This window comes from Ictidomys tridecemlineatus, chromosome 9 (assembly GCF_052094955.1).
Source record: "Ictidomys tridecemlineatus isolate mIctTri1 chromosome 9, mIctTri1.hap1, whole genome shotgun sequence".
In the NCBI taxonomy this organism is placed as follows: Eukaryota; Metazoa; Chordata; class Mammalia; order Rodentia; family Sciuridae; genus Ictidomys; species Ictidomys tridecemlineatus.
In genome coordinates this window covers 2,956,532-3,096,305 of record NC_135485.1, presented here as the reverse complement: position 1 = coordinate 3,096,305, position 139,774 = coordinate 2,956,532, and the positions used below count along the sequence as shown (strand labels likewise).

At 56.4% G+C, this 139,774-nt stretch overlaps 2 protein-coding genes across 7 annotated transcripts; one reads left to right on the top strand and one right to left on the bottom strand.

Moving 5' to 3' along the window:
• Positions 1–29,150: 29,150 nt before the first annotated feature.
• Acox3 (acyl-CoA oxidase 3, pristanoyl) lies at positions 29,151–66,950 on the bottom strand. Of its 3 annotated transcripts, none has more exons than XM_013355890.4 (18): positions 66,282–66,950; positions 59,859–60,016; positions 59,257–59,490; positions 58,581–58,655; positions 58,084–58,173; positions 56,528–56,671; positions 52,156–52,244; positions 49,000–49,096; positions 47,288–47,470; positions 45,998–46,120; positions 44,309–44,429; positions 41,973–42,095; positions 41,739–41,852; positions 40,140–40,255; positions 35,270–35,444; positions 33,681–33,748; positions 32,963–33,049; positions 29,151–30,379 (listed from the first exon to the last, which is right to left on the bottom strand). In XM_013355890.4, the coding sequence occupies exons 2-18, from the start codon at positions 60,000–60,002 to the stop codon at positions 30,260–30,262; spliced, it is 2,103 nt and encodes a 700-aa protein (XP_013211344.2). In that variant the 5' UTR covers positions 60,003–60,016; positions 66,282–66,950; the 3' UTR covers positions 29,151–30,259. The 3 variants fall into 3 exon arrangements, 2 of the variants coding, with proteins under 2 accessions (XP_013211344.2, XP_077877064.1); XM_078020938.1 differs by having other exon boundaries at positions 59,257–59,487; XR_005737133.2 differs by lacking the exon at positions 35,270–35,444 and having other exon boundaries at positions 30,329–30,379.
• A 13,106-nt stretch (positions 66,951–80,056) lies between these two features.
• On the top strand, positions 80,057–123,436 carry Trmt44 (tRNA methyltransferase 44 homolog). 4 transcript variants are annotated; one of them, XM_078020936.1, is made up of 11 exons: positions 80,057–80,661; positions 82,955–83,069; positions 85,181–85,400; positions 86,779–86,847; positions 88,067–88,174; positions 88,637–88,708; positions 92,102–92,208; positions 94,013–94,196; positions 95,188–95,608; positions 97,496–97,612; positions 122,830–123,436. In XM_078020936.1, the coding sequence occupies exons 1-11, from the start codon at positions 80,109–80,111 to the stop codon at positions 122,832–122,834; spliced, it is 1,971 nt and encodes a 656-aa protein (XP_077877062.1). In that variant the 5' UTR covers positions 80,057–80,108; the 3' UTR covers positions 122,835–123,436. The 4 variants fall into 4 exon arrangements, with proteins under 4 accessions (XP_077877062.1, XP_077877061.1, XP_021577814.2 ...); XM_078020935.1 differs by lacking the exon at positions 122,830–123,436 and adding an exon at positions 101,572–103,012 and having other exon boundaries at positions 80,058–80,661; XM_021722139.3 differs by lacking the exon at positions 122,830–123,436 and adding an exon at positions 101,572–103,012 and having other exon boundaries at positions 80,522–80,661; positions 85,210–85,400.
• The last annotated feature ends 16,338 nt before the right edge of the window (positions 123,437–139,774 follow it).

Here is a 139,774-nt window from a genome sequence, read left to right as displayed (position 1 = left end):
GGCTTAATTTGCCTCTTTAAAAAATTGTGCTTAAAGGAATAAATCTGCCTCTGGCACAGCTTTGGCTGCATCACCCAAGTTCTGTTCTACTTTTTGTTTTAACCTGGAAACCCTCTAGGCAGATGCTGCCCTCCTGGTCATTCCAGAAGTACTGGAGTCTGTAGGAGAACACAGAATCTGGAACCAGGCAACCTGCGTTTGAATTTCAGCTCTGCGACTTTCTAGCCATGACCGGGGGACTTAACTTCTCTTTCTTCAGTTTTCTCATCTGTCAGATGGAGTTAATCTTAATTCCCTCCCAGTGACAAAGTCACTAAAACACTTAAAGTAGTTCTTGTCACAAAGAAAATATGTGTCACTGTGCCTGGCAATTTTTTGGGGGGTAGTGGGAATTTAACTCAGGGGAATTGAACTCAGGGGCACTTGACCACTGAGCCACATCCTCAGCCCTATTTTGTATTTTATTTAGAGACACAATCTCACTGAGTTACTTAGTGCCTCACTTTTACTGAGGCTGGCTTTGAACTCACAATCCTCCTGCCTCGGCCTCCTGAGCCGCTGGGATTATAGGCATGCACCCCTGTACCTGGCAATTTTTATATAAAACAACTTTATATAGGATGCCAAATCTCAACTCCTCCGGCCAGCAGCCAGAGTGAGCCTCTTCTCTCTGGAGTCCACTCTGCCATCCCCGGGGACCTGCCCCCACCTCATGTGCCTGTCCTGGCTTCTGCTCCAACACAGCACTGAGGGACTTTGCTGAGGAACACGGGATCCACGTGGTGTCCCCTGACAGCTTCAGCCTGCCCTGGAAGAAGCTGGCCTTGCCCTGTGGTGCCCGCAGAGGGTCTCCTGCAGGCTCCACTGAGGGTGTGCAAGAGGGGGGCTTCCTCCCCCTCAGTGACGACACGAGGGGCCTTCTTTTGCGGAGCTGAGTTCCCCTTGGAAACTGGCATCTCCAGGTCCAGGAGCTGGGGCTTATCTCTGCCCACCAGCTCAGCTCATCTGCAAACCACTGCCAAATCCACTCCCTCTCCTCCTCCATGCTCCATGCCACACCCCAGGTGGCCCAGCCTGGAGCTGGCTGTCCAGATAGCCCCCAGCCCCCAAGCCCCCAATCCGGCTCCCTCAGCATCCCCCCCACTGCCAGCTGAGATTTGTCTCCCAGAAACCCTGAGCCTTGCCTGGTGAAGCCTCCCGTTCGAGCCTGGACATCTGTCCACATCCTTTCCTTTGTTCCTCTTACTGCCCTGTTAATGGGAGAGGAGAGAGGGAGGGAAATACACGGTCCTGGACTGGCCACTGAAATCAGGTGCCTTTATATTTATTTCTAGATTTTTCTCTGTGGCCCATCTCCACAGGACCTGACTTGAGACTGCAGGGAGAGGCACTTTCAGGAGGGACCACAGGCTTAGAAGCAGTCTTAGGGCTGCTCTGCCATGCTGATTCATCTCTCTGAGCCTCAGTTTCCCCTTCTGTAAAGTGGTACATTCAAAATGCGTGGTAGTCTCTTTTCCTGTGCCATGACAAAATACCTGAATCTGAGAATATGTCAAGACAAGAGGTTTATTTAGCTCATACTTTTGGAGTCTGGAAGTCCAAGATCAGATGGCCCCCTGACTTGGGCTCTGGTGAAGTCCTCGTGGTGGATGACATCATGGTGGCAGCATGCCAGAGGGGAGCGCATGGTGAGGCAGGAAGCCAGAGAGCAGGGAGGGCCAGCCTTGCTCTTCCATAACAACCCCCCCATGAGAACGTACCAGGGTCCCCCAGAAGTACGTGAAGCCTTCCAAGGGCAGCCCCCCGCAACCTGACAACCTCCCACGAGGCCCTGCCTCCCCACTGCCACATTGGGGACCAAGCCTCCAGCACAGGAACTCTAAGGGGACTCAACTCTGGGGGGACAGCTACCTGCACCTCACAGAGCTGTGGCTGGGGGGACCTTCTGCCTGCAGTGTCCTGGGACAGTGGACAAGCTCCCGCCTCCCACTCCCAGGGTGGCTCCTGCCACTGCCCAGATGTCCAGGCCCACTCCAGCCTTGGGTCTGGGTGGCACTTTCCCGCAGGGGTCGATTCCACTCACCTGTTCCCGTGGAATCCCACCCTGCCTCATTTGAACGCCTTCTTCCCAGTAAAAGGTCCAGCACCTGCTCCTCTCTCCTTCCAGGACCCCTCGGGTCAGAGGAGCCGCCACAGGACCCAGGAGAAAGGTATTTCTCTCTGTGTGGTTAAATGGTGCAGCCCAGTTCACCTGGAGTGACCTGAGGGTTCAAGTCGTGGGACGGCAGCCTCCGCAGCGCAGTGAGAGGGGCGCCTCCCCCCGTGAGCCCAGACCAGCTCCCCAGGGCTCCTGGCCCTCGAGCAAGGCCACAGGACTCTGTCCTTTGGGTTGGTTGCACGCACCTGGGACTCTGGGGGCCAGCGCTTGGGCAGGGCAGACTCCTGCCGCTCACAATGAGAATGTGCTGCTGAGGGCTGCGTCCCCGCGTGGGGATGGCTCTGAGCGAACCCTGACCGGCCAGCATTGAGGGCCTCGACCCCGACCAGGGTGGGACAGGGCCCTCGGTGAGCTTCACAGACACTGAAGCTGGGGCCACCTTCAGACTGCAGGATGTCCTGACCCAAATCGTCCCCTCGGGCCACTGAGGGAGAAGAAGTCACCAGCCCTGTCCCCGTGTGTCTGCTGACGCTGGGGCGGCCTTCCTCCAGGTTGGACCTGCCCTGCTGCCGGCAGTGGAGACCAGGGGACACTCCGTTCTGGGCTCACTGCTCCCTGACCCTCGGACACAGCCTCCTCCCCCTCCTCAGCCCTTGGGGCCCTTGAGACGGGGATCAGATGCTGGGACGCTCTGGTCAGTTCACCTGTGCTGGACTCTCGGGCCATCGTCTAATGTTTCCGTCCCCTCCACAGTCGGTGCTCCCCGAGCACGGCCGGCCCTCGTTCCTCCTCCACGCGCCTGGGCTTCCAAGACCAGCCTCACCGCCACCAGGCCACCTGGTCCTCCCCCTGCCTCGCCCACCACCCCCTTCCCTGATGGCCACCCCTCCCCCCTTCTCGGCTTTCCCTGTGCCATGTCCTTATCTGGGACCCTCTTCCTCTACTTCCTCTCCACAGTTGCATGGACTGGTCAGATGCCAGGACTAGAGTAGCCGTGGAGGATAGGCGTGGAGAGAGCAGATCAGCTCTTCTGGCTGCAAAGAACCAGCTGGAGGCGAGGCCTGGGCGTGCCCAGGGGTCAGCCTTTGTGCACACACCGAGGCTGGGCACAGGAGGAAGAACAGGAAGTCTGGGTGGGAAGAGCTGGCTACTGCCCTGGGCACCTGGCACAGTCCTTGTGGGAGCTTGGGACACAGGATGGGCTGACCGGCAGTGTCACCCACATGAAGGATGAAGGAGCCAGGGCATCGATCCTCCAGCTCCTGTTGCTACTGGACCTGTGCATCCCCGGGTGGGCGGGGAACCACCTGGGCCCACCACAGGCCAGCGCAGCAGCACGTGGTCAGGCCTTGCGGGCGGTGTGAGGAAGGCAGTGGGCAGCACCCCTTGGTCTTTCACTGAGTTGAAGGACACTCAGCCACTTCCCTTGGCCTGTGTCCTGCCGTCAGAAGCCTTACCTGTGACGACCCCACGTTCCTTAGCGGGGACCCTGGCCAGGCCTTCCCCCGCGGGGTCCACCCACCCCAGCGGCAGGTCCAGGGCTTCCCTGTGGCTTGGGGGCTGGTGGCAATGTTCATATGTTTAAAAGGTTTTAAGAAAGAGGAGGAGAAGGGAGGATGGGAAGAAGGAAGGGGCAGGAGGAGAAGACGAGTAGGAGCAGAGTCTCAGGTGCCCAGCCTGGCCCTCGGCAGGGCCCCTGCTCTCCCCACAGCTCGGCCACGCCACCGGCACAGCTGTCCTCTGGGTCTGGAGTGCACTGGTGATCCAGAGCCTCCCAGGTGGGGCCCAGCAGCCACCAAGCCCACCCCTCATTCCAGCCCGGTGTGTCCACTGGTGTGGGCACCTGCGCCCTTCACACATAGCAGCGTCCTGCAGTCCGGGTGTGAGGTGTCCCCCACAAACTCACGTGTGAAATGGTGCCGGAAGGTTCCAGGGTGAAGTGCCCGGGCTGTGAGAGGCGCACCTCGGCACGCAGCGGAGTCCTGGTTAGCCCCCCGTAGGGACTCACTGGGTGGACTGCCGGTGGCCGGGCTGTGGCTGGAGGAGGTGGGTCACCAGGGGCGTGTCTTTGGGGCTTCTATTTTGTCCCTGGGGAGTGAAACTGTCTCTCTCTGCTTCCTGGTGGCCATGTCCTCGGCTCCCTCACCTGGGCCCAGAGCCGGCCGTCTAGGGACTGACCCTCCGAAACCGGGAGCCCCAAAGAAAACTCCTCCTCTGATGGCTCCTGGCAGGCCTTTTGGCCACACCAGCAAGAAGAGGTGACTACAACAAGCCCGTGTGCGAGTGCGCGAGCGCCCCCAGGACACGCGGTGACACGAGGCGAGGGCCTCCTCTGCGGGTCTCCAGACCCAGCGTGGCTGGCCGTGGGCTCCTCACGATGGTCTCTAGGTCAGCGCTCAACCGCAGGTGTCCACTGGAGATGAGGGGAGAAGCCAGACACGGTGGGGCTCGGCCACAGAAAGCCTGCCCCTGGGCGCCCCTGGGAGCAGCGCACCCAGGGACAAGCTGGGGACAGAGGACACAACCCGGGGTCCACTCACAGGGGGTCCTGGAGCCGTCGGGTCCTCAGAGACGGCAGGCGTGGCCGCCTGGGCCAGGGGAAGGGGCGGGAGTATCTCGTGGGACAGAGCCTCAGTTTAGGAAGATGAGAAAGTTCTGAAACCATGTGGGGACAGTTTTATAACAAGGCAAATGTCCCTAAATGCCACTGAATTGCGTATTTAAAATGGTAGAGTTTGTTATATGCATTTGGTCACAATTTTTTAAAGTGGAAGAAAACGTCATCCCGGGGCCAGTGGTCACACAGGGAGGAGGAGCTTGAGGTCGAGGTGTGGCTGTGTCACACGTCACATAAGCAATCCTCATGGGCCGGCGTGCGCCCGGCTCCAGGGGCCTGATCTTTGGTCTGATGCCCACAGCGGCCCAGGTGGAGCCCAGCCTGGGTCCTCAGGGTGTGCGTGAAGGTGGGGCGGGGGCTAACGGAGCTTGTCCCCATCGGCTCACCTGAAACACGGCAGCGTGTGGCTGGCTCTCCAGACCACCTGGACTTGGGTCTACGTCCACAGCCACACGGAGGCCTCCATCTCTGCGTGGGTCTCAGTTCCCCTGTAGAGAGAAAGCCTCTCTCCCTGGTGGGTCTCGTGAGCCTCTGTCCCACCCTTTCCTGAGTGCGCGGTCTGGGCTGGGCTCCCTGGCCCCAGGGCTTGCCTGGCCACCATCTCTGCAGAGCAGCCATGTCCCAGGAGCCCCCTCAGTCAGGACCTAGACTTCAGCGCATGGGACCTGGGGACATTCAATGACCGAACAGACTTGAATTCAAGTCCAAACCCCAACTCACTAATGGTCGGGCAAATTTCTTGCCTTCTCTGGGCCTCACTTGTCCCTCCCTGAAGTGGGCTAGTGGTCATCACCGCCAGGTGGCCATGGGGAGGGAGGCGGGAAGCAGGTGGGTGTTGCCAGAGACCTGTGGGGGGGACTCGCGGGGCCCAGCTGGGGGCGCGGGTCTTCACCGACGGGGTCAGGGCCTCCGTCCTTCAGCGTGGCTTCCTCACCCAGGGACAGGGCGGCAGTGCCCTCAGGCTGCTGGCTCTGGCGGGCGGATCCTCTGCTCTCTCCCGCTCTCTCAAGTGCGACCTGGCCTGCTCGCCTGCAGTGCCCGTCGGTGTGCTGCGGGACAGGGCGAGCTGCTGGGCATGCATTTCTACACTGTACTGGGCGGGAGGTATTCAGGTCATCCAAGGGCTGGGCGCTGACCTGGCCTCTGCCAGAAGCCTGTCATCCACACAGAGCTTTTTTCTATTTTGGTGCCGTAGAGAGGCCTGTTCAGGGCTGGGATCCAAGCTGCCCGCTCTCTTGACAATGTGTTTGCTTTTAATGCCAAATTGAGCCTAAAAATAGGCCTTGAAGGTGGTGCCAGCTGGGTTCTGCTCAGCCATGGAAGCCCTGGCAGCTCAGGAGGGGTCTGCTGAGCATCCCTGGCAGAGCCGGCTGGCCTCCACAGACCACCATCTGCCCCAGGACCAGATCCTACCTCCCCTGGAAGCCGTCCTTGACCCTTCGTCTGGAGTTCTCTGCCTGTCCCTCCCTGCCATCAGTCGATGTGCCTGTCCCCACCAACAGACTGTGCACTCCATGTGCTGGGGCTGCATATGTCAGAGTCACCCTCATATTCCTAGCACATGACCAAGGAATGTGCTTGGCTCAGGGGAGCTTGGATTTGAGCAATAATGGGGCAACCTTGGGGTTCCATAAGGACTGAATGGGAATACTTGGGTAAAGTATAACTAAAACTCTGCTTGACCTTGGTAAGTCCAAAATATGACAGGCCATCACCACCATCACCATGACCAACACCATCACCAACACCATCATCACCATCACCACCACCATTATCACCATCACTAACACCATCATCACCATCACCACCACTATCACCAACACCATCATCACCATCACTACCACTATCATCACCATCATCACCATCACCAACACCACCACCACCAACAACAACAACAACACCATCATCACCATCATCACCACCATTATCACCATCACTAACACCATCATCACCATCACCACCACCATCACCAACACCATCATCACCATCACTACCACTATCATCACCATCACCACCATCATTATCACCATCACTACCACCATCATCACCATCACCAACACCAACACCACCACCAACAACAACAACACCATCACCACCATCACCACCACCATCACCACCACCATCATCACCATCATCACCACCATTATCACCATCACTAACACCATCACCATCACCACCACCATCACCAACACCATCATCACCATCACTACCACCATCATCACCATCACCACCATCATCATCACCATCACTACCACCATCATCACTATCACCACCATCATCACCATCACTACCACCATCACCATCACCAACACCACCACCAACACCAACAACAACAACAACAACACCATCACCATCACTAACACCATCATCACCATCACCACCACCATTATCACCATCACTAATACCATCATCACCATCACCACCACCATCATCACCATCACTATCACCATCATCACCATCACCAGCACCATCATCATCACCATCACCACCATCACCACCGCCATTATCACCATCACTAACACCATCATCACCATCACCACCACCATCACCAACACCATCACCAACACCATCATCACCATCACTACCATCATCATCACCATCACCACCATCATCATCACCATCACTACAACCATCATCACCATCACTAACAGCACCAACAACAACAACACCATCATCACCATCATCACTACCACTACCACCACCACCACCACCAACAACAACATCATCACCATCACCACCACCACCATCACCACCAACAACAACAACACCATCACCACCACCATCACCACCAACAACAACACCATCACCATCACCATCACTAACATAACCATCACCACCATCATCATCACCATCACTAACACCACCACCAACAACAACACCATCATCACCATCACCACATCACCACCATCATCACATCAGAGTTTCTCAAGAAGAGCCCATTTCATAGCTACATAAGGAGTGAAGAATGACTCAATATTTCTTGGGGCACAAGGGAGAAAAGGCACATCCCAGTCTTTCATCAAATGACTGAAGGATCCCCAGTCCCCTCTGCAGGGCCGGCTCGCCTACCCCAGCCTTCTCTGGAGACCTGTCGTCCCCTCGGCCTCCGCAGCCCTCAGCCCCACCTGCATCCCAGAGCTTCCCAGGTAGAAGCTCCCTTGTCCTGTCTTGCAGAGGCGTTTTTCCTTCCCCATGGCCATGAAGACCTTTCCTGACTCCAGCAGGTCGCAGTGTCTCCCAGAGAGTCCCAGAGCAGCTGTGGCTTCCATGACACATGGTGTCCTTTGCCACCACGCAGGTCATGCACGGCCGTGCTGGGCCCTCGGCTGAAAGGCCCTCATGCAGCGTCTCCAGAAGAACCTGGGGCTCTGGGTCCCACCAGCCTGTCCTTGCTACTTGGTGCCTAAGTGGAGGTTCCAGGAAAGATGGACGGTGCCGGGCACAGTGCCCACTGTGGCAGTGCCCAAGTGCCAGTTATTATGCCATCTGGGAGAACTAGCCCGGCACGTGGAGCAGGCCCTCGGCTCCCTACCCTGCGGAGCGGGCGTGGTAACAGTGGCTTTGAGGTTTGCAGGAGGTGACAGGCAGGCAGAAGGTGACAGGAAGACTCTAGAAGGGCAGTCCAGCTGGGCTTCTGTGAGGGTCCTGGGATGGTGACAGTGCCCAGGGTGATGGGGCAAGCCTGGAAGTGTCCCGAGACAACCCTGCCCAACAGGGAGACCCATGTGCAGCTGCAGCCCCTTCTGGGTGGACAGTTGCTGTGTCCACCCAGCTGTGCTCTGCTTCTCAGAGTCCCCTGGAACAGGAAGAGCTGAGCCCAGGTGGCTGCTGCCCAGGAGAGCCGAGGAGTGGCAGCACTGCCCGGCTGCGCCTCTCTGCCGATGCCACACTCCCGGCCCCGCGGCAGCAGCTTGCTGGGGATCGAGTGGGAGGTCCCGCATGGACATGGGCGGATGCCATCCCGCAGCGTTTTGTCACCTCCACAGAGGCAGAGACTGGACACCGCCCACCCGGCTGCCACTCCCATTCTGCCTGCTGTGTCCACACAGGGAGGAAGACGCCTCTTCCCTACACCTTGGGGCCAGAGCCACACCCCAGTCTCCAGGGACAGGAGAACCACAGGTTCTGTTCTGAGCCTCTTCCCACCAGCAGGATGAAGGGTGTGGGCTCCGACTCTGAGCCTGGAAAATCAAGTGCTCCTAACCCGGAGTCGGGGGGCTGAGGACTTCCTGTAGGGTGGGCTGCACGTAAGAGCATCTGCGCCCCTGGAGGGGGCCCCTGCAGGGTGGCAGCTGGGCTCGTCCATCTCCCAGAGGTCAAGGTGTCCAGCCCCTCCCGCCAGCTACCCCCCCCCAGAACCCCATCCCTGAGGAATGAGCGTGGGGGCCGTGCTCCAGGAGCGCCCACCAGCGAGGCCCTGTGTGGCGAGTCTGGCTCTGTGGCAAGAGGGTGACTTCAGGAGCCCGCAGTAGCCTCTGGCTCTGCCACGTGAGGCCCTGTGGGGCGGGCACTGGCATACCCTGCTGTACAAGTGCCCAGGTGAGCGGGCAGTTCTGGCCAAGCCCTGCCGGGTGCGGCTGCACAGCCGTCCCCAGCTCTGAGCGCGTCCCTCGGGAACACCCTCATCCAGCATGTGGAGGCCGTGTTGACCCCGTGGTGTGGCCAAGGCTGGCAGGTGCGGGCCCGTCACCTGATCCCTCCTTCAGACAGAGCCTGGCTGCTGCTGTAGGCAGGGTCCAGCTCCCTGCTCTGGGATGCGCGTTCTGGGCGGGCAGAGTCTGCCTGACCGCTGTTACCATGGTGACCCCGTGTTGACCACTCACCATGTGAAAGGCATTGTGCTGAGCGCGGCTGTCCGTGATGTCATTGAATCCTCAAGTGACCTGCGCCTGTGTTTGTGTTCCGCTCCTGTGGATGCTCAGGGAGGGACCTGCCTGGGACACAGTGGGAAGATGGGGAGCCCAGGCTGTGGCACCAGGCACGGCTGGCGATCCCACACTGAGCCTTGCCTGCTTCGCAGAGACCAGGTCCCTCTCTACTCAGGGTCTCTGAGCCACTGCGGGCTCAGGCAGGCTCAGCCTTGGGCTTGGCACATGCAGGCGGCCGGTAAATATCTGCTAAGTGAGAGAACCCCGTGTCCTCTCGGCCCGGCAGGGTCTGGCCCGGAGCCTCGCCGCTGTTTTCTTCATCAATCCTCCCAGCCCTGCTCCGGCCCGAGGAGAAGAGACGGGTGAGCTCACCTGTCTACCACGCCCCAGGGCCTCAGCAGGTGTGGCTCATCAGGTGACACTTCTGTGCACAACACGGGAGGGAGCAACTACCTGGTCCTGAGGCAGCCACAGGAGGCAGGAGCCGGGCCTTATGGTGGCCTGTCCTTCAACAAGCTCACCTGCTGACGGCCCCCATCATCCACCCAAGGGCCACCTCTCTGCCCTGCAGTGACCCCAGACCTCAGAGCAGACTGAGCTTGTGCTAGCAGGCAATGCCTGGGGGGGTCCTCTGCTGGGAGGTGTGGGTGACACTGGTTTCCCCAGGCTCCCTGGGGCCACCGGAGGTGTGCTCCTCAGCCTCCCAGAGCCCCACTGCCCTGCGCCCTGAGTGTCCACAGCCCTGAGCTGCCCACCAACACAGCCCCTTCCCTGACACACCCCCCCACCAGGGCTTTCTGGGGTCACTTGGCCCTGATCAGCTTATGGGAGCCAAACTCAGCCCTCTGCACAGGTGGGAAGTGCCAGAGAAGGAACGTCCCCTCCTTCTCCAGCCCCCAGGCCAGGCAGAGGGAGCCCAGAGGCCCAGGGTGGGGCAGGTCGGGTGCCTCAGTGAAGGACCAAGCTCCACGGCTGAGGAAAGCAGAGGAGGCTTCCTGGAGGGAGTGGTACCAGGCCAGGCCTCGAAGACCGAGCAGAGTGTGAGGCAGGCCCCGTATTGCCCCGGACCTCCCGGGCCTCTCCACCGAGGGCTCTGCAGACGGGGTCAACATTGAGAAGCTCAGCTGAACTCGTGACCAGACCTGCTGCATCGTTCACTTTTAAAGCGTTTAAACATAAAGGACCCAGCTGGAGAAACGCCTTTCTCTCTGCATTTTTTCCTTTAGAACAAATTTCACTGTTTTTTTTTTTTTCTAATGTTGAAGTAGCACGTGTTCATTGCAGAAAAATCAGATCAGCACAAAGAAAGACGTCACCGCTGCTCGTGACCCAGCACCCGGTGGCCACGGGGTACTGAGGTGTGGGCCCACGTCCTATCTGTCTCCTGAGAGCAGCAAAGTAACTTCCCGGGTTGGACTGGGCTGTTGAGCCTGGAGGTGGGGAAGACTGATGTTCCCAGGGCACGCAGTCTCCCTGCCCAGCTGCCGGGCTGCCTCCCAGGCCTTCAGCCCCTCATCTGCCCCCTGCTGCACCCACAGCGTTCTGAGGGTGGGTCGCCACGTGGTGGTCACATCACACCACAGAGCGTTCCGTCTGTACACCCAGACGTCACTGTGGCCCAGCTTCCCAGTGGGTGGACACAGCGCTGCCCCGACCCTGCCCTGGCCGTGCCTCCAGGCTGTCAACCCCAGCAGCAGAAGCACAGCTCCCTGTCCTTCACTGGGACTTTGAAGAGTTCAGCAAAAGCTCGGAAAACTGCTCTCGTGCGGTCGTGATGGTCATGTGCCATCTGTGTCCACCAGCATCATAACTGCCCTGCGCCAGGCGCCAAGGACGTGGATCCCAGGAATCTCCTAAAACATGGGGTTGGGACCACACCGCTGTCTGCTGGCCTCAGGGGTGCAGGCCCCCTTTTGAGGCAGGTCTGTAGCTTTTCGAGGCAGCCTCTGGGTGGTGTCTGGGGGACTCTTGGGACCCGTCCCAGGTCGACACCCTGGGAGCGCTCTGTTGGGAAGACCCTGAACCTGCTGGTCCCGTCTCCCTGGGGTGCTCTTCTAACTCTGCTGGAGGTCACACACCACAGGAAAGAGCCCCTGATTAAGTGTCCCTCCTAGTGGACTGTCACAGCCAAGCACCGAAAGTCCAGTACCAGGTAGGAGGACAGTCCAGCCCCAGGAGCACAGGGGACTCCAGCCCTGGTCTTCATCAGTGGCAATGCTGACCTAGCAAATATTCAGCAACGGCTGGAGGTGTTTGGGGTTGTGACAATTCTGAGTGATGCTGCTGTCCCCAGTGGGGCGAGGCAGGGACGTTGCTCTACACCCTGCAGGGCCCAGGGAAGCCGCTGCTCAGGCCAGATGGTGGGGCCTCCTTTGGGCCCACCCCAGGGGCATGTGGCCGCTGGTCCCAGGTCAGGCTGCATCTGTGATGCCCAAAGATGCCCCCCTGCCTACGAGGCCCCTCACAGGGCCACCTTCCCAGATTGGGGCTCTGCACACCACCCTCTTCCTGCCGGCCTGACCGCCTGATTCTTCACTGTGGCCTGTGAGCCCGGGAGGGTCTGGGCAGGCGTGATTTGGGAAGCCAGGACCTGCTTACCTGGTGAGACCTCCCCGGGGGACCAGGACTCCCTCCTCAGGAGCTCCAGCCCTCCAGACACCGCCCTGTGCAGAGCTGGCCCTTGGTGAGGGAGCCTCCAACTGGGATACTGCAACCACCCAGGGCCTTAGGGCCCCCTGAGAGTGGCCCTGCTGCCACGGCTCCCTTCCTGTCCCCTCCACCTGGACCCCTGACCTCAGGAGACAGGCAGCCCGAGGTCACCTCTCGACTTCTCTCCATGAGAAGTTCCTGGGGACTCTGGCTTGGCCTGAGGCTCAAGGGTGAGACCTCAGGAGGGGCTGGCCCTGCATGGTCAGGAAGGCAGTGTGGCCGGTGGGAGGTGTTTTGGGGACAGAGGGCATTTCCTGGCATCTTGCCTCCGCCACCTGGAGCTGTGTGAGCCAGGATTAGTCAGCTCACCCCTGGGCCTCAGATTTCTCACTGGTCGAGTGGGTGTGGGAGCCCCCCACAGGGTCCTATTCGAGTCTCCGCGACCACCCAGGGCAAAGGTACACACAGGTCTGCACTCCCCAGGGCTGGGTGGCCTCCCCCTCCCCTCTCTCCTCCCTGTGCATGGTGGGACCCCAGAAGCGCTCTTCTAGAAGGAGTCTGAGACATGGTGACCAAGTCGGCCCCCTGCTGCCCCACCCCCTCGGCTGGTATTCACAGCCTGATGGAGGCAACTCAGGACTTCTGTCCCCTGCCCAGACTGGCCTGCTGGCCATGGCTGAGGGCCTGCAGGCTGGCAGCCCCGGTGAGTGAGGTAGTGTCTGTGCCGGGCCTTGGGGTTGGTGTCCTTGTGTCAAGGGTGCAGACGGAGCCAAGCGGTGCTGGACAGCAGGAGCCTGGGGTGGGAGGCACTAGGTGACCTGTCCAGCCCCTTCCCCCAGGACGGCAGCCCTGGTCTGTGTGGCAAGACAAGAAGCCTGAGCTGGCTCCTGCCCAGTGGGTGGGAGTCCCCAAGGGACTCAGGGTGGCTCCCACAGCCAGAGACACCAGGGATTTGTGGGCAGTTCCAGGGACAAACAGACACAAACAGGCCGCAGCACAGAGACACGGGGCCTGGGGGTAGGGTGGAGGCCTCAGGTCATCCAGCACTCCTGCAGGAGGCATAAACAGCAGTGTCGGGGACGGTGACGCGGTCCCTTGCTAGGAGCCATGCAGGCTCAGGGCTTGAGCCACAGGGTCTCACTCAGGCCCCGGGGTGGACAGGAGGAGGCGCAGGCAGGGGTGGGAGTGAGGCCTGGGAGGAGAGCAGGCAGGGCAAGCCTGCAGCCGAGCCCTGGGCCTCTGCAGACCCACAGACGGGGACCCCACGCCCTGCAGAGGGCAGGGCTGACAGGGGCAGGGCCAGCCTGCAGGCCTCCCCTCTCCACAGGCGTGAAGGTGCAGGGGACACTGACACGTGGGAGGCAGGCAGCCCTGGCAGAGCCATGCCAGGCCGGGGCACTGGCCAGCATCTGCGACCTACACTCGCAGTGTACACACAGGAGGCCGACACTCCCAGGCCCCCCATCACGCTCTCTCCCCTCTGTCAATCGCAGCCCTGGGGAGACGCCGGCAGCCGCTCCGACAGCTCCCTCTCAGCTCGCCCTACTGCCAGCTGGCGCCACACCAATTGGAGCCACTGAGGCCAGAGGGAGGGACAGAACGCCATGTCCACCCCAGCAGGATGATCCATCTGTCCTGATGGCTTGGCACCTGCCAGGACACCTCCCCCCCCACCCCCCGCTCTGGGAGCAGGGAGGCTGCTTGGGACATCCCTAGCCACCTGGGGGTGGCGTCTCATGACACCAAGGGGGTGGGCAGGTCCAAGTACGCGACCCCAAAGCGTGGTCCAGGCACTGTCTTACACAAGGCCCAGTGCTGGTCATTGGGGGCATTGGGGACCCTCCTACAGGGGCCAACCAAGAGCTATGGAGGGGTAACGTCTCCTGCCCCCGGAAGTGCTGCTGTGGACGGTCCCCTCGAGAATTTGCTGGCCGGCTGGACACTGTTAGGTGGCGGACCTTGGGCGTGAGGAGGTCCTGAGGGAGGGGCCTGGTGGGCGCTCGGTCCGGCCTGTTCTTCGGGTGGGGAAATGCCCGAGGCTGGTGCTTTGTAGAAGGAGGTTTCTTCCACTTGCAGCTACAGCGCAGGCCAGGCGCCCGCATCAGGTGGTGCTTCTTGCTGGCGGAGTCGTTGGTGGCTCAGGGTGCTACACAGAGTCGGGGAGCGGGTGTGTGTCTCCTCGGCCCTCTCTCTGCTCACAGCTGCCAAGGTTCGGCCTTGGGGGCTCCACCCGTGGCTTCGTGTGATCCTTACCCCTCCCACGGCCCGCAGCACCACGGTCAGGTTGAGTTTCCACTCTGTCCACACCTCACAAAGGGGATTAAATTCAACACTCAGACCCTTGGGGACATGCTCAAACCATGTCCAGGCCATGGCAGTACCCTTTCCCGAGGACCCCGGAGAGCCCCTTTCTCCCCACGGGCCGCTTGAGGACCCAGGGACAGTTCTCCAGCCAGGGGAGCCTCACCACCCCATCCTGCGGAGCCTTGGCCCGGACCTCCCGCTTCCAGACGATGAGAGGCCGGCGCCTGTTGTGCGTGAGAGCACAGTCTCTGGGGCTTGGTCACACAGCCATAGGGACCAGGCACATGTGCCCAACAGTCACCCCAACAGGGCAGAAGGGCTTCAGAGCACCCAGGAAGGGAGGAGGCCCACACAGGTGGGCCCTGAGAGGAACCTGAATGTCCCCGGCCGTCTCCTCCGGGGCATCCCCACCAAGGCCTGGCTGGTGTCCAGCGTCCCGCTGACCGTCTTCCCACTCGGAAATCATCTGGACACCACTCACTCTGTCTACGCCACCCCCAATAAATCCACACCCTCCAGGCCCCGAGGGAAGGGCTGGGTCCGCGCCCTGGAGTCCCAGGTTTCGGTTGCCCCCTGCCTCCTGGCCAGGCTCAAGAGCCTCAGCAGAGACTAGAGCTGCCCTCGCCTGCGGCTCGAGGCCCAGGCTGCCCGGTTCACTCGCTGGCCAGCATCCACGTCCCCTCACCCCAGGCCTGGCTCTCGGGCCAGACTTCACGGGCTGGGCTTCCTGCCTCTTCCTTTTTGGAAGGCGTGGGCCCCTGGGCTCGAGGCTGGCCAGCAGACCAGACTTGGCTGGGAGTCCCCAGGCAGCCTCAATGTGGAATGAGACACTGCGGGCAGGAGGGGCTGCAGCAGGGAGGGGACGGTCCTAACGAGAAGCAGAGGAGCTGGCCGGCTCCCGCATCCTGGAACGCGGTGGTCCTAGGGCTGCGGTCTACACAAGGCCCCTGCTTCTGGGGTGTCTGTGTGCCATGAGTGTCTGCCACCAGGGTCCCTGGCTCCTCTGCAGACAGCCAGGCTGCTGGCAATGATACGAGGACCAGCCTGCGGGGCTGACGCTCCCCAAGCCACGCTCGTTATCATGGGGTTTTACAGGAGTTTCACCCCCGCGCTCTGCAGAGGGGAAGCCCGGGCCCCAGTGACCACACCCCAGCCTTAGTCGCCACAGCCGCAGAGGCCACACCGAGATTCCAACTTCGAACCTGCTCAGAGCTGTTGGTCCCACTCAAACCCAGCAGACAGGAAGGGCAGAAGCCCACTGCTCTGCCCAGCAAGCTGCAGGTCGGCCTGAGGCCTCGGGGCCCCACCACACTCTTCTCCTTCCCTCAGAGCTGCCTTCGCAGCCCGTGCAGCCTGGAGATTGGTCTGGGCAGTCATGGCCTCTGCTGCCCTGGATGTCCCTCCTCCTCCTTCCACAGCACGGAAGGGCACTGTGTCAGGGTAGCGTTCTCCAGAGCCTGCGAGGACAGAGGCCAGCTGGGGCGGGAGGCCCCGCACTCTCACTGCGGGGACAGGAGCTAGCGGTCCTCCTCATGACCTGGCCCGGGCAAGTCAGGGTTTAACCCCATTTTATAGAGAGAGGCCCAGGGTCACGTAGCGGGCTCCCAGGGGACATGCGCTTATCCCCTGAGTTCTTACCGTCCAGGACACTGAGCTGTGGGCCAGGTGGGCTGGCCCTGGCCTTCCTGCCCCTCAGTAAGGCAGGAAGAGCTGCTTCTCACAGACCCCCGCCCGTCCCCAGGGACTCGCCTCTCTGAAGCCCCAGGGAGGGTCAGTGGGGGGGGGGGCTTCATGTCCCCTAAGGCTATAGCACTGCAGGATCAGGACCCAGCATTCCAGCCAGGGTGGCCTCAGGAGCCCGCCATCCGCCATCCTCCTGCGGGCTCTGGCTCCGTCCTCCTGGCTGTGGAGCCCACTATCCCTGAACACAGTGTGCCTGTGCCCAACCCTCCCTCAGGCTCTCCCCTGAGCGGTGCGGCTGCCTTCCCTCAACAGTGGCTCTTGGGAGCCTGGGCAGCAGCTGCAGGAGGGCCAGGGCAGGCGCTCCAGGTGTTGGAGAGAGCAGGTGCCGGTGCAGGGGACGGCCTGCTGCCTGCTGTTCCTGGGCACCGCCTGCTGCCCACGACAGCAGGCCAGGCCCCCTGCTCAGTCTACAGCCAGCGCCTCAGCAAACACATGTGACGTCCGAGATGATAACAATCTCAGGGTTCCTCACTCCCCACTGGCCCGGCCGGCTCCGCACTGGAGGGGCCTGGGGAAAAGGAGGCCACTTGTTAGTCCTTGGGTGCTCCAGGGCTCCGCCGTCCGGCCCCACCACCATGTGAAGGAGCAAGACTCACCTCCTCCTCCCGAGGGACACAGGCGTGAGGGACAAACAAGACCTCGCAGGGTGCCACTGACTTTTAATTTAACTTTTGAGTAGGCAATAGAAGAGGGGAGGGTCACTCTGAAGAAGTAGGAATCAGAGTGGCTTTGAACTTGGGATAGCGACGCTGGCAACTAGACAGGATGGCCCCGTTCCTGCAGACCTGGCCTCTGCAGGAAAACCATCTCCAAACTGGAATTCGGAACCCAGCAAACCGCCCATCAAGTGGACTCAGACCTTGTCAGGTCCTTGAGACCACGGCGACTAGTCCCCAGGGACCCTCAGTGGAAAGCAGGTACATCAACAGGAAGGGGATCCAGGTGGAGGACCATGGAGGGCGGGGTGGTGGGGCCCAGAGACCTGCAGCTTGCTGGGCTGGAGAGGGGCGTCAGGAGAGAGTCGGGGCTGGAATCAGCATCCAGCCAGACATGATGCAGTCGCCTGGCTCCCGACATCTTTAGAGGGGAGCTAGGACAGGAAGAGACGTGGGGCCGTGGGACTGGGGAGGCTGGGAGATGGCGCGGTGTAGTACCAGGCTGTAGGGTTCAGGCGTAACCAGGAGATTTCTTGGGTTTTGAAGGGCGTGGCTGCATGGAGGGAAGCCATTGGGGGTGGGCGGCGGGCGGGGAGAGGGTTCAGCTCCTTAGAACCCCACGCACAGAAGGCTGTGGTTAAGAACAAGTCCCCAGCGTCTGCGGCGAGCGAGGACCGAGACCTTCTCTGGGTGGGTGTAAGGGCTGGGGCAGGGCCAGGCTGGGCCTCGTGGCCTGTCCCCCCGCCAGTCCTGAAGATGCTCTGAGGGCAGGACCAGGTTCCCTCAGCTTGGACAAGGGTCTGAGTGGCCTTGGCAGGGACTTGGCCCTGCTCCCACAGATGGGGGGCCTGCGTCGACGTGGGCCAGTCCAAAGGCCGTGGACAGGAGTGAGGCCGAGCCTTGTTGGTGTTCGGAGAAAGGGACAACTTTCTGGTCCCTCTGGCCCCAGTATGGGGACCCACGGCCCTGGGCGTGGGGGAGAGGTGGCCTGGTCATGCCCCATCTATGCTGCGGGCCTCAGACTCAGTTCCCGGGTCTCGGACCTCAGTTCCCAGGCCCGGGAGCTCTCCTTCCCCTTCAGTTCCCCAGGCCCTGGACCTGCCCTGACCCCCACCCCACGTGCCTCGGGCAGCAGCCCTGTTCCCCTGGTGGGGAGGGGCACGAGAGACCCTCACCTGCCCCCTTGGCCCAGGCTGGGCATTCTAAGGTCCAACGGCCTTGCTCCTCAGAGTGGGGTCCAGGGGCTGGCAGCTTCATGCTGGAATCAAGACCCCCACCCCCGCTGCTCCCCAGACCCCCGCTGCTGTGGGAGGAGGCAGGGGTCTGCTCACGGCCGTAGGGGGTTGGATCCTATTCCAATCTCGCAGGAGTGAGAACCGTGAGGCTGGTGACACCGGGCCAGCCAGGGCCAGCCGGCATCCAGCAGCACCGTGAGCACCTGTCTCCCCACCTCTGAGTGTGGCAAGAGGGGGCTCCTGCCTTCACACGGCACCGTGACCCCTACCCTGCTTTAGGCCAGGAGAGGCTGGGAGGGGCGCGGAGGACTCTGCTGGGGCTGCGACCCTGGGGGCTCTAGCAGCCAGGACAGGCAAGGACAGCGGAGTGTGTGTTACGAGGCAGCCCGGACGCAGGGTCCAGGCGTCTGTCTTGCCCTGGCTCTAGCGCCCGCTGGCAGTGTGTCATGGGCAGGCTGCCCACCCTCTCTTGCTGCTGGTTTGGGTGAGAACCTCAGCGGGTGTACGGAGGAGAAGGTCAGGCCCGGTGAAGTACTTACAGTGGACCCGGCCCAGGTCTCCACTGAGGGTGCTGGTTAAAGGGATATTAGAGAACAGGACGCGCAGGCCAAGTTCAGCTCAAGGGAAGAAGGCCAAGGGTGGTGGCCAGCAAGGAGGGTGCTCAAGGAGGAGGGGCCCCCTGGGCTGAGGCCATCTGGGAAAGGGGAGGGGTGAGAGGCCCGGGCAGGGAGAGGAGGCCAGAAGTCCAGATGAGGAGCTGGTGGTGACTAGGTCCCTGGGGGACCAGACTCCCGGGCAGTGGGGAGGAGGGAGAAGGCAGGCCCTGTGGCACCCAGATCTGCCCCCGGGCCACACCTTGGAGAGCCACTCTCCTGTGCCGCTCAGAGGGTCTTTCATCTCTGGAAAGGACCCCAGCAAGATGTGCTCATGAGGTGTGGGGTTCAGCCCCTAAGGGGTGCACCCTGAGACCTGCCTGCAGATGCCCACGGGGCAGTGTCCCCAGGGCCAAGGATGCCGACTGAGGAGGCCAGAAGACAGTGACCTGGGCCCTAGCTCAAGAAGCCTCAGGCGAGAGCCAAAGTGGCCAGGGCACCCAGCAGGGACCTGGGGAGCACTGCGCCAGCAGGTCCCAGGCAGGGCCAGCGAGCTGTCGGGAGGTGGGCAGCAAGGGCCGGATGTGGAGGGCAGGCTTCCTGTGCATCCGGCCTGGCTCCCCAGACACCCCGGGGACGCTCCCCCTGCGGGAGGGGCAGCGGCTCTGCGTGGCGGTCTCCTGGGGCCTGTGGCCCGTCCTCCCGGTGGCACAGGCTGAGCAGTCTGGGCCACTCGTCACTCCTGCCCCCTCTCCTTTGGCAAGTCCTGAGGGTCCCACTCCAGAAGACCTAGGGCTTCTCACCACACCTGCTGCCCTGGGCGGGCTGCTCTCTGGCTCCGCCCTGTTCTGCTTCTATGTTCTATTTTTTGGCCCTGGAAGGTGACCTCCGTGGCCTCAGGGCTGTGCCTCCCTCCTGCTGTGTCCTGTCCTGGAGCAGCCCCCAGAGTGGGGCAGGGGCCTGGGAGACACGCGTCCTCAGCAGCCCAGGGGATTCTGGGGGCACACTGCTGACCCTTCCCCCCAGAGAGGTCACCCAGAGGGACTGTGGGGGGTCCTGTACCGGACAGTGGCCATGCAGCCTGCAGGTGGCCGGGTGAGCTCCACGTCCTGCTCTGTTCTGTTTGGTTTGGGTTCCTGTGTGTGTCTGTGTGTCTGCGTGTGTGTCTGTCTGTGTGCGAGTGTGTCTGTGTGTATCTGTGTGCATGTGTCTGTGTGTGTCTGTGTGTCTGTGTGTGCATGTGTCTTTGTGCGCGTGTGTCTGCGTGTGCCTGTGTGTGTGTGTCAGTGTCTGTGTTTCTGTGTCTGTGTCTCTGTGTGTGTTGGTGTGTGTGTCTGTGTGTTTCTGTGTGTCTGTCTCTGTGTGTCTCTGTGTGTGTGTCGGTCTGTGTGTCTGTGTGTGTGTGCCCCCTGCACCCCTCTGCCTCGATCTGATCCTCACCCAGCGGTGGTGGCGGGAGCCACTGCCCCTGAGCCTCTAAGGAAAGCGTGGCCTTGTCTCCTCCAGTCCCCAGGGGTCACCCCTTTCACAGAAGAGGCTCCGCTGCTTGCCCACTGCTTGGGTCCTGGCTGTTTGCCAACGTGAAGGGCTGCTCTCCTCCAGGCTGGGTGGACCCAGGGGACAAGAGGCAGTGGGAGAGGGCAGGGACGATGGCAGGACAGGCTTCCAGGTGGGCACCAAGCACAGGATACTGAGCGCCTCTGGTGCTCAGGGCCAGGGCAGGACCAGAGCAGGGTCAGGGCAGGCCGGGCGGGAAGAAGGACGCTCCGGCCCTGGGGCAGGATGCCAGGCCCTACATGGCCCCAGCTGAGGCAAGACCTGCAAGAGGGTCTGCACTGCGGCTCAGGACAGAAGACGAGGCCAGTCGACAGGAGCGGGGAGCCCAGAGTGGTGGACTGTGGGTGGCCTGCAGTGTCTAGTGCCGGGCAGGGAGGAGAGGGACCAGGGAGGAAGGGCCCAGAAGTCAGTCTGCAGAGCCCCTGCTTGCCCCTGAGCACATGGGCACACCAGCCCCTGAGTGCGCTGGGCACTGCCGGCCACAGGCTGTGGCCTGCCCACGGGCTCTGGGCCACTGGCTCAGTGGGCCTGTGGAGCAGCCTCATGGGGACCAGGTCCAGGGCCAAGGATGGCCCTGGTGTCAGACTGGGATCCTAAGGATGTGCCCAGGCCACGCAGGGAAGGGAAGGGACAGGCCAGGGTCCTTTGGCCTGACTGATCTCGTCTGCTCTGGGGAAAACCTGAACCCAAGTCTCCTGGAGCCTGCCCCGCCCTCTCCACGTCACCCTGCCTCCTGATGGCCCGCAGGCAGCCCGTCCCTGTGGCCCTGGTCAGGAGACGGCGGGGAGAGGGGAGGACAGAGGCTCCTTCAGCCCAGCTCCTGGGGGAGCGTCCAGCCAGGAAGCACCAAACTGCGACCTCCTGGTGGTCCTCCCCCGGCTGGTGGTGGGACCTGGTGGTGGGACCTGGCGCCGGTCGCTGCGAGGCTTCCTGAAGTACCAGCTGCGGCTCGTACGGTGCCCTGGTCCAGCAGCGTGGGTAGGACTTGGTCCCAGTGTGTAGGAAAGTCTCGCCACAGGGGCTTGTCCTCCCTCGCCGGCAGCTTGTCCTGCAGAGGGCTGGAGAGTGAGGGTGTCGGCCGCGGAGCTCCCCTCGCGGGACATGCAGCCTTCCTTCAAGAAGTTGGGATGAGCCCTGCGTGCGGTGCCCGGAAAAGACTCCAAGTTGGGTCTTAGTGGAAGAATGCGGGGGAGTCTGCAGGAGTGGGAGTAGAGCTATGCTCAGAAGAGGCCCCGGGGAACGTTCTGGAATGGAGCACCCACAGGGAGCCCTTGGTCAGGGTGAGCCGCAGGGCTCGGGTGCTTCCCTTCCTGAGTTCAGCCTTTATACGATGCACTGTTGGCTTATGACTTTAGGAGACCCTTGCTGAGGGAGGCCCTCTGAGCGGAGGTGGTCAAACTCCCCCTGAACTGCTGGGGGCACGGTCATCCCAGCGGCTCTGGAGGCCGAGGCAGGAGGACGGTGAGCTCAAAGCCAGCCTCAGCAACTTATCAAGGCACTAGCCAGCGCCAGCACAGCGCGGGGTTCCCATACGCCACCCCGCCACGCCTGTGCAGGCCCCGTCTACAACGTGGGGCCCCCCGTTGCCTCCATCTTGGGGCTCGGCAGCTCTGCCAGAGGCCCCTACGCGTGGTAGCCTGCCTGCACCTGGGGACAGCGCAGCCTCTGAAGACAGCCCAGCTCCTCTCTGACCGCTTCGCACATGCCCTCGCCTGCCCCCGCCACCCGGCTCCCCAGGGCTGAAGGCAGCGGCCTCCATCACCATCTTCAGTCAGGGAACCACCAGTTTGGACACCGGACAGCCAGGTACCCAGAGTTTCCGAACTCCCCCCAGTCCCCAGCGGCAGAGCCCAATTCAGAACAGCCTCCCGACAGGTGCGCAGCCTCCCGAGGGCCACTCTCGGGACCCCCGAGAGAAAGGCTCCTGATCAGGAAGTAGGAAGGAGCAGGTGAGGGGGCAAGGACTGGGAGGTCCTTGCAGAGGCAAGGACTGGGAGGTCCCCAGGCCAGAGCAGAGATACGCCAGTGCCCACGTCACAGGAGCAGACCCCAAAGGAGATCCTTGGGGTGCCTCACCCCACTTCCAGGTGCCCTGCACCCAAGGCCAGCCCTCACACCTGGCGACCCCACCCTCCTGAGGGCGGAGACACCAGCTGCCCACAGACGACCTGCCTCCCGCAGACCAACATCATCCTACATGGAGAAAAGTTGACGGCATTCCCTCTAAAACCTGGAAAAAGGCAGGGACACCCTCTGTCACCACTTCTATCTACACAGTTCTTGAAACACTGGCCAGAGCAATTAGACAGACAAAAGAAATTAAAGGGATACAGATAGGAAAAGAAGAACTCAAATTAGCACTATGTGCCAACAGTAAGATTCTATACCTATAAGACCCAAAATATTCCACCAGAAAACTCCTAGAACCAGTAAATGAATTCAGCAAAGTAGCATCATACAAAATCAACACCCATAAATGAAAGGCATTTCTGTATATCAGTGACAAATCCCCAGAAAGGGAAACGAGGAAAACTACCCCATTCACAATAGCCTCAAAAAAAAAGAAAATACTTGGGAATCAACAAAAGAGGTGAAAGACCTCTACAATGAAAACTAAAAAACACTAAAGAAAGAAATTAAAGAAGACCTTAGAAGATGGAAAGATCTCCCTTGCTCTTGGATAGGCAGAATTAATATTGTCAAAATGCCCATACTACCAAAAGGACTACCCAGATTTCATGCAATTCCAATCAAAATCCCAATAACATCCCACATAGAAATAGAAAAAGCAGTCATGAAATTCATCTGAAAAAATAAAAGACCCAGAATAGCCAAAGTAATCCTTAGCAGGAAGCATGAAGCAGGAGGCATCACTATACCAGACCTTAAACTATATATACTACAGAACAATAGTAACAAAAACAGCATGGCATTGGCACCAAAACAGACCTGTAGACCAATGGTACAGAATAGAGGACACAGAGTCTAACTCACATAGTTACAGTTATCTTATATTAGACAAAGGCACCAAAAACATACACTGGAGAAAAGATAGCCTCTTCAATGAATGGTGCTAGGAGAACTGGAAATCCATATGCAACAAAATGAAACTAAACCCCTATCTCTCACCATGCACAAAGCTCAACTCAAAGTGGATCAGGAACTAGGAATTAAACACTGCGCCTATTAGAAGAAAAAGTAGGTCTAAATCTCCATCATGTCGGATCAGGTTCCAACTTTCTTAACAAGAATCCTATAGCACAAGAATTGAAATCAAGAATCAATAAATGGCATGAAACTAAAAAGCTTCTTCTTGGCAAAAGAAACAATCTGTGAGGTGAACAGAAAGCCTATGTCTTGGGAGAAAATGTTCACCATTCACACATCAGATAGAGCACTAATCTCTAGGGTATATAAAGAACTCAAAAAGCTAAACACCAGAAAAACAAATAACCCACCAATAAATGGGCCAAGGACGTGAGCAGACACTTCTCAGAAGAGGATATTCAAGCAATCAACAAATATATATAAAAATGTTCAACATCTCTAGCAATTAGAGAAATGCAAATCAAAACTAAGATTTCATCTCGCTCCAGTCAGAATGGAAGCTATTAAGAACGCAAACAACAAGTGTTGGCGAGGCTGTGGGGAAAAGGCACACTCATCATTGCTGGTGGGGCTGCAAAATAATGCAGCCAATATGGAAAGCAGTATGGAGATTCCCTGGAAAACTGGGAATGGAACCACCATTTGACCCAGCTATTCCACTCCTCGGTCTATACCCAAAGGACTTAAAAACAGCATACTACAGGGACACAGCCACATCAATGATTGTAGCAGCACAATTCACAATAGCTAAACTGTGGAACCAACCTAGATGCCCTTCAGTAGATGAATGGATAAAGAGAATGTGGTACATATACACAATGGAATACTACTCAGCAATAAGAGAATACAATCATGGCATTTGCAGGTAAATGGATGGAGTTGGAGAAGATAATGCTAAGTGAAGTAGCCAATCCCAAAACACCAATGCGGAATGTTTTCCCTGGTATAAGGAGGCTGATCCATAGTGGGGTTGGGCTGGGGAGCATGGGAAGATTAGGCGAACTCTAGGTAGGGTAAAGGGGTGGGAGGGGAAGGGAGAGGGAAGGGGGGTAAACAAGATGGTGGAATGAGATGGACATCACTACCCTAAGTACAAGTATGAAGACATAGACGGTGTGGATATACTCTGCGTACAACCAGAGATATGAAAAATTGAGCTCTATACGTGCAATATGAATTGTAATGCATTCTGCTGTCTTGTATAACAAGTTAGAATAAAAAATAAGTAAATCAATTTTTTTTTTTTTTAAAAAAAAGAGAGATGTTAAGAATCTCTGCAAACTGGATTCCTGTAGGAGAGGCTCCCAGGGCGGAAGCGTGAACAGCCAGCCTCTGGATTCGTTTTCCCACCAAGAGCCCTGCCCGTGTAAGACTCTCCGTGCAAACAGACGCGGCGGGTCCTTGGGAGCATCCGAATGGGCCTCCAGCACCAACCACGAGGCCCAGCAAACTTCACTGAGCTCCGAGCCAAAGGCCTCACTTCAAAGCGCTCCCCTGACCTCCTGCTGGCCACCGCACAGCTGGAACAGCCTCCTCAGAGCCCCGCAGGCTGAGTCACTTTCCCAGCACCGCAGGGTAGACTGTGGGATGGAACCCACTGAGGTCAGCCTTCCACTGGCTGGGGACAGGGCGGTGGAGCATTCCTGGAAGCCTTGGAACAGAATGGAACGCTGGGTTCTCACAGGGAGCCACATCAAACTCCTGGGCTTAAGACCCAAGCCCAGAGCCCACAGATAATGCCCTGGATGTTTCCAGCAAGAGGCCACAGAGCAGAATCAGGAGCAAACCAGAGCCTGCCCTGGGGTCACTGGGCAGCACTGAGTGACTCAGGTGCCCCTAGAGGCTGTGACGTCCGGCCATCCCCATGGACAGTGGAGTCTCCATGTGATGACACAGGATATGCCCAGCCATGTTGCTGGGGGCGCCCATGGGGCTGAGCAGTCCTCCTTGGTGGCCCCCTCTGACCTTGGGGCTCCATGTGTGGAGTCAGCCAGGCTCAGCTCGTCCACCCGAGCAGCTGGGGCACAGGTGGGCTCACCGGCCTGGAAGGTGGCTTGCTGCAAAGCACCCGGTTCTCGTGCAGGAGACACGTGTCACACAACCTCCTCGGAACGTCCCCCCTCACAGAGGCAGCAAGGGCCTGCAGAAACACAGGTCCCTGGGGGCAGCCCCAGGCTGGAGAAGCAGCACAGTGGGTGAGTCTCACTGCGTGGCCCATGTGGACCAGAGGGACCCAGAGACTCCTGCTTTGACCTCATCCCCTGAGTGTGGCTGGCTTGCTGCACTCAAGCATTGCAAAATATCCTGCTGGGGGGGCGGGGAGGATGGCGCCGCCCACTTCTTCTGGACAGCACAGCCGGGTTCTGGACAGCAGAGCAGGGTCCTGCTGGACATCTCCTCAGCACAGGATGCAGAGTTCTCCTCACCACGCCTCTGCTCATTCCTCCTGGAACTGCCGGCAGCCGGAGGAGAAACAGCTGGTCAGCTGAGGCTGTCTGGGCACCTGTCCTCCTGCATCTACTGCCTGCAGCTGTGCTGTGCCCCCTGCTCTGTGCCACCCATAGCATCTCTGCCACCCTACAGGCTGCTCCATCTCAGCAGCAGCAGGAGCTCCTCAGCAGCCACCACACAGAGCAGAAAAGCAAGAGGCACTTGTGTCCCAGCACCCCAAGCCAGTCCCTAGGACCCCAGCAGCGTCCTTGGGGTTAGCCTGTCACTGAGCTCAGGGACTGGGCCAGGGGAATGAAATGAGCCGAGAAGCCCAAGCCAAGACAGGCCCACTCTGGAGCTGCCCGGGGCAGCTTCCCAGGCACCGTGGGCTGCGTCTGTTGGGAAGAACCTGGACAGAACTGGGATCTGTTAAGACGAAGCAGGGGATGGGAGTGGACATGAGACTCATGAGTCCACAGCTGGACAGGAGGAACCAGGACCAACTGACCCACAGTGACCTGGGCTGCGATGTTTTTCTGGGGGCCACTGCCTGGTGAGACGCATCACACATGAAGTCTGGGCACTAGCCAAATGCCCCCAAGAAGCAGGTCCAAGAGAAGGAAGCCCTCTCATGACAAGGACAGAGCCATGGTTAGGTGCTCAGTAAATACTGATCAACGCTCACTCACTGCCGGTGGGCAGCCTGAGAGCCAGAGCCACTCTGATTGTTGCAGAGATAAAAAATGAAAGTGGGGCTGGGTGCGGTGGCCAAGCCTGTCATCCCAGGGGCTCGGGAGGCTGAGGCAGGAGGATCTCGAGTTCAAAGCCAGCTTCAGCAACAGTGAGGCCCTCAGCAACTCAGTGAGACCCTGTCTCTAAATACAACACATAATAGGGCTGGGGACGGGTTAGGGTGCCCCTGAGTTCAATCCCCAGAACCACCCCCCCTCAAAAAAATGGGAAGAAATGATCAGAGCTTGTGATGACCCCAACAGCCACTCCATGTCACTCACACAACCCATGATGGAAAACAGGACCCCCAGCTCACTGCCACTAAGAACCATGGTGACAACGGCAGTGCAGACCTCAACCCAAGGTTTTTACTATGTAAAACTCTTTACAGGGCTCTCGTACGGGTCTCCCCCTCTTCCCTGGTTTCCAGGTGTTTCCCACTGTGCTTCCCAGATGCCCACGCTCCGCAGGGTCTTGCCCCCTGACACCCAGTGGGAGCTCTCATCCTGAGGCATCGCTCTCGGCCGTCCCCACAGGCCTGTGCCCACCACAGGTGAGAGGGCACCTTGCCAGGTCCTCTGCCCTAGTCCACTTTCCATGTGGATAACACTAACGTGACCCACTGACTAACACAACCCTCCTCGACTCTGGGAGCCAGACAGTGGCTTCACGTGGCCAGGTGGGTATGGTCCCTGCAGGGTTGAGAGACACATTTGGCAGGAAAGCTCAGTGGTGGGAGTTTTGGAAAGGTAAGGGCAACCCCATCATTATTTGCCAATGAGGTCAAAGAAAAGCCAAAATGAATCAATGAAAGACTGTAATAATTAAATAAGGTTTTAATAAGGTAACCAAAATGTACAAAAGCCAGATAGCTTTTTATTTAAACAACAAGAAGAAAGAATCTTAGATGGAAAGACTACTTCTTATAGATTCTCCTGGTGTTCATCTACAGGTTAACAAAAGCTTCAAATTCCAAATAACTGGGTTTTTTGTTTTTTTGTTTTTTGGTTTTTTTTTTTTAATTTGGGGCTAGGAGGAAGGCCCAGGCTTGAAATAATACCAAAGCTTATATACCTAGAACATTTTTGACAAAAAAAAAAAAACTTTATTCTTTTCCACAGGTATTAGAAGGATGAAAACTAGAATCATGAAAACTACAGAACCTGACATGGGAAATGATAGCCAAAAACTACAGAAATAGAAACAGGAACATATGTGAGTCTGCATTCAAACAGGTAGCATCAGGCCAGCGCATGTTCAATGGGCTAACCACAATAGATCCCTACCTCACACCAACAGGCCGACCATGTTGCATCCCTACCTCACACCAACAGGCCGAACCATGTTGCATCCTTACCTCACACCTACAGGCTGACCATGTTGGATCTCTACCTCACACCAATGGGCCGACCGTGTTGCATCCCTACCTCACACCAACGGGCCAACCATGTTGGATCCAAGCCTTGCGTCATTGGGTTAATCACATTGGACCCTTACCTCACAACACACCTGAAAATAAACTTCCAGTCAATGAACACTGAAATGTACTCAAAGGAAAACAGATAAAAATAGAAATACCTTTGGTGTGAGAGAATTTCCAAGGATGACCTCAATGGCACAAATGATTCTTGGCTTTTAAATTTGGATGTTTGTTTCTGATTTAAAATTTTAAGTTTTACAATGTTACATCAAAAGGGGGAAATGAATGCAATTAGAAGGCAAGTGACAAGTCAGGAAAAATCCTTGGTAATGGATATGTCAATGCTTTAGTCACTTACTATGTAAAACTCTTTACAAGTAAAAATACGGAAAACTAATTGCTCCATCAGGCAAAGAATGAGAGCAGACGTCATCCCAGCAGCACAGGCTGCCATCTCGGCAGGCGCAAAGGGAAGCAGAGCGGCATGGGAGCGCCACACAGGAGCGCGGTACTTGACACGAGGATCGGCAAGGCCACTGCTGGGACAACTCACCAAGTCCTACAGGACATGGGCTCCTGGCCCCTGGCCCCTGGCCCCCAGGACACCTATGCCAGGCTCCAGGCTGTGTGCCCTGGTGACGGCAAAATGATGCCGTGGGCGTCCAGCGGCTGTGCAGTGGGCCCTGGCTCTCACTGCCCGGCCTCCCCATGTGCAGACACAGGTGCACCCGTGGCTACCACAGCCTGCAGAGGGGAAGCGTCTAACCCTGTCTCCTGGAGGTTTGCTGCCGCCCACCAAGGGTGTGCCCCTGTTCCCATGGAAAAGCCGCTTTCGTGCAGGGACGAAGGCGCTGGGGACAGGACCACTAACACTTCACCTGCCAGGGAGGCCCTCGGGCGGGACGGCAACCTGGGCAGTCCAGGCCACTGTCACCACTAAACACCTGAGACACCAGGTGCGGCTTCTGAGCGTGGGGCTGATATTCACTTTCTTTTTGGAAGGATTCTACATTTTCAAAATAGTACCTGATGACCACATGCCTGGTTCATCAGCAGAAAAGGAGTGTGAGAAGGCAGAGATTAAGATTAAACGTTTTATTCCAGTTATTCAAATTTTTACTGCTGCTTTCAAAATGTTTTATCTTTTAAATGATCTCTACTTACAAGCTGACTCCATAACACCACCTCTGCCCTTAACCCTGCCTCCTTGCCCTCAGGTCCAGCGTGCCCACAGGACTGGGGTGGAGCTGGCAGGTGGCCTGAGCGGGCCTGTGGGTGGGCGTCATGTCTGTGGAGGGGACCCTCTGCAGGGGCAGAAGACACCTGTGTACCGATGGTCGGTCAAACCCCCTGGACCGTGAGCCACCCCTGCTCTGGGAGCTTCTCACAGCCACACATGAGAACAGGGACACGCAGGGACCTGATCTTGACAACTTCCATGTCCTGTTGATGAAAGGACAGCGGCTCCAACCCAAGGACAGGCGGTAAACCCAGGTCCCGCCTGATTGAAGGTAAGAAAGAAAAGGCAAAGCACAGGGATCCCCCAGGTGCCCAGGTAAGGCGGGCTCTCTTGCTGGACAGGGAGGGCTGGGCCTGGATGTGCTAAGGCCAGAGGGCACCGGGACTCCCACTCAGGCAGGGGGATAGGAGGACTCAGGGCCTGCTCCTCACGGTGGGGAAAGGCCATGGATCTGGGCAGCTTTGGGAAATGTCCTCAGTGGAAACTTCCAGATGCACCAAGAGCAGTGACCCACGGTTCTCCCCTGAGGCCTCACACCAAGCCGTGCAGAGGGCCTGTGGTATGAGCTAAGGAGGTCAGGGCACAGTCACGTGGCCGCCCAGCTGGCGCCGAAAAGCCAGGGAGTCCTGGGAGAAGCTGAGGCTTGTGATGCCCACGGGGGTCAGAAGGCCTGGACAGTGAGTGGCCACTCTGAGTCGGGGACCTGAGCCCAGGAAGGAGGTGTGGACTCCAGTGACCGTGCGAGGTCCCTTTCCAACAGCAGCTCGGGACTCCAGACACTCCCCCAGGGCAATGCTGCTCAACCCGGGTGCAGGGCCATCAGCGCTGGGCACGGTGAGGCACTGGAACTTGGAGAAGGGGCCATCTGGGCGTCTGCGGAGTCGGCTTGGTGGCCATGTCCTGCTGGGCTTGACTGGCTCAGCTACATGGGGCACTGCAGCCAGCGCGGCTACAGCTTGGCCCGGAGGCTGCCCACCACGGGCTTGTTCCCAGAGAACTCTGGCCACCACGACGGGCGCTCCAGCACCCCGCGCTCCTGCAGGATGGCGTTCCAGAGGTTTTTATAGAGCTGCAGGAAACACAAGGTACGGGGGAAGAAAGGGCTCAGCGGGTCCCGGGAAGGCCGTTTCGAGGACAGGGATCCTCTGCAGTCACTTCTCAGAAAGTGTTGGGGTGTTTTAAACTTAATGTATAAAAACCCTTTTTCAAAAGTGGAAAACAATTGGGACAATTCAGTTGTGAACTACGATGGCAGGCCCTGAGCTGCTCCCTGGGCTCGCTGCAGAGGTGGGTGCTACCTGTGCAGCCCACACCTTCAGCCTGCCCTGAGAATGTCCTCTGGCGCCCTTGCACCACCAGCCGAGCAGGCCAGAAGTGCTGGAGAGCAGGCCCGGCCGGAGGGGTGCCTGGGCCCATGTGGCCCACGGGCCCTGGTGCAGCCAGAGCCCCCTCGGGACCCTGTGCGGGACTGCCTGCTGCTCGCGTCGCCTTGTGGGAAACCCGGGAGGACAGTCCTGAACCAGCCTGGCTGGGGCCTGGTCCTCCACCTGCTGGAGACAGAGGTCAGACACCAAGGGCAGAGGGGCCTGTGACTCCAAAGGACCTGGCCTAAGGAAACGGGCCCTTCTGCCCTGACTGATGGCGGCCACCCTCACCTGAGGATGGCCCCTTGCCTGTGCCTGTGGCACACCTATCAACTCCAGCACCGCGAGTGGCCACCCAGACAGGCTGCTGCTTCTCCTGGGCACACACCCCAGCAGCTCTCACGTGGGAAGCATGCGCTCATTTGGGCCTTCCATCTTCTCGGGGTTTGCTCACTGAACTCCTACCTGGTCGCACCTGTTAAAGCTTGGCTCCTAGTAGCTGGAAGAAAGGTGCAGTCCAGGCCACCCCACCAGGTGACACCTCTGGCAGGCTCTGGCTTGACTGTGGCACCCAGAGCCAGAGGACCCTCTCCACCCTGGGGACACGAGGCTCCTTCCTCTCACACCTCCCGCCCACGAGCAAGGCAACTGCTCAGACGCAGGACCCGGGGCGACCCTCCCTGCCGCACAGGCTGCGTGTGGGGTTCTCCGCCAGCCACAGGACCTTCCACGGCAGGCCCCACTGCCTGTCTGCCTGGTCAGCCCCCAGGGGAGGGAAAGCCCCTCTCCTCAGGCTCCCACTGGGACCCAAGGTCCCCTTCCCTCTTCCTCATAAGCACCAGGACCCACCTCTCCACCTGGACCCTGGCTGGGCATGCTGACTGGGCAACCCTGGGCAACCCACAGGGCTTCTCTGGACTTGTGTCCCGTCAGCAAAGTGGACAGGGGGACACAGTGTGGGCCAGGGAGGGTGAGAGGCAGAGCCTTGCTGGAGGACGGTGGGCCTTGGATGACTGCCCTGTCCCTCCTGGTCTGAGGCACTCGGGTCCCCCATGCTGCCCACCCGGGCCAGCTCTGCCTTGTGGTGTGCCCACCCCAACCCAGGAGTGGCCTGGACTGTGAGGCCGGCACCTGCCCTTCCCTGGACAAGTCCGTCACGGCTATGAAGCGTTGATTCTGGTGTTCCCCGCTCCCTGCCCAGTCTCCATTTAGGCAGAGCCCAGGTTGGCAGGTCCCTCTGGGGGACCCCGGGGGCCTGGGCTGGGTGACACACGCCCCCACAGCCGCAGCAGCAGACCTCAGACACGAGAGGAAAGATTGCGATGCCAGGTCCCCGTGGTTCAAGGGGCCCAGAGGCCCTGGGTATCGAATTCTGGGTGGGGACAGGTGGACCTGTGAGTGTCACCTCTGTGACACTGCCACTCACTGCAATGATGAGCCCTTCAAGGGTCACAGGGCAGTGGAGTGGGTGGGGGACGCTCCTGGGGGAGCCAGGGAAGGCTTCTGCGAGGGACGGCAGTGCCCGGCTCAGGCGAGTGAACAGGGCGCTCCAGGGAGCAGGTGCCCAGGCCTGGGCCGGGAGGGGGAGCACATGAGGAGAGTGTGGGAGGATGGTGAGCTGGGTCGAGGGCAGGAGCAGCACCTGGGAGCAGTGCTGCAGGGCGGTGGCGGGGGGATCTGGGGGTAGGGTGCCGGGGGGCTCCATGGCCGGCAGGCTGACCCACCTGCTTCTACAGAAACCTCTGTGGAGCTCAGAGGCAGGAATGACGGGGCCTGGCAGAGGCCACGGGAGCCCAGGTGGGCGGGGAGGGGAGAGCAGCCCCAGGGCTGTGGACATTCACCGAGAGCTGGGGGCCTGAGCTGGGGTGGAGACCTTAACGCAGCAGGTCAAGCAGTGACATGCTGACCAGGAGGGGACCGGGGCAGTGGCCAGGGATGGTCCTTCATGATGTCTGCAGTGCCACCCCTGCGACTGGAACTCAGAGGCGGCGGGAGCCAGTCCTGAGCCAGGCCAAGGTCTGGGGCAGGCAGCGGGGAGAGCAGGGAGGCCGGGCCGACTGCCACTCCTGGGCCTGGGTGACGGGGCTCCGCCGGGGGAAGAGCAGGCCAGGGACGGCATGGCCCAGCAGCCAGTGAGAGCACCCGACACTCACCCTGGAGGCTCCCTGAAGTGTGACGAGGTCCCAAGAGGCTCGGCAGTGCCACAGAGACTCCCGCCAGCCCCTAGGACAGCCCACGTGCCAGCCCCTGGGACAGCCCACGTCCCACCCAGATGAGGGGGTCCTTACCTCGCCGTCGGCCCTGGCGATCGGTGAGTCCAGAACAAAGTCAGGAGGAGCAATCACGTCCACCAGGGCAACCGCGTCGTCTTTCAGCTGTTGGAAAACACGGTCCCCACACTGACAACCACCCGCACTCTCAGGGCCACACCCAGTCAGCAGCCAGGCCCTGGGACCCAGGCGGGCACAGGCCGCTCTGACTCAGGGCCCAGTCACCGTGTGTCTGGACACCCCACTGCGCTGCTGTTCACTCAGGATTCCGGGCTTGTCTTTCCCCGCAAGGTGGGGATGCGAGCAGAGACCCCAGTGCAGCCTGCTAACCAGAGCTGTCCCCAGAGGCTCGCCTTGGTCTCGGAGGACCTGGTGACTGCTGCCTGCCTGACCCAGAGCAAAGGGGCAGGAGTCACAGGACAGCAAAGACCATGGCTCCGGTGAGGCCAGCAGGGCGCAGGGCCCTGTCCTGTCTCAGATTGCTCTTCAAGGCCACAAAAGAATCCTATCTGCGGAGACCCCTGGAGTTTTCCTGGAAGCATGACATTTTTCCTTTGAGTAACTGGGATCGACTGTCCTAGCCACCTTGCCAGGTGGGAAGCGACTTCAGGGTCCTGACCAAGTAGCACAGCGCGTGACATGGGTGTGCATTGATATGCAGGCCACCCCGCAGCATGCAGACGGAGACGTCACGCATCCTGGCGACTACACACAGGGGTCACAGACGGCCACTCACCTGTGTGCACAGGTCCAGGATGGCGCTCTCCATCTGTGTCCCTGCGTGCTCATCAGAGAAGTATCCACCTGCAAGCAAAGCCTTTGTCACAGCAGGGCTGGGCCATGGCCCCCTGCCCCCGCAGCAGTGTGCCCAGGAGGCCCTGGACAGTCCTCGGGAACCTGTTTGGATGGAGCTGCCCAGCAGCCGTGAGCCGGGAAGGACTGCAGCACTCAGACCTTGTCCCTGCCTGGATCCACTCCTCTGAGCATGTGATAGGCAAGTCAAGGGCCAGGCACTGGGGACAAGGAAACTGGCCTGGCCGGAGAAGAGGCAGTGAGAGAGTGAGACTCTGAGGGCCTGGGCTCCACCGGCCAGGGCGGGAGGCTGGGCTGGTGCTTCTGAAGAAGGAACCCAGGCGGGGCCTTCGAGGCCAAAGGAGGCCAGAAGAGGCGTGTGGCAGCCGGGTACCCAGGACCACAGAGGGACCAGGAGGGCCACGGAGCCGTGGCATGCAGGGTCCGTGGGCCTCTGGAGCCACTGGGGTGGGAGAATCAACCCAAGGGAGGGCCACCTCCAGCCCCTTGGCTCCTCCGGAGACCTAACAGGTCCAGGGGCAGGGCCTGTGCGTTTGAGAAGGTGTTTGCTCAAGGATTCGCTTCCTGGAGGGTTTTCCTCTAGAGAATGGAGTCTGGCCACGCAGCCTCCTCAGACAGCGCTGGGCACTGTCCTGCCCAGCTCCTCCTCTGCCGGCCACTCTGCTGACCTGGGCCTCCATGGGGCAATGCCACCACCCCAGGGGCCCAAAGCTGGTCTTGGTGGTGGGGGGACCTCACTGCCCACAAGTCCAGACACAGCCCCAGCACAGGGAGGGCTCGTGGGGTGACTAGGAGAGAGCATCAGAAAAGGCTCCCCGGGAGAACCCTGGCTCCCCGGCCCTGCCAGTCTTCCAGATCAGCTTGGGCACCGCCTCCTCCAAGAAGCCACCCAAGATCTCTAGACTGGGAACTCCTGGCGGTGTTGTCCCAGCAGCCCGGTCCTGTGTCTGCCTGTGGCCCACAGGGTGGCTCTGCTCTCTGGAACCCAGCCCACTTCCTGGTGACAGTGGCCTCCTGAGCCAGGCACGGTGGTGCACCTGCTACCCCAGGGACTCCAGAGGCTCAGCACCGCCACCCAGAGAGACTCTGCTCAGAGTAACAGGTAAGAGGGGTGGACGCAGCTCAGCAGTGGACAGTTTGCCCAGCACGCATGGGGCCCTGGCTTCAGTTCCAGACTGCAACACACACACGCACACGCACACACATGCACACACACACGCACACGTACACACATGCACACACTCGCACACGCACACTTCTGGAAGCATCAATTAAGCGCACAGGAGGCTGACTCTGCAGGGACTGTGGACAGGGGCAGCTGCATTTGGCCAGCGGGTGCTGACATTTCTCTGCCCCTTCTGCTGGCCTCATGTCGCACTGGGGCACCTGGGTCCCTCCACTGAGCCCGCCTGGAGGTGCTGCCACACGGGCACGGCACAGCTGCCTACGTTCACAGGGCATGGGTCCCGGGGGGCTCCTGTGCCAGGAGGCCAACCAGGACAGCGGTCTCACCTCGATAGAGCATAGCCGTGTGCCGGCTCAGCGACCACAGGGCGTAGAGAGCGCTGAGCCGCCCCAGCACAGCCCGCAGTGAGGACGGCACGCTGGGGCCGTGCGTGTAGGCGTGGAACCGCTGCACCACGGTGAGCTCCAGGAAGACCAGGGCCAGTGAGCGGCAGTGGTACACCTTGGAGACAGAACAGGACTGCGTCCACCAGGCTGCGCCCCACGGGGCTGCCAGGAAATGCAAGCCAAGGCCTTGGTGAGGCCAGTCCCACAGGCCCCCTGGGTGGGGGACGGGGACACAGCACACCTCAAGAGCTGGTCCACACACCCAACAGAATCGCCGTGCAGACACAGCCCAGCATAGCCTGGCACTTGGGCCCCGGGACCCTTGTGCCCAGCTCAGGCCATCTGGAACTTGGCTCAGCAGTGACAGCACAGGGGCGGGGCAGGCTCGGGAGGCTGCTGCTGCCCAGGGGAGGTGACACCAGCATGTAGCCCCCAGGGTGCAGGGCCTGCAGTCTTCTGCAGCTGGGACACTCGAGGGACCCAGAGGGGCTCCGTGGCCTGCCCCAGTGACACTGCTGGCAGCATGTCACTCCTCCAAGGGTCACCTAAGTTCCTAAAGAGGCCATTCTGCCTTCTGCTCACGCATTCGCCCTGAGACAGGAGGCCAGACGAGGAAGCCAGACGCGACGCAGCCCAGACAAGCCTGCCTGAGCCTCTGGGCGGAGGCTGGCAGCAAGGGGTCACGGCTCTCAGTCGGGTCCCGCTTTCTCTTCTAACCTGTACCCAAAATATCTGCTGACAACCCTTAGTTTTCCTTCCCTCATCTCCAATTTACAGTCTCACCGGGTCCTTTTAAGTCCCGGGAACGACTGTGCGCTGCTTGGTTTGTGACTGAGCGTGAGCTGCTTCTGAGGTCGAAGATAACACATCAAGAGATGGATGGGGACCGCGGCGCCCCTGCGTGTGACACTGCCCCCACCTCAGCCGGAACACACAGGGCTCACCCCACCTGACTGCAGGGGAACGGAGCCTCCCCTCAGGCCTGCTCACCCTCAGGGCAGCACAGGGTCTCCAGTCCCAGGCGGCCTTCCCCAGGGCCCCGGGCACAGTCGCAGCCTCCGGAGAGCAGACACTCCTCCCTCTGCCTCCTGCCACCAGACTGTCCTGTCCCAAGAGCCCACAGGGTCATACACACTGTAAGGGGCCCACAGGGCCTCCACCACAGCCTGCCCTGACCCACCCTCACTTGCTAAGGTGCCAATAGAGGCTGGAGACAGGGCAGGGAGGTGAGGACTGCTATGGACCCCAGCTGGACCTGCACCCAGATCTCCCAGGGCTCTGCTGAGTTCAGGTGGGTGGACCCTCGGGCTGCTTGCGTCCTCTGGCTGGCCATGTGGCTGGGCCAGGTGCTCTGGCTTCCTGGGCTCCCCCGTCCTCCCCCGTCTTCCCTCCACCCACTGACAAAATGAAGAAGAGAGGGGACGTGAACCGGGCAGGCTGAGCCCAGCAGGTCCAGAAAGTCCCACCCACACCCCAGCACACACCACGAGCCCTCCTCCACCGGGTGTCCTCTCTGGGGTCAGAGGTGAGGTCAATCCCACAGGCCTGGATGTCGGCTGGGGCCTGAGCCAGGCTTGCTCTTCTGTCCATGCCCTCCCTTCCGCCACATGGACTGTCTAGTGTTCAGGTGACACTCTTATCGTCTTCCTGTGACAGCAGCACATCTCCATTTCTGCTGTGCCACGGGCTGGACGGGCGGCTGGTGAGCGTGGAAAGACAGCTTCCCCTGTAGCTCGCCACCACACAGCAGGGACACCTGGTTCCAGGAGGTGGCAGCTGCTTCTGTGAGCAGCGCGTGCAGCCAAGAGCTGACCATCTCTGCACAGGAGCGTCCACAGCTGTGGTCGGGAGCCCTGGGTGTTGTTCAGGGTCAGCTTGAAGCTCGCAGGTGACGCTCCTCACACCTTGGGAAGCACCTGTGTTGTGGCTCAGCATGAGGACACGCCCTTGCATTCTTAGGAAACGTCCAGATAAGACCACTGGTCACAGGCTCCAGTGACAGACTCCTCACCAGTGTCTGTTGCTGCAGTCAGTAAATCTGACTGCAATAGTGACCAAGGTGGGCTGGGACATGGGACAAGGGCGTCCCCATCGTCACTGTTACAGCTGGTACCTTCAGGCCAAGGTGTTCCTGGAACCAGTGTGGGCAACTCACTGTCCCCAAAGCTGTACCAGTCGTGGACAGGACAGTGGGTGTGGGGCCTGTTCCAGAGCAAATTTCTGACCAGTCTCAGTGCCCCCAGAGCTGTTCCACTGTCCCTAGTTCAGGAGGCAACAGGCACACAGGAGTCGCAGCTATGGACCAGGTGCCACCCTGCAGCAGTGACCCCTGAGGCTCATGGACAGAGGGCACACAGAGGGACCTGGCTGTGCCTAAATCCCAGCCATCCTGTCTGCACATCGGTCCCCAAGGCCAGCCTTCCCTCTCACAAACCCCAGACACCTCCAGCCAGGAAAGAAAGGGAGAATCGAGTACTCGTTGTGCCTGTCTCCGAGGCCTTGTACCTTAACAAGCAATGGACACTTTGGGCAAAACCCAACTGCAAGCTGTCCAGGCCCAGACCCAGTGGTGCAGAACGGGGGACAGCTGGGCTCTAGGTGGGCAAGCCCAGGTCCATCTCCCAGCACAGCTGAGCCAGGAGGCCTGGGCGTTGCTCTCCCCCTCAGATTCCTTAATTCCTCAAATGACATAATGTGACGCACAGAGCCCAGGGTGGCTAGAGGGAGAGAAAGAGTCCTTCTCTGCAGGTCTTGCAGGGGCTCCGGGTTCCGTGCAGGGCTGGTCCCAGGGCTGGGGCCAGCGAGGCAGGGATGAACACACCACCACCTTTCTACAGCACTGGCCAGCACAGGAGGGGGCTTCCCGGCCAAGGCACCAGAAAGTGCTTTTGGTTTTAAATAACCTACTGTGCACATGGGGCCGCAGTAGGAACGCAGTAAAGGGCACTCACCTCTGCAAAGGGCCACAGGTGAAGAAAGTCAGTAAAGCCTGCGGGGGGAGGGGGAGGCACACTGTCCCCTCAACAAGAGTGGCCGGTGATGGCCCCAAAGGGCAGCATGCGCAGTAGCTGCTGCCCAACCCCAGCCAATGCCTGGGGCGTGTGGCCTCCACCCGTAGGTCCCCATTGGTGGCGCTCCCCACGCTCCCAGCCCAGGGCTGGCTGGCTGTGCTGCAGGTGACTGCTGCCCTCAGGGAAGTCCAGCTTCCCTCTTCCTTCACTGCTGGCTGCAGCCCAGGGCCTCACACACTCAGCAAGCCTCTGCCACAGCCAGCCCAGAAGGCTGAACTTTTCAACTGCCAAATCAGTTTTCTTTTGTAGCCTCGGAGGTCCCCGCCTTCGGGAGGCTGGTCCTGGACTGAGGTGAGGTAAACGTGCTATGCGGCTGCTGGGTCGGGCAGGGACTGTGCTCCCGCAGCCTGCGCCCAGCCAGGGCCCTGCGAGCTCTCAGCTGTCTGAAGTCTGGCTCCTAAACTCCCTGTGATCCTGAGCAGGGAGCCAGCCTGTCCTGGTGCTCCCTCCCCAAGGCCTCGGGGCCACCTCCATCCTGCCTCCTGCCCCTCTGTGCAGCCACACGGCAGCATGGTCAGCTCCGGCTCTCCCAGGAAGCCCATCCCAGCTGGACCCAGACCCTGGGCCTGTCTTGTTTGCAGCTGGATTCACTGAAAGGCAGCTGAGAAGCCCATTAGTGAAGCACCCAACGAAGTGCTCCCCAAGCACCATGCCTTTCATGGTGCTGAGGACGCATGGCCAGAGCCCAGCGCTGGCCAAGGGCAGCATGGAGGCCGCTCGGGCCTCCTGCAGTGCTGGGGGTGGGTGCTGTTGGCAGGTGCTATTGGCAGGGGTGACTTGTGCCACCGTCTCTTCAGGGGTCTCAGCTGGTAATGAGGGCAGGTTGCTACTCATTTTAGAATGACCACTGGACCAGCAGGCAGGAGTGGCCAGAGCCAGTGGCCAACCATCCTACCCAGATGACCAAATTGCCGTGACCCAGCCCCAGGGTGCAGAAAGTGGCCTGTTCCAGGTCTTTCTAAGCCTCCTAGTTGGGCCACAGTGGACCTGACCTAGAAGCTGAACTGACCTTGGCCATCTGCTGAATTCATTAAGTCCTAGGCACTATCTAGTCCATTCCCGCTCAGCAGGAGCCCAGCACCCTGGGCAGGTGAGCCACCTGGGTTCCCGAGCAGCTGCTTGGCCTCGTTACCTGACACCGAGAGGAGGGGGCAGCAGCAGCCCTGAGAGGCCCGGGTGTGCTCACCAGGGCCTCCCAGAGGACCCTGTCCCCGTGGATCCTCCGCACAGGGCTGGCCCACCACAGCCCGGCACAGAGCAGTGCTCCACACCAAGTGCTCCTGCAGGTGCCCAGCTGCGGAACCACAAGCTGCCCAAGCCACTCAAGAGCTGCTTGGCCCATTCGCACCAAGGCCCAGGGAGGGGATGGGCCCTTGAGAAGAGCTGGGCGCGGGGCAGTGGGGCAGGCTCGGGAGCCGTCCCATCAGGAGGAGCTTGAGGCCCTGCACTGGCACTTCACAGAAGACCAAGGCTGTCACGGCCCCCTCTCCACTCCCCAGGACAGCTCTGGCCCCAGCAGAGGCCACGAGGCTTGGTAGCTATGCGCCTCGACCCTTCCCCCACCCCATAAAGCAGGTGCCACCGCCATCCCACAGAGGAGCAAAGTGCTGGAGGCCAGCGATCATCCCAGGCTCTGGGAGTTCCGGGGTAGGGCGGCAGCCACAGGGACGCGGGACTTCCCGGGACACAACAGCAAGGGAATGAGGGGCAAAAAAGCAGATTTCAAAACAAGCAGGTACCTGGCTATTGTTTCTTGCTTCGAAGTCACTGCTCTGGGACCTCCTCTCTCGAATTAACTTCTGGTGACTCTCTTGGAGCAAGTAGCACACCAGCCACTTGTACGCAGCCAGGGGAGCTTCACAACAGGAAAGAGAGGAGATCAGCAACAGAGCCCTCAGCAGCTGCCCTGTGCCCACCCCGGGACAGATGGACAGGGCCGGCTGCAGGACACGATCTAGCACATGTCTCACACTGAGTGGGGACTGGCAGCAGGCAGCTCCTGCCACCCGTCAGTAACAGCTCTGTGTCCTGAAGGTGAGGGTCTTGGGTCCCGTGCACCTCTAAAGTCACTGGCAGATCCCGGAAAGCCATGCTCCCGCCAGTCCAGGAGAGCCGGAGGGCCAAAGGTCACTATATAAGGCTTTCCTGGACCCACATGAGGCCAGGGCCGGACTTGGGGTTTGTGACCACGCGTACGCGGGACACGTGCTTGCAGCCAGTGGTTTTATTGCAGTTTCTCCTCCAGAAAACACTTCCACTTTGCTGGGTCTCGCACGGTTAAGCAGGAAAGCACAAGACGCAGCTTGGCAGGCTTGCTGGGGCGGGTGTGCCGGGAGGGCCCAGCGCTCCTGCTCTCAGTGCCCGGGAACGGGGAGAGGCAGGCAGAGCTGGCAGGTAGGGGAAGCTGAGCCCTGCATTTCAGTTTCACAAGGCCTGACGACTGGGGGAAAGAGCTCTGGTGGCTGAAGGAACTACCATGGTGAGGGCACTTTCTAGCGCTTTCTGTGGCAACACTTGGAAGCTCAGACATAGATCTTCACGTGACCCCATTTACTATTAGCACATTAAAAAGGCAGATTGATAACAGAAAGATCTGTTGCTGTCAGAACAGCTGTATCAGCAGGTGATGGCGGGGAATACGGTAGCTACTCTGGGCTGTGTTTCCTGGATCACAATGACGACGATGACAATGGGTCACTCTGCAGCATGGCCTCCTGCAGGCGCAGCCCCGGCGCTGGTTCTCTGCTGCAGGCCCTCTCGGGAGCCCCGCAGGCTGGGGGCTGAGGAGGGCGTGCTGGGCGCCAGCAGTTGCCTTGCTCTGGCTGACAAGGGGCCTGGTGGCTGAGATGCCCTGCTCCTGTCCTCCTGGGGAGGAGGCTGGTGGCTCTTTATCCTAGGGATCCAGGGCCCTCGAGGATGCTCATCCTCTGGCCTCCTGTGTACAAAGCCCAGTGCCACCCCACAGTCCTCCAGATAGCCTCAGCGGACAGGAACCATTAAGTCTGCAGCAGTGCAGTGTGTGCCTGAGCACCAGGGACATAAGGGGCTCAGGACACACAGCAGGCAGAGGCCAGAGCACAGAGGCCTCTCCCATGGCCTCCCGGGGAGGAAGAGGTCTGGTGGCGGGAAGCCAGCACTGGAGCCACAGGCACAGAAAGATGGCCCAAGAACAAGTCATTAAAGATAAAAGCAAATGCCTATGCCACACCCAGGACCCCCCACTGCCCGGCACCCTAGCTAGCCACCAGAGACCCCTGTGGCCCAGCATTGTCTGGGGTAAGACAGAAAACAAGAGAGCCAGGAAACCTCCTGCCCGTGACCAGGGGGAAGGGACACACCTGCAGAGTCCAGCCAGTCAGCTTTGTGGGTGCCTGTGAGCCTCTGGCCGAGGATGCTGGGGTAGGCCTCCAGAAAGTCCACGGTCTGCAACGGGCTTCTGAAGTGAGCTCCGTCTAGGGCACACACTCCGTGACTTTGGTGAAAGGGACCCCCAAGCCAGCCCTGAAGACACAGCAACCCCGCCCAGCTCAGCGGTCACGCAGCGCGGCCCCTGCAACGTGAGGCCCCCCCACCTGGCCGGCGGTGCTCCAGGAGGCCCAGCAGGTAGCTGCTCGTCTGCTGCAGCAGGACGTTGTTGTCACCTTCGTACGTGCAGTTCGGGTCGTTGTCATTCCTGAGGTCACCCAGGCGGTTCACTGTGACAGAGCCACAGGATCTGCATCATTCACCGCGTTCACCTGAGACGCCACTGCCACCCACAGGGGTGAGGAGCCCCATGTCCCCTGAACCGCCCCTGCGTCTCCGGCACTGACTCGAGACCCAGCGGTGCCCTGGGAGGGCACGGGAGGGGTGCAGGGCTACTGGCTGCTGGACCAGGGCTGTGGAGGGGGTGCAGGACCACTGGCCGTGGGAACAGGGCTGTGGGGGGCTTCAGACAGCAGCTGGGGCCTCCCTGTGGCCCAGGCCTCTGCACCTGGTAGCACCTCCCAGCAGCATGGGGACCGGCCTGCCCACGGTCTCCACAGCGGGTCTCCAGGGAGCTGGTTCCAGGGCTGCCCTTCCTCCCACGGCTGGACGGACCTTTCTTTTCAGTGAGAAACCTCGGCTGTCAGAAACGGTCAGTCTCATGGCTCCGTATAAGGCACTCTCCAGGCCCTCACCCACCTGGTCTCCCTCCTGAGATGGGGACTTCACAAGCACGAGGCTGCCCCGAGGAGCCCAGCCTGCAAGCAGGGCGCCGTGGCCACTCCCACACGCTGCACGGACAGACGGAGGCAGCCACAGGCTGAAAGGTGCCCCGCTGCAGGAGGCTTGTGGTCACCTCTGGTCATTTTTCAAAACACTGATTAATACCTTAATCCTAGAATGGGCGTTTACATTTGTCTCTGTTGACTTCGGTCTTACTGGTCTGGCCCAGTGTTTAAATAAGTCAAAAACCTTGATTCAGTCACTTTTGTTGTCTCCGGTATTACATGATTCAATTTCCTTAAAACGGAACAAAGTGAGGCCGGGGCTGGGGCGCAGTGGTAGAGCACTTGCCTAGCATGTGTGAGACACTGGGTTCGATTGTTAGCACCACATACAAATAAATAAAATAAAGGTCCATTGTCAACTAAAAAATATTTTTTAAAAAATGGGACAAAGCTAAACTATTTGTTTCCAGGAACTTCATCCAGAGGAAGAAAACATACCTATGTGTAAATCTGTACATCCATGGTCCCCGCACTCCAGTGCCTATCAGGGACAGCGTGCAGGCACTCAGGGCATGCTGATGTCCAGCGGTGCTGGAGAGGCTCAGCTGGAGCAGCAGGGACAGCCAGCCACTCAGGGGCACGGCCATTCCGGGTCCTTGCTGCACCCTTCACCAGCTGGCAAGAGCCTGCAGAACCTCCCCAGGCCGGGAAAGGGAACAGCTTTGCAGCTGAGCTGTGGGGCGAGTCTGCGGCCTTCTGGGAGAGCTGGTTTTGAAGATTTTCCCACAGGAAAATTGAAGATTTTCCCACAGGAAGCTGTGCAGATAAGCTGCAAATGATGACACTAACAACTGCCGGGGACGATGGCGCTCGCCTGTGATCCCAGCAGTGAAGGAGGCTGAGGCAGGACGAGTCCAAGTTCAAGATCAGCCTCAGCAACTTAGCGAGGCCTTGTCTCAAATGATGAAAAGGGCTGGGGTGTAGCTTGATGTAGAGCACCCGGCTCTGATCTCAGTACAAAAATAAGAAGATAAAATGGAAGTTCCAACTCGGACAGCCATGGGAGCAGGGTGCAGGGAGTAGGGCCGGGCCAGAGCCCAGCCAGACCCCCACTGACACGCCACGTGAATTCACTCACTCAATCCCAGGAACCCACACCACAGGCAGACCTGAGAGCCCGAGCACACGGGCTAAACCGCCTTCAGTGGACATGAGTGAGGGCTGGCCTGGCCTCGGGGGAGCTGGCTGACCCTCTCAGCCTCCTGTCAGCTACCTGAGGACCCGCCAACACCAACGGAGCACTTTCCTTTCTAGGCATGAGCACTCGTACCAGTTTCCTACCGAGTCACTGACCAAAAGCTTGCCTCTCCCTGCCTGGCCCCTGGGGGCCCTCATATATCCCACATGCTGCCTCATTGTCCAAGAAAGCAGAGGGCGCTCTCTGGGGCAGAGGTCAGCAAACCACACTGGGCATGGTTCATGGCCAGCCTATGAATGCGTGGTTTCTGTCAGGGCTGCTCGGGCCACTCAACATTGGCAGGGCAGTGTGGAGACGGCCACAGGAAGCCTGGGAGGACTGGGTGCCTAGATGCCAGGGAATTCCATTCACAAGCACAGGCAGCTGCTGGGCTTGGCCCATGGGCTGCAGCGTGCTGACCCCTGATCAAACAGCAGGGATAAGGGCAGAGACCACCGCGCGCTTCTCCAGAACCTACTGGCCAGATAGCCGTGTCCACCGCAGGCCTCCCGGCACTCCTGGATTCCTTGCTGGGCAGTCCATGAGGCCAGAGGCTTGCCGGCCGATGCCAGAGCGTGGATCTCGCGCCCGAGCTCTGCCTTTGGGTGGGGAATCCAATGAGAATGGGTGAAAAGACCCTGAGAGTGCAGGTCAGGCCCCAGCGTCAGCAACGGCATCAAGGACAAAGGACTGCATCCCCTGCTCTAGTCCAAGACCCCTCGATTCAGAGGAGACCCAAGCTTAATTAAGGACAGGGAGGGATGCACCCAGGAGTGGACACGGCATTGATAAATGGACCATGCTCTGGGCAGCAGACAGGCCTCAGGGCCACGGGGTGGGCAGCGGGAGCCCAGCAGGGGAGTGACGGCTGCCTCGGCTCTCGGAAAGCCCACGGAGCCCAGGCGAGCGGGGAGCCAAGAAGGTGCTCTCGCCAGAGGGCCACAGAGCAAGGGAGGGAACCCGCACAACACCAGAGACACGCCTCCCTCCAAGGGGACAAGGGCTGGGATGGGAGCTCACGGCTGGGGCTGGCGGAAATGCCGTGACCACAGACAGCGCCCGGCAGGGCTCTCCCCGGCAGAATGCTCCCTGCCTCGCACCCAACCCCGCACACATCCCCTGAGTCCCGCTGCTCTACTTGATATTCAGGAAACAACTGAGAAAGAGAGAGAGAGAGAGGGAGAGAGAGGGAGGGAGGGAGAGCTGCCAAAGAAAATGACCCACTTTACGAGGGTTTTCAAGTTCAAATGAGGACAACTTCGAGCTTGTCTGGTGTCTGTCTGGGCCAAAGAAGAATAAGCCCGGTTGTGTCACGCGCCACTGACACCGCAGAGCCAGGACTCGTGCCAGGGAAAAGCCTGCTAGGCCCTCCACCTGTCCCAGTGCCCAGGGGACTCCAGCGCTCACTCGCATTTACACCCCACATTCCACGGCATGCAACACGGAGGGGCTTTCAGAACCCGGAGCCCGACCCCGGCTGCAGCGGTCCTCGTCTGTTTCCAGGGGCACTCATCTGGACTCAGTCTCACTCCACTCAGGCAGCGGCCCGTGGGGGCGAGGAAGCCAGTCTGTGCAGGGGAACCCGGACGGGCCGCCTGACGTCGTGCTGATCTCAGTGGACCTGCACGCCACTCCTGCACAGATCCTCAACTGTCAACTCGACTCCCGTCAGCAGGACTCAGCCTTTGTACGTTGTTTATGAAAGGATCAGAACCACGAAATCCGCCGAGGGGCTGGCAGCGGGGATTTTGCAAAACCATCACATTCTCAAAAGGAGAACAAGAGCTGAACTCAGGCGGGAATTAGGAGTTGTGTCAGCACATGCTTGAGAAGCCAGGGCGTGCACGCAGCCCAGACAGCTGCAGTCGCAGCACGAGCCAGGTCCCGAGCAGCTGGCACGGACGGCCGAGGGACACGTCGTGGGCCGTGTGCTCACAAATCAACACACTGACTTTGTTTAGGGATCATGGCTGGGGTGCGGCTCAGTGGTGGAAGCCTTGCTCACTGACAGCCCTGGGCTCCACCCTCAGACAAGACAGGAACGGAGAGTGAGACAGGAAGGGGTCACGGAGGGAGGGGCGGGAGAAGACTTTTAAATCAGCAGATCTGAGCTGCTGGACCTCAGCAACCTGAACCCTGTACGCTAAGCAGAGCGTGGACGCCTCACCTGCCTGGGCCCATGGTCCCCCCGCATCAGGCCTCGCTGCAGCTGCAACAGGTCCAGGAAGAGCGATCTGGAGAAGTGGTCCAAGGCATAGGCAGCCGCCAGGTAGGGGAGCAAGCGCCATTGCTACAAGAAACCAGACATGGCCCGCGTCCTCCTGAGGGGCCAGCCACTGCCCATCCAGTGACCTCAGGCCCCCGGGAAGTCCACTTGTGAACTGAGAGGACACTGCCTGGTGCACAGGCTGGCTGGGCCCCAGCCTGGGCTTCCTAGGCCTGGGGCAGGTGACACAGTCACGAGGTCAGGAAACTAGGCTCAAGGGCAGAGAGCGTGGGCTTTTCACCTGTGCACATCAGCACAGGACGGGGACAAGTGAAGGGAACCCAGCTAACTGCCACCACCAGGGTCCCATATTTGCCATGCACAAAGGCTGCACTGGCTACCTCCGAGTACAAAATTATCCAATCCCTGAGACCCGGGAAGAGTGTCACCAGCAGCACCACACAGACCCAATATTGGACATGGGGACAGGGCACTGGCCCAGGCCCTGCCTCCCGTCAGGGTGGGGCTGGGTTTGTGGCTGAGCTGCCCTGGGCTCCTGACCTGCAGCTGGAAGAGGGGGCCGGGGTGGGCAGGCCTACTCCCCTCGGCATGGAGGCACCTCAGCCTCAGTGCACGGAAAGGTGCGCAGTAGTCACACCCCGAAGACTCATTGGACACGCCTGCTCACGCACAGCTCCGCCCCCAGCCTGACCAGAGCTACCCACTGAGCTCTGAGCCTCACTATCTAATCCTCGGTCCCCACCTGTGTCGTGGGGATCACAAGGCGACTGCCTGGCTGCAAAGGCCCGCCGCACAGTCCCAGGTCCAGCAAGGCACGGGCCTCTGCCTCAGGAGCCGGCATATGGGAGGGGTCAGCTCCCCGGCTGTGCCTGCCTGGACTGCCGCCTGGGTGTCTGTCCTGAGCCCTAAAAGCCACCACAGGGAACAGGGCTCCACACTCAGCTGTGGCTTCTGAAAATCATTCCCTGGGAATCATGTCTCCGGGAAGGAATGGATGACAGGTGGACAGGCGGCCCACCACCTGCCACAGCTGTGGGACCTCACGGCCGTATCAGGTGAGCGTGCCTGCTGCCCAGACCCCGCCCGGCTGGCCTGCCGCGGCCCCTGCTGTGGCCATTCTACACACCCCGGGACACACCAGGGCCTGTCCCCTCACTGCCAACGGCTTAGACCAGCTCCCAGGAGCCCAGAGAAGCGGCTCCTGGGCAGCAGGGAGCAGGAAGCCCACACCTGCAGCTGGTACTCGAGCACGGGGACCTCCTCCTCCTCCGTTGGTCCAAACTGACACCGAGTGGCCGAGAAGCGGAGCGCGATGGACACGGCCAGCTTCAGGTTCACCACCGACATGCCGATGATGGACACCCGGCCCGAGGACAGGCTGCCCAGTGACGCTCCGAAGCGCTGTCTGGTGTCCTGAGGAAGAGAAGCAGGCACTGCGCGTGGGCCAAAGACGAAGGCGACCCTTCCTTCCCGTGAGCCCTGGGGCACCCAGAGCCAGCCTCCAGGCACAGACGGCGGCTGGGCCCGCAGACGGCAGCTGCCACCAGTGAACCATGGGCGGAGGAGGGGACCCCAGCTGCGGGAGGAAGGGGCGCTCCAGGAGGAGGGAACGGAAGGCCACAGCTCTGCAGGAGCCCTCTTTAGGGATCAGGCCCTGTGTGCACCGGGCAGTAGGCAGCGATGGCCCGGGCGGCTGGGGGCAGCAGGGTGCCCACAGTCTGGGAGTGCGTCTCTGGCCCGACATTCTGCTGGAAAAATAGGTTCCTTTTATCCCCAACCCTGTCCGAGGACCCAATCTAAGGGGCTAACAGACGCCCGTGTTCTATGTCCCTGTGGAGTGGGTGGGTCTCAGAGCACCTCCAGTTTTCACCCTCTGGTCGCGTCTCCTCCTGCCATAAGCAGTTAGGGTCTCTGGTGGGGCTGTGACACGTCCAGTGCACAGTCTCCCAAGGCCCTGTCCCCTCCTGCCTGGCTGCTGTTACCCCAGGTGTTGAGTCATCTTCCGAAACGCTGCGGGTTGGGGAGCCGCACCCCAGCGCCAGTTCTGTTGGCGTGGGAACACGTGCTCACAGTCACTTGCCCCCGTGACTTCTGCTCACTGCCATCGGACCTGAGGGCTCCAGGACTTTCCTCTGAAGTCCCCCAGCTCCTCTCCTGCTCCTGCCCAGTTGGCGTCTGCTCCCCTGGGAGCATGAGGTCCTCCCCCAAGGACCCCGTCCTGTCCGTCTGCAGACTGCTCGTCCATACCCGGCCTCCCCAGGGCCTCCGCAGCCCCTCCCGCTCCCGGTGGGCATCAGGTGCCACCTGGCCCTCGGGCTGTCCTGTGGCCTCCAGAGCTCCTTCTCCAGGCCCCCGGCTTCATGTCAGGGTGATGTTTTCACAGCTCAAGGTCACATGCTCCGTGGCTTCCAGCCTCAGGGTGCTCCGTCTTTCCTTGTGTGTCCCTTACCCTAGTCTCACTGCCAGGTGACACAGGTGTCCCCAGAGTGCCTTTCTGATGCCCATCCTTGGCCTCAGTGGTCTTGGCCGTGACTCACAGCCCTGAGGCTTCACCTCAGCCCAGGGCCCCCTCCCCTCAGGCCACAGATCTCTGGGGAGGAGTGTCGAGTCCTGGACGCAGAGAGCCCTGCTGGCTGCCAAGCGTGGAGCTCTCCAGCAGCCTCTCCCTGTGGACCCTCAGGTGACAGCGCTGGGGAGAATCCCCCAACTGGAACCCCATGGGCGTGGACGCCCCAAATCAGCCTGAGCCTGCTGCCAGGCCGGGCTCACCCTGCAGCCGGTACCGTGTGACCAAGTCCCTGCCCTGGCTGGGGACACAGAACCCAAGCTAAGGAGGCGTGCCCAGGGCCTCCAGGGGCAGGGCCTTGCTCAGGGCTTTGGCAGGCCCTGCAGGGGAGGTGCCCAGGGAGACGGGCCACAAATGCCCTGCAGAATGCTCCTACCTTGAAGGGGGTGACGTAGGTGCCCTCAGGGGTGACATCCCCCGTCCTGTTCAGGAGGTCCTCTCGAGGAATCCTGACCTTGTGGAACATGGCGAATCTGTGGGGAAGAAAGGGTGGCTTCTGTTAGGGGTGGCCCTGGGCTCCCTCCTGTCCCCAGAGGGCAGCACAAAGGTGCCACAACCCCAAGGGCAGGGCGTGGTAGCCTGCACCTGGGGGAGCATACAGCCAGGACTCCGCCCCATGGGACAAAGGTGTTCCTGGAGGACGCGCAGGGCATGGGGCAGCGCAGCACCTGGGCTGCTGGCAGGACGGCAGCTGGCCCTGAGGGCGGCCGCTCTGACTCTCCTCATGTGTCACCCACATGCCTGAGCCCCGGGTGCAAGGAGTGCGACGGAGGCTTCAAACCCGCAAGACACAGCAAAGAGCTGTGTGGCCACCTCGTCCACACTGGCCTCCTCTGGCCTCTGCAGCCCCTCCCACTCCCCAAGGGCAGCCGGGGGTTCCTGGTGTGGCCGGGGAACCCAAAGGAGGTGACCTGTCCCTTCCGAGTGCTGAGAGATGGTCACGTGGTCACCTTTACGGTTGAGCATGAGTTAAACATGAAGATGTCGTGATGGTCGTCAGGTCAGGGGACCCCTTTGGCAACAGCTTGGGCGACACGGTACATCAAGGGATGTGCGTTCTGCACACCATCCCCAAATCAAAACCCCAAACACAAGCAGACACGTCGGTGGTTCCTCAAGCCACCCCGCCAGTGACTAAGATCACTCACAACGTCAGAGAGGACGGCTCTTGTGAAACCAAAGAAGACCTCATTAGTGGTGAACAGCTGTCCCGGCTGGGGTCAGGAGGTGGGGGACGGCCTGCTGGACAAGGAAGGTGTTCCTTTCCCAACACCTGTCCTCCTTGAAACCTGGCTTGTGGACGTCCCCTCTCAGTCCACCCTAGCCGTTTCCATCAAGCACCAGCAGGAACAGAGACGCTCTGACACTGCCACAGCCCAGTGAGCCCAGCCCACACCCACTCCCCAGTTGCCTGCACCCGTATGCAGGGTGACCCTCACCTGACCCAGCCTCTCCAGCAGCCGGGTCTACCAACTCAAGACACCTGGACCCCCCAGGCTCTCTCCTGGCCTGGGCCCTCCCTGCCTTTCCTGGGCAGCCTCTGGTGCTCCTCAGAGGGCAGCTGGGCTGCAGCCCCCTCCAGGAAGCCCGTCACGGCTCCCCACCCTACAGAGGTGGGTAAGGCGTCCTCTGCCCAGGACACCACAGGTGACCCTGTTCTGTGCAGGTCCTGCTCTCTTCACCCCTTTCAAGATCATTTATTGTGGAAAAAGTGGTAGCAGTGAGCAGGTGAACCTTGGCCACTCACGGGAGTCCCCAAGGTGTGTGGCTGCTAGAAATCCAGGCGACCCTCAGCCGTGTGGCTCAGCGCCAGGAACAGCCCTAAAGCAGAGAAAAGCAGGACCACAGAGGCAGGGCTGCGTCTGGGCCGCGGGCGCCCTCTGCTGGGCAAGCCCGCCGCTGGCGGAGGGAACAGGGCAGCTGAGCCAGGCTGGTGTGGGAAGCTGGGTGCTCCCCAGCTCCAGGCCTCCTGCGGCCAGCATATGGCAGACACCACGGGCCCCACAGCAGGGACTCTGCTTCAGAGGAGCTCTTGGCTTCTCGGGCTGACCCCACTGCCCACAGGGACTCGGGAGAGGGGCGTTCCTGGCCGTCAGAAGAGCCTGGCCACGTCCTCGTGTCTCCTGAAGCGGTCTCACCGGTGCTGCGGGGGCACCGTCCACCTAGAGACCATTCTTCCTCCAGAAGCAGGAGTTGATTCAGGGGAGCCAAGGGCAGGTCGTTCTGTGTGCTCCCAAATGATGCTGGTTTGTAAGGTCAGCGGAGGGTCAGAGAGGCCCTGCGGTGGCCGAGCTGCTGGCCACGCACACCTGTACTCTCAACAGAGGAGTGACGAGACCCGCTTTTCTCAAGCTGTGACAAAACCTGCTGTGACCAAGCAGAGACCCTCCCAGCCCAGCCCCCGACTTCTGGGGAGGGAAGATGAAAGGAGGTCTCTCCAGGCGGGTGTCTGGCGACCACCTGGCTCACCTCCTCCTGGAGCCCAGGTCACCCACGTGGCAGGGGCTGGGAGTGGGCCAGCAGAGCCCCACGGCAGGGCAGGACTGCTCCCCTGCACACAGGAGCCTCCAGGACTCGGGGACCCCCTCTCCCTGTGCCCTCTCTCGGGCCGGGCTCACTGGAGCCAGTTCTGGGTCCTGTGTGCAGGGGGGGAGGCACTGACACAGTTAGGGCCAAGAGCCCTCTCCTGGCTCCTCCTGGGGACCACACAGGGCCCTGACATGGGGACACACCACTGCACCGACGAGGGCCCTGGCCAGGAAAGTCAGCTGAGGTGGCACAGGGCTCATGCTCTCCATGTTCCACACCTGAGGTTCTTGTCCCTCAGTGACAAGGCTTCCGGGGCCTCCGCAAGCTGGCTGCGCACCCTGGAGCCTCACACTGTGCTGTCCCCAGTCACCTGCCACCTCCTGCTAAGCGCAGGGCCTCTACCTGGACATCAAGCTTTCACTAAAGATTTCTCGGGCTGCTCCCCAGCCAACGTCTGCACATCCACCTGCGCGCTCGGAACCCCCTACACCTGCATCAACCCTGCTTCACACCTGTGCTGCAGGCGGCAGAGACCCCCGTGTGCTCACCATCTTCCACCCAGCTCTAAGCCAGTTCCTGCCCCAGCAAGAGCCACTGAGTAGGTTTCAAACAGATCAACCAGCAAACCTCCTCCGAATTGCACAGGATCACCAGGAGCAAGCCCAGGGCGAAGCACAACTGTGGACCAGGTCCTAGGGTTCTGAGCAGGGTGCTGAGGCTGAGTCCCGAGGACCTGGCTGCAAGGAGGTGGCCTGGCACCCAGCTTAGCCCAGGCTGAGGCCCCCAGATGGAGGGAAGGGGCTGGGCCTGGCTGAGGCCTGGGAGCGCCACCTGCTGGAGGGGACAGCTGTTGGCAGGGAGGCAGGCAAGGGTCCCTACTGCCTAGAGCGGCCCACGGGAGCCTCCAGGCAAGGGCAGCTCTGAGGCTCCTGCAAAAGCCCAGCTCAAGCGAGGGTTCCTGGAGGGGCAGCTCTGTGACCGCCAAGCCGAGCCCGACACTCACCCATTGTCCAGCCCGTTCTGCCCCAGCTTCTTCCCTATGTCGCCAACCATCACCCCTGGCATGGGAAGAAGGGTCTTCGGGTCCCGAATCTGTGAAGTTGTGGAGAGCAACAAATGGTGCTTGTTAGGATCACAGGAAAAGCAAAACGAGTGTGGCCAGACCCGTGGCTGAGCTAGGGGCCACTCTGCACAGCTGTGGGTCGCGCCATCTCCTCTGGGAGCGTAGGCCCAGGGGCTGCCCTGGACCTGGGAAGCGGCATCATGCGGAAACAGGGTCTGTGCAGATGCCTTGAAGGCTGGTCTCGAGACAAGGTCACCCCAAACACCTGGTGGCTCTAAATTCAAGGACAAGGATCCTTACAAGGGGCCAGGGAGACATATACTCAGGAAGCCATGTGACTGGGGTGCAGGCAGAGACTGGAGAGAGGTGGCCATGGGCCAAGGATGCCCAGAGCTGCCAGGAGCTGGGAGATGCAGGGAGGAGCCACCCCACAGCCTCAGAGGGAGCCGCTGCTGCATCTGGACTTCAGACATTCAGCTCCTGAAATGCAACCAGAGTGCCCAGCCCCCAGCCTGCAGCCTGCGGAACTGAGAAGGCGGCTGTCCGCTGTGGTGAGGCCGGTGGCCACAGGGCTCTGTGGGGGCAGCTGCAGGGCCGGAGTCAGGGCTGACGGTGCGTGCTACCTAAATGCCACCTGGAGGTCCTGCCACAGCAGGGTTCCAAAAGAATGACAACACGGCGGCACGTATGTGTGGTGAGAGGGACGGTCGAGATTTGTGGCAACTTTCCACTCACCAAGACGGGTTTCCAAAGGCCCACTTATCTAAAAGCATGCAAAGCCAGCGGGCTGACCAGCCCTCACCCCTGCTCCGTGAACAGGACACGGTTTCATTCCATGAGAATGTTAGCACGGGGACTTCTGGTGGCGAAGGAGTGGCCACCACCCGCCCCTCCAGAGCTCGGAGGCCGTGTCTGGAGATATGTGGTTGTCCCAGCTAAGGGGCAGCACTGGCGTCCTGTGGTAGAGGCCAAGGCTGCTGAATACCCTAGAGGCACGGACGGCCGCAGGACGGTTGTCCAATGAGGCAGGGAGGAACCCCGATGGCAGGGCAGAGCCCTGGAAGAGAGTGCTCAGCACAGAGAGAAGAGCAAGAGAGGAAGGAGAGGAAGCTGAGGTCAGATCACTTAAAACTCACGTCAGCTTTTATCTGGTAAAGCAATGGTCTAACTTAATTGAAATTAAAAATAAAGATATTTAAAGTATTTAAAGGGCCAAAATCCAAACACAAGACATATTCTCCCTTTTCCAGTCTTTCAATAAGGCTCAGTGAAGAGTCAGAAGCAAATTTTAAAAAAATCTTTTGAAATAAATGCCATTTAAAAAGCAGCTCAAAAAACAGAAATGAAGAGTGGCCGGCTTGGCCCTTGACTGCCCCGAAGGCCAGGAGAGAGAACCTGGAAGGGGAGGGGGCTGCGGGGGGCTGGAGGGGCTGCAGGAGCGGGTGCCCGGGGGTGGGAGCCGGCGCTCCCTTTTCCTTTTGCCCCTGATGCTGGGAAGTGAAGGCTGTGCTCTGCTCCCCCCAGGGTGTGCAGCCTCTCCACAGGCCCAAACGCCACCGGGCCAGGTGACCATGGACCAAAGCCCCTGAAACATGAGCCAAAATAAACCTTTCCTCCTTTTAAGTACATTATCTCAGCGATTTCATCACAGCAAGAGAGAGCTAATACAGAAAACCGGTACCAAGAATCGGAGTCATTGCTGCGACTATATCTGACGACGTACAGCTTCAGAAGCCTTTGGAATTGGTTTGCAGGAGAATTCAGACAAGTTTGGTGGAGCAGGTGAGAGAAAGCCTCGGTGGTATAAAGAGCTTCATGGAAAATTCTGGTCCAGCTCAGAAGAGCAGAAGGCTGACAGTAATTCAGACAGTAAAGGCCAGGCTCGTGACGTTCAGATGGGAACAGGCCTCTGTGGGGAACTGGATTGGCACTGTTCATGCTCCTGTGTAGACAAAGAACTTGTCTACATTTTCTCTGTGTTCTGACATTTTGTGGGCCTCCCGTGGACGGCAGGCCTTGGCATTGTCCACGTGGTGCTGGTGTTGGTTTTTTGTTTGTTTCTTTTGGTACTGAGGATTGCACTTGGGGGGCTCTCGACCACTGAGCCACATCCCAGCCCTGTTTTATATTTCCTTTAGAGACAGGGTCTCACTGGGATACTTAGCACCTCACTTTTGCTGATGCTGGCTTTGAACTTGTGATCCTCCTGTCTCAGCCTCCTGAGCCACTGGAATGACAGGCGTGGGCCCCCGTGCCCGGCTGGTGCTGGTGCTGCAGGCACACAGGGGCCATGGAGGCTTCCGCCAAGATCCCCTAGGAATCCCGAGAGGCCAGGGGTGTGGGGCAGGGTCAGAATCCCTAGACACCCCCCCACAGAGGGCCGCGTGTGACGCTGGGAAAGCAAAGCCGAAGCCACGGTGAGATGCCAGCAAGCTAGGAGGAGGGGGCCTGCCTGCCACGCGGAATGCAGGCAGCGAGCAGAGCCAGGCCCAGGGAGAGGCCCAGTGCTCTCGGCCAGCAGGGCCGCAGGGGTGGGGCTGCCCAGGTCTTTTATTTTATTTTTTAGTACCAGGGGTTGAACCCGGGGGTGCTTTGCCACTGATCCACATCCCCAGCCTTTTCTTATTTTGCATTTTGATATACGGTCTCACTAAGTTGCTGAGGCCCCACTACATTGCTAAGGCTGGCCTTGAACTTTCTATCCTCCTGCCTCAGCCTCCTGAGTCACTGGAATTACAGGTGTGTGCCACGCGCCTGGCTGCCCGAGCACTTTCGAGTTCACATCACACCACTATGTGCCCAAGGTGCCAGAACTACAGGGTTAAATGTTTGCCCTTCTGGGTTTTGGCCTTGCTTTGGTCTAATTCCTTCTTTCTATGGTCTATTCCTCCTTTGGGACTGGGAATGTCTATCCTATCCCACCACTGTATCTTGGAGGTATGTAACTTGTATTTTAATTTTTATAGAGCTCACAGCTAAAAGTTTGCCTTTAAGACTCAGAGACTTTGTATTTGCACTTTTGAACAATGGTGGGACAGTTAAAACTTTGGTCTTTCTTGGAAATTAACTGAATGCATTTCACATTATGAGGTGGACGTGAGACAGGCACGGTGGCACATACCGATCATCCCAGCAACTTGGGAGGCTGAGGCAAGAGGATTGCAAGTTTGAGGCCAGCCTCAACAGCTTAGCAAGGCCTGAAGAAACTTAGCAAGACCATGTCTCAAATGACAAGACTTTTACAAGCTGGGTGTGTAGCTCAGTGGTTAAGCAGAGCTGGGTTACCCCAGTACCAACAGAGGGGGAGAGAGAGAAGCCTCTGGGGGCCAGGGATGATAGGACATTATGGACTGAATCTGAAATGTCTCCCAGAGGCCACGTGCTGAAGGCTTAGCACTTGGGAGAGGATGAAAACTTTAGGGATGGGAACTAAAGGAGGAAATCACATCCGTGGGGCATGCCCTTGAAGGAACCCTTGGGACCCCAGCCCCTTCCTCTCTCCCTGCTTCCTGACCAGCAAGAGGCCTGCGGGTTCACACCCACTCCCACCAAAGGCCTCCCGTGATGGGCCAAGCAACCATGGACAGAACCTCTGAAGCCACAAATCAAAGTAAACCTTTCCTCCTTAAAAGTAAATTATCTCAGACGTTTTGTCACAGCAGCAGACAGCTAACACAGAGGAGGGAAATTAAAAAACAATTGGTATTTTTCAAGTAATGAAACAAAAAGACTATGAATGCAAGTTTTCAGTTCATCCAGAAGTAAAATGATAATGTAGTGATTATAAATATCCTTAAAACTCTTGAATCAAGGAAAGACTTCTAAAGACGAAAGTAGAAATAGTGTAGGTCAACTTATCTCAGAAATATTTAATTGTGCAGTTCACATCTCACACTTCCACACTTAAGGGACTGCCAACCCAACCCGAGGGCCCCTCGAGCCTGCGCACACCTCCACCAGCCAAGGCTCGGGACTCCACTCGCCTCCTCCTGCCTCTCCCCTGGGCTGGCAGCTCCACTGGGCAGGACCCACGGCGCCCTGCACACCGTGGGCTTCCCTGGATGCCTTGGAGAACACACGATCCTCTGAGCACGTTTGGCATCAGGCTAACCACAGCCTGCAGTGCTGCGGCGGGCGGCCTGCGGCGGGACTGCCCAGCGGCTCCCCCGGTTCCCCAGGCCCAACCTGCACTCACAGAAGCCACGGGGGCCTCAGGCACCCCCCGCTGGTGCCCCTCGCTGGTCTCCCCCGCTGATGCCCCCTCACTGGTGCCCATTGCTGGTGCCCCTCACTGGTCCCCCTGGCACCCTACCTGCACCACAAAGGAGTGCAGCCCGTGGCACTGGCCCCCTGGCGTGTACAGCTGGGCAAACACCACCGCGTGAGTCGCCGTCTTGCCCATGTTCCCAACCCAGAATTTGGCAGCTTCAAAATCGGGCGAATGTATGATGAATTCCTGCGAGAGGAAGAGTGACACGGTGGTCAGCACCAAGGCGCACGCCTCCCCCGGGTCCTCTTCAAGAGTCAAAAGGAGGCACTTGACTTCCTTTACTGCAAAGTGGGCCTTATTTTTAAAGGAAGCATCTCCCACGCCTGTGATTTACAGACTTGAGAAATGACAAGCAACATTGCAAACAATAAAATGTACGCAAAATACTCTGTCTGCTAAGACCGCGCTCCTCGCGGGGCTGAGTGGGAGGGCCGAGCACCCGCGCTTCCTCCTCGTCCCCTGGACTTCTCCGGGGTGGCAGCCTGTTTCACCTGCGGTCTCTCTGGTCTACAAGCTCCACGAATGAGGCTATCCCCGAATGCCCAGGAGTCCCGTGGACACATGGGTGGATAAGGGACAGAGGCGTGAGGTGGAGAACGAGCTGCCGCCTCTGTGCGCTCGGTGTGGCTGTGAGACCACGGCAGGCGTGCAAGGCTAGGGCAGATGTGTGAGACCAGGGCAGGTATGCAGTGAGAGATGGCAGGTGTGCGAGACCAGGGCAGGCGTTCGAGACCAGGGCAGGTGTGTGAGACCAGGGCAGGTGTGCAGTGAGAGATGGAAGATGTGCGAGACCAGGGCAGGTATGTGAAACCAGGGCAGGTGTGCGAGACCAGGGCAGGTGTGCAGTGAGAGATGGCAGGTGTGCGAGACCAGGGCAGGTGTGCAGTGAGAGATGGCAGATGTGCGAGACCAGGGCAGATGTGCAGTGAGAGATGGCAGGTGTGCGAGACCAGGGCAGGTGTGCAAGACCACAGCAGGTGTGTGAAACCAGGGCAGGTGTGCAGTGAGAGATGGCAGGTATGTGAAACCAGGGCAGGTGTGCAAGACCAGGGCAGGTGTGCAGTGAGAGATGGCAGGTGTTTGAGACCAGGGCAGGTGTGCAGTGAGAGATGGCAGGTGTGTGAGACCAGGGCAGGTGTGCGAGACCAGGGCAGGTGTGCAGTGAGAGATGGCAGATGTGCGAGACCAGGGCAGGTATGTGAGACCAGGGCAGGTGTGCGAGACCAGGGCAGGTGTGCAGTGAGAGATGGCAGGTGTGTGAGACCAGGGCAGGTGTGTGAGACCAGGGCAGGTGTGCAGTGAGAGACGCAGAACTCAACGTGCAGGTGACTGGACCACGCACACGCAGCACCAGCCCTGCTGGCGAGCAGAGCGGTGAACCCCACAACAGTGGTATCCTCTCTGGCTTTCAAGGTGCACAAACCAGAGCACCTGGACTCTACCCTGGGTCGTGGGGCACGGACACCAGCTCTCCAGCACCTGGGAGGCTCAGTGTGCATCTTGGAGCACCGGCTGAGATGGGTCTCCTCGTTAGTGACCACCCCATTCCCAACACTCCCACGGGGAAGGGGAGGGAAGGGGAGGGAAGGGGGGCCCACCTGGGTGGAGGGATCGTAGTGGGCGGTGGTGCGGATGGCCTTGGTGTTGCTCCCGTGACTCAGCTCAGTCAGAGCGAAACAGCCAAAAATCTAGGAGTCCAAGTGCAAAGTACGTAAGGCGAGCTGTTCCTGAGGGCCTGCCCCACCTGTCCTGGCAGAACTGACTGGGCCCGCCCATCGCCGTTCACCTGCCTCCCCAGCTCTGACCTGGCTGCATCCCATGGGACCGGGTGCCACCTCGTGAGATGACAGGCAGACCAGCCACAGCCCTCTCTGGGTCACAGGGTGGTGGGAACTGCTCCAGGCCCGGGAAGCAGCACCAGGCCCCGGCTTGGGCGGGCAGCAGAGCCCACTGTGTGCGGGTTGGGGAGTGGACGTGGCCCGAGACTCCCCTTAGATAAGATGGCCACAACCTCCAGGGGCCTCTCCTGCCGCTGCCCTTCCCCAAATCCCAAGAACAGGGAGGAAGGCCGGGCCATTCTTGGCGCTGACCTTACCTCTGTGTTGAAGATCTTTTCAATGTATTTGAAGTGTCTTTCAGAACCGGAGTTGTAGACTGCCGACCCGAAAACCTGCAGGAACACCATCAGGTAAACAGACGGGGCTAAGAACCTCTGCTGCTCAGGAACTGGAGGCTGACGTGACATCTACACGTCCCCTGGCTCCGCGCCACCATGCTGGCCCAGTGAGGCCCCTGGAACAGCGGCAGCTCCGCACCTGGGCCACCGCCCGAGGCTCGTCTGCCCAGGGGCCCTGGACTCCACTGGCAGCAAGGCCCGGTCCCTGGCCAGGCAGCCTGCAGGCACCTCTGGCCTGCGAGAAGTCCTGAGCCGTTGAGAGGAGCCGGGAGGACAGTGAACAGCAGGGAGAGCCCCACCGCCACCCACAGCACACCCAGGACGAGGGCCATAGCCTGCCCAGTCCCGTACCAGTGTGTGGGAAGGAGGTAGTGGCCACCTCCCTTTGGCCACCTTCCTATTCCCACTGGTCACACACACACAGCAAAAAGGAACACAAGGCCCAGGATCTGGCATGGGCCTTCGAGTCTCGGACACCAGGTCTCATCCAAGTGTGCAGCTTTGCCTGTGGTTTGCTGGCTACCTGGGGAAGCATGGCGGTGGCCCCCATCCGGCTGCGTGTGGCCATGTGCAGTGGCCTGCACTGTGCACTCACCAGCAGGTGCAGGAAGCACTTGGTTGCCAGGGACCAGTCGTACATGCCCAGGCAGTGGATCAGGGCCCAAACCCTCAGCGGGCTTGCTGCCAGGTCCTCCACACTGAAGAAGCCGTACTCCAGCACCCGTTTGCACTGAAGGAAGCTGAGCTCCCGGTACTTCTCCAGGGGCAGGTCGGCCCCACGGGAACGGGCGAAGAGGGGGTCCTTCTCCAGAGCCGAGAAGATGGTCTTCTGGAAACAAGGAGACAGCGCGGCCGACGTGGAGGAAGGACGGGACTCCATTCACCCCCACCCACACAGTTCTCAAGGCTGGAGCTGCTGGGGACACAGTCTGACCCAGGACCACCGAGGAGACGGCTCCCAACTGAGGGACAAGGGGCTTGAGGTAGGAGCTGAGACTGGAGGTCTGTTCCTGTCTCTCTGGTCGGTTCCCTGAGGCCCGTCCAGGGTTACAAAGACGAGAACGGCCCATGGTGGCCCAGGATCAGCTTCTCACAGAGGAGGCAGCCCCAGGACGCCACGCAGCTCAGAGCTTCAGACCCACTTCCACCAGGGGACGAGGACGCCACCAGCACACGCCGCAGCGCCAAGCGCCTCACCTTAAAGCGGACCACGTCCTCGCCTTCCAAGAACAGCAGCAGCTCCGCGCCACTGAAGGACGCGCGGGCCCGGTACCTGCTCAGGGGACCCGTGGGGAAGTCTGGCCACAGGTCACGGGCGCTGCCTTCCAAGGTGGGCGCCATCCTCTGCCGTCAACCTGCGGAGGACACTGCCTGAAGCAGGGTGGCAGGTCACCCTCAGACGGCCACATGCCTGGCCAGGTGCCACCACCCAAGCAAAGCAAGCCCTGACCTGAGGGGACGGCAGGCAGGGCCCGCACAGAGAAGAGGTGCCATATTCCAAAAGAGAAGGCGAGGTGACACTTCTCACCTCCACTCCTGGACAAAGAGTGACGAGGACACAAAAGAGAGCTAAGAGAGGTCCCGGGGCAGCCGCTGGAAGGACATGGGAAGCGGGTATAGCAAACAGATGGTAGGCGAGAGGTCCAGAGGGTACTGGGGACTTGGGCTCAGGCAGCCTCGGCTCAGCCTGAGGACACCACGCAGGGAGTCCAGCAAGGCAGTCTGGCCACACACCACGGTACGTTATGTTCCTGGACGCGGGCCATCTGTCCCAGGCTTTGGTCCTGTGCTGTCCCCCACATGCAGACACCTGCCTCTCTACTAAGAGAACAGGGCCCTCAAACAAGGAAGTGGGGGCTTCTGAGTTGGCTGGCCCTTTCCCAAGACCTCGGCTAGTGGAGGTGCTGGAGATGGCTGTGGACCCGGCTCTCCACAACCATGGAGCTCAGGGGACTGTGAAATGCTTCTAGGTGACGGCTGAAGTACTCCAGAGCTGGACTCTGCCCTGGACAGTCCACAGTTCCAGTAAAAGGGAAAGGAGGGACATGGCCACCAAGCCCTGCAGTCCCCGGTTAACCCTCCCATCTCTGTCCCTGTGGAAACAGGTAAGAGCTGAGGGGCGCAAGGCCACTTTGCAGCAGGGAAGACACAGCGGAGCTCTGCGGTGCCCCCCAAGGTCAGCTTGGGAAGACCCCAGGTCACGGGAGGAGAAGCACACAAGGAGCAAGGTACTACGAAGAGCACTACGAAGGTACTACGAAGAGCAGGGCGGTACTACGAAGAGCACTACGAAGGTACTACGAAGAGCAGGGCGGGAGCAGCGGGTAGGAGGGAGGGGCCACGTGGAGACAGCTGCCTCGCAGACAGACTGAGGAGTCTGTAGACTTTCAGCTGGACTGAGTGTGGCCAGAGGGATGTATCCTACAAGTGACGGTGATATAAGAACAGCAGGTGAGGCTGCGCCTGCCCTGGTGACTCCATGGTGTGCAGGACAGCAGTCCTCAGGCTGCGCCTGCCCTGGTGACTCCATGGTGTGCAGGACAGCAGTCCTCAGGCTGCGCCTGCCCTGGTGACTCCATGGTGTGCAGGACAGCAGTCCTCAGGCTGCGCCTGCCCTGGTGACTCCATGGTGTGCAGGACAGCAGTCCTCAGGCTGCGTCTGCCCTGGTGACTCCATGGTATATGGAACAGCAGTCCTCAGGCTGTGCCTGCCTTGGTGACTCCTGGTCTGTAGGACAGCAGTCCTCAGGGTGTTCCTGCCTTGAGTAACCCCTGGAACAACCTGTCCTGCCAGGCACCACCATAAGGAACACACCTATTTTTTATAAAAACGTATTGCCAGGCAGGCAGAGTGGCACATGCCTCATGAGGCAGATGCAGCAGTATCTCAAGCTCAAGAACTGCTGGGGCAACTTACTGAGATACTGTCTCAAATTAAAATGCAATGTCTGGGGGTGTGGCTCAGTGGGAGCAAACCCCTGGGTTCAATCCCAAGGACAAATAGTAAACAAGAACTCAAACATGCCAACTATCAAACATAATCAGGAGCACCTGGACTCACAGACCGCCCAAATCATACCAAGATGGGAGCAAACAACCTAATCAGACAACACCCATCACTCAAGACCCCGAGGCTGGACATAGCAGCACCTGGACTCCATCACCTGGTCACTCCTCACATGCCTTGTCCAGGAAAGTCGCCACAGCAGCAAACCTCTGCTTCTGTCCCCTGGGCTTCAGCACAGCATAGCTTCTCCCGTGTGATGACCACACACAGCCCTCTGCACCCTGACACGTCCAGCCTGCACCTGCAACTCTGCAGAACTGGTTTGTCCTAACCCCTCTCTGACCACCCCCGGTGGACAGTGCGTTCGTCCCTCCGCCCCAGCTCTAGGCCCAGCAGCCTGTCCTCTGTGGCGCCTTTACCTATCTTATTCTTTCTGCGACCTCTCTACATATGACGTGTGCTTTGAGGGTGACAGGTACTATTATCAACAGAGACTGGAATAAAAGACCCTGTGCTTGCCCAGCCTATGGCTATAGGGGTCCTGCCAGTATTCAGGGAATGCCCACCACAGGGCGTGGCACAGCCCGTGACTTCATTGTTACTCAGGGAATTCTGTCACTGGGGAAAGACACAAGTAGGTTTGCCCATGTTAATGACACAGGTTAATCATGGCACTGGGCCCATTAAAAAGAGAAAACTCAAACTCCTAACTGGGAATCGAGGGGGGGAAGTTGGGCTGACTGTAAAGAAATAAGCATGCGGGAGAACTCCACAGACCACCAGGTGCCAACCGAGGGGGTCACTCAAGGAAATGGTCCACTCCTGGGGAGGCACAACCCACCAAGGTTGATTTATGAGAAGCAGAAAATCAGCGTAGACTACAATGACTGAGAAGCTGAATTAGCAACCGAGAAACTGGGGTTCAGATATGAGATCTGCCAAACATTCAAAGAAAAATACAAATCTCCACAAACATGTCCCCGAAGCCGAGGAGGTGCCCACGCTTCCCAAGTCATCCCCAGGCCAGCATGACCCGGACACCAACAGATGACCAGGACACAGGAGAAAACCCAGGCAAGCATCCCTCACACACAGATGCAAAGACCCTCAGCTGAACTCTGCAGACTGAACCCAGCGACATCTGATGAGAGATCACGCCTGGGCCCACCTGGGAGGGCAAGGCGGCTCGCACCTGAAAGCAGCTCTGTGACGCCAGCCAGCAGGAGCAAGCACTGAAGCTCGCACAGCAGGCGACAGGTGCAGAAAGAGCACCCAAGGAAGGGAACACTGCTGACAGACGCCGCCAAGCCAGGGACAGGGAGCTGCACGTCACGGGACCCAGGAGCAGGCAGGCTGACCTGGTGCCAGCATCACCGCATGCACACCTGTGGAGATGCTGCAAGGTGCCGTCAGTGTGTACAGTCTTTATGTGTCAATCAAAAACATTCTTAGATGCTGGGAGCCTTGGCACACGCCTGTGATCCTAAGTACTTGGGAGACTGAGGTGTGAGGACAAGTTCAAGGCCAGCCGGGCAACTCTGTTAGAGACTCTGTCTCGAATTTATTTTTAAAAAGGAGGTGTGTTCTGGAGTGTAGCTCAGTGATCAAGTGCTTGCCTAGTGTGTGCCAAGTCCTGGTATAACACCAGACCACAAAAAATAAATAAATAAAATTAAAAGAAGGAAATGTCATCACCCAGATAAAAGCCATCTACAAACAACCCTGAGGGAATCACCAGTTTCCAAGACAAACACTGATTTGAGCCTCTTGGAGCTGATAAATCAGCTGAGCCGGGCTGCAGGCCCTACACCAAGATGGCAGAGGCCTTCGCTTTGACCTGGGCTCCTGCACCAGCCCCCAGACAGGCCAAACCAGATGGACTCATCCATGCTCGATGCCACAGGACCAAGCTGAGTCTTGAAGGCAGCAGCCTGCTGGGCTTCGAATCTGGGATGTCCCCCAAAAGCCCACGTGTTACAGCTTGGCACCCAGTGAGGAGGCACTATTGGAAGATGCTGGGACTTTAAAAGGTGGAGTCTAGCGAGGGTCCTTGGGTGATTGAGGGAAATTGTGGGACCCCAGTCTCTTCTTCCTTTCACTTCCTTTCCACGAGGTGAGTGGCTTTGCTCCACTTCACGCTTCTGCCACAATGTGCTGCCTTGCCACAGGGCCACAGCAATGGGGACAACCAAACTGGCCGTACTGGACACTCCAACTCTACAAGCCACGGTTTTTATAATTGGACTCTCTCAGGTGTGATGGTGATGGAAACCAAGCAACATCGTCCCCCTACACAGCAGTTTTCCTAGAAACCGGCAATTCCCATCAATGTAGTGACACGTCCCCTCTGCTTCAAGCCTTCCACAGCGCTCGGCTGCTTCTCACAGGGTGCCATGATGACTCCATAAGACAGTCCTCTCCAACAGCCAGAGCTGGGGCAACTGGACACACACACACACACAAGATTAACTCCGTGACCCACAGATCCAGTGGTCAGAGCCCAGATCATAAAACTCAGAAGAAAACATAGGCGTGACTCTTTGTGATGGTAGGTTAAGCAAGGCCTTCTCAGATACAGCAACGAAAGCACAAGCAACAACAAAAAAATCAGGGAAATGAGATCTCACCCAAATTAAAATGTTTGCTGCAAAAACCACCTTCAATAACCTTAAAACTCAATAATAAGACAGGTATCCCGAGTTAAAGTGGGCTAAGGACTAGAATAGACAGTTGTCCAAAGAGGCACACAAAGGACCAATAAGTCCAAGAAAAGACGCTCAACATCTTTTGCCATCAAAAGCCAATCAAGAATGCAATGTGATCCACTTTATCACCACAAAGACTGCCTCAACAAAGAGATCCATAACAGCAAGGACGGCAGAAGATGTGGAGAAGCCAAACCCTTGTGCACTGCCATGAGGGACAGAGAATGGTGCCACCACATGGAAAGACAGATTGGCAGTTCCTCAGACCATAGGACCCAGCAACTCCACTCCTAGGCACGCACTCTGGAGAACTAAGACTTAGGTCTACACAAAAACCTGTACATAAACATTCATTGCAGCATTGCTTATAGCATCTCCAAAGTGGAAACAACCCAAATGTCCACCAGTGGATGAAGGGGTAAACTATGTGGCAGATCTGCCCAGAGGGACATAACTCAGTCACAAAAAGGAATGAAGTACTGATTCATAACACAATATATATGAACCTTGAAAACATGATTTCAGGGAAAGAAGCCAGTCACCAAAGATCACAGTCATATGCTTTCTATAATAGGAAACATTCAGAAAATGCAAATACAGAGAGAAAGAAAGTAGGATTAGTAGCTGCTGGGGGAATACCAATCCACTCCTAATGGGTCCAAAGTTTTTTCTGAAAATGTTCCATAATTACACAGTGATGATGTTTGCACAACCCTGTAAGTATATAAACAACCACGTAGCGCACAGTGTAGACCATGGGATGTGGAGTCTATCTCAATAATGCAGCATTAAAAGGGAAAAATAAAGCACCACACTTGGCAGAGGCAAGTTCTCCACACACCAGCAGAAAAGCCCAAGAGTCCTTCAGCCGCCCAGGGCCTGATTCCTACTACCCTGCACATTCCTACTACCCTGTGGCCTAGAGCACCACACGCCTCCCTTTGCCCTCCTCCTCTCTCCTTGAAGACCCGTCCTTAGACACCCACCCCATGCACCATCCCATCCACACAGATGGTCCTTGGTGTGTGGAGAGCTCCCACATCCATACCTCCTGACCCCTGTGCTTATTTGGCAGCTGGCTGGACAGCCCTCTACTCTCGAGTTCTGGAGATGCTCCAACTGAATGTGCAACACTGAAATCACCCCTGACCCAGCCTGCCCTCCTGTAGGCCCCGGTCACACTGCCAGTAGCCCAAGAGCTACCCACACTGTAAACCCAAGACCATTCCTAGAAGTCCCCTCCTCATGGTGCCCAGATTGCTTATCAGGGCCCCACTCTATCAATACCTCTGCCACATATGGCCCTATTAAACCTAGCATGGAACCTCCCATTAATTGAGGAAGGACTGTGTGCAGGTAATCGCCAGGGAGTTAGCTTTTTGAAGTGAAACCAATTGCCCAAGGTCCTACAGTTATTATCAAACAGAGTGACTCCAAATCCTATGATCCTATCCAGTCTTCCCTGGTCCCATTGCTATACCATGCCAAGAGGACTCAAAGCCAGACTGCCTGGGTTCAAATTCCAACACTACAGCAAGGTGCCTGTTTGCCAAGCCACCTCTCCTTGTGTGCTTCAGGGACAGTGCAAGGCAATATTTGTCAGCACACACTATCTAAGCTGTCGCAGTGCACAACCGGATAATGGCAATAGTTGCTGACATCTGTTAAGTGGTGACTTTCACCGATGCCAGTTTTTCTTCTTTAAAAAAAAAAAAAATGAGCGGCTATACTTTTGGTCTGAGGTCCTGCACAGAAGCCCCCCATGCACCAGTGCAAACCAAAATGCTGCACAGTCTAACTAAGGAAGCAGCCAGGTCACCAAACACCATTTTGCTGGAAACTGGAGACTTCAGCCAATCAGGGCCTCATTATGAAGTCCCCTGGCTTTCAGCCCTACAGAAAAGTTACCTGGGATGACTCAGGGCCTGGTCTCCACCTTTCTGCTTCCGGGTTCCACCTCAAAGTCCCACTGTCAGGGAGCTGTCACCCTGCGGCGCCCGTGTGGCCGAGATACGTGACGTGGACGCCGGCCTGTCACCTGCAGCTAAACCTGTCGTGACGCAGTCTCCTCTCCGGGGCGGGCGGTGATCTGAGACACGTAGGCTAGCGTTTGGCCCCAGCGCTGCCCCGCGCCCAGGCCTCCCGCGGTCCGCTCTGCTCCAGCCCCGGCTGCGCACACGGCGGGCTCTGGACCGTCGTCCTGACGTCGCTACCGCGGGCGGAACCCCGAGGTTAGTGCACGGCCGCTGCCTCCGCTCCGCCTTGCAAGGGGCGTGGCCTTCCGGTCCGCTCCGCCCCGGGGGCGTGACCCACCTTCCTCGGCTCCGCCCCGGGGCGGGGCCCGCCCGCATTCCATGTCTTGTCCCCTCCCATCAGGGGGGTCTTCGCCCCTGCTCCTAGGTGGGTCCTGCCCTCTCGTCACCACGGCTCCAGGGGGTGCCCTGTCTGTCCCCCTGACGTCTTCGCTCCGGGCTCCGGTTGTCCGGGAAAGCCGCGGCGGCGGACCACGTGGGCTGCCGCTGGTGGCCGCGGCTCTCCCCGCAGGTTGTTGTCGCGCTTTCCCTGAGCGGTCCTCCTGGCGGGCCGCGGCGGCTCTGCGCAGAATCCCGCCCGCCCCGGAGCTGCCCGTCCGCCAGTGGGCTGCGCCTTTTCAAATTAGCGAGCTGGCCTAGTGCTCGCGAAGTTCCAGAACCGCGGTGCCGCGCGGGTCCCCAGAGGGAAGCGCGGTGGCCACGGCAGTAGCCTACTCAGTAATACACACGTCTCTGTTTCTATTGCACACGTCCTCATGAAAGACCCCCGTCCACTGAAAGACCCCCGTATCCCTGTCCAAGGAGAATCACACGAAACACTGGCTGCAAAAGCAAGAGGTTGGTTTATTGGGACACAGGCGCCTGCGGGTGCCCAGCAGAACCTCAGCCGGAGCTTTTGGTGAACTGGCACACCGGACTTGGGGATACAGAGATTTTTATAGGGTTTGGGACAGGTTTCGCGTGCGCGGGAAGCAACAGGTTTCTTATTGGTTTGTTTAAATCTAGCATATAGGCCACCTAGGGGGTATAGGTCTGCATTCCAAAAACCACAGGTCTGCATTCTATTCTTTCTGTTCCTGCTTATCTGTTCCGGTTTATTCATTTATGCCTCAGGATGCAGGTGCTCTGTTCTTCAACCGGTTGTCCGGAGAGCATGCCTGGTGCCTGAACCTGTTTATGGCCTGCCTGGTATCTTTGTTTCATATCTTGGCCTTAGGTAACTAGGCTAACTGGGCTAGGGTCTTTCATTCCCCCCTTTTTCTTTATCATGGATAGAATCTTATATCCATTGTCCTGTGTTTTCCCTGAGTCATTCCCAGCATGGCCTCCATTTTAGATTTCACTCGATATTAGACCCGATTTACCTAACTACACTGACTACCTAACTTTAAATCTGGCTTCATTCCCCCCTCTAATTTGGGAACTCCTTACTGCTGTAAGGAAAGGGGGCGAAGATCTTTCTGGCTTCTTCAGGCTGACAAAAAGGGGCGATGTTGGGGCAAGCAGTTTGGAATCCCCTTTTAAAAATCGGGTCTATCGAGTGGTCCATGATAGGCTGGAGGGCCATTTGAGTGATGGGTGGTCTATAAGAGAAACAAGAATTCATTAGTGCTGGAACCATATTGATGCAGCAATGAATGCCATAGCACAGGAATATGCCAATGAGTATGATGGCAAAGACAAAGACTAACAATGTTTTCCACCAGGAAGTACCAAGAACCAGAAGCTAAGATATTGTTTTCATGATAAAGTCGCTGAGGACATGGCTTCTATCTGAGCATGTAAATCTTTAAGGACATTTGTCACATTGCCAGAATTATCAGGATGTAAACACAACATTTAACTTTTAGGGTTACAGTTGTCCTTCCCTTAAGATATAGTTTAATAATTTAATATCATCTGATCTTGCAAGATCCTTTTATTAGTATGACCTGTGTCTAATAGAGAAATCTTTAATTCTGTTACTTAGGGCTGGATAACCATACTAGCAAACATCAAGCCTACCTGTGTTGGTTAGAAATAAAGGCCTTAGACTAAAACTACTCTAGCAGTCCCTTTGACAGTTATCAGGCATTCCTACCTAAGAGTCTCTTTTGCAGCCTCCAGTTTACTTATTGTGGAGGTTACATTTAACTATTATTATCATTTAAAATGTCCAGGAACAGCTGTGTTTTGGCTTTGACTGTCTTTGCTAAGTGTTTAAGATGAAGCAAGTCAAACTGACTTCTGTTTCTACCTATTGTTAACAGTCAGCCTCCTGGGAGTCCTCGGGAACTTCACAGCAGCTTCTCAGTTCTGCTAGTGCCATTTGCGCTAGGATGGGTCCAGGCCTTACTTGACCACGTGGCTTCCCTCGGAAGCATCAGGGATGTCTCCCTTTCCTGATGACCCTCCTCTTCACAGCAAATGCACTGATTGGCTTTCTGTCCTCCACTGGTCTCATTAATCTCCCTGATCAGGAGGTTATGTGGCCTAGAGTTGCAAAGCCCTTTGGAGAAGTCCCCTATCCCTGATTTAGACTGACTCAGAGGGCAAGAGCCAAATATTGGTTTTCTTGGCCCTTTAATTTAGCTTTAATTTTAAAACTTAATCTTAAACATCTAGCAAATAAGTTTCAACAGCCTTATACTAAGTACTGGGCTTTAGTACCTATCTCTCTATCCTGTAGGTGATAACTCATTATCTTAAATCAACCCAGGTTGTGTGTTCTTAAATCAGTACCTCTGCAAAACATTAACAGGCAATCTTTAAGCCATTTATAAGAAAACTACAAGATAAAATTATCAAGAGTAAAAACATTTAGTTCATATAATAGCTACCTTGAATTCTGGCAGAGTTATACATTATAATCCCCTGTTTGAGGTCCTGGCAATCGTGACAAAAACCAACTTTTGACACAACCTTAAATGCACTGAAATCTGGCCTATTTCTTTCATGGTCACTTTCACATGAGATGGGACATACAGCCTTATCCCAAGTGAGGCGGGGCTCATCATAAGTCTTAAATTCTGAAGCTGATCTTTGCTTTTTAGACATCATTTTACAAAGCTTACATAAATTGTTGCTCAAATTTACATGAATATTAGCTAACACAATATAATATCACACCTAAAACATGAATTAAAGAAGAGCTGAAAGCTTTTAACTTTTTGTAGAGAAGTAGCAAAGTACTTTTGTTTTGCAATAAAACCTTTACATAGATTAGATTAGGCTCTCATTAACTTAAAAATACATCTAAATTGTATCTCAGTGTAAAAAGTAACATGGAACATCACATAACTTATTGATAACAAGTCCAGTTATAGAACACAAATGATATAAATAAATTTCCAACATGTTTTTCTTTTAAGCCTAAAATTACCATACAGTTTTAGAATACCAGGTTGATATAATGCTCTTTCTAAAGCTTCTACCTTACAGATTTGTATACCTGGAAGATATGAACACATTAATAACACCATAATTACATTGATGATTTTATATTAACCAAATTTAGCTTTTAAAGAAATAACATAGCACAATTCTCTAAAACAACAGCACTTGTTTAACCAGCTGTTTAATTTCTTTAAGATTACTTTGCTCAAAAACTTACACTTATAACCAACTTGTACAGACCTTTTTTATCACTTACTTAAACTCCTATCCAGAAACACACTTTCCCTCTATTAAATCCATACCTAGAACCTTCTAGTTTTTCTTTTTTATTTGTTAACCTCCTTCTGTTCACATTTTGAAACAATACCTGTAAACCTTTGAATCTAAGCAGATTATTTCATAGACATCAACATTTTATTAGGGCCTTTTTGAACACCTAGAAAAACTTATAAGCTTAATTTTAAAGACATCTTTACTTTCATCTGTTTACCCAATTTAAATTGAACCATTTGAATCACGTGAATCAAAGATATTTGGATCCATTTTTAAATTTTTCATGAGCGCTCCTCATCTGTCAATTGTCATATCACTGCAGGATATATGGACATATACACATACAGACATACCGACATATAACACGTAACACAAGTGTAACACATAACACAATGGTGAAGGCCTTGCAGCTTTCTCAGGTAAAATCTCATTGCAATGTTAAAAAAAAAAAAAAAACTCCAGTTGATCAAAAATAGAACTTATCAGAAAAACATTAACTTGTCTGTAGGAACAAAATCATGAGCTCAAAGAAAAAAATAAAAATACAGAATCTAAGAAAAAAGCAAAAATCCTAAAAAGTTGACCGGCCAGTAATTAGTAGATGCCATACAATTTACTCTTTGGTTTAATCTAGTTTGAGTTCAGGTAAAAGACACCTTTACTTTTTTTTTTCCTTGGGCCTGAGCTCCAAGCTGCTTCTGTTTGCATATCAGCTTGAGCCCTGGCTGAGGTCTGGAAGGAACTGGGAAAACCGGAATTCTTGAGCAGAAACTTTATGCCTAAGGCATTTTAACCATAAGTCACAATTTATCTTCCTACACTAGAAAAACTTGCTCACACAAAACTGAGAATAGGATCTTTCTTGATAATATAAAAGCCACCATCAGAAGAAGTTCCTTCAGGATCATTAAGCTACTTTCTTTGTTCTTAGCAGCTTAAGGAACACAGCACATTTTAAACATTGGGTGGTAAAACAGACTATTGAAAGTTACCTATGCACCTTAGGGAACCTGGGCAGATTTTACTAATTATCCCATGCCTTTTTCTCAGTCCTACAACCTGAATTGCTAACATTTCTGACCCTCGAAGGAAGGGAAGCATCCAGGAGGAATGGATGCGGGGTTGGGAGTGTTGCACGGCCCATACGGAGGCAAATGTGATTGGGGCTTTCCCTCAATGCCATTCATCTACCGATCACCCTAGATACCCCTGAGGGCTGTCGGGAGAGGGCTCAAGAGAAAGGAACCTTTGGAAAAGTCTGAGAGTAGCCCAGACCGGGATTCCACAGTTGTTCCAAACTCCTTCCTCCACCTCCACGCATCCGAGGCAGATCGGGATTAGGGACACTGTGTACTCACGCCAACTGCTCTCCAGGCCCAGACAGAAAAGTTTTGGAAGCGGCTTTGGCAGAACCCAACATGCCTGCTCTGTACCGAACAGGTGATTGAGAGATGCCTAGGCCGAGAAACCTCTCACCCGAGTCTTGTAGAGTGGCGGCTGCACTAGTTGCGTTTAAGTAGCCGTCGGGTGCCCACCTTACCTCCAGAAAGAAAGAGAGAGAGAGAAAGATGCATCTCAAATAGACATGGGGTGCGTGCACTTACCTCGGTTTGGAATCCCCGTCTGGGACAGAATTTATGACTGAAAGTTCGGCTCCCATCCCCAAAGTCAATTAATGCCAATTTAATAATGAGGACCGGGTTTTGAGAAAAGTTAAAGCGAGATATCAAAGTTCTTAGATTCCCCAGCAGGCATTCCTTAACCGCAGCGGGTGTGCTCAGGACAACTATGGGAAGAAAAGAAAACACTGCTTCCCTAATCTTGCTTACAATTTAGATTAAAATCTAGCTAAAGTTGTCTCCACACCTCTAAGGCAGATTAGAATTTGGGACTCTGCATCGGTTCAAAGTAAAACAATGCCATCACACTTAACAGAGACACAGACAAAAAGACACACAGAGACACACACAAAGACATAGATTCCCTTTTCAGATTGTCAAAAAAATGAAAATGGGTGCTGGCCCCAAGCCGACTGGGGCCTTCCCTTCAGACAATCAGATTGGGAGAGCATCCCCCTCGGATTGGGTCTGACAACCCCAGATTGGGAGATTAGTTCTCTTGCCAGGGTGTTGGGGTGGAGACAGACAGGACAACAGAAACAAAAACATAAAACACAGAATTCGCAGCGCGTCGTGGATTGCTACCCAGAAACTCAGGCGGATCGCGGATCCATCAGCTACAAAATACTTTACCAAATACTTCACAGAATACTTTACTACAGGCAATCCACTCAGAACACAGAAAGGGGCTGGGGACGTCTCCTGACCATGGGGGATGGACCCGGAGGGTTATTGGTGGCTGGATCTACTTGTTCTTCTTCTTTCTCCGAGGAAACCTGGATGGAATCAGGAGCCGGTATGGGTTGGGGCTGATAGGGTGGGGGTGGGGCTTCGGAAGGAGATCGTGGAGCACAGATGAGGAGATAGAATACAGAGATGGAACAATAACACAATAATCACAATAACACTACAATCAGACCGAATAGAAAGAGCGCTGCCAGATCAGATGGCTTAGGTGGAGCAGAAGCCCCACCGTTGCCTACAAATACAGATGGCTTAGATGGAGCCGAAGCTCCACCGCCGCCTACAGATACAGATGGCTTAGATGGGGCAGAAGCTCCACCGTCGCCTACAGATACAGATGGCTTAGATGGAGCACAAGCTCCACCGTCGCCTACAGATACAGATGGCTTAGATGGAGCACAAGCTCCACCGTTGCCTACAAAAATCCCTGGGACATCTCCCGGGGTGGCAGGGGAGAAGTCGGAGTTCGTCAACTCCTTCTCAAGCTGCCCAGAATACAGAGCGACTACGCGTAATCGTACAGATGCAGCGCATAGAAACAAAGTATCAGCCAAGAGTTACAAACATTACAGACATAGAAGTGACACCAGACAACACAACAAACACGACATGAGCTGGCCAGCTTACCTCCCAGTGATGCCGGTGGTCCTAGGGCAGGGATCCGGAAGGGGTGGGGGGGCTATCTCGGTGGGACCTCCAATGAAAGACCCCCGTCCACTGAAAGACCCCCGTATCCCTGTCCAAGGAGAATCACACGAAACACTGGCTGCAAAAGCAAGAGGTTGGTTTATTGGGACACAGGCGCCTGCGGGTGCCCAGCAGAACCTCAGCCGGAGCTTTTGGTGAACTGGCACACCGGACTTGGGGATACAGAGATTTTTATAGGGTTTGGGACAGGTTTCGCGTGCGCGGGAAGCAACAGGTTTCTTATTGGTTTGTTTAAATCTAGCATATAGGCCACCTAGGGGGTATAGGTCTGCATTCCAAAAACCACAGGTCTGCATTCTATTCTTTCTGTTCCTGCTTATCTGTTCCGGTTTATTCATTTATGCCTCAGGATGCAGGTGCTCTGTTCTTCAACCGGTTGTCCGGAGAGCATGCCTGGTGCCTGAACCTGTTTATGGCCTGCCTGGTATCTTGGTTTCATATCTTGGCCTTAGGTAACTAGGCTAACTGGGCTAGGGTCTTTCACTCACTCTCGCATTTTGGGATCACCTCCACATTAATTGCCAGCACCCAAATCCTGTCTCACGGTCTGTAGAAACTTGCACAGAGAGAACCAACTGGGCTGGGCAATTTTCCACATGAAGAGCAGATTAGCCCAAAGGTTTTTTCCATGTAAAGGGAACTAAAAACCAGGTGGTGTGGTTGTGGGAAAGAGGAAGATGCTAAATCGAATTTTAGAGATGTGTCAATTTTAAAACATCGGAAGCATATCTGGGTGGTGATTCAGTTGGGAACGTCTCTTTCTAATCCTGCTCTACCCTAAAATATCCTTAGTTCCATGATAACATTATTACTTACACTTACCACTCAAAATCGGCTTGTAATTTCAGCTACTGGGACTTTCCTGTTGAAAAGCAGAAGGAAGGGATTAGAGGATGAAGCAGCCTCCTTCCAAGCAGTCAGGGTGGACGTCCCTTCTCAGCCAGCATTGTGGCCCAGGTCTGAGCCCATAGGAGCACCTGGGATTGTCTGCAAACCAAATCAATCAGTCCAATAAGAACACATGCTGCTATTTTGCAGATGTTTGGAGATACTGTTGAGAGTCACAGAATATTCACTCATTACAGAATTCACACCTTTAGGTCACAATGTCTGGCCAAACACAACTAGTAAGTTAGGTTCACACTTTATTAACATAGAAAAGCATCATTCCCATTTGGAAACCATCAACCTAAAATGAATGGTGAAGATAAAGCCAGATTTAAAGATAGGTAGTTAGTGTAGTTAGGTAAATCGGGTCTAATATCGAGTAAAATCGAAAATGAACACCATGTTGAGAATGGAGTCCGAAAAGCAGAACAACTCTTGGAATGTTAATGTCCCCAAGGCCCAGAGCCCATCCCAAAGAAATGTTAATGAAACAGCTCCCAGCAAACCTGGAGATGCTAACCCAAAAGTCCTTCCTGCCCAGATTACTCCTTTGGCCTACCTGTCCCCCACCTTCTGGGCCTTCCCACCTACATTCCATCACTGAAAGATGACAGAACAGAGGACAGGAACGCGGGAAAGGTGAAAGAAGACCTTAGCTATAAAAGGGAAACACATTCGCCCTTCCACAGATTCCACCTCTTGGGTGGGAGAAGTCTTTTCTGCTGTCCTTTAATAAAGCCTCTACTTTCCACTCAAAACTTGCCTTGGCGAGCTTCTCTGTTGTTATACTTCAACATTGGGGAAGCACCAATAAACAGCAGTAACAAAGACATGGGCTCTCCAACACAGAGATATTATTTGGAAATGACAAGATTGCAGTCTGGGATATGCATGACATGGTAGTCCATGGGCATCTAAGAAGACACTGGTTTTCAGAGGTAAAATGAAGGAGTTTCCGTTCATTGTTTGGAAACACTTGTCCTTGGCTGCAAAGATCAGTAACCAGGCTGGTGTTGATATGCTCGAGTTCGGGACCCCCCCCCCAAAAGACCACCAGAGACCAAGATCAATGTAAGCAGCAAAGAGGCGTTTATTGCGAGCTAGCTTGGTCCTCCGCGCACACAGCAACTGGTGACACTGAGAGGCCCTGATCCTAGGGTTTGTAGCAGTTTTATACACTCTTTGGGGAAGGCAGGAACTTCACATACATCATAGCATCTCTTAGCAAATCATTACACACCGTGGGAAAATCATAAAACAACTCTAAAACATGATTAGTACATTCTCTGGCGGGAACAAGTTAGGTAGGGGTGATTGGGCAGTACAAAGGGAGGGATTTGTTTGAACTGATTGGTTTAAGCCTCGAGGGGTGTACCTGCTGAACTACATGGTTTCCCAACATGTTATCAACCACCATAAACTACTGGGAGGGTCATCTGGCATCCCAGGTATTTTCCCTGTCACATGCTGATAATCCCAGCAGCTCAGGATTGGTGGTTGCTAGATGTTGCTATGGGTTCTCACCTAGCCTGACTGAGTCAGGGACACCTGGTACCACAGATCTCTCCTGTTATTTGTAGATAAACAACTCAGTGGGGTGGGTATATGCCTAGGAGCGTGCTCTGTGCTTTTTTCCAAGGACAAGAGTCACGCCCACTTCCTTGGACAGGCTTTGCTCCGAGGTAGAGGCTGGTTTCTCAAAAATGGAGTCACATCAGTTTCTCAGTGTCAGTTTGAGGCTGAAGGCAGATGCTGGATAGGGAGCCACACAGAGGCATCTTTTATGTGAGGTTTTTGGCTGGCCCTTTTGTGATAGTTCTTATTACCAGGCAAATATGTGTAAGAATCACCCCCATCCCCCAAGGCCTCCCCACTCCATTTTGTTAGCGTTTGACATAAGTAACTCCATTTTGATTCTGGCAACTTTCACAAAAGACTTCTAGTCCACCGCAGGAGAGGGAGGGAAGAAACGTTTATTTTTTCTTTCTTTTTGGTGTCAATGATTGAACCCAGGGGTGCATAACCACTGAATCACAGAGTCAGCCCTTTTTTTTTTAACTTTTTATTTTGAGACAGGGTATCACTAAGTTGTTTAGGGCCTTACTAAGTTGCTGAGGCTGGTCTTGAAATTGAGATCCTCCTGTCTCAGCCGTCTGAGTGGCTGGGATTGTAGGCCTATCACTCTGCTGGGCAGAGGAGACCCTGTTATGCTCAAATTCGGGATCCCCAAAAGACCACCAGAGACCAAGATTGATGTAAGCAGCAAAGAGGTGTTTATTGCAAGCTAGTTCCATCCTCCGTGCACACACGGCAACTGGTGACGCTGAGAGGCCCGAGCCCAGGGTTTGCAGCAGTTTTATACATTCTTTGAAGAAGGCAGGGACCCCCACATACATCATAGCATCTCTTAGCAAATCATCACACACCGCGGGAAAATCATAAAACAACTCTAAAACGTGATTATTACATTCACTGGTGGGAACAAGTTGGTTAGGGGTGATTGGTCAGTACAAAGGGGATATTCATTTGAACTGATTGGTTTAAGCCAAGAGGGGTGTTCATGCTGAACTACGTGGTTTCCCAACACCATGAACTACTGGGAGGGTCATCTGGTATCCCAGGTATTTCCCTGTCTCATGTTGATTGATGGCTGCTAGGGGATTGCTATGGGTCCCCACCTAGCCTGACTGAGTCAGGGACACCTGGTGCAGGAGACCTCTCCTGTTATTTGTAGATAAACAACTTAGCAGGGTGGGAATGTGCCTAGGAGTGCTCTGTGGGTCTTTCCAAGGACAAAGGTCATGTCCCTTCCTTGGACAGGCTTTGTTCTGAGGCAGAGGCTGGTTTTTCAACCCTTCTAAGTAGACTTCAGAAGGCAGGCTACAGAGGAAGACCTCAGAGCCACCAGTGAGAGTCAGAGGCCTGTGATGCAGCTGTGGCAGTGCCCTAGAGGGAGGGAAGGGAGGTGACAGTCTCCTGTTGGCTCTATTTAGGACAAGGTGTCCTTAAAAAGCATGCATGAAGAAAATGCCCACAGCTCATGCCCCAGGTTTGGGGAGGGCATTAGCCCTCTTTTCCCTGCTCCTTGGGCTTGTCTGCTTCTGCCTCCCGCCCCACTGCCAGGGCTGGTCAGAGACTTTAATGTTCTGGTGACTGGGCTAAGACTGTTGTTCCAGCTCTGACCACCTCCTGTGCCCCCAGTTCCTCTCCCCAACCTGCAGTCCCCTCCTGGGCCTTAGGATACAGTGCAACCATGGCTGACAGGAGCATCATGGATGTCTCTATGTGGATTCAGGTGCACCTTGAGGCTGAAGGATGGTCGTCAAGTATGAAGAGAAAGGGACTTTTGTATTGCTGGGACCCGGGTGAAGGGATCACCGTGACCAAAACACCTGCACAAACAACTTTATGGAGGAAAGCTTATTTTAGCTGTCAGTTTTGTCCATTTCAGTCCGTGGTTGGCTGGCTCCACTGCTCTGGGCCTGAGGGAGGAGGACCATCATGGCAAAAGGACAAGCAGAGGAAAGCCATTGGCTTAGGCCACCAGGAGCAGAGCCCAGGAGAGGCCAGGGGCAGACTGTCTCCACCTCCTCCCGCCATACCCACCTGCCCATAGTTCCCACCCTCCTGGTGGTCCACGCAGATTATTAACCCAGCCACTCAGGCAGAGGAAGGGGGACCAACGTCTCGAGGCCACCTAAGCAACTTAGTGAGACCCTCTCTCTGAATAAAATGAGAAGGGCTGGGGATGCAGCCTGGTGTTGGAGCACCCTGAATCCAACCCTGAGCAACACACCCAAAGATATCAACCCACTCAGACTTTATTCACAAGGTTGAATTTTCTGTTGTCTGAGTTAGTTTCCAGGGGCTTTTGTAACAAAGAACCACAAATGGAGACACATTCTCTCACAGTTCTGAAGGCTCTGCAGAACCTACTCTCTCTCCCAGCTTCTGCTGCTTACAGCAGTCCTCAACACTCCTTGGCTTGTCTTGGCTTCATTACAGCCTCTGACTGTGGTCACAAGCATTCTCTCTCATTTCTCAAAGTATCTTTATTTAATAAAGATAGCACTCATATTTGATATTAGGACCAATCCTAATCCAGTGTGAGTGACATCACTGTAACTTGATTTCATCTGCCAAGGCCCTTGTGTCCACATAAGGTTAGGACTTCAGCATATCCCTTGGAAGGGCCCGATTCAACCCCAACACTGTTCAAAAATGTTTAGCCTGGTTGGGGCAGCCAACTGGCCAACTGTTACACATCTCGCTGAGCTGCAAATGTGTGCGGGGACCTCAGCCAAGCCCTGAGGACACAGGTAAACAGGCCCTGCTCCTCAGGAGGCTCCAGCTGCCAGGGGATACAAACAGAGGGCTGCGTGTCCTGGTTGCAGTTCCTTTTATCCCCAAGTAAACTTGCTACCTCTAGGGAGTCTGTCTCTTGATTTCCTTTTAAGTCAACATACCCTTTGGTTTGAATGTATTGGGTTTATAGTTCAAAAAAGTTTGAGACTGCATGGCTCAGCTGTCTTTCACTTAATTCCACATTTGGTCTGTGCTCTTCACTGATAAATCACATGACAAGTGAGTTTTCAATTTTGATTCTGCCATATATCCTGTTATTGTAAACTCCCAGAAAGAACGAAAAACCTTCGAGACTTTTGAGATTTTCACCAGTTGCTGGTGACCTTGGATGACACTGGCAGTTTTTGAACTTTTTTGTGACAGCTACTAGACAGGAACTTTTAGGGACAAGGTGCTTGTGCTTGGGGGAAGCTGTCACCTCTTTAAATAACTGCTGACATCCGTTCAAGTTGTTTCAGATAGGATTCTCAGGCTTGGTTAGGTGGCTTAGGAGGTTGATGCAGGAGGACTGCCAAGTTGGAGGTCAACTTCAGCAACTTAGGAAGACTCTGCCTCAAAATGAAAAGGACTGGGGCATGTAGCATCAGTGGTAGTATATTGGTTCAATTCCAGGTCAAACAAAATGAAACAAAAAGCCCCTCCAGATTAGACCACAAGGTATCAGTTTAAACTCAGCCAAAATTTGAGTCCTTCTGGGTAATGCAGTGAACTTTGCTGATCATAATGCTTAATTCTTCACCTGAGGAGCATTCCCACCTGCCACGTTTCAAGACCTAAGCAAGTATAGGTCGAGACTGGGCATGCTCTGCAACAGCCTGACTCAACAAGCAAAGTCTTTTCCATAAAATCCCCTGGCCCGAGCCATCAGGGAGACACTGATTTGGGAGTTGTCCCAGTTGCTCTCCTTACTCGCTGCAAGTGATAACCCTCCCCACCGCGGTCCTCGGGCTGTGCCCACTGGCCCTGGGTTCCCGAGGGCGAAGACCCTCCCCACCATGGTCCTCGGTTTGTGCCCACTGGCCCTGGGCTCCCGAGGGCAAAGACCCTCCCCACCGCAGTCCTCGGCTGTGCCCACTGGCCCTGCGCTCTCGAGCGCGAAGACCCTCCCCACCGCAGTCCTCGGCTGTGCCCACTGGCCCTGGGCTCCCGAGGGCGAAGACCCTCCCCACCGCAGTCCTCTGGCTGTGCCCACTGGCCCTGCGCTCTCAAGGGCGAAGACCCTCCCCACCGCGGTCCTCTGGCTGTGCCCACTGGCCCTGCGCTCCCGAGGACGGCCTCCGCGTGCCGCTCCACGGTGCCGCTCACTGGGCGAGCTCACAGTGCACGGTTCTCGGCGGCCCGGGGCTGAGCTCGGACTTGGGGGTGGCCGGCTGTCACTCTCCCAGAGGAAAGCACAGGGGGGCGCACGCGGAGCAGGGGGCGTTCCCCCAGAGCGGCGGCCTTGTGCGTACACACATTCGGGCTCTCGGGCTCCTACTAGCGGTTCCGGGCCGCCGTGCGTGCTCCGTGCCGCCTCCAGAGCCCTCCAGAACCGGCTCCGCTCAGACTGCCCTCCGCATCAGCACCATGACGGGACGGAAGGACAACGACCAGAGAGGAGGTCCCTCGGCTCTAGTTTCGCCGCCGCCGCGCCCCGACGTCGATGCGCTGCCGTACGTGCGTCATCGTGGCGCGCCGCTGCCAGATGCGTCATTGCCGCGCGCCGCCTGGGATCGGGGCGCCGGCGCGCTATGGCGGAGGTGGGCCGGTTGCCGTTGTGCGACCCCGGCGCGCTGCTCCCGGGCGGCTTCTGGGCGGCGGTGGCCGTGTGGCTGGAGAAGCCGCAGGTGGTCAACAAGCGGCTGAGCGGCGCCCGCCTGGAGGCCCGCGGGAGAGTCGCCCTGCCCCGGGCCGAAGCCTGCCGTCCCGGGCCGAGCGCTGGCCTCGAGCAGGAGCGACGGGGACCCCGCCAGGGCTCCGCTGAGGGAGACCCCGGGCCGGGATTAGGACCCGAGCGGGGCCCCGCGGCTGGCGGACCTGAGCAGGCCCAGGCCCCGCTGCTCGCTGGGGATCCCGGGCCGCCCGTCAGGACTGGACGCGCCTCAGATCTGGGCTCGCTCTGGGGCCGTTTGTCCCGGAGCCTGGCCGACGTCAGCCCGGAGGTGCTGGCCTTCCTCTCCGGCCCCGGGGCCCGCTCGTCGCCCGAGGCCCCACAGCAGCTCGACCTGGCTCTCAGAACCGTCATCCCGAAAAGGAGCGTTCGTTGCCCGCTCGCGGCTCCCGGCAGAGAAGTGGTTGTGCAAGGTCAGCGCGCAGCTGGTAGTGGAGGAGGAACGTGGCGAGGGCGCAAAGCGTCCCTTGGAAAGGCGCGGCAGGGACCTGCCGTGGCAGCCCTCGGCGATTTACTAGTGAAGTTGTAGGTGTTTGCTTGTTTTTGAGGGAGTGTGTAGAAATGCGTGTCCGCAGTCCAGGGGTTGGGAAGTTGGTCCAGGTGGCCAGAGTCCGCGAGGCCCCCGGGAGAAGGTGAGGATGGGCTCGGTCTTGAATGATCAATTAGAAGTTCAGCCGGTAAAGAGAGAAGTTAAAGTTCAGTAAGCAATTTATGCTGACACAGATGAGAAAGACCGTGGTGATTGGACAGAAGGGAACTGACTAGTTTTGAGTGTTTTTCAAGAAAATTTCAGACATTTATTTTGACTGTGGCCTTCAGACTTAAACTACTCCCTGCCTCAAACTTTATTCAGCATTTGTGAACTTCCTACCGTTGCTGTAGCAAATTACTATGCATTTAATGGCCAAACCCAGACAGACTGCTTCTTACAGTTCTGTAGGTTAAAATTTCTGGTGATCTCTCCTGGCTTCTCTGCTCTAGGTTTCATTCACAAGGCCAAAATCTAAGAGCTGACTGACTTGGCTCTTGTCAGGAGGCTCAGGGAGAAAATCCACTTTGCAAACTCCTTTAGGTTGGCAGAACCCTGTTGTTTATGGTTGTAGAACTGGTGCCCCTGTTTCCTTTCTAGTTGTCATTTCCTAGAGGCCTCTCTGGTTCCTCGGACAGTGCCCTATGCCTCTGAGCCTGTAGTGGTTTTGAATCCTTGTTTTGCTTGCAATTCCTCTGACTTCTGCCTCCAGCTGGAGAAAGTTCTCTGCTGTTGAGGACTCATGGGATGAGACTGAACCCACCTGGAAAACCCGGGATACCCTCCCACTTAAGGCCTGTAGCTTTAGTCACATCTACAAAGCTACTTTTGCCACATAACAATGTGTTCATGAATATTGGACATGGGTGTGGGTGTGCCATCCTGGGGAGACCCTCTGCCTACCACAGGCGGCAGTTGCTGTAGGTGTATTCTCCCTCCCCCAGTACTTTCTGCCCTTGTGTCCTTGTGACACTTCTGCATTTCCTCCAGGGGCCTCTCTGACCCAGTCCAGTCTAGAATTCTTCCAGCTTTTATCAGTGGTCATAACAATCTACCTACATAACCTATCCACTAGACTGAGAGGATCAGTGAAACAGCCCACAAAGCCTTTGATCTTACTGTCTTGCCCTGCCTTCCTTTCTCTTCAGGAGGTGATTGATGCTCCTCCTGTAAGCTTCCTGGTACATTCAGTCCTTGCCAGGAAGGCTCTTCAGAGTATTTATATCCTCCATAGAATACTGATGGTGTGGCCTTGTATTCTGCTTTGCTATTTATTAGCTGTGTGGCCCCCAGTTAGGTTTTACAGTGTCTCTGTGCCTCAGTTTTTGCATTTGTAAAATGGGGTAATAAAATATAGTTGTGGGAGTAGTTAAATGAAATTTTGTATTACAAAGTACTTGGGATTAGTTCCTGGCAGTGTTAAGTGCTTAATAACTGCTGTTTTTGAAAGTGGAGACATTCCCAGCTTTTGTATATTTCTCTGCCCTGCTCTGGGTGAGGTCACAGGTCTCAGAGTAACATGACTAAGGAAACATAGCTATTGGTAGCTGACCAGGGTGACACAGAGGTAGAGAACTGGGCCTGCTGTGGAAGATGATTTCAGTTGTTTCATGCTTGGTTTGTGAAGTGAGGTGTCCGTTCATCTTTAAATTTGATCTTACTGATTTTTTATATTAAAGGTAAACAAGCAATTTTAGGGATAGAGCTTCATACCACCAAAGCTTAAGTTTCAACACAAACTGGCAAATTGCCTTAAGGTTAACTTAGGAGTAGGTGCTCTGCTTATATTTTAATGAGAAGGTGAATCCAGAGTCCCTGTAACCATGAGGATTCCACACAGTTCAGGGCCCAGAGTTCAGAGGCCTGGAGTGGTGTTCACTGCCCTGAACTGGCGTCTGGGGGTCACAGTCATCTAGAGCAGTGTTCAGTCCATGTCACCGCACCCTTTTCCCAACTCTTGGCTCCTGCACCTCCGCAGATGGCTATTGAGAACGAGTGCCACGTGCCTCGTGCTTTCTAGGCTGGGCTTTGGCTGTGATAAGACACAGTTGTCCTCCTGGGGTGCTGGGAAGGCCTCTGGAGACTGGGATTGTGACATGCTCATCCTCTTCACGCTGCCTCTGAGGTGACATAGGGCTATGCAGTGGTAATCTGTTATTGTTGTCTTTTTTTCCCAGATGTCCCCAGTGGAACTGTAACTTTTTTACCTTTGGAAGAAAATGAAGATGGGCATTTAGAGGTTAAGATGAACAATGTGTATCAGATTCAGCTCAGTCCTAGCAAAGAAGAATGGTAAGAACTGGACAGCTGGCTCATTTCTTTGCTTTGTGGTTTCAATCAATTACTTGTCTGGGCAGCTGGAAGATTCTGGGTCACTGGCAAGCTGAAGTCCTGTCTCTTGTGCAGGATGGCTTCCAGGGTACTTTCCTGTCTTTTTGCTGGTTCTTGTTGGGTTGGCCCTGTGTTTTGGGATAACAACCTGGCTGGAATCCCTAGTCTCTGTGTCCCACATGGCAGCAGCACTCAGTTTTGACATGAAGTTCAAGTCAACTCCAGTCCTGTTGTTACTTTGTTATTTTTACAACTAGATCAAGAGAAGTGGATGATGCTCCCTTTCACAGTGGGTATTCAGAGGTGCTTATTATTAAAGTAGGGCTTAAAAACCCTTGATTCCATGCAGGATTTAGTCCTGTGCAGCAAGTGTGACATTTGGTTGATTCGATTAGTATTAAATGAACAAGGCAAAAGAAGGGTAAACTTCCTCATTACTCTTCCACTGCCACTTTCCTGAGAGCCATAGCTTATCAGTACTTTTTCAACACTCCTGAGCTGCCTAGAGAGCTGGCGACAGAGCAGGGTTTAGAGTCAGACAGAGCTGGGCTTCCCCAGCAGTGGAGTCTTCGTGTCTGTCACTCTATCCATGTGGCCCTCACTTTCTCACCACTGAAGTGGGTCTGATGATTACTGACCTCTGAGGAGGGGCTGGGCCTCAGGTCCATTGCAGGCCAAGTCTAATGGGAGTGCTTAGACCCTTGAGGACACCTGCCCTGAGGTCCCTCCTTATTGGCATTCTCTCTTGGGAACACATCAACCTGGCATCAACCTGGCATGTACTCATGCAGGAGCTACTGCTGGTGAGCTTTGTGGCCACACCTGTCCCTTGAGGTTATGGCGAATGCACCCAGCAGGACCTCTGGCTACAATAAGCACTAAGGATGAGCCTGCCACATGGAGTCATGCTCGCTGTTCTGAGATAGGCCACTGAGCATTGGCTGGCACCCCTATTTCCTGGTTGGAATTTCCTGAAGTGGCTCCACAGACAGCTGCTGGCATCCCCTTGAGCACTGTTTGCACCGTGGGGCCAGAGGTGACTGTGTTCTAAGTTGAGTACAAACGAGGTGGTATCTGAGGGCTCCTTGTCATACTTCCTTTTGGCTGTACTTGTGTACCTGTCATGTGCTTCGTGCCAGGCATGTGAGGTGAGCAAGTCTCACAGAGGAGACAAAAGATACGTTCTCCATGCTAGGAAGAAAGCCAAAACAGTAAAAGTGGCTCTGTTCCCATGACCCTGCATTAAAAATGGCAGTGTTGGGCCACTGGTTTTATGTCAGGCCAGCAGGGAAAGGAACAACTAAGAAGCAGCCGGAGGGAGGGAGGGAGGAAGCCACGTGGACCTCTGGGGACATGGGCAAAGAGCCTCCCTGGAGGTCCAGGAAGGGTCCTTCCCAGCCCCTCCCAGATCTGTCCTCCATGGAACACTCATGGTGCTAATTGTCCCTTTGATGCATCACGGTGGCCTGGCTCTCAGAAGACTGCCCATCTGCTCACTCTTATCACTTGGCAACCAGTTAGCAGCCTTTCTTATCCAAAGACCTTGTTTTGTGTGCTCTTAGGGACCCTTGTTGCCTGTCATCTTTGTTTTTGTAGCTTTTTCTCATCTGACCAATAAGCTTTGAGGGAATGGGCCCAGGGTACAGCCCAGGTTACAGGCCTTGCAGTGTGGTGGTGTCTTCTGAGCCTATATTTGTCCCCGCCTGCCCCCCTGTGGACTGTGAGCTGTGAGCTGTCAAAGTCAGGAAGCCCGAAGCCGGGGCAGGGCTGGCTCTGCACACAGGAGGAGGGCCGGCAGTTTTGCACGGCCCTCTAGCCTTGGGACTCGAGGAGGACTTCACAGCTGGCAGCAGGAGGAGTTCTTTCTGCTCTTAAGTGTTTTTTTTTTTTTTTTTTCCTCTAGTAGCCAAAACTTCATGACCACTTTGAGGTCATTTGGCATCTGGTTTAGTAAAATATTTTATAGTTATACATGTGTGTGTTTCTGCTCTGTTCTTTTGGTGAATACATACATAATTTAAAGTTAGAATTAAAACCAGCCCCACTTACTCATATTTTTCTTATTTTTAAAGGTTCATATCTGTTTTAATTTTCTGTCCAGAGAGGTGGCATTCGGATGGAGTTATATATCCCAATCCTACCTGGCTTGGAGAAGAACTGCTGGCCAGGTTGGCCAAGTGGTCTGTAGAGAGCAAGAAAAGTGAATTTAAAAGCACCCTCTCTCTCATTTCCATCCTGCGGTACAGCCAGGTTTACCAGGAACTTAAAGAGAAGTACAAAGAAATGGTGAAGGTAATTCTGTGGGACATCTGTGAGCCCCTGTAGATGAGGTACCATGATCAGACCCTGGAGTAGAGTGATTCTTCTGCATCTGTCCAGCTGCAGACCCCCAAGTCCAGATGTACCCCCTAGTGTGTGGTGGTTGCTGCGCTCCTGCCTTGAGGGGCGCCCAGCACCCAGGCCCCGGGCAAAATGTGTGGTGGAGAGGTTTGCTCTTTTTTCTACATTATATTTTCAAGAGGTCAGAAGGGAATTGTAATTGAAAATGATTGAACATTGAATTAATTACCGGAAGTCTTTAGTGTGAAGTTGAAGGTGTTTTAAGGAAACACGAAAAGCTCAAGTATTGAGAACTTACTCCCAGGAAAAACACACGTCGTGGTTTCTTGCCCCACAGTCATCACCATCACTGTCTGCAAGGCACTCGAAAGCCACAGCCTGCAACATGATGGTCCAGGCACCAAGAGTCTGGAGGGCCTCTGCCTGGGGCTGGGCCCATTCCCTCAAAGAGCCTTGCCTGTGTCCCCAACTTCCTGCCCACTACTCAGTACTTGCAGGAAGGTACTGCTCATGTTTTTACAGCTTTGAAGATTGTTTACATGAGCTGGCTTCCTGGAGGGGTGTCATGTACTCTGATGGGAAGTGGAATCCCAGCGGTGAGCACTGGCCTTTGGGATTCCTCTAGGGCCAGATGGCGATGCGAATCTTGCTGACCTCAGCAGTGAGACTGTGCCCTTGCCCAGCGCTTGCTTTGCCCCTTCCAGGGGGCCTCAGTGGTCTCTCTGCACATGCCTTAGGGCCCAGGCTCCCTCCCTGCTTTGCAGGGACACTGCCACTGCTGCCACGGGCTAGAGCCTTTGTGTCCAGCTCCTGGCCTGCTTCTTTCCTCCCCCACCACCTGTTTCTTTGTTGTTGTTGTTGTTTTATAATATTTTTTAGTTTTAGATGGACACAATATCTTTATTTTATTTTTATGTGGTGCTGAGAATTGAATGCAGTGCCTCTTGCATGTCAGGCGAGCATGCTACTTCTTGAGCCACATCCCCAGCCCCTGTTGTTTTTATCCACATAAACCGGATCTTGTAGTTGGGCATTTTCCTCTGAGGTCTGACTGCCTCATCTATGCATCTTTTGTGCATTTCTACAGCCCCATCTTGGTCTTGATCACATTGCACCAGACACTTCCTGTTTTGAACATGTAGTGTGTGATTTTGTCTTAATGGGAGGCTCACAGTAGGAGCACTCAGGTGTGCAGTTGTCCTTTGGAGCTGTTGTGTTTTCCCTTTTATTGCACGACCAGGTCAGTTTGACTTGTGCCTTCGAGGATGTCTTACTATGAGGTGGTGGGAAATGGAACAACCATTTTCATGTGCTCTTGAAAATCTTTTAGGTGTGGCCTGAAGTAACTGATCCTGAAAAGTTTGTATATGAAGACGTGGCTATTGCTGCATACCTGCTGGTAAGAAGGTCTGCAGCATGCAGTGTGTGGAGGTTGCCCCTGGGAGGGAGGACGGTCCCCACATCTGTAACTTATGGTGTGCTGGCCGTAGGCTGCTTGCCAGGCTTGTCACGCAGATGAGGGTTTTACTTTGAGTGGTGCTTTTGTGTTAGCATGAAGGGAGCACGCTCTGAAGCCAACTTCAGGTGCTGGCTGGCACTAGGCTCTCACACACACATGCCTTCCATCTCTGGGCCTGGGCCCCTGTCCCTGGGTCCTTCCTGAGCTTGCTCGCTAGCCAGCTAAATTTGGGCATGCCATTTAACTTAGTAGTTTCAATTTTCCTTTTTTTTTTTTTTTTTTTGGCATTAGGGATTGAACCCAGGGGCACTTAACCACTGAGCCATACCCCAGCCCTTTTTTATATTTTATTTACAGAGAGGGACTTGCTGAGTTGCTTGGGGCCTCGTTAAGTTGCCAGGGCTGGCTTTGAACTTGTGATCCTCCTGCCTCAGCCTCCCAAACCACTGGGATTACAGGCATGCGCTACCACACCTTCCTAATTTTAATTTTCTTATCTATGCAATATTTAGATCATTTTTAGTTTCCCTTTGACTTGTTCTTTTAATTTAGAAATAACAGGTTTTCTGATTATTGAAGTACACAAAACTTAAAGGATGAAGACAAAGTGTAAAGAAACTTATTTATAAAGCTTATATCAGAAATGGCCTTTTTTCCCCAAATCTGGGGATTGAACTAGGTATTTGCATGTGCTGAGCATATGCTCTACCACTGAGTTACAGCCCCAACCCTGAATGTGACTCCTGGTGAAGAAAGAAAGAGCAGCTTCGATGCCGCATGCAGTGAGCGTCAGGCAGCAGCAGTGGACTCCCCTGTGCCATTTGCCTAGAGGCCCAGGGCTTCAAGTGAGGCCTGGGAGTGCAATTTGTAGTTACAGGTGGCATTTGGGTTTTTTGATTATTTTGTGGTACTAGGATTGAACCCAGGGGTGCTGTACCATTGAGCAACAACCCCAGCCCTTTTCACTTTTTATTTTGAAAGAGGATCTTACTAAGTTTCCCAGGCTGGCCTCACACTTGAAATCCTCTTACTTCAGCCTCTCAAGTAGCTGGGATCACAGGTGTGGCCATGTGTCCTGCCCAGGAGGGATTTGTGTCTGGATTATTCTTCAACATGTGAACTACAAACTGGCTTTTCTTTGCTGCTTCTGTTTCCTTAGATCCTGTGGGAAGAGGAAAGGGCCCAGAGAGGAGTGACCACCAAACAGTCCTTTGTGGACTTGGGGTGTGGAAACGGTCTCCTGGTCCACATCCTTTGCAGCGAGGGGGTGAGTATGGCTCTGTGGCTTTTGCTAGAGTCTCTTCCTCTTCAGGTTAGGCACAGGGTTCACAGCATCACTTCTGCTGCTGCTTGTCTGGACTCAGAGTCGGCCTGGCTGTTAAAATGGGCTTTTCCAGTACTTTGCGAGAATGAGTTTGTGTAATCGCTGCAAGCAGGTTGCCTGTGGGACCTGGGAGCTGAGACATGGAGACCACTGGGGGGGTGTCAGCACCCTTCTCCTCCCAGGTAGGGCGTAAGCAGCTTGCCTGGGAGAGCTGGAGCTCGGCCGAGGTGCAAACAGCAGAGTGCTGGAAGCACAGCCTTGACCAGGAGCTGCTGGCAGGAGTTTAAGCCTCTCTGCCAGGCACGGTTTCTGCCCTGCGTGCTGCACTACCTGCAGACCTTGCATTTTTGTTGCTGGTTTGTTGTGATGTATAAATGTGATCTTTGGTTTCTAAAACTATTTCAGCATCCAGGCAGAGGGATCGATGTCCGAAGAAGGAAAATCTGGGACTTGTATGGACCCCAAACTCAATTAGAGGTACTGACAGCCCACGTGCTTGACTTCAGGCTCATCCCGGTGGCGCCTGTTGAGTGAGTGTGTGTGGCTCAGCCAGCCCTGCGCACCAGGACCTGAAAGTGGAAAGGAAGGGAGACAAGACACTTGAGATTCCACAGCCCTCTGGTCACGTTGAGGAGTGGAAGCTGAGCTCTGGCCATGAGAGGTGCCTCCTCCTGAGCCTGCTGCGTGTGGCATGCATCTCCTACAGAGTGTTCCCATGCCACCTTGGGGTGATGTGCCTCCTCTTCTTAGGTGCTTGCAAGGCTGTGGACACTCCAGTGCAGTGAGTGTTCAGGACCCTGTGGGGAGGCTGTGTGTGCTTGGCCCCCACCCTCCAGGGGCTTTATGGGCTCAGCTGCCTGCCCTCTGGCAGGCTTCATGGGCATGGCCTCCATTCCCACCATACTATATCTTCTGTTAGGCTCCTGGATTACTAGAAGGCCTTTGTCCATGGAGTCAAAGGCATGGCTATGACAGGTCAGAGTCCCATCTACTGGAGGGCAGAATGTTGATTTGAGAAATGAAAACAGTTTTTTATTGTTCCTTGGAGAGTGGAGAGGAGAATGTGAGCCCCATGTGCTCTCCAGCCGTGTCCCTTCCTTTATCTCCCAACCCCCACATGACCCACATTGCCATTGAAACAGGCAGCAGGTATTATTATTTCTCCCATAAATAGAAAGTAAATCCTGGTGCAGTGGCACACGCCTGTAATCCCAGTGGCTCAGGGCCTGAGGCAGGAGGATCACGAGTTCAAAGCCAGTCCCGGCAACGACAAGGTGCTAAGCAACTCAGTGAGACCCTGTCTCTAAATAAAGTACAAAATAGGGCTGGGGTGTGGCTTAGTGGTCAAATGCTTCAGGGTTAATCCCCAGTCTCCCCTCCCCCCCCAAAAAAAAAGTAAAGGTAAGAAAGTAAAAGTCTTCAGGACACTTAATGTTTTCTGTTGCCTTTTAAAGAGGAGAATAATATTGCCAAAAAGGAGAGAGCACTGGAGGAAGGGAGTTTGCTTCAGCTGCCCTGTGTCCTAAGTGCTTTTATTCTAAATTTATTCTTTGCTTGTTCTAGAGGGATTTGTAATTGCTTATATACGTTCATGTGTTATAGTAAATTAAAAAATACTTGTAAAACCTCAGGCTTGAAGACCTTTGGTCAGCTGGCCATGTGCTGGGGAAGGCTCTGTGGATGTGTGTGTAGATGCTGATTGTTATATACCTAGCAAAACTAGCCCCCTGATTTGGGCTGTGAGGTTGATGATCAAAACAAAAGGAATAAAGTTGAGTGAGCTGAGGTGGTCAGGCCAGTAATCCTAGAGACTAGGAGGTGGATGAGAAGTTCAAGGCCAGCCTCAGCAACTTGGGGCCCTAGCACTTAGCGAGACCCTGTCTCAAAGCAAAAATACACAGGGTTGGGATGTACTCAGTGGTAAAGCACCCCTGGGCTCAATAATAGCAGCAACAACAAAAGAGTAATAGCTGACTTTAAATTCCAGTGTCCTGAGGCCTCCCGTCTTTGGGTAAGAAGTTCAAACAGTCAGGACCTCAGGGAAGGGCTGGCTGGTGTGGGTGCTCTGGAGAATGGGTATGAGGTGGGCTGGGCTCAGCTCAGTGGAGAGCCCTTGCCTAGCTTGTGTGAAGCCCTGGCTTCCGTTCTCAGCACCCCATATAAGTAAATGAATAAAATAAAGGTCCATCAACAACTAAAAAAAATTTTAAAAGAAGAACTGATGTTCAAAAAAAAAGAGTGGGTAGGAGGTTCTCGTCATTCCTCGGAGGCTCCCCAGCAGCCTGCCTCTGGCTCTTTTGGGGAGACCCTGCCTGGAGAGTTCTGGTTCTGATCTGTTTTTCTTTTTGCCCCTTAAGCTTTATCTCTGGTCTGGAGGCGCTGACTGGTGATCCAAGGTGGGGGTAGAAGCCCACTGAGTTCCAGTCACAAGTTTTGTCCTCAGGACTGTGGTTCCACAAGAGTGGCTTTGTTCGCTAATACAAAGTGTTTATAGATTTCCCAGTAAAGTTTTTCCTCCTGATACAGCTGAGTGATTTCCGTGGAGGGCCAGTCTAGAACTTCAAAGGTCAAGTGTGTCAGACCATCTCTTGTCCTTCAAAAACCTCTTTTGCTTTAAAACAAAACTCCTGTTGGTAATGTTTGCACTGTGATGGTTGCAAACTGACTTAATTTTGTGAAGCTATGTATGAAGTAGGAAAGTTGCAGTTTGCTGCATTTCCAATGCCAGTGAAGGCTTTTCATGAAGTAGACCGGAGGGCTTTGTTTTCCACGGCACTGTGGCAGTTATGGCAGTCACAGGTGTACAGGAGGGCTCAATTAATTCAACCCACATGAAGAGCCAGATGGGCAGACTCAAACCTAGATTGGGAGAGAATAAAAGAATCATATCTCCAAAGACTTGTTTCACCTGCTTGTGGGTTGGGCACTTACTGTAGGTCCAGCAGTACCATTTTCATTTTTTCAACATCTGTGTAAATAAAAGCACATGTTAAGGACCAGAAAGACTATAGGATTTCAGCTCTACTCTTGTATACTTCACGTCTGCAAAAGGCCCTGCTCGGGTGGCTTTGTTGTGAGGCGTGCCCTTGAGTGGTGAGTGGTGAGCGGTGAGTGGTCACATACCTTCCCATGTGTTCTGACTGCGGATGACAGTTTTGCCCCTTCCCTGGGCGTCATGCTGCACCTACAGAAGGAAGGCCGTTGTGGTGGCTGCTGGCTCATCTTCCCCCACTGCGGTGTGGAGGTTTGTGGAAATGTTGCCGTCAGTAACTGGTGATGGCCACCACCCTCAGGAGCATGTGAGGCGTTGTCTGGCAGGGGCTGGGTCAGGAGGCTTACTTTCTGTCCAAGGGTTCATGGAAGGCAACTGGAGCAGCAGCACAGAATCGAGGCTATGTGTGTGTGACTTCGCTTGTGCTTTGCTTTTGTGAAGCTGGCTTCCCTCTGTGGGAGGCTCTGGGTGGTGTGGCAATGGTGCCTTGTCCTAGCCTCAGGCCTGGCTGCTCTCCCTGGCCCATCTTCCTTCTTCCTGCTGCCAGAGGGAGACAGTTCCTGTGTCCCATCTCCTGTAGCTATTTCTTGGGTTCATATAAAGCCATCTTCTTAATTATCAGGAGATCAACACTCAGAAAAGGGCTAGTCATGTCCCCAGGGATGACCCTAACAGTTGCCAGTGATTTGTGCCCTTGAGGGCTGGCATGGGCAGGGTCGTCACCTTGCTCCTGGTGACTGAGGTGCAGCGAGGCCAAAAAGGGCATGCCCCATGTGGGCTGTGGTCCTGTGGTGTGTGGCTCCATTGCCTCCGTCCTGCTGCCTTGGTGGCTCCACGTCGACTCGACATTTTCTCCTGTTTTTATGCCGTTCTTTAAGGAAGACATGATCACCCCGAGTGATGAGACCCTTTTCCCTGGTGTTGATTGGCTGATTGGTAACCATTCCGATGAGCTCACACCCTGGATTCCTGTCATAGCAGCCAGGTGAGTCGACACTCTTACTGTGAGATATCTATGTCCAGTGTTGAAAGATGGGTCCTCTTTGAAAGTTGGTGTCAGATAACAAAGGCAGACTCTGTCATTAGGTGACCTTTTGCAGCCACGATGTCTTCCAGGTGGAGCTCTCTGCGTCTGTGAGACATGGGTTGCCCTTAGAGCCTCCGTGAGGTGGGGGGCTGCTCCTGGAGGCTCCGCGACAGGTCTCCTTTGCCCAGGGTTCTTTTGAACTGTCTGAACTTGCAGTTCCAGGGTCAGGTCTGCACCCAGGCTTTATGGTATCTTCCTCTGAGTTTCTTACTCCTAGCTAAGGACTCCAAGTGCTTAATCTCAAAGTATTCTGAATGTTTGGATCACAATGATAAGAATAACTATGGTGGGAAATTATACTTTGCTCAAGTAATTAGATTCACATTGTATTGAAAAGATGCACTGCGCTGCTTTGTTTTTAGATGTTCACTTGGTAAAACACTCGGGGTCACTCCAGGTGAACTGGGCTGCACAAAATAACCACACAAGAGACAGAGATACCTTTTTCTTTGGGTCCTGTGATGGCTCCTCTGACCTTAAGGGTCTGTGGAGAGAGAGAGAGAGAGAGAGAGCACGCGCGCGCGCACACACACACACGCTGAAACCTTTTATTGGGGAGAAGCCATTCAAATGAGGCAAGGGGTCAGGTTTCAGGGGGTTGAGTCTAGCTTCAAGATGTCTGCTGTCAGCAGGTTAACTGACATCTAGGAAGGCCACGCCCAAAGGCAGAGTAAGAGAAGGGGACACACAAAGGGAATTTCCATGGAACATTCTATCCCAAACAGGGCAAGGGGTAGGATTACAAAAGAACAGGTGAGTGTTCTCAACCCCAGGGTGTGCCTACTCAGAAGACTGGCCTTGCTGTCCGAGTGGGGTAAAAGACCAAGTCATGAGTCACTGGCATTACTATGCCAGACTACAGTGATCTTTCAGATCTCCATGGTGCATCAGGACTGGAAGGCATGGTAATGTTACCGCTGTTGACCGGTGACGAGTCCTTGCTTCCCCAATGTTGAAGTATAACACCCGAGAAGCATGCCGAGGAAGGTCAGAGTGGAAAGTAGAAGTTTATTAAAGGACAGCAGAAAAGAAGCATGGTTGTCTCCCCTTTTTATAGCTAAGATCTTCTTGCATTCCTGTCACATTCCTGTCCTTTGTTCTGTCAAGGATGGGGCACAGGTGGGCTAAAGGAGTAATCTGGGCAGGAAGGACTTTTGGGTTAGCATCTCCAGGTTTGTTGAGAGCTGTTTCTCTAACATTTCTTTGGGATGGGGATGGGCCTTGGGGACATTAACATTCCAGGAGTTGTTCTGCTTTTCCCGGAATTCATTCTCAACATGGCCTCCATTTTGGATCTTACTTGATATTAGACCCGATTTACCTAACTACACTGACTACCTGTCTTTAAATCTGGCTTCAGTAACTCAATATGACTCCCCACAACTTGGGAAAGACTAATTCATTCTTTAATATAAAACATGTTGCCGTACTGGGTGAGGTAGCACACACCTGTGATCCCAGCTCAGGAGGCTGAGGCAGGAGGATCACAATTCAAGGCCAGCTTTGGCAACTCAGTGAGACCCTGTCTGAAAATAGAAAGGGTTGGGGGTGTAGGTCAGTGATAGGGCACTCCTGGATTTAATCCTCAGTTCTACCAAAAAAAAAAAAAAACATTTGCCAGGAACAATCTTGGCTGTTCTGCCCCTGTGTGGCCCACACGTGGCTCTCTGCTGAGGCTCGGGTCTCTTGTGGCTGTCTGCAGGTCTTCCTATGCCTGCCGGTTCCTCGTCCTGCCCTGCTGCTTCTTTGACTTCACGGGGAAGTTCTGCCGCAGGCAGAGCAGGAAGACGCAGTACCGGGAGTACTTGGACTTTGTTCGGGAAGTGGGGCTCTCCTGTGGCTTCCACATGGAAGAAGACTGCCTCAGGATTCCATCCACCAAGAGAGTAGGTGTGCTGTGGTCCTGGGGATGTGCTGGTATCCACGTACATGGGCAGCTGGGTCCCTGCAGTCACCCTCAGAGCTGCTTTGCAGATGTCCTTTAGCTGTTGCCCCTGGTGTCTCTGTTTGGGCAAGTCTGACTTTTGAGGTTGGCTTGGTTGATGGAATCGCCTCAAGTTCAGGCCCCTGGTGAGTCAGAGGTCCCACTGTCCTGCTGTTTGCATCTGCGGTCCGGTTACTTGTCAGACCTGGGTGTTCTCAGAGCTGAATGCATGCCAGGTGCGGCCCTGCTCCCAGCAGAGAAGCTGCTGTCCCACCGCAGGTGCAGCTGGGGTAGCAGGGGAGGCTCGGTGTACTGGACTGGCTTCTCACATCCTCTGTGACCTGCCTCTGCTTGGTGCCTGGAGAAGATGTCCATGACCACCACCCTGAGGCCTATCCTTCATTCAGTTTCTCAGGAGGAAGGAAGCTAGGATGTACTGAGCACCTGCACTGCACTGAGCACTCTCCAGGGCCTGTGTGTCCTTGCTGTGGCAGGGTTGACACAGGTGCCTTCTCTCCCTGTCCCCTTGGGAGCTCTGCAGAGTGAATCCCTTGTCTGCTCATGGGGTGGATGTGGTCATCCACTGAGGGTGGGCCCAAGTGACGTGTCTAGAACAGGGTGTGCTTCGAAGCCGCTTTGTTGGCCTTTGCATACCTCTGAAGCTCTGAGTCATGAGATTTTCATGGGCTTTTATTGTTAGTTTTTTTAGGTCGTGTGCATTAATGTTAGTTTTTAAAATAAGGATCTTGGGGCTGGCAACATAGCCCCATGGTAGAGTGCTTGCCTAATATGCATGAGGTTCAGCACCGCCAGAAAAATTTTCAAAAACGGGTTCATCACAGATGACTTAAATTCTTGTGTGGTTTGTATTCCAGAATAAGGGAGTTCCATAGGTAGAGAAGTGCTGGAGTATGTGAGCCTGCCAGAATGCTTACGTTGCTCTTTAAAATCAGGTGTGTCTCATTGGAAAATCCAGAACGTACCCACCCTCTGAAGAAGTTTGGATGGATGAGCAGAGGACTCGGTATATTCGCAGCAGGCAAGGCTGCCCCCGGAGCCTGCCTGGTGGGGAGCCTTCTCCTGCTGCACCCCAGGTGGCTGCCGACGGAGGTGCCCACAGAGCCTTGGGTGCAGAAGCCAAGGGTGTATCTGAGGCCTGCACTGCTGCCCATGGAGCAGGGACCCCGGCTGTGGAGCTCTGGCTGCCTGGATTCCACCCTAGGGAAAAGGCCCAGCCTGTGAGGAACTGCGCTTCCCTCCCTCGAGATTTTATTGATCAAGTGGTTTTGCAAGTGGCAAATTTGTTGTTAGGTGGAAAGAAGTTACACACAGGAAGTTCCCAGGAAGGAGTTCTGAAGACCTGGAATGGAGGAGGTAGGCCATCCACACTGGGGTCTGCCGCACTCCTGCTGGCTCACCAGCGTCAATTGTGGGTCTTTGTAGTTAAATGCACTCCAGAAGCTGGGGCTGCTTACTCCCAACCATAGAAATGATACAGCTAGAAAGCAGGGCACCGAATGCCAGGAAATAGCACTGTTCCCTTGAATGTGCAGCTAGAATTTGGAAATGTTAAGATTTGCTAATTCTTGAAATCCTCAAAAGAATCCATAGTGATCAAAGCAGTTGCATTTGATTGTTTCATTGTCTGAGATTAGTGGCATTTGAGAGAGGCAGGCCAAAATATGATCTGCTATTGTATTATTGATTTATTTTTATTTTATTTTATTTTATTTTATTTTATTTATTTATTTATTCATTCATTCATTCATTCATTCATTCATTCATTCATTCATTCATTCATGCATGCATGCCAGCCAGCCAGGGATTGAACCCAGGGCTTCTTACTGCTGAGCCACAACTCATCCCTTTTTATTTTTTATATTGAGACAGGGTCTTGCTAAGTTCTTTAGGGCATTGTTAAGTTCCCCGGGCCGATCTTGAACTTGGAGTCGTCTGGCCTCAGTCTCCCAAGTTGCTGGGATTACAGGGGTGCAGCACTGCACCCAGCTGCTATTATATTTATAACGATGGTTCTCCTGCTAAAACTTCCTGGGTCTCAATAAGGAGGTGGGCTCCTTCCCTGCAGGGACACTGGCTGACCACCAGGGGGCAGTGTGGGCTGTCTGCTGGGGTTGGTGTTGCAGACCTACTTTTCTGGAGTCTTGGGAAGCTGGAGGACAGCAAGGAACCCTTTCCCTGAACAGCATGGGACTGGTCCTGCTCAGGCGGAGGCAGTGGCTCCTTCCTTGGCCAAGTGCTCTCTCACCTGCTGCCCTCTCCTTTGCATGATGTGGCAAGACCACAAGCTTGTTCTCCAGAAAGTGTTCAACAAGATAGCCTAGTCAGCAGAGCCCTGCAGGGCCCTAGGAGCCACTGTTGGACCAAGGTGGTTCTGGTCAGGTGGCTGATCTGGTAGCATAACTACAGACCAGCCCCCAGGTTACAGGGCCTTGGGTAGTCCACTAAGTAGGCACAGCCAGGGGTGGAGGCGGCAGGCTAGCTGGGCAGAGGAACCTGGATGCTGAGGTGGGTCTAAAAGTGGTGAACAAAGAAAAATCACTCCTCACTCCAGACTTAGGGCCAACTGGTGGTAGGCCCCAGTCCTGCCTGCTGTGGAAACCCTGAGGCCAGGTGCTAGCACCCTAGAATGGTATTTGCAGGTCCAAGCCTAGCTGGAGGCCCTTAGGTCTCTCCTGGGTGCAGGAAGCTGCTTCCCTGGGGATGGAAGTACACCCTGGATCAGTTGGCCCACAGGTGGCTTCCGGCGCCCTTGGTTCTTGCATTTCCTGCCTGCGGTGCTGCTTCTTACCTCACAACCAGCTCTCCAGCTGACCTATCTGGAGCCTGTGCCTCTAAGGCCCGGCTGGTGGCTGTGGCTGGAGCAGCCTAGGAAGGCTTGGACAGCAGGCTTGCCCCTTGCCCTGCCTCCCTGGCTTCAGATGCTGTGGGTACCAGGGAGGAGAGGGACCCAGGCCACCACCAGACTCTGGCAGTATCCTTTGACGCTCAGCCTGCACAGGACAGTGGGATCCTGGTCCTGCACAGTGTTACGCTGTCTGTGCAGCTCGGATGGCAGAGCCACTGCTCCTGTAGTTCCCATTGTTGTGAGGTCTGGGTTCCATTGAACCCAATGTACAGGCCGGCTACTGGAGCTCTGAGGAATTTGAATTTGCAGGAGGGGATTGAACCAGGATCCAGCCGCATCTGCCTGGTTCCCGTTTGTAATGTCTCGTTGTTTGGGGAAACCCCACTTCTCAACAGAGAGCCTGTCCTTGATGGAAGTGGCCAGGGAGCTGGACAGGGAGACGCTGCAAAGGCTGAAGCACGAGTGTGGAGGCCTGCAGACACTGCTCAGGAACAGTCACCAGGTGTTTGAAGGTGAGGGCCAGCCTGGGAGGGAGTACGGGCTGTGGGCTGCCCTTCCTGGGCCCAGCATGTCCCACACAGGTCTCGGCTTTGCTCTCCCCTTCCTTCTTCTTCATCTTGGGGGAATCACATCATCTTGGGGGAAGTGAACACTTTCAGAAGACCCTGGGGAGGGCACAAATTCCTTGTGCCCACCAGATCACTTAGGACCCTCCTTCCTTGTGTGGGACTGTGACCATCTCTCCCTCTTGGGTTCCCTTGTCTCTAGTCCAGCTTGGCCTGCCCTAGCCTAGGCCCTTGTCCATCCAGGATGTACTCACCGACTGCTCTCATTCCACCTGTTGCTTGGGCATAGCAGGTAACCCTTGGGAAGGCCTGCTGGCTGGATCTCATGCCACACTAGAGCATTCCCAGGTGGTGGTTACGTCTGCTTTGTCTTTGGCCACCTGCACACTGGAAGCTTCCAGAGCACACATCCTGTGAGAGCCACAGTGTGCAGGGAGATCAGCCTGGGCCCGACTGGCCCTCAGGGAGTTGGGAGGACAGAGATGAATATTGGGGGCAGAGGGAGCAGTGTGTGCAAGGGCCAGGGGCAGGAGCCTATGGGGCGCAGCTGCTGTGGCCAGAGAAGAACTGGGTCTGTGCCTGGCACACAACGATGGTGCCCGCATGAGGACCCCGTCCCCAGCAGTCACTGCTGTTGCCCTGAGGGTCCTGTGCAGCGCTGCCTTCAGCCCTCACGCAGCCCAGCTCCACCGTTACCGAGGGGGCAGTCATGACCTGTGCGGCGCTGCATGGCTAAGCAGCGGGCGGGAGGAGCTAAGTGATTAGCTTGATGCTGTTTCTGTGTGACGCCCTGATGCCCTCCTGAAGGCTGGGCGGGCTGGGGCCCCCATCTTATTATTCTGTGTGGACCCCAAGACTCAGGACAGTTGGTCAGTAGCAGCTCAGGGTTAGGTGGTGGAGAGGACCTTGCAGGGATACACGGGTGGTGGAGGTGCTGTTTGTACCTGAGCCAGCAGACCCTGGGCCTCCTGAGTGTGGCATGTTGCCAGCTCCTCCACCCTGTCCTCTGTGCATGCATGTATTGAGCCCTGTCCTCCCCTGTTTATGCAGGAACATAGGTGTGCATGCACTGCCCTATGTGCACAGGAGCCTGGGCGTGCACATTACCCGTGGGTGAGAGGGACCGCGCCCACTTGCACACCCACGGCCCTCGGTGGCCTGGCTGCTCGCGTGGCTGACTTCCCATGAGGTGGTGTGCTGTTGGGATGGGGCCACCTACTAATGCCCTGGAGCCCTGAGTTGGGTGGGTATAGGAGAGGGGACCCAGGTCCCTGGGCAGCTCAGCTGGGCAGCTGTGCCTGGAGCTGCTCTTCCTTCCCCAAAGCTTTGACTAATTCAAACCCTCTTGGAGCGGGAGGCCTGCTGTTTGTTTTTCTGCACATTTTCTTTGACTTCCTGATGAGCACCTCTTCTCATTATAAATGTTATAAAGTTGCTTTTCTGTTCAGTTCATGTTGGGGGCAAAATTATTTTTGGAATCACTTCTGAGTAGGCGGTGCCAAATAAACATTCTCTTCCAGTCATGCAAAAAATATGCACTGAAGCTGGGTCTTATCTCTCTTTGAGGTTTTGTTTTGTTTTTCAGACTAACGTGGCCGGTCTGGAGAAGGGCTTGTGAGAGTGGGAAGGGAATGCTCTTTCACGTGACTTGGGTCAGCTAGTGCCAGCACCCCTGTGTGGCGTCGTGCTGGGCTGCAGCATGGCCAACAGTGCTGGAGCCCCGCTGATCATGCATCCGCTCCTGCCCAGGCTGCCAAAGCCTGCATGGAGCATAGGTAGTTGTGCCAGCAGGCAGCCTCTGATGGGCACATGCCATCTGACTGGTGCTGGGGTGCAGCGGCCTCCTCCTCTGACCTGCACTCGGGTGCAGAGAGCCTCCCCCTCTCAAGTTGTGGGCACAGTTCAGAGGGAGGAGGAACTTGCCCAAGGGCTCCTGGCTGGTGGAGCGCCCAGTGCGGGCGCTCCTGGGGCTTGCTTCCTTCTCCGCAGGCTGCTCAGCGCCCTGGGTTGAGGGAGTGCCAGTGTCTGGGCAGGGGAGGAGGCAGCAGTTCCAGGTTGCCTGCAGTCCAGGAACGCCCACGGAGGGAGGAGGAGAGTGGTCAGGGACAGTGTGAGCAGGCTAGCTGGAGCCGATTTTGTTCTGTGATTCTGTTTTAAAATTAGGAACACATTTCTGTAGGAGGAGCACTGTTGGTGGTCTGACTTGGGGCTGGCTGGAGTGTGTGCCTCTGGAGGGCCACCCTTCTGGTCCTCGCATTCGTCTGCCCAGAATGGGAGCTCAGGTATCAGGAGGGGCTGGCAGCAAGCCATGCTCTGCCCTGGCGGTAGACCAGGAGCCATCCTTTGCCCCCTCTGGGGTCTCTCTGTCATTGATGCCCACTGCTGGGCCTTAGGTGCCCTGGCTGGGTCTGTTTTTCCCTGACCTACAGGGTTGTTCCATAATCCAGAGTAGTGGGCCTTAGTTCACAGAGCTGCCCCGGAAGGGACTGCTGTGAGGAGCCTGCCTGTGGGGAGAGTCCAGGATGGCATGGGTGGGGGGCTTCAGGCCGGACCAGAGACTTCTTGGTGTATGGAGTCATATGCCCCATAGGGAGTCTGGCGGATGCTCCTGTCTGCACCAGGGCTCCTCCCAGGCATACTTTAGGGGGTTCCCAGTGACTGTGTTATGCCCTGTGTCTCTCCAGAAGGTGCTACTGTGGGAAGGTCAGTGTCCTAAAGCTGCCCTGGCCCGAGATCAGGTTGCACACAGGGTCACGCAGCCTTAGGGCTTGAGCATCCCTGAAGACAAACCCTCTCAGGCCCATCTATGCAACGAGGCGCCTCTGTTGATCTCATTTCTCTGGTTTCAGAGGAGAATGTCCACCAAGGGTCACTTGAGGGCAGCCAGGTGGGCTGGCCCTGCAGAACATGGGGTGCTGTGGAGGCTGGCTGGGACTGTACATGCTCTTCTTCAGCTTCTGGAAGTGGGCAGCCAGATTGCTCAGTAGGAGCCCTGTTTCTCTCAGCCTTCCTGTCTGGGTGGGTTTATAGTTTCTGGTGAAAACCAGGAAGGGTTTGGTTTCCTTGGCTGCGTTCACATGGAGCTGGTGGCTTCTTAGAATGAAGTGGTCAAGGGGAAGCCCAGGGGGAGCCTAAGCCTGACCTGGGTGGCCTGGTCCTTAGCCCTGCTTGCCCATCAGCTCCAAGCAGGCTCGAGTGGCCTGCAGCTGCCCTTCCTGGTCACACCCAGCCCCCCAGCTCTGAGTCAGTCCTGGCCATCCTGGGTCCCTCTGCTACAGGCCTGGGCCTGCAGGCAGGCATCTGCATCAGTGTGCTCGGGAGGGTCAGCTGCCCTCGTCTCCATGTGTCCAGGCCTGCAGCCCCCATCACCACCGTGGGCATCTGGAAGGGCTCTGGTTGTGGCTCTGTGTGACCCCAGTGTGGGGCAGATGATAGAAGGGCTTGCACACAGCCCCCACCTCAGGCTGCCCAGAGGGGACCCTCCCCTCCTGCCTCACCTGTCTTCTGCTGGTGTGCTGAAGTGTCCTTGAAGGCCAGCCCCCAGCCCAGATGCCTCCAAGTGTTTCCCATCAGGTGTGCAGGCCCATCTGGAACGGGATAGCAGGCAATGCTGTCCCCCTGAGGCTCCCTCTTTCCTCACTGGCTGGTTCTGGATCAGTCCCGGGGCTCGCCGCCACCCTCCGCACCTCTCCTGCTCACCAAGGCCTTCCTGGCCGTCTCCCGCTTGATAACCCACTGTGCATCCAGGTTCCCAACACTGGGGCACTGCTCCTCCCTCCACCAGGGGAGAACCTTGGTGCAGTCTTCTGCACCTCTGACCCCGCACCCTGCACCAGGGGATGTCGACAGACCCACGAGTGAGTGGGTTTGTGGTCGACGTCTCAGCTGTGTCTCCTGCTCCTCAGTGCTGAACGGGCGAGTCCACCTTCGTGACTGGAGACGGGAGCTGCAGAGGGAGAAACCACCTGAAGCCAAGCGGAGTATGTCCTCTGAGGCCTTCAAGACTCGTATCTGTTGGTTCTTCACCCATCATCCCGATGGCTGCATGCTGCCTTCTGCCTGCTGCCCATTTGCCCACGGGCCTGGGGAGCTGAGGCCACCCCAGGCCTCTAAGAAAAAAAGACAGGCCCCCTAATGGTCCCTGCACTGTGCCAGCGGCCTCTCCCGACTCCCTGTAGACGTCATGGTGGTCAAGCATCTCACACAGAGACCAGAGGAGCAGAGGACTCGGGACGCCCCAGCCGAGACTGGGTTTATTTTCAACACAGCCACTTCCAAATGCACCCAGCCTTGTGACGTCAGACAATTCAGATTCTCAGCAGGTCTCCTCAAGGGGCCAGCTGGGGCATCCACTCAGATCGTTCTTGGGCAACTGCTGACCAGCAGGAGCTGCCACACCAGCCTCTTCCCCAGGGGCGGCTGGCACTCTGCAGGCACACTGCTGGTTTCTGGTTTCTGCGTTGAAAGGCCTCAGGCCTCTGTGGTGTGAATTCCCAGAGCCGAGCAGCGGGCACAGCTCTCACCTGGCTGCACCAGGTGGCCGCGAGATCAGAAGGGGTTCCTGTGCAAGGCTCAGAATGTATCTGTGCCTTCCTGTCCTCCATGGGCCCTCCACAGGAGTGTTGACAGTTGTTCTGATTGCTTCCACGTAAACAGTCCCTATGTGTTTACCTTTACAATTATTTCCACAATTTGCCTAAAAGATCTCATCACACACTGGTCTAATTACTTTACCACAGTGTGTCCTGGGGACTTGCAGTGAGGATGTGTTGCTCATGGTCTCCAGTAGCGATGTGGCTCTGGGTGAGGGTGCTCTGGGCTCTATTCTTTTTCTTTTTTTTTTTTTTTTAAGAGAGAGAGAATTTTAATATTTATTTTTTAGTTTTCAGCGGACACAACATCTTTGTTTGTGGTGCTGAGGATCGAACCCGGGCTGCACGCGTGCCGGGCGAGCACACTACTGCTTGAGCCACATCCCCAGCCCTGGGCTCTATTCTTGAGTAAGAGAACTCACAGGGAAGGTGGCTGTGGGCACTGCAGCACTCCTGGAGGCCCTGGGTCTCAGTCCTGTGTGGCAGGTGTCGCCCGCCCCACAGCCCCTGCTACCTGAAGCCCATGGCTCGGCAGTGCTGGGAGGAAGCTGGTGGCTTGCAGTACACCCGTCTGTGCCAGGCATGGCTTAGGCCTGGGCAGGTGAGGTGCCCGTGACCTGGTGCCATGGGAGCAATCCAAAGTCCAGAGCCGTGTCAAGGGGCTGGGGCTCAGCAGTAGAGCACTTCCTCTCACTGTGAGGCACTGGGTTTGATCCTCAACACTGTGTTAAATAAAGATTGTGTCCACCTACAACTACAAAATATTTTTTTTTAAAGTTTCAAAAAATACTGTGACCAGAGTCATACAGCTGCTAGGGCTGGGGTCATTGTGTTGGGGCTCCTTCCTGGGAGGCACTGGCCAGAGGGCATGCTGTGTGACTGGTGGACTGTTTGCCTCTCGCTCTGCCTGGGCACTGCGCTGGGTCCCCTCTGTGGCAGGTGGAGCACATTTTTAGAGTGAATCTGGTTGATAAAGTGACACAGTTTGATGCCAGTATAGCCCGATGATATTTAGTTGATGTATGATGGGGACCCTTGAGTTACACTGTTTGGACATCTCTCCCCTGTGGCCAGGGTCAAGGGCAGGCCGCAGCAGCTTCAGCTGTCCTGCAACCTTGCTCTCATGCCACCCTGGCCCTGCAGTGGCAGGTCCCCTATACCAGTGATGGCCAGACCATCTGACTGCCAGGAAGAGCTATGATGAAAGGTAGGACAGGGACCTGAGGCCCAGCTGCCCTGTGCAGGAGCTCTGTTGTGCGGTTCTGAGTAGAGCTGGGCAGTCAGCCAGGGAAGTGGAGGGCCCTGAAGGGAAGGCAGTCGCCAGAGAGTGGGCGGCCTATATAGGGCACAGGGCAGGCCTCCAGGGCTCCCCCGGGACAGAACGCAGGAGCCAGTTAATTTGTACTCCTTGGGTAGTTAGGAGGCCATGATTCTTTATCAAAAGAGGCCTGAAGGTGCCTTCCCTGTTGTTCTGATTGATGGGGGGGCGGGGTCACCCCTCTGGGCTTTTCTGTCCTTCCCAGTTGGGGCTGCCACAGGAGGCGGTAGCTTTGCCCTTGTGCAGGGCAGAGGTGGCGAGGGTGCCACTGTCCAGGGGGATGCTTGGGGCCAGGAGAAGGGGTTGCACCTCATTTGGAGCTAAAAGCACCCTTGGTGTGTACATTGGAACAGTGTTTATTAAGCACCTGCACAGGCTGCGCCCCATGTTGGAGTGGCTGCTCCCTGTATTGGGGTGTGGCTGTGCACGCCGAGCCCCAGACAAGGCTGGACCAGGGAGAGAGAGGCAGGTGTCGGGCTGTGGGAGCTGCTGAGCCCTGATGGCCATACTCCAGTTAGGGGTTGGACCCCCATCCTGGGGAGTGTCTCGGGCCTAGGGACCCTGGCCCTGTCTAGTTTCTGGCACAGGGACGACCCGCCCAGGTATGAAGTCAACACACATTGGACACAGTTCAAGTGCCCGGTAACCTGTGTGCTCACTGGCACCTGCGGATTTTTTTCTGCCCTCATACTCTGGTCAGTATTTTGGTCTTCAGAAATCTTCACGGTAGAGAGTAGGGTTAATTCTTGAATAACTCCTCTTTCAGGAGTTTGTTTCAATTTGTGGAACTCTCAGTATAGTTTTTGTTATTGAGGTTTTGAATTTTTGTTTTGTTATGGGTTGAGCCGGGGACAGTACTGCTGAGCCCCCTCTTGAGCCCTTGTTGTTATTTTGTTTTGGGACAGGCAAGTTGCCCAGGCTGGCTTTGAACTTTTGCTCCTCCCACGTCAGCGGGTGGGGCGTTCCTTCACAAGACTAAAACAGCCAGGGGGGTGGGCACTCTTACTGAATTGTTCTCAGAAGTGAAGATTCTCTGCCAGGTTAAAGGCCACTGTCCCTACAGCTGAGGCAGGCAGGTGGGGCATGGAGGGGCCTTGTTCTTTCAGAGTTGTTTCAGACCCCAGTAGAGCCACACTCCTCCTTGGGACCTGGGGGCCTACACCAGGCTCAGTGTGTCCGAGGGTGAGAAGAGGGGGCTCCTGGTTTCCAGGAGCTCAGTGCCAAGGATCCAGGGGCACGCAGGCATCATCACCCAGGTGCCCACGGAGGGTGCAGGCCGGGAGGGTTGGTGAGGAGAGAAGGAACCAGGATGTGCGCTGGGAAACACCACCAGCCCAGGCCGACCTGTTCACAGGGCCTCAGCACTGAGCAGGCTGCTGCAGCCTCGTCTCCGCCTAGGGGACGATAACCCAGGCCTGTGGCACAGATTCTAGAAGGCTGACTGCTTCTGCCCCTGCAGACCCTGGTGTGTAGAAGTGAGACCACATCTCGTGCACAGTCTCAAAGCCCCCAGCCCTGGCTCCTGCTCCCAGCCATTCCACGGTGCCCGTTCTCCTGCACCCTGCAGGCTTGTTCTTTGTGGGACCTTGCCCACCCCTCATCGAGCAGGAGGGGAGCTCCCGGGCTCTGGCTGGGTGACTGTGGGCCTTGGGGTGCAGCCCTGAGAGTATGTCTAGACTGATGCTGAAGTGTGTTGGGCCTGTCCCCATGCCTGCCACTCCAGGCTCTGAGCCTGCCCAGGGCTAGACTGGGGCCGTGCCGAGTGAGGAGTGTATCCACACAGTATTGAGGGGTACGCAGAGATTAGGGTGGGGTACCTACACTCCTGTGGCTGTGGGCAGCACTTGGGCCCTGAGGGCTGAGGCCAGGCGGATGCTCACCGCCAGCCTCTCCAGAGGCCAGCTCAGAACACAGCAGCAAGACCGGAGCTGGTCTGTGTCACACGATCACAGAAGTGATGTTTTTCGGTGACGCTCCTCCACCTTTGCTGGAGTCCATGGAGGTAAGCTGCAGGCCCTACCCACACTCAGGAGGCTGTTCAAAGGCATGAGTGCCAAGAGCAGGCTCGTGAGCATCTCAGAGCCTGTCTATTGTGCTCATGCTTGAAGATAGGACATGGGCAGTGCACATGAGCACCCACGCAGGACACCCAGGCCAGGTGGGTGCTGTTGGGGTGAGGCAACAGAAAGAGGGAGACACCCTCTGCCCTCGCGACAAGAGTGGCAGGCCCAGCTTGGTTTCCTTGGCCTGTGACCTAGGGCAGCCTCCTCCCTGGGTCTCTGCTTCACCTGCTAGAGGAGGGCTGGACCTGGCTGGTCCTCATCCAGGGACATCGTTCCCATCCCCAGCTGCAGGGTGGTCTCCCATTTTTACCCCAAATACAGATTGCAGAATCACATCGGTTAAGTCCAGCAGATGCACACTCACTCAGACCAGATGCACACTCACTCAGACCAGATGCACACTCACTCAGACCGCAGTGATCTGGTCAGGAACCCAGGCAGGCTTCTCCTGGGGTGGAGCTGACCGCTGGCTGAGGAGGCTCTCCCCAGGGTCAAGATGTGGCGGTAGAGTTTGAGAGTGGTGAGGAAGATGCAGGGGATCAGCAATGATGAAAAGTGTTGGGATGTCAGTCCAGGTCCTCATCAGGCTCTCAGCGGGAGGGCATCAGTGTCGGCTGGCTGAATGTCTGTTCTGTTGCTCCATTATTTATACCAAATTTTGGGGATTTTGACCCCCTTTCAATCCTTATCAGTTGTCACTGGATTTCCCAGTGACAGCATTTACCCTGGGGTTAAAACATCTGGTCTGGTGGTCCCCACCCTGATCTTTTTGCCTTTCCCACTTATTATGGGAGGACAGCCTGCCAGAGGCTTCACTCTGAATTTGTCAGGGTTGGGAGAAGTGACTTCTTTGTGCCTGAGGGCCATACTGGAGGGCTCTGTTAGGCATGCCTGTGAGACTGCAGGTTTCAATCTGGAGTTTTAAAATGGATTTGCTTAGGCTCACGCCTAAGGCCATCCTCACACATAACCCAGGAGGTAAGTTCTTGCTGTTACCTCTTACAGATGAGAAGTCAGAGCCAGAGAGGTTGAGACACTTGCCCAATACTACACAGTAACTTGCAATGCTGGAGCCAGCAGGCTCCAGGCCTGTCTAGTCCCAAGTTCATACTCCCAGTGAAGACACAGAGAAAGGGCTGTGCTGGTCTGTGGCTCCTTTTGCAAGGGGCCCTGTGCTCCAGTTATGTCCAGGGCCTCCCTGAGACCCGCAGGCTCGGTGTCTCAAAGCTTCTGCTGGTCTGCCCCCATGACACTGCTGGGGCACGCAGACTAGAGGTCCCCACATTCTCAACAGTCTGCTTAGGTCTTGGTCAGCCAAAGTGAAGTGGGAGCACTCTGCTGCTCACGCTGGGCGGCAGGCGAGACCTGTGCCCAGAGCGGCCTGCACCATAGCCAGGCCTGGCTCCATCTCTGTGCCCATTAGACCTAGTTTAGCCTTTGCTTCTGGGCTCAGTTGGACACGGGGGTCCACAAGTGTCCTGGCAGGTCTCTTCACTTCTTTGGCCTGGAGCCAGGCAGAGTCAGCCAAGTGCTGTGTGTGCACTTCCTCTGCCCAACCAGGAAGGAGGTGGCTGGCCCGGCTCGGCCTCCCCCAGCTGGAGGCGTCAGCAGAGCCCACGTGTGCAGGGTTTGGAGCCATTTCTAACACAGAGAAAACAGCCCAAGCGCCTCAGACTCCAGATGGAAAGTGCCGCTTGGTTGGCCAGCCCAGTCAGGCTGTCTTCTGTCCCAGCCCATCCTGGGTCCTGCTCAAGTGAGGGGGCTGCAGGAATCTCTGCAGAACTTCTGGCAACAGGGCCTAGGGGAATGTTCATTAGGCTGGCCTGGGGTGGAGTGTCCCCATTGGAACCCAGCTGGCCATGGGTCAGGGAGTTAGCCTGTGGCTTGGCGGGACTGGGAGGCCTGTGACCATGCCAACTTCTATCCTGGGCCCACAGAGGCCAGCGCACACACACCCTGCCCAGCACGGAGCCCGGTGGAGCCAAGTGGACATGCACTTTCCCAGGGCCAGGCCAGCTCCAGCAGCCAGTGGTGGCCCTCCTCCCACTTTAGCCCAAGCTTCCACAGGCACTCAGAGTGACTGCCTTGCTCTGTGGGAGCCCCGGGCCAGGCTGGGCAGGCAGGGCCTCCATGGAGAAGTGGGCAAAGTGCATGTCTCCTCCACGGACTGCCTGGTTGTGTGGAAACCCAGATCACTGGCAGCACTTTATTTTAGAACTCTGTCCAGAGAACAAGGAAAACCCCAGGAAGAAGGGGTGCGGCAGGAGGCAGCCCCACAGCTCTGGAGCACCTGGGCCTAGAAGCAGCCTGCCTGGGGGTTCTGGGACAGTCCATCATTTCTTCCCCCCTCCTCTTTCTCTTTCTTACCCCCTTCCCCTTCCTTCTCTCCCTTTCTTTCATGCAGAAAGAAACAGGGCTGCGGGGATCGTGGGTGCTCTCCCCAGGACACCCACCCGGAACCTGGAGTCAGGGCTGTCCCTCCTGTTACAGATGGAGTTCAGGCTCCAGGGCTATGGGGCTTGGTGGCTTGGACAGCAGTCTCCTGGGAGCTGGAGAGGCCACCTAGGTCCAGTAAGGGCCCAGACTTGCTTCTGACTGGTGGATTACGACGAGTCCATAGACCTATTATATTGCAAAATATGCTTACGTGTTGTACCTACAAATGTCCTTCCTCAGTCGCTGTGGCACTCGACTCTCAGTAGTTGATTCAACGCCTCATAAACGTGTGTGCACCTTCTAGCTCGCACCTCCTCCTGTCCCTTCTTATATTTCCCGCTGTGTGCTTCATCTTCACCACTGGTCTGTTCACTTGTTCACTCATTTATTTATGTATCCATCCATTCACTCACCCATCAGCCTTCACCCACCCACCCCTATTCAGGCTTCCGCCCATGCACATACTCATTCATCCATCCCCCTCTATCCACCCACCCATCCACCATCCTTCTACCCACCATCCATGCCCTCTCCAAACATCCACCACCCATTCCCCTTTCCAGATTGCCCACTTCATGTTCCAAGTGCTGCACTGAGTATGTAACTCGTGTGTTAATACGTGAGATCATGCACACCAGCACCTGTGGTGTGTGCCTATTAGGAAGGGCTTTGTGATAGGGATCCGCTGCCTAAAGTCAGGGAGCAGCTCAGCAGACTCTGGAAGGCTGATGCCAGGGAGCAGGATGGACACAGGTGGGGGAGTAAGAACCATCCAGAACCCACAAGGACAGCTGAAACCGTCCCAGCTCAGTCCTTGTACCTGCAGGCTTGACAGAAGCCAGGCCCAGTAGGAGGAGCAGGAGGACCCCACCTGGCACTGAGTGGGTCAGCACACAGCACTCCTGGTGGCTGCTGCTCTCTCCTGTCCTCCAATGTCCTCAGTCTCATCAAGGTGACACACCCTGAAGCCAGCACACAACTCCAGACAGACCTCACCTCCCTGGAGCCTCGGACAGAGGCAGTCCTGTGCCATTTCTCCCCCTCAGCTCAGCCCTCTTGAGAGACCCAGCAGAGGGCACCCCATTGGGATGACAAAGGCCTGGAGTGAGACAGTGTCACCCATAGCCTTCCAGGTGCATGAGCTCCTACCCAGCCCTGCCTGGGCCTCAGTCAGAGCGCCCTGGACAGGTACCCAGCATGCATGGTCCTCAGAGCAGGTGGTGACCTCTCCCTGCCGCCCTCCTTGGCCATGCTGGCCCCTCCTCCTAAAGCACCCTCGCCCACCTCCCTCCCAAGGCCCTGCTTCCTGTCAGCCTCTCTAGGCCTCCCATGCCAAGGACCTGGCTCGGGCTTTGGACTTCTAGACTTTGGGTGCAGACCCTGTTTCAGGGAGTTGGACGAGTTGGAGTCTTGTCTTTTTGTAGCTGTCTCCACTGCCACAGAACTTTGCATGCACGGGCCCCCAGCGCCTCATGGGACTTGTTTAACATGACTCTGTGCCTCTGTTTTCCTTCTTGGTGACCCGTAGGTACTCATACCATCAGTTTCCACAGGTGGCCAGGCCCCGCCAGCTATGTTAGGAACTCTTTGGAAGGATTTCAGAAATTTGCTTCTGAAGATTTTTCTTTCCTTTGAAAGAGAATTCAAGAGCCAGGGTTGGAGATGAGGCTGTGATGAGCAATTTCATTCACCAAATGCTGGCAGAGGTGCTCAGCCCAGCCTGATGGGCCCAGCGCAGGGGAGACCCCTTCTCCCCTCCCCCGGGCTCCCAGGGCCCAGCTGCACTCATCCAGGAACCTGCCCAGCCTGCAGCTCCCCGCCCCCCCCCCGCAGTGGGGAGACCCCTTGAGCTGTCTGGGGGACACCCTGGGGGTGGCGCCCAGGTCCTCAAGGTCTGTCTCTGAAGACTGACAGCCTGCTGGGGAAGCTGGACTTGGGAGCCCCCCTTCTGATGCAGTCCACTCCTTAGCATGTGAACAGCGTGACCTGAAGGTCACCTCTCTGAGCCTCAGCTGTCCTGTCCAGAAATACCAAAGGAGTCCTAGGAGTGCTGTGCGCCAGCAGGAGCAGGGCGGTGTCTGTGCGCCAGCATCCCGAAGCCTCTGCCTCAGCTGGCTTCATGGTGCTCATGGAAATGTAAGGGACCAAGAGAGCAGGTGGTCTGACGGAGGAGACCAAGCTGGGGTCTCCCAGGAGGGTCCCACACCTGGTCACTGTAATGCAGTGACATAGTCCAGACAGTGAGGTGTGTGAGCAGGAGAGAGCTGGGAGCGGAACAGTCCAGAGCAGACCTCTGCGCCTGGGCTGCTGATCGGGGAGGCATGTGGCCAGGAAGAAGGACCTTCTAGCCAAGGTCACTGGAGCAGCTGGTGTCCTTAGGGGAAGTGACTCTTGGCCCTGCTTTACTCATATCCCAACTCCACTCTAGATGGACCAGAGACTCAAATATGGAAAGTCAAACCAGGATCCCTTCAGACGACACAGGACACACTGGGTGGCTTGGGGAGGCAGCTACCCTCAGCAGGGCAGAGTCTGATGGGAAGTGTGGAAAGTGGGGAGCTGGACTGCAGTGAAGGGGGAGGTGAGCCGGCGGAGTGCCAGGAGGAGGGGGCAGGCAAACCAAAGAGCAGGAGGAGATCCCGCAGCACATCCCGACTCCGGGGGAGCTTTGGCCTGGTCCTGGGGATCTGTGTTCCACTGGAGCCCTAGGGCAGAGTGACAGTGACAGAGGAGGCCAGCCCCTTCCAGGGCACCCTCTGGTCCCTGCAGCCCATTGCCCAGGAACCCAAGGCAGGCTGTCTGAGGCCGCCCCTCTGGCCAGGGTGTGGCCTGGGCAGTTTGGCACGGGTGCCTCCTTGCACGGGCCTTTAGGCACCCCCCTGGCTTTCCATGCGGCAGCTCAGGCCCGAGGCCACGTCAGCAGCAGGCTGTGGCTGGGAGGTGGCCATTTCTCGGGTTTGCATGAGGTGCAGACTGCCGGCTTGGTGTGGGAGGGGGGGTGGGGACGTTTCCCCTCCTTGAGCCCAGAAGGAAACGTGGACTTCCAGGAACAGTCCTGCCTAGTCGTCTGCTGCTGGGACGTGCCCTCCCCACCGTACCACGAGGCAGCCCGCTGCCCTGCCCTCCCTGGAGCTGGGCAGAGCTTCTCCTGGCCCAGGAGGGAAGATGACCAAGGCAGGACTTGGGGTGTGGGCCTGGGGCTGATGAGTCCCCAGTGTGGGGGACTGGCCATTTAACCATGTGGTGGCCGGGAAGGTCAGGGTGTCCCTGGGCCTCTCTGCTCAGCCCCCTCATGACAGGGTGGACCAGGCTCTCCTGGCGTCCCAGGCTGGCTCCCAGGTGGCTGGGCAGCAGGAGGTGGGCTGCTGAGGGTTCACTTGGTGGCTTGGGATTTTTTCCAACCATGCCGATCTGAGTGGGGGTTGGGACTGCGCCAAGAGTACTGTCATTGCCCCGAGTCCCCTTTCTGTCCCTGTGTCACCCTGCCGAGGCAATGGGCAGCCTGGCTGTCATCCAGGGACTGTCCACACCCTCATGGACAGTAGTGACCATGCCAGAAGCTCATACTCCTGGGCCAAGGCTCTGAGCCCAGGTGGGACCCGGGGACCCTTGAGGAGCTGGGTCATCCTCTCCCAGTTGGGACCCCGTAGCTGCCTCTTTCTAAGGGTGGGGTGCCTGAGAGCCCCACACTCGGGGTGGGAGCAGAGGGCAGTGAGGGACGCTGAAACCCCTTCTTGGAAGCCAGAGCTGACCTTGGCTGGATGCCCGGGTCTGTCTGTGTGGGGAGGAGCGTGGGGTCTGAGTGGGCAGTGCTGGGGTCAGGCTTCCGGAGCACCCAGGACACCCGTGCGCTGCCCTGAGCCTCCTCACTCAGCCACTGAGGGAGGTCTTGGAGCCACCAATGACCTCCTGAGCACCGTCTTCAAAGGCCCCTAAGCAGCTTCTGGCTGGGCATGGGGCTGGGCTCGTGGCCCTGTTTGACCACTGGCTTTGTGAGTGGTCCTGGGTAAGCCCCTTGTCTTGAGGCCTCAGTTTCCCCATCTGTAGAATGATGGGGAGGAGGACTGTTGTCTGAGCCTGCTCGGGGAAGGTACCAGGCTCCTGCTGAGTGGTGGCCCTAGGGACAGACCCAGCACTGGGAATGGACGGGCTGGCTGAGGCCCCAGGAGATAGGTTGAAGGGAAGACAGCAGGTCTGGGCCCGGGGAGGTGGGAGTGGGCACCACATAAGCAACTTCAGGGAAGGACCTTAAAGGGGAATAGATGGTGCCCACTCCTTTTGAGACCTGCCTTTCCTTTTTACCTGGAAAGTAAATGTGTTGGTCAGAGCTCTGGCAGCCAGATTGTGGCTGTGCGTGTGCGTGGGCATCTGCACAACACACATGCACAAAGAAAGGCGCTGGGGTTTCTGCTGACCAGGTAGGAGGGTTACTTCAGCCCCAGAGGACTCCTCCTGCGAGAGCCTGCAGATGTTAGAAGGTGACAGGGTCAGCTGCTTGGCGGGGCCCAGCGTGACTGAGAAGTGCAGGTGGGTGACTGAGGGAGGCTGTGCTCGGCCTCCCTCCCCCTCTGCCTGCCTTCTTTGTCCCTTGGTTCCAGTCATAGGCGGGTGAGAGTGTGGCTGATGAAGACTTTGTCCTGTGGTGATCGACGTGGCAGTATTATGGGGTGGACACTGTCCTTGTGTCATCAAGGCACAGAGGGGGATGGACTGAGTGGGTGGGTTCTCAGCACCGAGCCCCCTGCTCGGACGCCGCTGGGTTTGGCGGTGGGGCAGGTAGGGGTGGCTGTGCTGGGTCTGGTCCCGTCTGGCGTGCTGGTCCAGCTCGGGCTAGAGAGACAGCTGTCCTGTGGCTGCACCTGATGGCCCGGCACTGAGATGAGGCCCAGGACTGGAGGGTCCCTGCTCTCTCCCGCCCCTGTTCCTGTCACACAGGGCCGGCCACAGGAGGACTCCATGAAGCCTGTGGGAGGAGGGTGGGGCTTTGGGCATTCACCTCCCGTCCCACTTAGTGTGGGAGGACCCGAAGGCCTGCCCCCTGTGTGGGGGTGCAGGGGGGCGAGCCCTCCATCCTGGCTGGAGCCTCCACCAGAGGGAGAGCCCTGGGGGGCCACCAGGGCTGACTGCACTGTGGGGGAGTGCTCAGGAGGGGAGTGGCCTCTCAGAGCCACCGCGCCCCAGGCTGCTCTTGTGACAACTACTCTCGCCCATAGGGTGGCCTGCTGAGGTCCCTTCATCCTCCTGGTCTGGGTGGTGGCTAGGGCCAGCAATCGCCCACAGCAGCCTAGGCGGGCAGGTCACAGCCAGCCCCCACCCCAGGGAGCACTCAGAAGAGCAAGGGAGGAGCCGGGCAGGGCGCAAGGCAAGTTCGGCCAGCACTGTGGCCACCTTAGTGGTGGCTGAGTCCCCGCAGCCAGGAGCTGCAGAGGCGATTTCACCACTGTGCAGCAGAGTGAGCCGTCTTTATGGAGAAGGAAGGAAAGTCGGGAACTAGCCCAAGGGCACCAGCCATGAGACAGGGTTTGGCCATGTCTGGCCGGGCCCAGCTGCCCAGCGCATTTCTGTGTTTCTGCTGTGGACAGAGGGGAGCCCAGGGGCCGCAGGAGCGCAGAGGAGGTGCCAGGCCCAGGCCTTCATAGGAGCCGCAAGCCGGGGTGGGGTAGGGACACAGGGGCCTATGGATGAGCTGGGAGTGGCCACGACGGAGCCGCGCGGGAGGCCCACCTTCTCAGGGGCTGGCAGGGCAGACCACAGGTCCCCAAGTCACCAGGAGTCAGTTGCTGGGCCTGCCACAGGCCCCGCAGTGTCGAGCGAGTGGCGCAAGCCCACCAGATGGAGCAAGGGAGAGGCGAGGCCGACCTGTCCAGGTGCAGAACACACCTGACAGAGCCTGTCCCTGTCCTAGTGACCTTCTGTACAGACTCATGCCTGGCCAAGAGGTGGCCGGCTCCCCGCCCCGCCCCGCCTCTCAGCCCAGAGGGTCTTTCTTTCCCTGAACTCATCTGTGCCGGCTGCCCTCCAGCCGTCCTCCAGTTCTTCTCGGCCTCCCCTTGGGGGCCTCCTCAGCACACTGCAAGGCACTGAGGGATGAACAGGAGCTGGCCAGGGGAGGACTGACTGGTGGCCGTCCTGGGCTTCCCGTCCCGTTCCTGTGGAAAGCAGGCGTCCCTACAAGAGCGAGTTCTGAGTGGGCCAGAGACCCAGAGACGTTCAGGACGCACAGGAAGGAGCCTGCGGTCCGGGTTGCAGTGTGACCTTGAGCAGGATACGCAGGTCTCTTGAGCACCTAAGGGAGCCCAGAGCCCACAGGCAGCATGTCTGCCAGGCTACCCGAGATTCCAGGGACCTCCCTCCCTTGACTCCTCCTCCTCCTGCTCTTCCTCCGCCCTCCTCCTCCCCTCCCCTATTTCTCCCCTCCTCCCCTTCCCTCCCTCTTCTCCCCCTTCTCCCCCTCCCCCTCCCTCCTCCTCCTCTTCCTGGCTGAGTCCCTGTCACTGGCCTTCCCTCCCTGGGAGTTCCCTTGCCCACAAGCCCTCGCTGGGCCTTGGGCTTTGGGGAGGAATGGGGCTGCAGGCTGGCTGTGCCCGGGAAACCCGAGCTGAGGGTCCACAGGTCCCTGTGACTCAGCAGTCCACATGGAGGGGTGTCTGTCTGTCACGAGGTCTTTTTACAGGTCCACAAGGAGCACAGAAGGTGGGGTGTTTGGAAGCACTCATACCTGAGAGCTGGGGTATCGCCCAGAACCTCGCCGTGATGGCTCCCTTGTCACAGCTGTGTACACCCTGTCCTTGGGTCAGACTAAGCTGCACCCCAGTGGCAGACAGGTTGGGGATCAGCCTGGGGATTGGCTCTTCCCAAGAAGCCCCTCAAGTGCTGACTAGGTGAGCCTGGGGTCTCCTTGGAGGAGGTGTGGGGTAGTGAGCGCCTGTCTCCATGGAGCCCCCCATGGAGCGGAGATTAGAACCTTCAGCCTCTCCTGGGCACCCAGGGCTCCAGCAGACCAGAGAAGTCTCTGGGCATGGGGGAGGCAGGGGCCTGGAGAAGGAGGCCCCCAGGATTTGCTGTGCAAGAAATATTTCTGGAGAAGTTCAACAGGGCTTTGGAATCTCAAATATTGTGAATTTAAAAGGGATGGAGATGTACATTCCTGAGCCAGAGGGCCAGGGACTCTGCCAGGCGCTCAATCCCCACCAGGCTGTGGCTGCAGGCCCAGGGCAGATGGTAGCAGGCAGGTTTGCCTGGGCCCTGGAATTTGGCACTGGTGGACGGTGAGGAGGGGCGGCAGATCAGGCTGAGCCCCAAGTGAGAACGTTTAGGAGAACATTAGGGATGGGCAAGGCCCTCCCGCTCCCTGCAGAACCACGTGTCTGAACGGGGGTGGGGGGGGTGTCCCCCTGTGTCCCTGCTGTCCGTGGTCTACAGCCAGCCTCTCTGACCCCCAGGTAGCACAGCAGGGTCCCTAGGGAGGTGCTCTGCAGAAATAGCATATCCCCTGGGCTCCGGTCACCTGCCATAGGGCTTCTCCTGTCCAGTGCAAAAGAGAGAGAGAGGGAGAAGAAAGAGGAGAGGAGGGGAGGGGAGGGAGAGGTTGCTTTTTCCCCCAGACCCTTCAAACAGCCCTCCATGGGGCACAGGGCTCAGGGCTCACCTCTGTGTCTGGTTTCCACACAGGGAGTGTCTGAGCCTGAGTGAGGCCACAAGGCCACAGGCTTGTGCTGGGAGGTGCACAGGGGCCTCAGGTCTGGGCGCCTGCACAGCTGGTTGAGGTCCCTGCTGCCTTGGGAACCGGCTCCGGCAGTGACTTGTACAGAGGTCTTGTATTGGGCCACCGTGCCGGCTCCGTACTCGCTCTAGCAGTGTTCCTGGTCTGGATTGTCTAGGGTTTTCTGTACATAAGATCCAGACGTATGATCTACTGTGGTGACAATAGATAATCATGGGTGTACAGGTTTTCCCACGGCTGCTCCCACGGGACCCCTCCTAGTGCTCCCTCTTCAGGTTCCTGCTGACCCCTCCTAGTGCTCCCTCTTCAGGTTCCTGCTGTCCCTCTGTCAGTCCCACCCTCTCTGGAACCCACAGGGCGGGTCTTTAATTTGCAGACTGTATTTTAAAGTCCTGCATTTGCCACGTGGTTCTTTCACTTCTTTGCTGAGCCTCTCTCTCTGTCATTTACGGTGTCCACCGTTTCTTTTTGGATTCTTTTTATACTATAGTTCCTGCTTTAGTGTCTCCTTTGGAAAATTCCAACATTGTGTCAGGCCGGCCCTGAATGGCCGCCGGTTGTCTTTTCCCTGAATCTTTGTGGGCTGGTCCTTTCAGGTCACATCCTGGACATTAAGAATATGGCTGGGACTGGGGCTCAGGGGCAGAGTGCTTGCCTAGCATCTGTGAGGCACTGGTTTGATACTCAGCACCACATATAAATAAATGAACAAAATAAAGGTCCATCAACATCTAAAGAGACTTTGGCGGTGGAGACTGAGTCCGGTGGAAAACGCTGGTGTTTCCATTGGTGTGGGCGGTGACCCGGGAGGTCCAGCTCACACGTTTCCACCAGCCTTCTGTGGGTGGGGTGCTGTCCTCCTGCCTCAGCCTCCCGAGTCCCTGGGATTATAGGCCTGCGTTGCCGCTCCCACCCATTCTGTTTTTACAGTTTTGCGGTGGCATTTGGATTTGTCCCACGAGTACCCCCCAGTGGCTACTCCAGGACCTGAGCAGCGGTGTGCCCCTGGGTTGGGTTGTCAGTGTTTCTGGTATGCTGGTGAGGGCCAAGTCCAGACGTTCAGCTCAGAGGCCAGCCTGGGGGAGCCCAGGTGTGCAGAGACAACTTCTGGGGTCAGGTACCCAGCCCCTCCTCTGTACGAAGCCTCTGGTACTTTCTGGCTCTTGGAGGTTGTCTTCTCAGCTTTGCTTAGAAGGCTGGGCCTGTGTCTACTCTGCTGAGCTGGACATCTCCTGGGGCTCTGCCTTACTCTGGGCCAGGTGGGGGTAGACGGGAAAGTGGGGCTGGAGGGAGCCGGTTGGTCCTGCCCTCCAACGCCCTCCCTGGTGTCACAGGCACCCGTGGGCTCTGTCAGCACTGCTGCCACCTTGGACTGCTACCTGCCTCCTGCTGATCCCCAGGACTAGACGGGAGCCCAGCTCCTGGCACCCATCTCATCCATAGTGCCTTGTCCTTGGTCGCCTTGGCCTTGTCCCCCCAACAGCCTCAGGAGCTGGAAGGTCTCCACCCACAGGCTCAGCGCACTTGATGGCAGCTCTGTCCCCTGAGACAGGCAGGCCTCACTGCAGAATTCTCCTGCACCTGGCCCTTCTCCCCTCTCCTCCTGCCCTCCCTCCTCTCCCTCCCTCCCCTTTCTTCCCTGCCCGCCTCCTGCACCTTCTCCTTCTCCTGGTCCTCCTGTTCCCTTCCTCCTCCCACAGCCCCCACCTTTCCCCTGTCCCATACCTAGTGGCTCTCGTTCGGCCCTGGCCACATCTCATACTCACGAGTGTCCTCTAGGTAGGTGCTGGATCCGGGTCAGTTACAGGACAGAGGCCAGCTGCAGAGGCCCCTCTTCACCCCTGTTCCTGCGATCATGCCAGAAAGACGAGCTTCTAGACAGGATGGGGAAGGGTAAAGGGACACTCTCAGAGAGGAGAGGGACAGCACACCCCTCCGGCACTTGTTTATTGGGGTCCCAGGGAAGTTTCCAGACAGTCCCGCTCAGGTCCACCTCTCGACTCTTTTTTTTTGTGTGTGTGTAACAAAATTCATTATTCACTAAAACCAAAGCACCAATACTCTTTAGAGCACTAAACACCACACATGTAGTAGTCACAACGTCCAGGACTCAAGACACAAAAACTGAAAATATGACACACTCTCAAGGGAAAGACAGCCAAGTGATGTCATTTCCAGGATGGCCCAAGTATGACCTTACCAGAGGAGGATATGAACGCAGCCACTCTTGAACATACTCAGTGACGTAAAGGGAAATGTGCTCATTTATTTTTTTGCACTGGAGATTGAACCAGGGACTCTACCACTGAGCTTCACTCCCAGCCAGTATTATTTATTACTTTGAGACAAAATAAAGGTTGTTGAGACAAAAGGTTTTAAGACAAAGTTAAGTTGCTGAGAGTCTCACTAAGTTTCCCAGGCTGGCCTTGAACTTCTGATCCTCCTGCCTCAGCCTCCTGAGTTGCTGGGATTACAGGTGTGCACCACTAGGCCTGGGGAAATGTGCTTTTGCTAAATAAAAACAAAACAAAACAAAACAAAATAGGAATTTCAGAAGAGAAAGAGAAAAATGGGCATCTTAGAAAAAAAAAAGGAGTCATCTTTTAAAGAAAAAATCACCAGTGATCTTTCTAATAAAATAGAAATGATAAAGGAAATAGTGAGGGTGGAGCTGGATAAATAGAAATCGCTGAATCTAATGAGAGAGAGGGAGAAGACAGTTGATGACGGGGACAGAGAAAGGAAAGAAGCACAGTTGGCCCCGGACACTGGAAGACGATGCCACCTCAGACGACTCCACCAATCTCCAGAAAGTCTTGAAAACACAACAAGAACAAACTTCATTCAGGCAACAAGGACTCGAATGTCTCTGATGCCCCGGGTTCTGGAGGGCAAAGAACCTTTCTGGGTACTGAAAGGAAAAACAAAGAAACCCATTGGCCCCCAATCCTGCACAGGCTGAGTGTGTTAAAGGCACCCCGTACTATTGTGCTGTGCTCCATCCGATTCTTGGAATTGAGAAGGGTTTGTTTGATATACATGGAAGCTCCATTTGGGGGGACATAGATACTCATGATTGTCATGTCTTGTTGATGTGTCATTCCCTTAAGCAGTAGGAAATGCCCCTCTTTATCCCTTCTGACTGATTTTGGTTTGAAGTCTACTTCATCTGATATGAGGATGGAAACAGATGCTTGTTTGCGTGGTGTGTGTGAGTGATAGGTTTTTCCCTACCCTTTCACCTTCAGTCTCTGGATGTCTTTTCCTATACATGCATCTCTTGAAGCACCATATGGTTAGGTCTTTTTTTAAAAATCCAATCTTCCAGTCTATGTCTTTTGATTGATGAGTTAACATTTATTAACATTCATGTTTATTATTGAATTATGGTTTCATTTTTGTTGTTGTGGGTTTTGTGTGTGTGTGTGTGTGTGTGTGTGTGGTTCGCCAGTGCATGCCGGGGATTTAACTCAGGGGCACTCAGCCACATCCCCTGCCCCATTTCATACTTTTTTAGAGACAGGGCCTCACTGAGTTGCTTAGCACCTCGCAGTTGCTGAGGCTGGCTTTGAACTCACGATTCTCCTGTCTCAGCCTCCCTAGCCTCTGGGATCACAGGTGTGCACCACCGCACCCTGCATTTTGTTTTATTTTTTATTTTTAATTTGACTTGGTCACTTCGTTGATTGGCTTTTCCTTTAGTGTAGTTCCTCCCTTTGCTGGTTTTCATGGTTGTTTTTCATTTCCTTCTCATGGAATATTTTGCTGAGGATGTTCTGCAGTGCAGGCTTTCTCATTGTAAATTCTTTTAACTTTTGTTTATCATGGAAGGTTTTTATTTCATCATCAAATTTGTAGCTAAATTTTACTGGATAGAAGATTCTTGGTTGGCATCCATTTTCTTTCAGAGCTGGGGATATGTTGTTGCAGGGTCTCCTAGCTTTGAGGGTCTGGGTTGAAAAATCTGCTGAGATAGGAATTGGTTTCCCCCATATGTAATCTGAAACTTTTCTCTTGTGGCTTTTAAAATTCTATCCTTATTCTGTATGCTAGGCATTTCATTATAATGTGCCTTGGTGTGGATCTGTTGTAATTTTGTACATTTGGGGTCCTATAAGCCTCTTGTGTTTGATTTTCCATGTTTGGAAAATTTTCTAATATTATTTCATTGAAGATATTGTGCATTCCTTTGGTTTATATCTTGGTGCCTTCATCTATCCCAATAATTCTTAGATTTGGTCTTTTTCATGTTATCCCATAATTCTTGGAAGTTCTGTTCATGGTTTCTTATCATTTTCATTGTGTGGCCAACTTTATTTTCAAGATTATATATTTTGTCTTCATTGCCTGAGGTTCTGTCTTCCAAGTGATCTAGTCAGTTGTTGATGCTTTCTATTGAATTTTAAATTTGGTTTGTTGTTTCCTTTATTCCAAAAATAAAGGAAACAATAAACTGGGGTTTTAAATTATTTTTTTAAGAATCTCTCTTTCTTGAAGTAATCTTTTGCTACCTGTATTTGCTCTCTTATCCCTTTATTGGAGTGATTAATTGTTGCCTGTATTTGCTTTCTTATACCATTCTGTGCTTTGAAGAGGATCATTTTAATAATGTACATTGTGAACGCCTTCTCTGACATTTCATCTATGTGCTGTCAATGGATTCTATTATTGTGCCATCTTGGTTTGTTTGGGGCACTTTCTTCCCTTGTTTTTCCATGTTCATGTCTTCCTCTCTAGCAGAGTGGATCTGAGGTATTAGTTTCTACCCTATAATCTTGTAGTGTTCCTTCAGTTTACCAGTACCTTGCCTTTAGGTGGGAGATCAATATTTGCAGCTACCAATGCAAACAATATGCAGCCTTAAACCAAATAACTCCTATTTAGACAATTACAGCTTTGTTGCAATAAACAGAAACGATGTGTTCAATTACTATATACAATATAAATAGTAGGTTTGCATAGGATCTCCAGTTTTTAATGGTGGACAAAGAGAGAGCGGGGATATGGGGATATGGGGTTTATGAAATAAGAGGTGAGAATACAGAGGTATTAGATCATAAGAGGAGTGAAAGAGGAATCAAGAGAAGCAGGCATCAGGGACACCTCTGGTGTAACCAAGCCTGCAGGGACCTTGGTGACGGTCTTCCAGGTCCTGGCTGTTGTCTCTAGATAGAATCAGCCATGTTTTTAGGTATTGGCGACAGCAGTGTCAAACTTGTAGGAATCTTGATGTTAGACTTCCAGGCCCTAATCAGTGTCCTAAGGTGGAAGCTGCTCCAACTAAAGATGGTGGTGGCAGCAGGAGAGGCAACCCAAGATGGTGGCAGAGGTGTCCCAAGATGGGGACAACTGCTTTTAGACATGGGGCTGAGAGGACAGGCCACTCGGTGGTGCTGGGCACCCTATTTGGAGATGCAGCATTGTGGCATGCAGTGCTGAGGCAGGCTGCTCCCTCCAGGCCCTGCCCGTTGTCCCAAGGTGGAGGCTACCATGTGGCAGGGCTATGGAGGTGGCTGCAATGTCCCAAGAGGGAAGCTGGGCAGGAGAGCCACGTGTTGGTAGATGGGGGACTGCAGTGTGGTTGCTCTCCTCCTCCGCGCATGCATGGTTGCCCACCTCTTGACTTTTGACTGACTCAGGATGACATGAGACTTTCAAGTCCCCTATGAACTGACATCTCTAGGTCACCTTGGCCCATGACGGCTGGTTCTAACTGGAACCTGTTCTGACAGATTTTATGGTCAGAAGGAATCATTCTTATCTCCTTGAGTTCTGGCATCTGGTCTGTGAAAAGGGTCACAAAAGTCCCCCCTTCAGGGTACCTTGGGTTCCCTTTTATGGTCGTTATTTCAGGCCTGCATTTCTCCTGCAGGTAACAGGTAGTTTGCTGGGGAATGTGATGTAGCCTGTCCATTTAGGCCGGGCAGGGCTGCAGGTAAACTGCTTCTTGGAAAGGAAAGTATGAGGGGTCCGCACAGTGGCCCAGTTTATAGAGCCACCCCCTTCGCCTCCTGTTCCCACTGCTCACGTCTGTCTCCTATCCCTCTGCTCACCACAGATCTTTAACCATTGCTAGGTGAACATGTTATTTTTGGTAGAGGGGCTGGAGTCTGTCTTAAACATCCCAGAGGAGAAAGGTGAGCTCACTCTGCCCAGCCCACAGCAATGTGGCCCCATCCTCACCAGGCCTACCTGTACCCCATGTCCTTATGTGGTTCTCAGATGGCAGCCCCCACCCAAGCTCCACCTCCTCAGCCCTCAGTGCCCTCAGCAGAGTCCCCACCAGGACCAGGTCCTGGGTCTTCCCATTGTCCCTCCTGGGACCACCATGACCAAGTGCTGAGGCTGGGGCTTAAGTGACAGAGATTCATTCCCTCACACCTTGGAGATCAGAAGTCCAAGGTCAAGGTGTCTTCAGGGCCATGTGCCCCCTGGAGGCTCTGGAGGTCCCCTGCCTTCAGCTTCTGGTGGCCCCAGGCCTCCCTTCCTGCCCCTGTTCCCAGTGCCCCATGTCTGTGTCATCTCTTCTTCCTTTAAAGACGGTGGCCCTGTTGGAGCAGTCCTAATGACCTCCTTCTCACCTCATGCCTCCGCAAAGGCCTTATTTTGACATGGGGCCTCATATACAGGAACAGGGGCAGGGACTTGAGCACATGTTTTGGGGGACATGGTTGAACCTACAATAACATGACACAGTTCTTTCAACCACAGAAGAGGATCCTTCTGGGTTTCCTTCTGGGGGACCTCGTTGATGCTGAGACTGGAGGACCTTCTACTTTGTGCTGAGCCAGGGGCATCCTGGGTCTTCCTGGTGCAAGTCCTCCCAGAGGCTCACGTGGGAGGTCTGATGTGCTTTCATCTCTTGCTGTTATTATTTTAATCCCCCTGGCCCAGGGGAGGAAAGGGGGTTAGCAATTATCCTGGCTTTCCAAGATTGAACCTTAAGTCCTTCCGCAGATGGGAGAAAGACAGGGAAATGTGAGCAGAGTTGCCTCTGACAGGTGACGTGTTCTCTTCTTGATCACCCACAGCCTGACATCCACAGGGAGGAGTCACTCGGTACCAGGCTGTACGGGCTCCTTGCCTGCTTCCCACCCAGGGTCTCTGATGAACAACCACAGTAAGGGCCCTGAAGAGCTGGGCCACCAGGTGCTGCTGGGTACCTGGGAAGGCCAAAAGACAATTCTCACTGTGGACACATGAGCTGACCAGACCAAGCTGCTTCCAGGCCTGGGCAATGGAGGGGACTATGCTCTATTCTCCTCTGTCCCTTTCCACCAGCCAGATGGGACACCTAGAGTGACCCTTTGGCCATACATCAAGATGGCAGGGTCATGGCCTGAGTCCCCAAGTGACTGGGTGACACAGAGACCCCAGCACAGTGACCAGGATCACCAGCATCAAATTATAAGAGTTCCAGGCCCAGGCAAGGCTAACTATGGTGAGCCTCTGTGGTTTGAAGTCTGTTGTAGCAGCTGATAGTATTCTGACAGCCCCTGGCCATTCATTGGAAGAGGAACTTGTGGAGAAAAAAGTGAAATATAAAAAGGAAGAAAAAAGGAGAAAGCTAAGCAGGTTTTGGTTCACCCCTTGTACTCCACCTGGTTCAGAAACGCAGATAAATGTTGGAATAAAGAAGAGTCTTGTTACTGTCATTTGATAAACACAATGTGACAAAATGCACTTGGATACCCTCCCCCCAGATCAAAGTAAGAAATCGACAAAGGAGTCAACAAAACTAGATTTCAGGTCAGTGATAAAATCAATAAGTTCATGTAAGTAAAAGCAATGGGAGAGGAGGCCAAGGTGAAAGGTGAAGGGAGAAGCCCTGAACTGGTGGAGGGCAGGAGGTGGGACAGGCAGGGGCTGGCCACTGAGATGGCCCCAAGGCTGGAAAGATGCAGTGCTAGGCAGCATTCTGACGGAGGAGCCAGGCAATGGCAGAACCAGGAAGCACAGGTGTAGGGGACAGACAGGGCAGGGCTGCTGGAGTGGGGCCTTGCTCTGCTCTGTTGATCCCCACTGGGACACTGTGGAAGACTCTTCTGGAACCCTGAGGCTCACTCACCCCCACATGTCTCAGGGGTGATCAGCTTGCTGGTGCAGTCAGCTGCAAGTACACAGGAGCCTCCCAGAGGAGAGCTTAGCTCCTGCTGATTTCCGAAGGAGGGAACATGTGAAAATTACAGAATGACTTAGGATCACAGGGGCCTGAAGGAGAGCAGAGAGATCAGAGGCAGGACACAGGGACTCCTGGACGTGGAACTGGGCTTCCTGCATCCAGCCCATCCTGATCCCCTGCAGATCCCCTTGCCACCCCCTGGCTTGGATTGGGATCAAGGAGCCACCTGAGCAGGTGCGAATAGGTGGGGGTCCCTGCTTATGGGAGGAGCACTTTCTCAGCTGCTGTGTCCTGTATCCATGGATCATCAAGAAGCAGGCCCAGGCCCAATTGCCCGGGGCCACACCCAGCTACAGCACCAGGTCTCCCAGCCTTGGCTATGTGTCCAGATGCCATAAGAGTGTTTAGGAGATCCAGAAAAGACACCTGGTTTGTCACTACCCAGCTCCTTTCTATCTTTAACCTGGAAAACTCAGGATGCATTTTTCCTATGGGATTTGTCAGATGGAAAAAAAGTGCTGTTTACAGCCTCAGGGCTGGAGGGCACAATGCCATCCCAGGTGGAGAGGACTTGATAGGTTCAGACCAATGAGATTTTGGATGAGAGTGGGGGCTGAGAGAGGCCTCCTGGGGTTGCTGGAGCAGCAGGGGCAGCATGAGTCAGGTCTGAAGCCCAGGCTGAGGGTGGTCAGAGAGTGGGCTGTGGGAGCCTTGGGAAGTTTTTGAGCAAGGACATTTCCTGGGATTTGAGATCCAGGAAGGACCTCAGTGCCCTTTATCATCAGGTTTATTCAGGACCACTTCACAGAAACAGATATCCAAGAGGCACAGAGCCATTCATAGAGGCCAAGGAGAAACCCAGGGGTCAGACTCCAACAAGGGCAGGAATGAGAACAGGGTTCTAGAGACAGGGACTGCATGTGACTTCTGGGCTCTGTGTCCAGCTGACTCCGGTTGTGAACCAGGCACAGGGAACTGGGTGACCTGCTGTGAGTCCCATGTGTTCCCTTTGCTGGGCAGGAAGCGGGAGGTTGCTGATGGGTATCCCACCAAGATTATGGCCAATAATGAGGGATGTATCCCCAAGGGGAAGCCCCTGTCCCAGGAAATGTGGGCTGGGTGTGGGGCAGGCAGAGTGAGATGTCCACCCCAGCCCCTCCTTGCCCTAGAGAGGTGGATGGCTTGCTCCAGTCCACAGTGATTCAGTGGCCAAGTGGTGTCCAGAGGCCAGCTCAGGGTGACTCAGCCTGTGTCCTCTCCAGAGGAAGGCTGGATGAATGAGGTCAGTGTTTGGTGAGAACAAGCCCTTGGGAGAGACGTCAGTTGGGAGCAGAGAGGACGGTGACTGGCTCCAGGGAGTATCCACAGGCTCTGGAGTGCACAGAGGGGCTCAGACGTCACCACAGAGCCTTGCTGGTGGTGTGGGACCTCAGACAAGCTACAGCCTCTTACCGCTGCTTTTCCTCCAAGGGGCAAGACAGCTGTATGGCCATTGTGAGCTTTAAAGAGGATAACATGTGACGTGTCTGGCACACATTAGGGCTGTGTAGATGTTAGTTTCTTCTGTCTGCCCCCACACAGTAAGCCAGAGGGGTTGACAGGAGCACCAGAGGGTGAAGTGTTGGGAGCTGGGCCAGATTCCAGAATCACTTTGCAGAAACAGACTCTGACCTGTCACCTGCTGCCAGTCTCCCAGCAGAAGCACAATACACTCATCTGCCATCTCCTAGCACCATGCTGACACCATGGTGCCATGACACCTGGAGGGTCATAGGACTGTCCCCCCTCACAGGATAAGGGGCCCCCAAGTCCTGAGACCATACTGTGGTCACTCTGGACCACCAGCAGCCAGCAAGGGACCTGGCCCCTCCAATGCTGGCTGGCTGATGGAGGGAGATGTGGCTGAATGGCTGCTGGAGATGTGGCTGTGAGAGCCACTTGGTGCCACCCTGTGCCACGCCTGGTCTGGAGAGTCACTGGGGGCTGCAGCCCAGCCTGATAAAGGATTCCGTGGGGATTTCTGCCCAACCTCCACCTGGGTGCACCCTCCTCCCTTGCTTCTTTACTCTCTGAGTAGTTGTCAGGCCATGATGTGCTTCTCACTGGCCAGTGCCAGGTGCTAGATCGCACCCAGACCTGGCTGGCTGTCCTTCCTTCTGAGAGACAGAGGAGCCTGCAGTCAGGCCTGGGGCCTACTGGCTGGGCTGATCCTGGCTCTGCAGTGGCCTGTGTGGATGCTCCCTCCTGAGGGCTCCATGTCCCCTCCTGTGAAGTGGGCACTGCCCTCCTGGGTCTGTGATGGCCAAGGAGTTTGTGTGGCGCAGTGTGGAGGCCTGGGAGCTGACGAGCACTCTTGCATCATCCAGCAGGAGTGCAGAACATCAGGAACGACTTCCAGGAGGGGACCTGCTGCCCATAGACCAGCTGCCCAGACCCTCCAGGACATCGCTGCTTAGAAAACACCCCTGGGGGCAGCTATGAGCCTGGCCTTTGCAGCTCGTGGGGCTTTCCGTCATGGAGATGGGCATGGGTGGAGGGGCCAGTCTGGAAAGAGCTGGAGCTCAACACGAGGCCTGGGCTCCCCTCTGCCTCTGCTGCCTGCTGAGAGCACACTCTTTGCCATACTAGTTAACTAGGCATCAGCTTGACTGACCGAGGCGACCCTGGCAAGTGGTATATCTCTGGGAGTGGTCAGCATTAGTCAGTGGACTGGAGAGGAACACAGCCTCCAGAGTGGGCAATATTGGCTATCCTCCAGGGTCCAGCGCATGGCAAGGCTGGGCTAAGAGCAGAGCCCTCTCCTCTGGCTGGACACCCTCCCCTTACCCTTGGCCTTATGGCCCAGTGCTTGGATCTCTGGACTTGTGGTGACCCCTGCTGTGGCTCTGCTGGCTCTGCAGGCTCTGTGGTGGCCATGGGACCTCCACCCCTGGGGCCTTCGAGCCCATCCCTCTCTGCATACGTACATGTCTCCTATTTCTTGGTTCTGGAGAACCCTGATTGGCAGGTGAAAGAAGCCTGCATCATGAATGGCAGCATGGAGCTGCCTGGGCCGAGGCTCAACCTCATGGGCACTGGTAGGGCTACAGACCAGGCACCATGTCCCTCCATCCTGGGGTCCCATCTTGCCTCTGCAGGGGGGACATCTGGAGATGTGCCTGCGCCCTGGACCTCCTTCTTGTCCCTGGGGAACTGTTCTTTTCACACCTGGTCTCTGTGTCCACCTCCAGGATGCCTGTGCTGTCCACTGCTCATTTCTACACCTTGCCTTTAGTGGTACCTGAGCCGAGCCGCCGGCACACCTAGGGAGGGAGGCATCTCCCAGTGTGCGGAGCTCTGGTCCGTGGGTGGGACCTCCCTCAGTACCTCCATCATCTCAGAGAGTCCTGCAGTAGATGTGCCCCAAATCCTGAAGCTGGCAGTGATCAGAGCTGGGTCTCACACTGGCAGGGGAGGGTACAGCCGGTGACCCTCTGTCCCCAGAGCCCGGCACAGCCTGGCTGGCAAGGGCCTGGCAATGTTTGTTGAGGGCAGTATAAACAGGGAGGAGTTGAACTCCCTGTGGCTCTTCTTGTCTGCTGCCTTGGGGAAGTGTCCCCATTGCTCTTCCTGGAACCAGGAGGACACACCTGAGAGGCCCCTGTTCTGCTCAGCTCCACCCAGGAGTCCCTGCACCCCTGGGCCCCCTTGGTGGCAGCCTTCCTTGGGCTCTGAGGGATAATGAGAAAGCACAGGCACCCAGGAAACCCTTGGGGCCTCTGCACTCTGGCGCATCAGGCTTGCAGGGCTGGGCATGACCCTGGTTCTGGGGCTGCAGAGCCAGGATGAGCCCCAGCCCAGAGCCCTGGGCTAGGCTGCCCCCATGGCACAGCTGCTGCCCAGCGGCCAAGGCTCCAGAGCAGCTTCTCCCTGTGCCCACCCCTCCCTCTCCCAGAGAGCTTCCAGTTCCAGATGATGGATGGACCGTGGGACAGGAGGCTCCCAGCTTCCTAGGCAGCCCACGTGGCCTTGGGAAGCGAAGCTCTGGAACTGAAGGTCTGGCAGAGTCTTCCAGGGCCAGGGCTGGGCTCTTTGCAGCCACACCCCCTCTGCCTCTGGGCCTGGCTCCCGGCCCCCGGTCCTGGCAGGCCGGCCAGGCCAGCTCAGCATTGGCAGCAGCTGTCCACTGGCCTGATGCAGCTGAGGGGGAGGCAGGGGCAGCTGGCGGCTCCAGGGCTGGAACGGGCCAGAGGCCAAGGCTGGAGCACTGACCTCAGTCCTGCGAGTGGTGACTGAGTAGATGAGCTTGGGCAAGGTCCTCAGAGCGCAGTTACCAGGCGAGTGCCCAGTGCTCAGGGCTGGCCGTGCCTGGTGGGAGTCGCAGTGTGCGCTGGAGGACTGGAGCATAACTAGCCCATCAGAGCCCGGTCCCCAGGTCTCCCCAGGACAGGCCTGCACCAGGAGGGAGCGTGGGGATTTGCATCTGGGCCTTCTCCCATGCCCACGCCTTGGCAAGGGAGGTGGGCACGGCCTGTGTCTGGTGCCCAGCCCTCAATGTGGAGGAAGGGACTCCACTGTCCCTCAGTACTGAAAGTCCCCAAGACAGCCTGTGAGCATTTTCCCATGAGGTGACTGGAGGTGACTCCAGAGAACTGTTTTGGATGATGAGTTTCTGAGCAGCATAGACGTGTCATAAACAAGTAAGAAGGAATACGCAGGAAATTAGAAGAAACAGAGACCACACCAGCAGCCCTGCTCAGAGGCCAGCGCCAGTACCTGTGCAGAGCTTCTCTGGGCACTCCACACAAGAGCCACCCCACGTCCACCCCCACACGCGTGGCGTGACACAGGCTCTCTCCCACGGGCCCCGGAAGCAGTTTTCCCGCCCTAGAGTGAAACACGCCGGCCTTGTCCTCCCCGAGTCTTTGATCGAGGTTGGGACCACTGCCCCGTGGTTTTGTGGCCTGTGTGCCTAACCGCCAGCTTTCCTGTGAGCTGCCAGGTCCCAGGCCCCGGGCATGTCATGTCCTCACCAGGACAGGTCAGCCTGGGCCCCCGTGCCTCTCCAACACCCTCCTTGAGCAGCAGCAGGAGTCCTGTGAAGGCTGACTCCCACACCCGCCCACTGGAGGCCAGCAGCCCAGAGCCCAGGTCCCAGCCATGCCCAGGGGTTCTTTGGCCGCAGGGACGTGACTGGTGCAGCCCACCTGTCCAGCTCCCTTCCAGTTCCCAGCACGGCTTTCGGGTTCGGCATGGGATTTGGCTGGTGTTCCCACTGAGAGCTGGTGAGGGTGAGCAGAGAGCACAGGGACGGAGGCTGGGGTCTGGCGGGGTCACACAGGTGATGCTGCCTGGAGTATAGGCGACACCCCCTGGGCAGAGCTGGAGCCCCCCGGGCAGGGCTCAGCACAAGGCCTTCCTGTCTGTCCAGGGGTGAGAGTGCAGCCAGAGTGGCCACCGCTAGGCATGGGAGGGGCAACCAAGGCTTAGCTTTAGGAGTGGACATGTTTGGGCCTTGCTGCGGCTGTGGGCTGTGGGCTGGGCAGGCAGCATTCACCCCTTGCCCAGGCCCAGGGCCCCACCTGGATGGGCAGAGGCCCCAGCTGGAAGAAGTCAGGCTGGACAGTGGTGTGCTGGCCATGTCCTAGACAGAAGCCTGGCTGGAGGTGTTTGCTGCTCTCTGTGGTGTGATGCCTCCCCTACAGCCCAGGTACTGGCATGAGGTCACTAAGGAACTGGAGGGCACAGGGCAGTGGCACCCCCTGGGGAGGAGCTGTGAGCATGGAGAGGGCCCACTGTGCCCAGGTGTCAGCCGCAGCCTGGCTCACACAGCTCTGGAAGTTTTCCCTGGGAGTCGCTGCCCTCCTTGCAGCCAGCAGACGCTGAGAGCGGGCATAAAACTGTCAGACCCCGTGCTGCCCGCGAGTCAGTCTGTGTGATGTGCAGAGAGCTGCTCGCTGCGCTGCTGGTCGGAACCCCCGAGCCCCACCCTCCCCTGCCATCAGACCTGCCCTCTCTGCCAGCACCCTCTTCTCCCTCCACCCCTGCACCGGCCCCCGGCCTGTCACCCTGAGCCCCTCACCACTGGCCTCACTCATTCTAGCTACGGCCGTGTCTCAGCTCCACCACCAGTCACCTCCATTCAGGACCTTAGGCAAGCGTTTTGTCCCCTCTGAGCCTCACCTCAACTTCCCCACCTTGAACAAAGGGATGTTAATGTCTACCTCATAGGTGTGGGATGAGAGTTAAATAGGGTGATAGGTAAAGGGGCTCAGCAGGTGCCTGGGGTATGGTGAGTGCTCATCACCACCATCATTATCACCACCATCACCCTCACCACCAGCACCATCATCATCACCACCATCATCATCTCCATCACCACCACCACCTCCACCACCACCACTGCCATCTCCACCTCATCTCCACCATCCCCACACCACCATCCCCATCAGCACCGCCATGATAATGCTATTCTACACTTAACAATGTGTGAACAGAGTGCTGTCCAGAACATAAGCCCACATCTTCAGGATGTTTGGGGTGAATTTCCCTGTTCATGCGCTCACAGGTGCTGGCACTAAGCCAGGAAGTTTGTGGCTCCAGGTCTGGGGTCTCAGGTGGGCTCTAGGGGAGTTATCCTAAGGGGTACCAGCTTGCAGGTGGCTTGTAGGACCTTGGTAAGTGAACGGCAGGAAGGAGCGTAGTCTGGGTCATGACACCCACCTGGAACAATCCCAGGCGCGGGTCCCCTTCTCCCTGAACACTCGCCTCCTCATGCTGGAGACTGCTTGACTGGGGCCCGGTTCCTGTGCAGGTCTCCTCCGGGAGACCACTCCCTGGGCCGCCTGGACCTTGCCCACCTGCACCCACCTCTGCTGGGCCACTCCAGCAGCACCTCCGTGGCCCCCTTGCTCCTCTGGCGGTAGTTCTTAACTGGCCTCATCTTGTCACACTGCTTTGGGGTCTGCTTCATTTTCGGCCTCTGTCTCCTGGCTCCATTGGGACTATGTTAGGGCTGAGGTGGCCTAGGGTGGGCTCACTGCTCACTGGGTTGAAGGGTGGTTGAGCGGCTGGGTGCCCATGACCCCAGCGCCCACCCCCTCCTTCCATGTGGTGACCCCCACACACAGTCCACGACCATCCTGCATCTGTGAGCAAAACCTGTCCCCTCTTGTGCTCGCTCTTGGGGTTGCAGAAGGGAGAAGGCACCAGCACTTAGTAAGCACCTGCTGTATGCTTACATGGGCCACCTTGGATTTTTTACCTCCTTATACGCAACCCAAGTCCCCAAGCATCCTAAGAATATGATTCTTGCCATCCTGCAGGTGAGGAAACCTCAGCTCAGGCAGATGAAGTGGCTTGTCCAGGACTGTGCAGTGTGACCAGCCATCTGAACCTGGTCAGGGCACTCTGCCGGACGCTGGCTACCCAGGCTGGTGCTCTGTCTCCACTGGCAGCCCTGAGTCACTGGCCACACTGCAGTGTGGTTGCACCTGACTCTGTCCACCATGCTCAGGGTAGCTGCCCACCTTCCCTCGCCAGTGCCCTCCCTGGTCCAGGGTGGAGGCCATGCTAATGGGCCTCCTGCTGCCTGGAGCCATAGGCAGAGGGTTCCAGAAATGGGGAGGGGGTGGTGGCCAACAGAGGCTGAACCAGAAATAATAGTGAGTCGAGCTGCATGAGGAGGGAACCTGAGTCCCCACAGGAGGCTCTGGCCGTCAGCATGGAGGAGTGGACAGACTCGTTCTACCTGATGAATGGCCACTTGAATTCCAGCTGTGGCCAGTGGACAAGGACCCACTCTGCGGCAGCCCAGACTCTGCCCAGCTCTGTGGCCTTCAGCTAGCCCCTAGTCTCTCGGGGACCAAGTTCTTCCTGCCGTGAAATGAGAAGGAAAACTTGCTGTGTCGGCAGTGCCTCAGGCCGCCAGGCAGGGCCCTGTGGACTTGAGTAAGCGCTGTTTAGAGTAGCCCTTGCCTCCAGGTCAGCTGGCTGTGTGGTTCCTGGGACCTGGGCGGGTGGAACCCACACCTTCCTGGGTGCTGGGAGCTCCCCAGAAGGTGCCGGCTGACACCCTTGTGTTAGGATGTGGTGGGGGTCAGCACCAGGGCCCTCACAGAAGAGCCCTGCCTGAGCCTGGCTGCTCATCCCTGGACCAGGTGGTGGACAGGTCCTGCTGGGCTCTGTGGGGGCCACATCCCAGCACGGAGTGAGGTCTGTGCAGAAGTCCCAGAGGACACACCAGGCTCTACTCGCCCGTGTCCTCAGGCCTGCATGACCAATGTGGCAGGAGTGCGTGGTGACTGGTGGGTGGCTTGTTTAAAACCGTATTCCACAGGCTAAACTCAGGCCCGACTCTCCTGGGGAGCCTCGCACACTCTCCTCAACTTCCCCGACATCTTCCCCCCATTTCCTTTGCAGTAGGGCTTCGATGGAAGTAGAGCAGTCCCCCGCCAGGCCTGCGTCCTGCCCAGCCTGCCGTGCGCTGGGCCTGGTGAGCACAGTGGGGGGACACGGGCCGGGGCCTCTGCTGGCTTCCCTCACAGGACTCACAGGGACTCTTCCCACACAGCCAGCTCCACGGCGGGGCAGACGCCAGTGCTTACAGCACCACCACCCGCCTTGTTCTGGGTCAGTGCACCTGGACCCCCAGGGTCCTCAGCCTCCCTGTCCCCACCTCAACCCCATTTGCCGGCCCAGGCCCCTGGTGCTGAGGGGCCTTCGAGGCCTGCCAGGGAGGGACCGGAAAGTGCTGACCCAGGGAAGCGGGATGTTGAGGAGCCACGCACTTGACCCTTGGCCACCTTGACACTTCTTTTTCTTTGGTGCTCTGCTGCTGAGGAATCCCCCTCTCTCTCCCCTGCTCTTCCCTCCTCCCCTGGGAAGATCATTTCTATTACGCTTTACGAAGCTAAGATGCACTAAGGCAGGAAAACAAGCAGGTTGTGATGGGCAGAATCCCAGTGAGGGGTTGGACATGGCCCAAGTTTTGGTGGAGGACCCAACCCGGGGTCTCTCAGAACTGTTTCTGATTTTCAAAGCAGTTCATAGCGTCCCAGAAAACAAAGACGTTATAGAAACATCTGAAGAAGTGACTACTTCTGGCCTTCCCGTCCCACCCTTTGTACGCATTAAGGTGTTGACATCACCGTGTGTTATCTGCAACAAGCCGTGTCTTTTGCCACCTGCGTTTGGTGGCTCATAGAGCTGTTCTAGGGGAGTGTGATGGTGCAGCTGCCCTCTCTGTGTGGGGGTGGACTCCGCCCTTCAGCCTCCCTCCCCCTACGTCCATCATTTATGCTGGCATGTGGTCACATGACCCCACTGGGATGCTCACCTTGAGCTGGACCTCTGCTGCAGGGAGGGCGCAGAGAGAGAGGTAGCCACACCCGTCCTCCTCAAAGCGCTTCTGGTCTCAGGTGCTGTCAGCCTGTCTGTCCCCTTCCCTGGGCCACAGGTGGTGGCTTGAACTCCGTGCTCTTGTCATAGAGTGCCATCTCATCTCCCGACCCAGATCTGTAGGGTGAAACATAGGTTCTAATAAGTTTATCTTATCTTCTGAGTAGAAAAAAAATGTTAAAATGTTAACTATTTTCACCACATTAAAAACAGTAATTCACGAAGGAACAGGGAGGGAGGTGGGGGAGGGAGGCACAGGGACTCAGGGAGCACTGAATTCCTTGCATGTCTGCCTGTGGCGAGCTACAGGGCATCAACGCCGCCATGAGCAACAGTGCCCTGTGAACCAAGGTGGCGGCTCCTTCTGCCGCCTGCTCCTGCCTGCTGAGCTGTGTGTTTCAACGTAAGAGTCAGGTGGGTCTCCGAGGGCCACCCTTGCTCAGAAGTCCTTAATGGCTCCCCGTTGCCCAAGAAGATCCTCTGTGGCCCCTCCATGCCTGCTGGAAGCTGGTCCAGCCACCCCTGCTGCCTTTGGCAGCCATGACTGTACACACAGCCATTCTGTCATGCCTCCTACCTGACTTGTCTCTGGGCTGTCTCGGCCTGCAATGTCCTTCTGCACTTTCCTTCCTGTCCAACCCTTCTAAGACGATGCCACCCCGTCCACCGAGCACCCCACCCTCTCTGCCACTCTCCTCTGAGCATGTCCCAGAACTCCTGCTTCAGCCCTTGTGTGGGAGCAGGTCTTGAGTGAGACATTTCTGCTCCATTATCAAAGCTAACTGCTCTGAACGCTTTCCTTGTCTGAAAAATAGGGGCAGGAAGGCCCATCCCAGAGGCTGCAGGTAGCATTAAATAAGGGACGTTAGATAAGCTTAGAGCCAGCCAAATAAGCTTGATATGTATTAAGACCCAATACTCCTCTCCCTCCTGGCTGACATCCCTCCTTGATTGCACTTAGAATCCACAGGATGGCAGGGAATTGGTCACAGTGACATGCCTCAACCTGACGCCACAGGTACCATTCCTTAGACTTTGAACATAAGACCCCTGTCGCTCAGGGTGGCTGCTCAGGTGTCGGATCTTCTGTCCACGTCTTCTCCCAGCCTTGCCCAGCCTCCAGGTCTGTGTGGGTCCCTCACTGTGTCGCTGTCTGCTGCCTTTACAATCCCCAGAGCTGCAGACCATTCCTCAGACACCTTGGAGGGGCTGGGGGTGTGCTCCTCCCGAGCCCCTGCTGCCACTGTCACCTTCCCTGTCCAGGAGATTCCCCTGAAAACGTGGGGTCCACGGGAGCTGCAGGTGCCCAACCTTCCCAGGAGTGGCAGGAGGACATTGACGTCGCTGCTCTGGTTCAGGCAAGGTGGATTTGGTAAGAACTTCTTGGATTCAAAGCAGATTGGTGGGGTGCCCAAGAGGGGAGGGAGGAGGGAGCCCAGGCATCCCTGGGCAGAGCTGGCTTGGAGCTCTTCTGGTAACCTCTGGATGACAAGGGCCTTGGGTTGGAGTTAGAAGGACTGTGTTTGAACACCAGCCTCCTGGTGTTTAGCTGGGTGCCCTTGATGACACTAGCAGAGCCTCCTTTCCCCTCCTGTGAAGTGGGACTGAGTCCTCACTTTGTTCAACCCTAATAGCAGCAACATGGGGCAGGTGCTATTTAGCCCTTCAAATCTCATTCCACCAGTGAGGAAATGGGGCACCAGGAGGCAACAGTGTGCCTGGGGGCAAGGCTGAGGGTGGCAGAGCTAGTCTTGTGCATCCATCCTGTCCCCACCCCGGGCCACCTGACTCCTCTCCACCCCTTGGGGCACTGGCACAGGGAGACCCATGGAGTTAGCCCCTCCCTCCAGAGCCCCTCTGCCTCATGAAGGGTTAGGTGTGTGGACTTGCAGGTGAGGGTGGGTATGGGGGAGAGGGTCTGCCCTGCTTCCTGTCACGTCAGGAGGAAATGGCATCAACCTTCCTGCTACCAGCAGCTTCTGGGTGCCTTTGCCTTATCCTTGTCCTGCCACTGACCAAAGGACTGGGAGATTCCCAAAAGTGACAGGTTCAGAAGCTGTGAGAGGAGACACTGCAGATGGGGAAAGACACACCCCCCCCAGGGGCGCCAAGAGTCAGCTGAAGGTCTCCATCGCCCCCCCATGGGAGCGGGTCCTTCCTGGCCACCCCTCCTTCTCCTCCTGCCTTCCCCTCCCCCGCGCTCCCCTGCCTCCCGCTCTCCTGTCCCCTGTACAGCCTCCTCCTCTTCCTCCTCTCTTGTTCCCTAGACCGTATTTTCTCCAGCCAGCCTGCACGGATCCAGTGCCAGGCCTTGTGCTGGGCTGGGGGGCATAGTACCCACATGGCTTGCTTTCTCTCTCCAGCTCCCTTGTCCCCGCGCCCTGCCCCACAGCTCCCTGCTCCCTCCGCTGTCCCCACAAGCCACCAGGTCACTGTAGTTTGGTGCCAGCGACCCAGGTGAGGCACGGAATGAGGAGCAAAGTAAGTCATAAAGGACCTGCTGGCTGGCGACTAAACTGAGTCACCGCAGAGGAGCTCTGGGCAGAAAAAGTGACCGTTGCAGGCACCGACCTGGTCGGGAGCAGAGGGACACAGAATCTCCTCCTGCGGTGCTGCCAAGAGGAAGAGGATAACAGGGTGGCAGCAGAGAGACTGTCACTCCTGAGCTCTGCACCCTCCCGCCTCCCCTCGCTTCAGCCGCTGGAAGGTGCCTCAGGGACAGAAAGTCCTCGGGCGAAGGTTCAGCACCCCGGACAGCGCCACGACCTATGTCTGTCCGCTGCTCTGCCCGGCAGCTCCCGCTTCCAGAATCCCGCACTGTGGCGGCTTTGGGCGCAGGACTCTGGACCCTGTGGGGCTCTGAATCTCCAGGAGACCGTGGGTGCGCCGGCCTCGCTGCTCCGCATTCCCTGAAGCGAGTCCTGAGCGGGACTCTGTCCTCAGGGCGCCTGGCGAGCCGCTAGCGCCCTGGGTCCCGGCGAGGCACTGTTGGCGGGCTGCTGGCGCTGGCGCTGACCGGCACGGTGCTGTCCAACGCGCTGGTGCTGCTCTGCTGTGCCTACAGCGCTGAGCTGTGCGCGCGCGCCTCGGCTGTTTTCCTGGTGAATCTGTCATTAGGCCACCCGGTGCTGGTCGCATTCCACATGCTCTTCACGGGGCTTGGCGTGCTGTGCGAGTTGCCACTGTCAGGGCCTAGCGCGGGCCTGGCCGTTGGCTTCCTGGACACTTCTCTGGCGTTGGACACCGCGTTGAGCTGTCCTACACGTGGGGTCAGCGGCTGGCCATCCCCTGGCCATCCCCGGCGCCGTGCTAGCCTGCTCACTCTTCTACAGCACCACCTGGGAGTCTGCACTTCTCTCCTGGCTGCTGGCTTGCAACCGTCTGGGAGCGACAGTCACCAACACCAGCACCTACTTAGCCATTTCCCCGGCACCCTGCCCACGGCTTCACACCTTCTTACTCTTTCTGTGATAGCACATGGGAGGGGTTTCTCAGCATCGGTATTGGCCTCCTGGAATATGTGCCCACAGCACCCAGGGAGCTTTTGCAGGAGTGTGAGGTCTGGGTCACCGGAGAGGTTTGTTGAGGACCCTGCTGCGGAGCTCAGTCCCTGCTCCCCTCCTAGGACAAGGGGTGTGGGTCTGAAGTCCACAGCCATTTCTGCCCCTAGATGACCTGGTCCCTTGCTATGACCTCGTCTCAAGCCTTGGGGTGGGTTGGCTCACTAGGTGGCATGGGTCTGACCACTGACATTCTAGCCAGAGTCATTGCTCTGAGTTGCTACTGGAGAGGTTTTGTCCCTACCCGCTCCGTCTGTGGATAGGCCCCCACCCCCAGCCTCTGTCCTGCCCCAGTGAGCAGGCCCAGTGCCTTCTCCCTCGCTGGGCTCTCAGTCCAGCTCCTCATACAAGGGCCTGACTCAGGTCCCCCTGCACAGTGGGAAGGAAGAGAAGGGGAGGGTGGAGGGAGGCCCAGAGAAGGACACGGGGAGGGCTGCCCCTCTGTCCCACCCTCCGTGCCTCCTTTATTTCATGTGCATCACAGAGAAAACCAGCCCCTCCTCCTCCTCGCTCTTTCTCCCTGTCCTCTGCCTTCCTCAGGCTCTCCAGCCTGGACCTTCTCCTTGAACCCTCCCTGGTCAGTCCACCTCACCCCGCCTCTGGGCTCTGGGCTCAGGTTGCCCAGGCCCCTCCTGTTGATCTGGTGGCTGTCTCCTGTCCCTGCAGGCTGCACCAATGCTGCTGCCTCTGTGAGCAGAGAGGTGCTGCCCGGGAGCCGTCAGGAGGGTCATCTGCCTTGCCCCATATGTGGTGACCAGGTGGGTCCTATTGGTTGGGTCTCTGATCTGGGAGCTGCTGGAGGGGGGCTGGGCCTCAATGGGCAGGCCCCTCTGAGGTGGAGGATGTGGGCGGTTGGGCAGAGGGCCAGGTCAGTGCCTTGGGCCAATCCATGGCCAGGTGAGTGCTGTCTTTTCTCCTCCCCTGTCCTTTCCGTGGAGACTTTGGCCTATTCACCTGTCAGGCCACATGGGTCTGCATTTCTGTTGAGAGGTTCTTGGGGCTCTCGTGTGTGGCCAGGCTCCCTGTGGTGGTCAGCTCTGGGGTGGTGTCTGCCCCGCCCTGTGCCCTGTGTTGGGCCCTGGCAGAGGAGGCTCCGAGTGCTTTCCCGCACACGGCTCGCTCTGCCCGGCTCCTCCCGCCCGCCCGCCCGCTCTTGGCCACCAGTACACCTTGCTCAGGACAGGTAGCCCAGCTTCTTGTGGATCCTGGGAGCCTTTTCCTCACACAGAACCTGGCCAAAGCCCTGGTTCTTAGGGAACAGGGTGCCGCCATGGGTGGGAACTGGGAGCAGGTGGCGTGCAGGGTGTGGGGCTGTTGCAGAGCCTCAACTGGTTACTTCACCCTGGGCTGGGAGGGACCGGGCCTCACTGCTGAGGATCATGTCCTTGCCCTTGGCAGGCAGATGCCTCTTGACCATACTCCTGCTGCTTTGAGTCTCAGGGGCCATTGGTCCTTCCAAATGACAGTGGGACACCCTGGGACAGAGGTTCACTGTCTTGCTGGTGACCTGCAGCCTCTCAGCCAGCCAGGACCCAAGAGGCTGAATGGTGGCCCTGGTCAGGACGTACACTTGGGTCGGCTCTCAGAGGCCTTGGCATGACCTGATGGCCCCTGCCCCAGGCCATGCAGACCCATGTGCAGAGGGCACAGGGATCAGACCAAGGCCCAGAGTCTGAGCCCCTCCCTTCCCCTGAGGCTTAAGCAGGTTTCAGAAGAGAAACACCAACATTGAGCCCAGAATGTCAGGTACATACGAGGGGGTCTGCAGATGTCCCTGACTGCAGCTGGGGTCCGCAGTGTGGGAGATGGGAGGGGGGGCAGTGCCACCATCACCTTTTATGCCAGCAGCTGTGCCCAGGCAGGTGGGGGAAGTGAGTGTGGTGCAGGGGGGACAAGGCCACCTTGCATACACCCTGGGGCCTGCTGCTGTATCTTGCTCAGATCTCAGTCCTAGGAGCCAGCCCTGTGGTGCCATCCTACAGGCAGGGGCCTGGGGTCATGACCTGTGCAAGCCACCTGGCTGCAGAGGATCAGGGCTGGAGGAGCACAGCGCCTGCAGTTCTAGGAACTCCTCCCTGCAGAGGGTGATGGTGATCCTGCTGTGTGCACTGTCCCTGTGTGGTCACCTGCTCCTCTTCCCCACAGGCAGGTGCAGCTAGTGCCCTTTGTCACCGTGAACACTTGCTATGGCGTCCTCAGCAAATGCCTGGCCTACAGCAGGGAGCAGGGAGCCCTTTTTGTACATCCTGCTCTGGCATGTCCTGGTGGACATGGCCAGCTGGCTGCTGCCCACCTGTGGTGGGAACTGAGCTCACGCAGCCCACCAGAAAGCAATCCTGACCAGGGCTGGAGAAGGTGGTGCCCAGCTCCACCGCCCTCTCCCACTCATCACCTCAGTCCACGTGGGCAGTGGGTGTCCTGCCGGGAACAGCAGCCCCTGGGACTGCCCTCAGCAGCTCTCTGGATCTGAGAATGACTGTCACCTGCAGCATACACTGAAGACACTCCCTACAGACATGCCACTGGGGACCCCATGAGCATGGCAGCTTGGCGGTGCAGAGGTGGCAGCAGGGAGGAGGGATGTGGCGGGCAGGGCTGCAGGAGGGGTGCGGTGCTGGGCTGGGCTTCGGGGCCCACTGGTGGCTCCCTTGCCCCTCGCTGGAGTTCCTCAAGACGCTGAGCAGGGAAGCACCTGTTTGGCCCTTACATCAGGGCTGTCCTGGGAGGACAGCCGGCCCTCTGGGGACAGTGGCTATGCTACCTCGGCCCATTGGGACACTGTTGCCTGCCACTGCAGCCTGGTAATGACCTGCCTTTGCTCACAGCATCGTTCAGGCTGGAAGAAGAACCCCCAGGCAACTGCTCAGGGCTCCAGACGGCTCACTGGGCAGTCTGTGGTCAGGGGCAGGCGGGAGG

Excerpts from the sequence above, each read along its gene's own strand:
- Acox3 (XM_013355890.4), bottom strand. The coding sequence starts at position 60,002 with ATGGCGCCCACCTTGGAAGGCAGCGCCCGTGACCTGTGGCCAGACTTC. Across the intron at positions 56,672-58,083 it reads ACTACGATCCCTCCACCCAG|GAATTCATCATACATTCGCC; the intron begins GTGGGCCCCCCT and ends TTCCTCTCGCAG. Across the intron at positions 35,445-40,139 it reads AAGCAAGAAACAATAGCCAG|GTGTACCACTGCCGCTCACT; the intron begins GTACCTGCTTGT and ends TCTGTCTCCAAG.
- Trmt44 (XM_078020935.1), top strand. The coding sequence starts at position 80,109 with ATGGCGGAGGTGGGCCGGTTGCCGTTGTGCGACCCCGGCGCGCTGCTC. Across the intron at positions 88,175-88,636 it reads ACATCCTTTGCAGCGAGGGG|CATCCAGGCAGAGGGATCGA; the intron begins GTGAGTATGGCT and ends AAACTATTTCAG. Across the intron at positions 97,613-101,571 it reads CAGTCACCAGGTGTTTGAAG|TGCTGAACGGGCGAGTCCAC; the intron begins GTGAGGGCCAGC and ends CCTGCTCCTCAG.